General features: G+C 34.0%; 8 protein-coding genes, 1 non-coding gene and 4 pseudogenes across 13 annotated transcripts in view; 8 read left to right on the top strand and 5 right to left on the bottom strand.

The window, feature by feature from the left end:
* Nucleotides 1-20,487: 20,487 nt before the first annotated feature.
* On the bottom strand, nt 20,488-21,832 carry LOC112026744 (protein RETICULATA-RELATED 3, chloroplastic-like; annotated as a pseudogene).
* A 20,296-nt stretch (nt 21,833-42,128) lies between these two features.
* On the top strand, nt 42,129-61,624 carry LOC111997617 (uncharacterized). 2 transcript variants are annotated; one of them, XM_024029731.2, is made up of 4 exons: nt 42,129-42,151; nt 58,082-58,657; nt 60,672-60,827; nt 61,082-61,624. In XM_024029731.2, the coding sequence occupies exons 2-4, from the start codon at nt 58,106-58,108 to the stop codon at nt 61,409-61,411; spliced, it is 1,038 nt and encodes a 345-aa protein (XP_023885499.1). In that variant the 5' UTR covers nt 42,129-42,151; nt 58,082-58,105; the 3' UTR covers nt 61,412-61,624. The 2 variants fall into 2 exon arrangements, with proteins under 2 accessions (XP_023885499.1, XP_023885496.1); XM_024029728.2 differs by lacking the exon at nt 42,129-42,151 and adding an exon at nt 56,787-56,913.
* Nucleotides 55,141-55,467, top strand: LOC136065328 (scarecrow-like protein 21). The gene has a single exon (XM_065768393.1). It carries the CDS (start codon nt 55,141-55,143, stop codon nt 55,465-55,467), a length of 327 nt encoding a protein of 108 aa, XP_065624465.1.
* A 4,180-nt stretch (nt 61,625-65,804) lies between the features above and the next one.
* Nucleotides 65,805-67,964, bottom strand: LOC112023271 (protein EARLY RESPONSIVE TO DEHYDRATION 15). Its single transcript, XM_065768392.1, has 3 exons — nt 67,833-67,964; nt 66,334-66,677; nt 65,805-66,217 (listed from the first exon to the last, which is right to left on the bottom strand). The coding sequence occupies exons 2-3, from the start codon at nt 66,641-66,643 to the stop codon at nt 66,060-66,062; spliced, it is 468 nt and encodes a 155-aa protein (XP_065624464.1). The 5' UTR covers nt 66,644-66,677; nt 67,833-67,964; the 3' UTR covers nt 65,805-66,059.
* An 11,251-nt stretch (nt 67,965-79,215) lies between these two features.
* Nucleotides 79,216-87,734, bottom strand: LOC112033894 (V-type proton ATPase subunit c''2-like; the record flags this gene model as incomplete). The annotated part of the gene is made up of 4 exons (XM_065768391.1): nt 79,216-79,656; nt 79,773-79,943; nt 87,361-87,438; nt 87,565-87,734. Coding segments are annotated over 4 exons (588 nt in total), but the record flags the coding sequence as incomplete, so codon positions are not given.
* Nucleotides 87,735-96,797: 9,063 nt separating this feature from the next.
* Nucleotides 96,798-96,871, bottom strand: TRNAI-AAU (transfer RNA isoleucine (anticodon AAU)). The gene has a single exon. It is a non-coding gene; the product is annotated as a tRNA-Ile (tRNA).
* Nucleotides 96,872-96,962: 91 nt separating this feature from the next.
* LOC111997624 (uncharacterized) lies at nt 96,963-107,138 on the top strand. Of its 4 annotated transcripts, XM_065768388.1 has the most exons (11): nt 96,963-97,219; nt 97,338-97,380; nt 98,284-98,500; nt 99,912-100,301; nt 100,440-100,580; nt 100,699-100,802; nt 100,898-101,119; nt 101,595-102,089; nt 105,774-106,198; nt 106,422-106,515; nt 106,631-107,138. In XM_065768388.1, the coding sequence occupies exons 3-11, from the start codon at nt 98,333-98,335 to the stop codon at nt 106,743-106,745; spliced, it is 2,154 nt and encodes a 717-aa protein (XP_065624460.1). In that variant the 5' UTR covers nt 96,963-97,219; nt 97,338-97,380; nt 98,284-98,332; the 3' UTR covers nt 106,746-107,138. The 4 variants fall into 4 exon arrangements, with proteins under 4 accessions (XP_065624460.1, XP_065624459.1, XP_065624461.1 ...); XM_065768387.1 differs by lacking the exon at nt 97,338-97,380; XM_065768389.1 differs by lacking the exons at nt 97,338-97,380; nt 99,912-100,301.
* Nucleotides 107,139-115,457: 8,319 nt separating this feature from the next.
* LOC112035080 (pyrophosphate-energized vacuolar membrane proton pump 1) lies at nt 115,458-116,168 on the top strand. Its single transcript, XM_024067916.2, has 2 exons — nt 115,458-115,644; nt 115,733-116,168. The coding sequence occupies exons 1-2, from the start codon at nt 115,528-115,530 to the stop codon at nt 116,114-116,116; spliced, it is 501 nt and encodes a 166-aa protein (XP_023923684.2). The 5' UTR covers nt 115,458-115,527; the 3' UTR covers nt 116,117-116,168.
* A 5,201-nt stretch (nt 116,169-121,369) lies between these two features.
* LOC112010830 (O-fucosyltransferase 13-like) lies at nt 121,370-123,628 on the bottom strand (annotated as a pseudogene).
* A 36-nt stretch (nt 123,629-123,664) lies between these two features.
* LOC136065329 (NAC transcription factor 25-like) lies at nt 123,665-124,888 on the top strand. Its single transcript, XM_065768394.1, has one exon. It carries the CDS (start codon nt 123,724-123,726, stop codon nt 124,765-124,767), a length of 1,044 nt encoding a protein of 347 aa, XP_065624466.1. The 5' UTR covers nt 123,665-123,723; the 3' UTR covers nt 124,768-124,888.
* A 210-nt stretch (nt 124,889-125,098) lies between these two features.
* On the top strand, nt 125,099-128,728 carry LOC136065327 (guanine nucleotide-binding protein-like NSN1; annotated as a pseudogene).
* Nucleotides 128,729-129,456: 728 nt separating this feature from the next.
* Nucleotides 129,457-133,975, top strand: LOC111997635 (N-acetylglucosaminyl-phosphatidylinositol biosynthetic protein gpi1-like; annotated as a pseudogene).
* Nucleotides 133,976-142,833: 8,858 nt separating this feature from the next.
* The window catches only part of LOC111997640 (uncharacterized), a 6,448-nt gene continuing 5,102 nt past the window's right edge, over nt 142,834-144,179 (top strand). Inside the window, exon 1 of the mRNA XM_024029755.2 lies at nt 142,834-142,989. Coding sequence (XP_023885523.1) covers nt 142,911-142,989 — 79 coding nt within the window. The 5' untranslated portion in view covers nt 142,834-142,910. The remainder of the gene's footprint in view (nt 142,990-144,179) is intronic.

Here is a 144,179-nt window from a genome sequence, read left to right as displayed (position 1 = left end):
CATAAGATAGTTGAGAGAACTTAGAGAAGGCAAAACATATTCTAAACCTAAGTTTCTATAACATATTGGACATATAGAGTGTTAATGTGTGAAAGCCCATAACAGTTGAGAGAGGAGCCTATATGCATTAGGCTTAGACAAAACATTTCATATGCCTTAAACTTTCATTCCAATCACACTGCATACTCATGAACACATAGAAACTTAGAGTGAGGAATCCAAACATATTTTGATTTTACACACTATCTATAACGGATTATTACTGAGTAATCTATTTCTTTCTTTTTTTTCAAAAGTAATCCAAGATTAATAGCTAACAAAAGCTGAATTTTTTTTTTTAAAGTGTAATAGTAAATGTAGGCTAATGGAGAGTGTGGGGGGAGAAAAACCCAGCCCAACTTATTGGGCCCGAGGCCCTGAATGAGGAACACTCTTCATCCGAGGAGATAAGGCCTTCAGTCGGAAGCCCACGCCAATGGGGGACGCCTGGGGATGAGCACGTATACCATCCGAGGAGATACTCATATGTCCGAGTAGTCATGCGTCTCGGATCCGAAGGAGGTTTGATCAAACGACGAGTATGGGAGGTTCAAGTGATCTATTTGACAAGTGTCAAGGGGGAGAGGAGCTCGACACACATAGAGATAACGACAACAGAGAAATATCAAGGAGGCATACTTCAACACCGCATTTAATGCACTGCACCTACCTTCCTGGCGCATTTATGTGGATAGGACCCTGAACAGTGCTTTCTCAGCTACCGCCACTCGCATAAGGCTAAAAGTGGGGTGATGGACATGTACTCAAGTGGGTGCCTGGATGACGAACAAATGGACGGAGGAGATGTAAAAGGCAATGCTATATAAGGGAAGGGTACCTCTGATAGAGGGGGATCGAAAAACAGGAGAGAGAAAGGGTACCTTACATGGTTGTAGCTCCAGCAATTGTAACCCTTGATTATCAATGAACAACTTCTCTTCGGACAGAGTACTCATTAGTCCGAGAGCACATTAATTCAACTTCTCTCATTGGTGTTGCTGTTTAATACTGTAATTTTCATTATTTGCCTAGCCCTTTCGCCCACTCTCTACAAAATTTATTGTTTTGGGCTCAGAGGGTTCCAAATCCATACCTCCTTGGGCTTGGGCCGCAAAAACTGACCCTACAGAGAGAATAAAAGTTTAGAAAAAGAAAAATAAGAGGTTGATAATAAGTGGATGATGTGATCGCTGGTGTGGCTCAATAAGATCTTAATAACAATAAATGTTACGCTTCAGTTTTTAAATATAAATATAGATTAAAGCATATCTTTCCAAAAATATACAAGCAAATATCTTTAGTAAAATCTAATTTTCTTCTCAAATTAGAACTCTTTTTTTTTGTATTTATTTATACATGAATTGCAAAGATTTTTTTCCATTAAAAGTACTAATTGTGATCAATATAAAATTTAAATGAAAATTAAAAATGATTTAATTGAAAGAAAATATTTGTCTTAATTATATAATTGGACTTGATGAAATTTTCCCATATACTTAAAATAACAACACACACATATATAAAAGACATTCTTTGAGTATAAATTACACGTTTGTTGTATTATTTTGTGAATTTAAAAATTATTGATAGATTTAGCTTAAAAACAAGACTCTAGGAAGTCCATTGGTAGTTGGAGCTTGTAGATCTCAAGTACATTGTGATTTAGTAGCTCAGACTTGAAGGGTTTTTGCATATTCTTGTACTCTAACTCATTCTCTAGTGGATCATTTCCGGCTTTGAGGTTCATGGAGAGGTTTTTATATTGAGTACTTTAGTTTTCCTTTTCGATAACACATTAGATGCTATCTTTGATTTGCATCCTCTTTACCTTCTACCCTTTATACTAATTGCATTTCTTAATTAAGTTTATTCATGAAAACTAGTAGTAGCATGCTTGGTTAATTTCATAAATTTTGCATTAATCATTAATTAGCCTTAATAAACTCAGTCGTAATTAAAATCAACACCTAAATAATTAAGTTTTGTAATTTCAATATGTAATCATGTTAAAGACATTCATTAAGTATAAATTATAAATATGTGTGTGTTATTTTGTAAATTTAAAAAATATTGATCTATTTAGCTTGAACTATACAAAAAAGGTTTTCAATTTCAACACTATAAGGAAGAGTTTAAGTGTTTAGCGTTTGTCACTACAACAGATACAATTATGCTTAGTTCAAACGCTAAATGCAAATGAATCAAAAGAAAAAAATGATGATGGAGGTGTCCACAAGTCATATCGAGTTTGGTTTGGGCTTAATCCGACACTTGACCAATCACATAGGGTGGGGAAGCTGAAACCCATTGTCAACCAAACAAAAAGATCATCTCAACCATGCGGGCCTCCACCTGTGGCAGTCCAAATTGGTCGAATGGGCTGATCACCACTGCTGTTGAAAGTTGAAACTGGTCAAATTATGGCAAGTGAGTCCGAGTCAAGAGGGTGCGTTGGTTTGACCAATTTTATGGTTAGCCTTAAATTAAATAATGTCAATCTAAATCCCTTTTACAAGGATTCGACACTATGCACTAGACATTTGATTTTTCCTTAAAACTTAAGGTTTTCAAATAATGACAACAACGACGACGACGACGACGACAACAACAATAATAATAATAATAATAAAACATGATACAATATTATTTAAATTATCATTCGTATCTATTTTAATCTTATAACTTACTAATTCATTTAAAGAATTTCTCAGCCAAAAAATAATAATAATTTAAAGAAGCCAATAACTATTAAATGGATCAAAAGATGTGAAAATATCATTTCAATAGTTAGTTGGTTTGAGGGTTTTTTTCTTTTAATATTTCGACATTTACAACAGGCTGGCAGAATTTGATTTCTTAATGTCTCTGTTGAAAACAATAGAATGTACTATTTATTTGAACTACAAGACTTTTGATATATTTTTTACTAAACTATTTTGAAGGAAATACCTATTCAATTTGTTATGATCAATATATGTTGTTCAAAATTTTATGTTAAGATAAATCCCACAACATGAGAACTTTTTTTTTTCTCCAAAATATAACAGTAGAAAATACTCATATGAATAATAGGAAATTTGATTTATCGCCTTGTTTACGAGTTGAAATTTGAAGAAGACATTCAACCTTTATTTTTGGGGTCCATGCAAAGGGTACGTATATGCTGATAATCACGGATCTTGGAATATTTATAAACATAGAAGAGTACATGCTGATAATATCAAGATGAGATTAACGCCGTGTTTAACCAAAAAAGAAAAGATGAGATTAACGCCGTACATCCATGGGTGCCACAAGCTCCATTGCCTCAAATTCTTAAAGAAACTTTTCCATTCATTACTTAAATTATTGTACAAATAGATATTTCCATCTATTCATGAACTTGTCGTAGGAATTTTTTTCATTGTCACAGAAAACTTGATAGCACAAGACAAAGCTTTTTCACATGGGGAACACAGAACCAGGAAGTCAATACCGTACCGGCCGGTACGTACCATACCGGTTGCATATCGGTATCGAAATATTAACGTTTTATACCGGTTTAAATACCGGTCGTACCAGCCATGTACCGGCCATACCGGCCAATTTCGGGCGATACTGGCCGGTACAGAAAAAAAAAATAATAAAAAATAATAAAATAATAAAATAATAAAAAAATAAAATTTAAGTTTTGTAATTTTTAAATTTTTGTTAGAGCAGAATGGTATCTTATTTGCATTAACTTATTAGTATTATTTGTTTTCTTAGTATGCAATGGTAACTTTTAAGCTTTCTATTTTTTATATTGTGTGTGTGTGTGTTTTTTTTTTCTTTTAATTGATACTAAAGTCTAAAACCATGAATAATTAGTTCTGAATTTAGGAAATGTTTTATGGTAAACTTTTATATTTATTATAATATATATACACACACATACATACATATATTTATTTATTTATTTATTTATTTATAGATATAAAAAAATAGCGTTAAACCCGAAACGGTACACCGGTATTGACCGGTCTCCGAAATATATCATACCGCTGGGCAAACCGGTACAGCCTCTAGTACGGTATTGACTCCCTTAACACAAAAAAGACATTCTATCACAGAAAAGCTTGGTTTTTTCGGTACATGCAAAAGGAAAAGCAGATAAGCACGAATCTTATTTTTAGCAATATTAGCGAAGATAAAAAGAACCCATTTGTGAGACGAGATTGAAGTTGGTATGGAAGCTTTTATGTACGTTAACAAAATGAGTGGTTGTAATTTACTGTTAGAACAAGTGAAAAGAGTCTATCGTATTAAACTCTTGCCGTAGCAAATTAATGGTGATGTTTTTGAGTTCAACCTCTGCAGTTGAAAAATACAAAGTTCGTTTAGACCTCTTAAACAGATTGTTTAATTTAATATATTAATCAAGTGATTACTTAGATTAATTATTCAGACCTAAGTTAAACACAAATATATCATATCATGCAAAGATGCAGAAAAGTAAATAACACAACGATATGATAACTTAAGAAAATCAATGAAACTAAACGTCTCAAGATAAAAACCTGAGGAGGATTTGATCTAGCTATTTCGAGGTAAACCAAATCCACTATAAGAGAATTAAAATTTTTACAAAAGATTTAACCCTAAATCTAATGCTATCTCCAGTAGTAACTTACTGACACAACCACGGGCAAGTTTTGAATCCACAGACTCCTTCTTTTCTTAGATTTACAACAACACAAGTCACCTTGCTTGTGACTTTGAGATCCCACTCAAAGGTTTCATATCACATTCACTTGTTGATCTTAATGAAGCAACTAGTTCTACCAATCCTTGATTGTAGTTTTAGCTTCGGTAGATTCTTGTGTAGTTAGAAGGTACAAAACTTCTCAAATCTCACAAAGAGTAACACATAAGTCTTCTTCAGCACCTCCTAAATGTGGTTAGAGTTTTTCTTTTATATGTAGAGAAGTTTAAGTAAAACCCTAAACGTTTTCGTGGGCTTGGGCCTGTTTAAAATTCTATAGAAAAAACTGAACCTGCAATTTTAGATCGATCGAGCCTAATTCTCAATCGGTCGAGAAAGGCAGAACTTCACTTTTCTTTTCTACAATCAGCTGGACTTCAAAACTTGAAACACCCTTATTTAAGCATTGCCTAAACACTTAGACTAGACATGTTTTGATCTTGGTTTACCAACACAATACAATAATGATTCTAAATATTTAATTCTAAAGCTTTAGAACCTAACACAACATATTAAAGGAAAAACAAAATTAGAGTATAAAATTAAAATAAAGAAGCAAGAGTTTAATCAAAGAGGAAAAAATAAAAGAACATTATTATTAGCTTTCTAAAGTACCCAAAAAAAAAAAGATAATAGGATCTCACATTCTTTTTGTAATTATTTATTCTCCTTAATAAATTTTTTTATAAAAAATAAAGTATGGAGATTATTATATAATAAACCGTTGAATCTGATATTGTTTTCAAGCTAATTAAGCTCAAAAGTTTCAAATACATAAATGTTTATTATATAGAGTTTCGAATTATTAAAAATTTAAATTTTTATGATCATATATTAGCTAAAAGAACATAAATTTCACCTATTATTATTTAACTACTAAAAACATTTCCATTCGTAAGGGATATTTTGACTTAAAATAAATTCAAAAAGAGATTACTCATGTGATAAAACCGTAATAGATAAACATACTAAAATAAACATACTATCTTTTTGTGGGTTTCCTTACATTAAATTTCACTTAGAATTTAAAAATAAAATTTAGTTTTGATTTTGGATATGATCTCAAAGACTATATATACATGTTCACATGCATGTGCATAAATTTATCATATATTTATTACCCTCTCTCAAGTCAAATCGTAGCTTTGTCATTGGATTAAATCTTCTAGTTAACTTATAAATCTTTTTGTGCAATCATATAGCCACTAAATAGGCCAAAATGAGTTTTGCCCCTTTCAACCAAACTTTTCAGCAAAATCCCCCATATCTGAAACTATTTAGGGATATACCCTTATTTTAAAACTCAATTTTTGAAAAATCGAGTTAGGTGAAAAATTTTGCATGGAAGCTAGTTTTTTATTTTTTTTTTTCATTGAAACTCGATTTTTAGAAAATCGAATTTAAAACAAGACCATATCCCTAAATAGTTTCAGACAGAAAACATTTTGCTAATAACTTTGGCTGAAAGGGGTATATCCCCATTTTGACCCCACTAGATATTATAAGGGCACAACTTATCACTACCACAAGAACTATATTTCATGACAAAACACAATTTTGTTGCCAATAGTAACATTAAGCAACCTCGATGGTAACATTACACAAGCCTACCTCTTTTGATTATGAGATGCAGCACGGTGCTCAAACCCAAATCATTCAATCAAGAGATACATACAAAAAGTTCCAGACTAGAAACCAAATCTTCAGCCTCATCTTCAAGAAAGGGAGATATATATGGAGAGGGATTTTTTCTTGGATTGATATGGTTATATTTCACCCACATCTCTTAATTATTGAATATTGATAAGGTTGAAGTAGTATAATTTGATACTAAATATTTTTTTATCAGTAGCAGCGTCACTAGCTTTTTAAAATTCACCCACCATCTTATATTTTTTATTAAAAACACAAATTTGTAACTAAAACATTTAACTATAAATTGGCCCCCAAAGAATTTTTTTAAAACAATAAAAACCAATCATTAATGCATCATTTTCTTTTTCTTTTTCATCCTTCTACCACACATAGCTCATATCCAACTTATATTTTCCTAAAAATAGACATGTCTCTATAAATAATTATTGTATTATTTTTGTTTATATCTTATTATAGCATACTAGTTCATTAATTCAAGTACATTCAAGATATATGAGAAGAACAAGAAATAGATAACTAAATCTATTAAATAAAAACAATTTCATTTACCAACAATAAAACTTTGTTATTTTGCTTTTGGAGAATTAGACATACTGACATTGTGTTATTATTTTTATGTTTTACCTTTTAAAATAAAGGAAAATTGGATTATGAACAGTTAGAAATCCATATTGCATCTGTCATTTACGAAAATAATGTTTTTTAATTATTTTCTATTATTGTTATATTTTTCTTATATTGACTTATATATGTTTAAATTATAAAATGATGTTAAATGATTTAAAATTGGTTAAATTTTAATATTTTTTTTAACTATAAATATACTTAAACTCTATAACATATATGTCATACCTTTTCATAGAAATATATGCCTATTACCAAGAGGTGTTCGTGTCTATAAATAGTAAGACTCTCATCTGTTTTGAACAGTACTAAATTTTCTCTACAAAAATTATTTTATGTTTGCGATCACCACCCTAATATGAATATAATCGAATAAAACTGAGTAAATGGTATTTCTCTTCTACACAAATGTAAAGCTTTCGTAATTTAGGCCATTGGTGATTCTCTTATGTGTATAAGACCAAAAATGAAAGAAAGGAAACAATTACTTACGGCACATTATCTTGACTTAGTACCATCCTCATATATGGTCAGAGATTACATAACAAATGAATGACATGCACAACAACCTCGATGGTAACATTACACAAGCCTGCCACTTTCAATTATGAGATGCATCATGGTGCTAAAAACCCAAAATCATTCAATCAAGAGATACATACAAAATCTTCCAGACTAGAAACCAAATCTTCAACCTCATCTTGAACAAAGGGAGATATATATGGAGAGAGATTTTTTCTTGGATTGATATGGTTATTTTTCACACACATCTCTTAATTATTGAATTTTGATGAGGTTGAAGTAGTATAATTTGATACTAAATATTTTTCTATCAATAGCGGCATCCTTAGCTATTTAAAATTCCCCCACCATCTTATATTTTTTTATTAAAAACACAAATCAGTAACTAAAACATTTACACTATTAATTGGCCCCCCAAGAATTTTTTTTAAAACAACATAGATCAATCACTAATGCATCATTTTTTTTTCTTGTTCATCCTTATACCACACATAGCTCATATCCAACTCATATTTTCCAAAAAATAGACATGTCTCTGTAAAAAATTATTGTATTTTTTTGTGTTATATCTTATTATAGCATACTAGTTCATTATTTCAAGTATATGCACGACATATGAGAAGAACAGGAAATAGATAACTAAATCTATTAAATAAAAGCAATTTCTTTTACCAACAGTAAAACTTTGTTATTTTGCTTTTGGAGAATTAGACATATTGACATTGTGTTATATATTATTTTTATATTTTATCTTTTAAAATAAAGGAAAATTGGATTATCAAGATTTAGAAATCCATATTGCATCTGTCGTTTACGAGAATAATGTTTTTTCTTTATTTTCTATTATTGTTATATTTTTCTTATATTGACTTATATATGTTTAAAGTATAAAACGATGATAAATGATTTAAAATTGGCTAAATTTTAATATTTTTTATAACTATAAATATACTTAAACTCTATAACATATATGTCATATCTTTTCATGGAAATATATGCCTATTACCAAGAGGTGTTCGTGTCTCTAGATAGTAAGACTCTCATCTGTTTTAGACAGTACCAAATTTTCTCTACAAAAATTGTTTTATGTTTGCGATCACCACCCTAATATGAATATAATCGAATAAAACTGAGTAAATGGTATTTCTCTTCTACACAAAAGTAAAGCTTTTGTAATTTAGGCCATTAGTGATTCTCTTACGTGTATAATACCAAAGATAAAAGAAAGGAAACAATTACTTACGACACATTATCTTGACTTAGTACCATCCTCATATATGGTCAGAGATTACATAACAAATGAATGACATGCACAAGGACCTCGACGGTAACATTACACAAGCCTGCCTCTTTCAATTATGAGATGCATCATGGTGCTAAAACCCAAAATCATTCAATCAAGAGATACATACAAAAACTTCCAGACCAGAAACCAAATCTTCAACCTCATCTTGAAGAAAGGGAGATATATATGGAGAGAGATTTTTTCTTGGATTGATATGGTTATTTTTCACACACATCCCTTAATTATTGAATTTTAATGCGGTTGAAGTTGTATAATTTGGTACTAAATATTTTTTTATCAATAGCGGCATCCCTAGCTTTTTAAAATTCCCCCACCATCTTATATTTTTTATTAAAGACACAAATCTGTGACTAAAACATTTACACTATTAATTGGCCCCCCAAGAATTTTTTTAAAACAACATAAATCAATCACTAATGCATCATTTTGTTTTTTTTTCACTTTCATCCATACACAGCACATAGCTCATATCCAACTTATATTTTCCAAAAAATAGACATGTCTCTATAAATAATTATTGTATTTATATATATATATATATATATATATCTTATTATAGCATACTAGTTCATTAATTCAAGTATATTCACGATATATGAGAAGAACAGGAAATAGATAACTAAATCTGTTAAATAAAAGCAATTTCATTTACCAACAGTAAAACTTTGTTTTTTTGCTTTTGGAGAATTAGATATATATTATTTTTATGTTTTACCCTTTAAAATAAAGGAAAATTGGATTATCAAGAGTTAGAAATCCATATTGTATCTGTCATTTACGAAAATAATGTTTTTTCTTTATTTTCTATTATTGTTATATTTTTCTTATATTGACCTATATTTGTTTAAAGTATAAAATGATGTTAAATGATTTAAAATTGGTTTAATTTTAATATTTTTTATAACTATAAATATACTTAAACTCTATAACATATATGTCATATCTTTTCATGGAAATATATGTCTGTTACCAAGAGGCGTTCGTGTCTCTAAATAGTAAGACTCTTATCTGTTTTTGACAGTACCAAATTTTCTCTACAGAAATTGTTTTATGTTTGCAATCACCACCCTAATATGAATATAATCGAATAAAACTGAGTAAATGGTATTTCTCTTCTACCCAAAAGTAAAGCTTTTGTAATTTAGGCCATTAGTGATTCTCTTATGTGTATAAGACCAAAGATAAAAGAAAGGAAACAATTACTTACGGCACATTATCTTGGCTTAGTACCATCCTCATATATGGTCAAAGATTACATAACAAATGAATGACATGCACAAGGACCTCGATGGTAACATTACACAAGCCCGCCTCTTTCAATTATGAGATGCATAATGGTGCTAAAACCCAAAATCATTCAATCAAGGGATACATACAATAACTTCCAGACCAAAAATCAAATCTTCAACCTCATCTTCAAGAAAGGGAGATATAGATGGAGAGAGATTTTTTTCTTGGATTGATATGGTCATTTTTCACACGCATCTCTTAATTATTGAATTTTGATGCAGTTGAAGTAGTATAATTTGATACTAAATATTTTTTTATCAATAGCGGCATCCCTAGCTTTTTAAAATTCCCCCACCATCTTATATTTTTTAATTAAAAACACAAATCTGTAACTAAAACATTTACGCTATTAATTGGCCCCCCAAGAATTTTTTTAGAACATTATAAATCAATCACTATTGCATCATTTTTTTTTCTTTTTCATCCTTATACCACACATAGCTCATGTCCAACATTTATTATCCTAAAAATAGACATGTCTCTATAAATAACTATTGTATTTTTTTTTTTTTTTAATCTTATTATAGCATACTAGTTCATTAATTCAAGTATATTCAAGATATATGAGAAGAACAAGAAATAGATAACTAAATCTATTAAATAAAAGGAATTTCATTTATCAACAATAAAAATTTGTTATTTTGCTTTTCAAGAATTAGACATATTGACACTATGTTTTTACTGATTCTATAATAAATAAAAAAAGACACTGTGTTATTATTTTTATGTTTTACCTTTTAAAATAAAGGAAAATTGGATTATTAAGAGTTGGAAATCCATATTGCATCTGTCATTTATGAAAATAATGTTTTTCTTTTTTTTCTATTGTTGTTATATTTTTCTTATATTGACTTTTATATGTTTAAAGTATAAAATGATTTTAAATCGTTTAAATTGGTTAAATTTTAATATTTTTTTATAACTATTGTGGGGCCTATGAGCCTCACAGCCTCGGCCCATCACGAAACAGGCCCAAGGCCCAGGTCGAGGAGCATAGGCCATTTTTTGTTGGTGTTGTTAGGCTAAATTGGGGGAAGCCTCTTTTCCCAATCCACACCGAGGACCACCTTATCCTCGGCCTGCCGAGGGGGATTTTAGGGAGAGACTAACCCCAAAGTAAGCTGTCATTCTCACATTTAATGCATTCAACTAACTCCCCCTGGTCGCATTAATGGGGAGGTAACCCCTTGGCAGGATAACGTTGATCAGAGTGAACCACTTGAGTACCGATAAGGCCTCTGATGGGGCAGATGGCCAGATAAGAAGGCAAATAGATGATCAACAGATGGAAAGAGGGGATAGGAAGATGAAAACTATAAAAGAAAAGTTAGTAAAGTAAAGAGGGGGAAAAAAAAAAGGAGGGAGAACGATAAGGCCTCCTCGGCCACAGGCCGAGGAGCATCTCTCCCCTTTGAAAGAAAAACTCTTAGCATTTTTCTTCGTTGCAAGAAAATTCATGCTTGGTGATCAACGGCCAGCACCTAAACCTTTCACCCCACTCTCTATAAATTTATTGTTTGGGCTTTTTGGGCTCCATCACTCAGGGTTAATCCAAATTGAGTCCTTACAATTGGCGCCGTCTGTGGGAAGGATTAGGGTGTTGGCCGGTGCACCAGGTAGGTGTTCTAAGTTCTAAGTATTTGTTTTACAGTAGATTGAAAAAGATAATGTTCTAAGTTCTAAGTATTTGTTTTACAGTAGATTGAATAAGATAAGAGTTCTAAGTTCTAAGTATTCATTTTACAAAAAAAAAAATAGATAATATAGAAGATTTGGCAGCAAAAAAAAAAAAAAAAAAAGAGAAAAACGAAAGATCTTGATATTATTAATTCATACGTAGAAAAATTACATATTACAATCAGAGGCTCAGGTAGGCCTGTTTTACAAGTAAATTTACGAGCTAATAACCACCTGCTATTCCTAGCTACTCCTACAATCAGAGGCCCAGGTGGAGCCGCCCTAGGGAGAGGCTAGCCGGAGGGAAATGTCAACTCGTGCTTTTATTTGGCACCAAGAGAATGGGAGAGCTTGACACGCGGTGGAGGAGGTGAAGGACAATCATGCTCTCAGGCCCCTAACCACTCCCTCCTCGGCTAGGCGGAGCTGGAACAAAGAGAGGAGCAGATACAGGGGCTCCGGGATACCCTCCCCCATGATGTTCCCTCGATTCTCTCCGTTCCTCTCAAGTGTTGGCCGTTGGAGACGGCAACACTCGAGCACCGCCCATGAGGTGAATTCGCACGTCTTCCTCGTCGGGGGTGTGCTCCGGGAAAAGATATTAGGTTCTCTAACAACATCCCTCAGGGATACCTCGAAGGGCACCATCAGGGTTACGACTAGACTCTGCCGCACTGAAAACCCAGTGGGGGCTGCGGCCATACCAGTTTTTGTCAGTCCCGGGAACAATTCCGGCGGGGTTATTAAAAGGGCATGGGAAGTTGGAAGAAAGTGTTTTGTTCTGTTTGTGTTGAAAGGTTCATGGGTTGTGGAGGAACCATCTCCTTACTTTATATAGGGGATGGGGGTTTGGTGAGAATTAATTCATGCAGAGTTCGAAAAGAGTATTATCAGCTGGGTCAGTAATGAAGTTGCCAATTTCCAAGGAGACCACGGACGGTTGGACTCGTGTCAATTTAAGAAGACATTAATGAAGGCGCGTTTCGCGCACCGAAGCGTCAAGCGCGGAATACGAACAGACAAAGGGCGCTTCATAAACGAAAAAGATGGGGCCACGAGTTGGAGGCGAGGTCAATGCCACGTGTAAAGGTCGTAATCTGACGCAAAGAGGAATCATCCCCAATAAAGCAGTCTGAGGACAAACCAATACTTACAAAAATTGAAGTGGTAGACAAAGCCAAGGTCTTACATGGTCCTCGGACCCAAACCTATGGTAAAACTACGCACACCATTATATCTAATACTTACAAAAAATTGAAGTGGTACACAGAGCCAAGGTCTTGCATGGTCCTCGGACCCAAACCTATGGTAAAACTACGCACACCATTATATCTCATTCTCACAAAAATTGAAGTGGTAGACAGAGCCAAGGTCTTGCATGGTCCTCGGACCGAAACCTATGGTAAAACTACGCACACCATTATATCTAATACACACAAAAATTGAAGTGGTAGACAGAGCCAAGGTCTTGCATGGTCCTCGGACCCAAACCTATGGTAAAACTACGCACACCATTATATCTCATTCCCACAAAAATTGAAGTGGTAGACAGAGCCAAGGTCTTGCATGGTCCTCGAACCCAAACGTATGGTAAAACTACGCACACCATTATATCTAATACTCACAAAAATTGAAGTGGTAAACAGAGCCAAAGTCTTGCATGGTCCTCGGACCCAAACCTATGGTAAAACTACGCACACCATTATATCTAATACTCACAAAAATTGAAGTGGTAGACAGAGCCAAGGTCTTGCATGGTCCTCGGACCCAAACCTATGGTAAAACTACGCACACCATTATATTTCATTCTTACAAAATTGAAAGTGGTAGACAGAACCAAGGTATTGCATGGTCCTCGGACCCAAACCTATGGGGAAACTAGATACTTACAAGAAAAATAGAAGTGGTAGACAGAACCAAGGTATTGCATGGTCCTCGGACTCAAGCCTATGGTAAAACTACACACACCGATTATATCTAATACTTACGAAAAATAGAAGTGGTAGACAGAACCAAGGTATTGCATGGTCCTCGGACTCAAGCCTATGGTAAAACTACACACACCATTATATCTGGGTACTAGACAGAACCAAGGTATTGCATGGTCCTCGGACCCAAACCTATGGTGAAACTAGATACTTACAGGAAAAATATAAGTGGTAGACAGAACCAGAGTGTTGCATGGTCCTCGGACTCAAACCCGTAGAGAAAATAACCGTCCAGATAAAAACTGGAGCGTTACTTAGAATCAAGTTATACCGCGGTATTTAGATTTATATTCGAAGGATAACAGATGGTTTCATGAGGCAAACTCTAGAATAAATTATGAATATTGAGCAGAATACAATAGTAAAGTGAACAAAAGAAAAGAAAATATCATTAGTTGGAAGAGAAGTATTACGTATTCAAATTCACAAAGAAAGTATACAATTCCCTTACAACGCCACTGAGGCAAGAGACAAAATGGGGTAAAAGAGGAAATAAACAAATTCGTCCTACGCCGTATACTAGTCTCCTCAATTCAATGAGCAAATTAAATCAATAAGTAAATCAAAAGGTCTGGGCCAAGGTCTAAGGGCTCGATTTCAAAAGGTCCGCCGGAGAGCTTGCCAGATCTTGTGGCATTCCCTGACCCTCGGTTGCAACTTCCCCCAACACTCTTTGGGGCTCAACCTCCTCGGATGGCTGACCAGTTAGCGGCACATCCGCAGTGGTCCTATCCTGACTTTCAACCAATGGTAAGGAAGACCCCTCCTCAGGAGCAGCAGGTGTAATCTCGCGAATGGCAGTAGGGTAATATACCCTGTCTTCCCTTCTAAGATCAGACGAAGCATCAATCCCTGCTTGGTTGAGGGCTTCATGCCAGGTTTGAGAGCAATAATGCCTGCACACAGCAGGAACCTGAGCCCGAAGGGTGGCTTCAGTCTCAGCCACCCCTTTTGCGAAAGCATCCTCCTCTGCTTTTTCCATAGAACGCTCAGCGTCTATTCTCGCAAATACAGCCTCGTCTTTGGCTTTCACAGCCTCGTCCCTAGCATATTCGACAACACCTTTTTCATGGACCGCCTTGGTCAAATTTGCCTTCATGTAGGTAATGTCCTCTTTGGCCTTTTGTAATTGACCCTCAACATCTTGCAGGCGGGTGGTTTGATCCTCAGCTTGTTTCCTGACCTCGGCTAGGTCAGAGACAGCAGTATCCCTGGCCTTCGCCATTTCTGCCAGATCCTCGTTCGCCTTTTTTAGGTCGGCCTCTGATCTCTTAAGAGTATTGGCCGCTTCCAGGAACTTGCCGCGCTCTTGGGCTAAGGCATTGCTATGATCATCAACCTCTTCGCCCAACCTGAAAAGGGCCTGGATAGCCTGCCAATAAAAACAAGCAGCTCTGTAAAGAGGAAGAAAAATACTAAGCGACAAAATTTTTAGTAATATGAATAGGCGCCAAGGAACCTACCATGCCTAGATATTTCTTAAGGTCGAGGACAACCTCTACCCCACTCATTTTCTCTAACTCGGCCATATCAGTAGGAAGAAGAAGAGATTTCTCTAGGGCCTCGGCCACGAGAGCCCCCTTGTCTCCGTGAGACTCTCGTATCGACGCATTATCCATTAGGGGCTGATCATGGAGCATGGCAGCAGGCAGCCATGCTTGAGCCTGGGGCTGCTGGATGGCCTTCTCGCTCCTCCTTTGATCACCGAGCTTCAATTGTTTTGGAGGTCTGCGAGTCCTACCCTCTTCGGGCGAAGAGTGAGATTTGCTCCCATCCATTGGATCCTTACCCTTAGAAAGTCTTTTCCTTTTCGGATCAAGAGATTCAGTAGAAGGGGCAGTTACTGTAGGAATGGAGGACGACCTGGTTTGCATGGTTGGAATCTGGGGCTGAGTTGCTGGGGGCTGGGATTGCGACTCCCCTGGTACGTCCCTCTTAGAACCGCCTTCAAGCAGGTCAAGAAGATTGGTTTGGGGCTGTCTCTTTAAACCCATCTCAGCCTGGGTACCAACTTTTAAGGACTGAAGATCGGCTTCGGACAAGTGAGGATCTCCTAGGTCACCGGGAGGATCCTCAGGCTGATCAGCTAAGTCAAATACACTATACTCGTCCTCGGAGGAACTCAATTCAACCACCTCCCTTGCTTTCTTAGATGGTCCTTTCTCGGCCACCGTTACTTGCCGGGATGAAGAAGGACCTGATAGCGGAATACCCTCAGGTATGTAAGACCCCCCAGTAAAAGAAAAACCGCTCTCCACCACGGTAATCTGCGTAAGCCGAGGATCACGAGCTCTAATTACGTGTTGAGGAACTGGGAATGACGTCTGAGCTGGGTCGCACCCGAGGATTTTATGAGCAGCTCTGACTTGGTTATCAGGTTCGTTCAAGAAAAGGTTCGACCTAAGAACGGTCTCCAAATCCGCTTTGTTAACCAGGTGGAAATGACGTGCAAAAGCGTGTGGGTCTGCGAAAAGAAAAGCGAAATTCCTATGGTTAATCAACCAAATTTAGTATACAGGTATATAACTTGAAAATGCTGAGACCTAGATTATCTTGTATTTCGGATGCCCTACCTGGCTCCCCCTTTGCCGTTGGGCAATGAAAGCCGTCGTGCCACTCTCCCGACACTATGAGGAAATCTTGGTTCAACCCCTTATTGGAATCAGGAAGACACTGGATAAGACGAACCCTATCGTCCCTTGTCTTCATATAATATGTCTTACCCCTCAGGTGATGAAGGTTATAACACCAGTTCACATCGTGATGAGTCAGTCTCAGCCCCATTTTCTCATTCAGGGTATCTACACACCCTAATATCCTAAATACATTCACGGCGCACTGAGTAGGGGCCAGGCGAAAATGCCTAAGGTAATTAAGGGTTACCGGCCTCATAGGGATTCTCATCCCTCCTTCTACGAAAGCAACTATCGGGATCACAACTTCACCTTCCCTCCTCCTAAGGTACCATTCTCCCTCTTCACAATATTTCAAATTCACATTATTGGGTATTCCATAGTCAACCTTGAATTTGTTCATCATCTCATCGGACTCGACCAACTTCTTAAACTTACTCATTCCCCAAAGACAACTAAAAGTTCTAAACGAGAAAAAGAAGAGTGAAATCGAGAAAATTTGGGATCACTAGGAAAAGAAGACTTACAGAAATATGACGGAACCCTTCAGATAGTGTGCAAGTCGAGCCAGATTCAAATTATACGCGTCAATAATTGTCAGCGCGAAAATGATGAAACCCTTGGGTTCAAACAGGTATTTATACCCCCCCTTAGGTTCCCCAAATGTAACCGCTTGCTCATAAAAGCAAAAGATCATGCCGTTGAAAGTGGGAAACGTGGTGCCGCCAAAATCTAATGTGGGCGCCCATTAAGTCTTGAAACGCTAAAAACGCGCATCGGGCAGTCAAGAAGCCGCCAGCATCAGTATAAACTGAAGTAATGCCATTCGCCCAGTGGATCCGCATGTATCAAAACCCTCCTCCCCGTTCGAGGGAACGTGCAGCAGAGTTTTGAGGGGCTATTGTGGGGCCCATGGGCCTGATAGCCTCGGCCCATCATATAGCAGGCCCAAGGCCCATGCCGAGGAGCGCAAGCTATTTTTGAGGGAAAGGGGAGGAGAGCCTATTTTCCTAAACCCACGCTGAGGATACCTTGTCCTCGGCCTGACAAAGGTGATTTTGGGGAGAGGCTAACCCCAAAGTAAGCTGTCACTATCGCATTTAATGCACTTAACTAACCCCCCTGGCCGCATTAATGGGGAGGTAACCCCTTGGCAGGATAACGTTGGTTAGAGTGAGCCACTTGAGTGCCGATAAGGCCTCTGATGGGACGGACAACCAGAAGAAAAGCGAATAGACGATCAACAGATGGAAGCAGGAGATAGGAAGATGAAAACTATAAAAGAAAAGCTAGTAAAGCCAAAAAGGGGGGGTGGAGAAAAAAGAGAGAACATTGAGGCCTCCTCGGCCACAGGCCGAGGAGCATTCCCCCATTTGTAAGGAAACACTTAGCACTTTTTATAAGAAAAAGTTTGTGCATGGTGATCGACGGCCAACACCTAAGCCTGTCAACCCACTCTCTATAAATTTATTGTTTGGGCTTATTGGGTTGAAAACCCAACACTCAATTCAAATTGAGTCCCTACATGAATAATATTATTGAACATATTATAATAACTTTAACAAATTAAAAATAAAATTAAGTTGTGATTAATCCAAACTTTTACCTTGTTCCTAATTTGCACATTATCATGAATATCACAAAAAAATAAAATTCATAAGCATCACATATGCTTGTTGGGTTCAAATTGCACCATACTTTCAAGGTAGCCAATCAATCCATTCATCTCATTATTTTTCGGATCTTCAAACCCTTGAAAGGAACCATTGCATAACATTGTAAAAGATTGTGAGGAAAATTTTAAAAAAAAAAATATGTATTTTTTTTTTCAAAGTAAAATATCATAAATTTTGTCGTAATATTTTAAAATTTCAATACTCATGTATTCACATTCTCCTACTATAGGAGGCATGTCCTGGAGCCAAACTTTCTATAACTAATAACTGAGGATCCAAAACTCAAACTCAAAAGTAGTAAAATTTGCTAAAGTTACATTTACAAACAAAGTTCGCACTATCAAATTATCAATGCGCCACAATCCAAAACTTGTTTCTCATTTACATGTTGCTACTTGCTACTACATTTCTCAATCCTCATTTTTAGATATTGCTGAGTATCTTTCCACTTTCTTTTTCATTCTTGTTGATGGTGCAAGCTAAGAGAGCCATCTTTAATTTCAACAAAATCATCCACTAACAATAAAACTAAAATCATCAAATTTGGTGACATGAAACTAATAAAACAGCTAAAGAAGTGAAAATAAAAAGGTTATAATTTATAAAATAAAAAAATAAAAAACTCTTACCAATACTCATTAGGATTTAGGAGTCAACCATAGGAAAATCATCTTTTTATGCATAGTAGCACCTTTTGTTTTTTTGCTGCGTGCTTTTTTCTTTTTTTTTTTAATCAATAGTACTGAAGAAAATGAGTAGGGAGTCACGTTGGTGTAATTCTTTTTATATATATTGTTGTAACTGTTGCTTTAATAGATAAGTTTGAGTTTGATAGTGGGTTTCAAAGTTGATTTGGATAAGAATAATCAGTAATTTTATTGAGATTTTAAAACTGTATGTGATGAGATAAGGATGAGTAAATAGAACACAGGCTTCCATAAAAAATAAAAATAAAATAAAATAAAATAAAAAAGAACACAGGCTTAACAAAAGTAACTGTGAGGTGTTTTGTTCCTATAAATTTTGCCAAAAGAAAAATTTTGAATTTTGAACAAAATCAAAACTAACGTGTGGGGAGTTCTTTTTTGAAAGTAACGTGTAGGATTTTTTTTTTTGATAGTAACTTTGTATTTATCTACTGTTTAGTGGGAGTTTTTATTCTGTAGGTTTATTGTTTTTAATTTTTGTCAATTTAAAATTAAAACCCTAAGAATTTACTAGAAGGCTGTATAAATGCTTGGTAGTGGGGCTGTACGTGGGATTAAAAAAAAAAAAAATTGAATTTAGCTATTGAATTTCCTTATATGCCCCTTATTTTATTTTATTTTTTAAGTGTAATGATTATGATGTATTAGGGGTATTTTAGTCAATAGATGTCGAAGTAACTAACTTTCTAATCTTGTTAATATACAGAGATAAATAACCCAAAAAAAAAAAATCACCTAAAAATGGGGAATTTGCTATAGTTGCTCCTTAAGGGTATTAACCCTTAGAAAATATTTTTTTATAAAAAAAAAAAAAAAAAAAAAAAAAGATGAGTAAAAAAGTGATGTCAATTATTGACCTAAATTAGTATTATTCTTCCTTACCTTTCTCTCAAAAAAAAATTAGTATTATCTAAGTTGATTGCTTCTCTTCAAATTATCAATCAATCAATCAATAATCAATTAATAATATATATAAAAACATAGATCTTATATGGGAGAGTATGAAGTTCTATCTTTTTGAGGATTTTCTCACATTAAAAGATAACGACTCTTTGTTTATTGAATAGACACCGATTAAAAGATGTTGACTCTTTTTGTACTAAATAGACACCAATTAAAAGAAAATAACTCTTTGTTTCCTTTTATTCATTGTTTCATGACTAAACATCAATTAAAACATAACGTCTCTTTGTTTTATTTGGTTTATTATTTCCAGACTTTTCCTCTCTTTTCTTTCAAGATTACTTGGTTTTTATCCTCTTGCACTTCTCATTCTTTATATATACATTACCATAGCCATTGATGCCGTCCCATCTTAGTACACATGAAATTATCCAAACCAAGAAGGATGTCCTCAAGTTTCACTCTGGGTCCGTTTGGATTAAACTTATTGTTGCTGAAATTGAAAACTGAAAACTGAAAACTGAAAATACTGTAGCAAAATAATTTTTAAATGTGTAAATAGTACCGTGAGACCCATTTTTAATATTTTTTAGTGTGTGAACAGTGCCAAACAGTACATAAACATATTTTTTCCTCAAATCATGTGATTTTACTGTTCACTTTCCCGAAAAAAAAAAAAAAAGAGGAGGAAAACGCAGCCTCCAGACGCAGACGTTGAGGCCAAACTGCACCTCTGTCAAGTACACCTTCCCAACCCCATGGTTCATCTTCTTCTCCTTTCAGTTGTCTCCTTCTCTAAATATTGATTGGTTTTTTTTAGTAACTTATTGGTAAGCTATCCCACTAAGCGGGAAAGAAATTATAGATTACATAGCCTCCTATCACGTAATTTGATGCTTAAATCGGATTCTTTATGTTTCTTTGTATTTGGCAAAAACATCACTAACAAAAAGAGCTAAAAACATGGAAGATGGAAAATCCAAACTAAACTAACACTTTCACTTGTAAGTCGACTGATTGCTCTGCAAATCCTCACCCCCATCAATCAACTTCTCCTTCACTGCAACCAAACCCACCTCCACCGCAACTGGTTTAGCTTCCTCAATGCTCTGAGATCCTGTCAACCTAGCCAATATCACAAAGGACATTCCACCAAGAACATTGTTCAAGCATGTCAGAACCACCACTAAGGACTTAAACGCCAATGGAGGCAACCCTTTAGCCAACAAGAACTCGATCCCATTCAAAGTCTGGTACCTGAAATTACTACTAATCCCCATGTGAAGAGCCCAAGTGAGTGAATTCAACAGAGTTGGAGGTGCCTTATTGGGGGTCTCAAAATTGGGATCCATTTTCTTCCTCATACTGATCAACCCATTTGAAAGTACAGTCCCTACAAGCCCAGCAGCAAACCCAACAGCTGCAAAGACAGCTCCTTTGTACACAAAAGTCCCACATCGATTGAGAAGTGAAAAAGCACCAGGCTCAAACATATGGCTGGGTCAGCTAGCAAAAATGGCAGGCAAAGAGGGCGATGAAGAAGACAAAGTTGGTGCCAATAGATACTTAAGAGTGAAGTTTAGTATGGATCCAACGACTAGAGTTGAGAACACGAAATCGAGCTCGTTGAGACCAAAGTTGGGTCGAGAGGCCATGTCTCCGAGAACACAAGCAGTGACACCCACCAACTCTTCCATTAGAACCTTGAAAGCAAATTGTGGATCTGCTGCAACTCTCGATCTCCATCCATTCAAAAACAAACCCAATATCCCAAATCCCCCAGAAGACTTAGACGATGAAGAATCATCACCAGAACCGTTCCCATCTCCTCCTCCTCCTCCATTACCGCCGCCACGTCCGATTCAGCTCTGCCGTCGCTGCCTCCGCCGGCAAAGGCAATAACTTGTTGGGTATTAGATTTAGAGAACGCTTTTGATTATTGAAATTGAGAGATGCTGATGATGAAGAATGTGGAAACGAAATTGAAGCAGGTGGGGCAGCATTGAATTGATTATCGCTAAAGTTGTTGTTGTTGTTGCGATACTGTCTGGGATTATTAGAGTAACAAATCTGAAGCTGAGCCGCCATGCTTGCCATCTTTTATTTCTACAAACTAGTAAAACTAAAACCAAAGGGGTTTTAAGGAATCAAGGGTCCGATGTACGATGTTAATAACATGGTACCACTTTTATAGGAAAACACCTGAGAGTCGGAAAAAGTACTTTCCTTTTATTTACTGTATTATTTAGACGGAAAAAATCTCACATGCTCTAGGCGTGCCAGGCGCATGAGACTTGCCGGCAGATGAAAGCCACATTGACGTATGAGATACCAACTATATTTAGACGAAATAAATAATTAGTTAGCTAAAATAGGGTAAAGAGTAAATATAAATAACCAAAAGAAAAAAATCACCTAAAATGGGGAATTTGTTATAGTTGCTTCTTAGCGGATATATTAAGGGTATTAGCTTAGAAAGTATATATTTTTAAAAAAAAGTATGAAAAAAACAACTGAATTTTAAATAAAATTTGGCATTTTAAAATGAAAAATCATGTTATATATACAACAGAACTTAAAATTATGTTATAAACTGCCAATTTTTAAAATGGATAGAAATAATAAAAATGATTAAAAAAAGTATGAAAAAAACAACTGAATTTTAAATAAAATTTGGCATTTTAAAATGAAAAATCATGTTATATATACAACAGAACTTAAAATTATGTTATAAACTGCCAATTTTTAAAATGGATAGAAATAATAAAAATGATTAGTAAAAAAGTGATATCAATGATTGATCTAAAAAATATTAGGGGACCAGTGCACACCTTTGGTGCGATGGTCACTCCACAAGTATAAGTGCTTGTGGGGTGTTGGGAGTAAGGGCTGAGGTTCAAGTCTCCAGGAGGGAGCTTCACACACATATACATTTAGATTAGGCCATAGTAGAATTTCTATCTTGTATAAAAAAAAATTTAAAAAAATTAGGAGAAATTACACTTTACCCACATGTGGTTTGCTCGAAAAACACTTTGCCTACATGTGGTTTAAAAATTGGCACTTCACCCACCTAAGATTAGCTCTGTTTGTCTCCTGTTACCCGCCTCTATTGAAAATAAGGGTAAATTTTTATTTTCGTTACCCTTTTATGTCTCTCTCCTCATAAAACATAAAAAACTAAAAAATTAAGGGAAAAGAAGATCTAAAAACTAGGTTTTGTAAAAATTAAAACCTAACTTTTACCACTTTTTTTCATGTATCAACTTTTATGTCTTTCGTTTCCCTAACTTTAAATTAATTAGGAAAGAGAAAGAAAGTATTCAAGGAAATAATATAAGGTTTGTGGCTATACATTAATTATAATATATATTTTCTCAAATTAATTAGGTTTTAGCAATAAATTTTAATGATGATTTGTGTTATAGGTTTTTTTTTTCCTTCTATCCATTAGATCTTTGGGAGCATTGCCCCAGTAGCACCGTCCCTTCAATAATTAATTGATTTAACAAAATATCTATAAACAAATTAGCATTTAGCTGTTCTATTAGAGGTTTGAAGGAACATTTTTCTTTTTCTGCAGGTATAACGATGCCATAAATTTGTTGAAGCGATTGCTAAAGTGTTTTACTTGTGATGGAAGAAGAGGATATTGGACCCTAAGGTTGTCAATTAATTTGGAGCACACTGGGTATCCCAATGAGAGCCTTTACAGTTGCTGAAGATGGATTACAAGATCCATGGATGCGTGCTGGTTAGAAAAATGAAGATAAATCAGACAAAAGAGTAATTAACGTTAATCTTTATAAATTATAATATTATGTTTGCCGCCACCTATTTAAATTGACTTTTGTAAGTTCATAAGAACATGCATTTTGATTGAATCTTACTAAGGAGTTCCTCTCGAAATTAAAAAAAAAAAAAATTAAAAAAATAAAGAAAAAAAGCTAGGGAGTTGGGTTAATAATTATATATTTACCCATCGATTTCTTAGAACAAATCCGGACAAATTAGCAACTTCAATGACAGCTGCCCTTCACTTGATACATGAAAGTTAGGTTTTAATTTTTACAAAACCTAACTTTTAGATCTTCTTTTCCCTTAATTTTTAGTTTTTTATGTTGTGAAAGGAGAGAGATATAAAAGGGTAATGAAATACAAATTTACCCTTGTTTTTAACAGAGATGGGTAATGGAAGACAAACGGAGCTAACTTCAGATGGATAAAGTGCCAATTTTTAAAACATAGGTAGGCAAAGTGTTTTTCGGAAAAATCACAAGTGGGTAAAGTGTAATTTCCCCATAATATTATTCTAAGTTGATTGCTTCTCTTCAAATCATGAATTAGTAATTAATAATCAATCAATAATATATATATATATATATATATATATATATGAACATAGATCTCATGTGGGAGAGTATGGGTTTTTTTTTTTTTTTTGAAGATTCTCTCACATTAAAAAATAATACTCTTCTTTTCACAAAAAAAAAAAAAAAAAAAACTCTTTGTTTATTGAATAGACACACTTTTTTTTTTGAGAATATGTTTATTGAATAGACACCGATTAAAAGATATTGACTCTTTTATACCACTAGTTAGGGTGGCACATGCAGGGCACGTGCTACCTCTTGAATAAGAAAGTTAAAATAAAATTTCTATTCGAGAAAGTATGAAACTATATACATAAAAAAAATGTATGTCATACAAAGTTAATCTTATTTGTATAAGAATTTTGATAATTAATCACAAACAAAGTTATGGTAGCTATTTAACATATGAATATCTATTTTATTATAATAGTTTCTTAGTACTTATTTGCTAAAGGCAATATCCACTCACTAAAAACTTCTAAAAATGATAATAAATATCATCATTTTCTAACAATAAGCAACTGATTTTTGCTAAGATATTGTCACAATATTTAAATTTTTGTAAATGAATGATGTAATATGCTATAATTGAAGCTCTTCATCAAATACCTTCAACCATACAAAATGAAAATTTTATTCCATACTTTCTTCTTTATCATTCTACATGAGGCTAAGTGCAATGTTTAGCTTACTTAGTTTTTAATGAACACCCATTTTAGGAAATAAAAGAAACAAAAAATAAAGATAACAAAAGGCATGTGCCATCAAATTTTCCATTAGATAAATTAAAAATTTCAAAGATTTAAACCTAGAAAATCAATGTTCTCTAGGTAATAAATAAAACACCTTATATCATAATTCCAACTTTCTAAGCATTATTACCATCTAAAACTCAAAATATATGAAGAAAATTTTTGGGGTGTTAAAATTTAGTGGGAGTATTTTAAACATTACACAATGGAATATTTTTAAAATCATAAGCTTTCATTAGGGTTTAACTGAGAGAATAATAATATGACATATTTGCTTTTTTTTTCAAAATATTAATGGAAAAATTGCTTGATTTTAAAGTTTAAGGAGGAATTGTGAACAACCTCAAACAGAAAGGATGAAAAGTGTTTTTATCCTAAGTTTTGAATTTTTTTTTTTTTTTTGGTGTGTAAAACTATGTGTTTTCACTTAAATGGTACGTAAAGATAAAAATACAATTAAAAAAAAAAAAAAGTCAACCCAAGAAAACTGTATGTGAAGTAGTAGATTTTGACTCAACAAAGTTAACCAAACCAAAATTTTTTTCTAGAAACATAATAGAATGGTACAACATTTTCATAATACGTTAATAATTTTGTTACATTTTATTTTGACTTGTAAGGAATTGACACTTCAGTAGTTGTGAATATATTATAACAAATTATAAATAATAGGTTGTTACAAGTTGTTATTGGTAGACAAAAAAGAAATTTCATTAGTAAGTTTAAATTAGAACCAATAACAATTTACCTTCTATAAGAAATGTTGTGAATGTAGCACTTTTTTTCACAATATCTTTATTTTTAGTTGTGGTTAGTTTCAATATGATATTTTATTTTGACCTATAAGGAATTAAAACCTCAATAATTGTGAAAATATTGTGACAATTTGTTATGTTAATATATTATTATTTTATATATATAAACAAGGTCTCATACGAGGAAAAAAAAAGAAGAGTTGACCCAGCGATATTACCAAAAAAAAAAGTGGAAAAAAAAGAAGAAGAAGGAGGCCACTGATGAACAAAAAACACTGTAGCTATTATTGTAGCTTTTACGCATTCATGCTTTTTATATATAGAAATAGACACTAATTAAAAGATAATAACTCTTTGTTTCCTTTTATTCATTGTTTCAAGATTAGACCAAGGTAGTCAAAATCGAGATCCTACGTAGGATCGCAGGAGGTAGGTAGGATCATAGGTCGTAGGATTGGATTGTGGATCATAAAATCCTATCTATTTTCATATTTAAAGCGAAAAAAGAAAAAAAAGAAAAAAAAAAGATTGATAGTGACTTTATATATTGTATAATCATGTAAATTATGAATTCTTCCATAAAAAAATAAAGATTTTGATCCTATGATGTAATTTGCATGTCCTACATCACTGCCTCTATACTAACGAAACAAATATATTTAAGTTTTGATACAATATATTTAAAAAGTTCAGTGAATTTTTAATTAGAAACCAACCAAGTACCAAAATACTAGCGTACTTATTCCTTCAATAGCATCTCTTGAACACTCATCATCACCTAACATTGATAACCAAATGATACAATAGTGATCACACATTCACACTATACATATGTAACTTTTATTATTATTTTTAAAAAAAATCTATAAAGGAAGACTTTAGAATTGTTACTTCATTATCTTCATCAAAATTTGTATTATCATCTTTTGGTCGACACCCTTTGCTAACCACTCATCATCTGAGGACAAGTTCGTCAAACCAATTTCTTCTTTTGCACTTGATGGTTTAGGGATTTTCTCTTTTATCTTCAAGTTTTACATAACAAATACCAACTCATTCTTTTTCTTTTTCTTTTTTGGTTTAAACAATTTTCTCCTTTTTTAGTGTACTTAAAGTTGTACCAATTTTAATAGAGAATTCTCAACTGGGGGATAATATATCAAAGTCATTTGGTCTTACTATTCTAAATGTACTCCAATTACTTTCACAACCTGAAGAGCTATATGTTAAGCTCAATATCCTTATAGCAAAAGTTTTTAATTCAAGAAAGTCATCTCCATATGAGTTCCACCACTTAGTTGATACATTTATGAAGTACAATGTCTTAGTTTTGAGATTACAAATTACAACTTATAAAAATGAACTTAAAAAAAAAAAAAAAAAAAATCTGATTTTTATGTTTTGGTAGGATCGGTAGAATCCCATACAATCCTACAATTTTTACAATCCTTGTGCGATTCTAAACGTTTTGGTGAGACGGGATTGTAAAATCATGCGATCCTACGATCCAAATCGCGACTTTGACAACTATGGACTAGACACCAATTAAAAGATAGCGTCTCTTTGTTTTCTTTGCTTCATTGTTTCAAGAATTTTCCTGTCTTTTTTCACAAGATTATTTGGGTTTTATCCTCTCGCACTTCTCATTCTTTGTATACAGATGATCATAGCCATTCATGCTTTTCCATCGCAATACACATGAAATTATCCAAACCAAGAAGGATGTCCTTTAGTTTCAATCTGTCAACTACACCTACCCAACCCCATGGTTCATCTTCTTCTTCTTTCAGTTGTCTCCTTCTCTAAATGTTGATTGGTTTTTTTAATAACTTATTGGTAATCTATCCCACTAAGCGGAAAATAAATCATTGATTAGATAGCCTCCTATCACATATAATTTTTTTGTGTAGTTCTTTGTCTTTGGTGTTAATTTTATAATTATTGATGAAGTAGTATATATTTTGTTTATATGCTTTCTATTAAGTTATTATTATAATAATGTATAGCTCTAAGGCATGTACTTGGCGGTTTGCAATGTAATTTATAATATTTTCTATGCATATATGATGAAGATTTGAAAGATTTGTGGGGGTACTTTTTTTATATTAAACATTAGCGTGGACGATAGTACTTTTTTTCTTTTATATTGAGGTCTAGGATTTTTAAATATTGTAAAATGTATTTGTCTCATTTCTCTTCTTACAATTCATGATAAAACACTACATGACAAAGGATACCCAACTCTGAAATTGAAAAAATGGGTAGGTGCTAGGGTTTAGTTTGAATTTAGTTTTACTAGCAATCTTTGTAACTTACTTATGACTAACAATAATATTATTGATGAACCAAATAAGTTATAGAATAATTTCTTGCACAATTTTGGAAAATGCATTGCACATCGTGCGAGATATCGACTAGGTTTTTTCTTTTATATATATATATATATATATAGTGTGTGTGTGTGGGCGCTAACATGTTCTCTAAATTGAAAGTAATAATTAAAAACAAACAAACAAATACTTAAAGTGAGCATATTGGGCGTGTTTGATAAATTTGATTAGCATAGGTTACTTTATTATGAACAGTTTCTCGTTTTTTGGGCCACTCATATTGGGTGTTCTAATAAATATGGGCCCAATGAGAAGATCTTTCTCATACACAGACCCAATAAAAAGACTGCAAAAATGATTTTTCCGCTGCCGGGATTTGAACCCGGATTCAATATTCATTTTGAATTGCCAATGTGCTACGGTGGATTTCATGTCTCTTTTATCATTAAGAATTCTATTAAACCGTAAATTCTAGGTAAAGCCTCTGAAAATTTTAAAATATCAATTAACCCCCTAGCCAAATTATTCTAAGGACAGCTCGGTAGAGATAGAGAGAGAGAGGAGCCCGACCTCCGCACTCCGCCAACACATGGCACGCTTCCATCACCGCATATTGGAAACCACCAGTAAAATTTTGTTCATCTTTGTCTTTGAATTCTTTTGAAACCTCCATCCTAAAATTGTGGATTGTAATATGGGGCATATGGGCAGGACACGTTTTAAGATATAAAAGTGGGCTTTTATGGTTTTTTCCTTCTTCTTTTGCTGAATAGAAATAGTAGAATTAAATTAAAATTATCAAAAACCCAACAGTTGGTTTCACAGAACACACACAACATAACATCCTAGGATTGATAATAAAAAAACATAAGTTGAGGCTCTTGACACAGTGACATATGCTGGGTTATAATATCTGGCAGTAGAAGAACATGTCTCAGCTGTTGGTGCTACTGAAAATCCATGACCCACTTGATACAGTATCATTGTACCTTCAAAGAGAATACTATTTCATTGATTCCAAACCAGATAAGCAGTGACAGGAAAAATAAATAAATAAATAAATAAATTCAACATAGCTGAAAGTTTAAGGCCATTAAACTTTGTCATACACCTTGCTCATATCAAGCTTTAAACCCATTTGCCCATTTCGTCTTTTTTTTCCTCATACTCATCAAATTAAGCATCTCAAACGCGAACATTATCAGTTATAAGCCATCATGGAACAAAAGCAGTCTGTGAGTCCAAAATAATCCAAGGTATAGCACCCTCATCAATCTATTAGCCAATACCTTTGCAACTACCTTAATATAAAACATTACATAAGGAAATTGGTCTGAACTTAGCCATATTCTTTGAGTTAGGAATGAGAACAATATGAATATATGATTGATTCTCTATAACATATGCCCCAAACTCAACACTGACAGCACAGCTCAAATGACATCAGACCCTCTTCAATCTTCCTCTATGTTTTTTTTTTCTTTTTTTCTTTTTTTCTTTTTCTTTTGCTAGATACTTTGTGTTCATCGCTATGAACATGAAGTACTATTCTATTTTGAATAAATACCATTACTTTCATAGGAAACATCTCAAATAAGGCGTTTCTAATCACAAGAAATACATAGTGATATGGGTAATTTCAAGAAGCATTAGTAATCATCTGCATTAGATAAAGTCGATGGTCTGGGGAGAATCATCAGCCATACTCCGTTTAGTAAAGGTGGCGCCCTTGTGAGGCCAAAGCTGACCAGATTGATCCTGACCTGACGGCTCCACTTCCAGATAGATGTTATTTGGGACCTAACGACTAAGATCGCCCTAGGAAGGTGAAGGGAAGAAGCTGACGGGGGGAAAAGCCCCTGACGAACCCAACATGACTTTGCTTGGTCTCCACGTATAAGTGTGTATGGAAACATCTTGCGCTCCATGGTTAACTCTAATCAAGAGGATTCCTATAAGGAAAGGATCCCGTAAGACACGCACATTAGTGAGGACTTCCCTACAAGGAAAGAGCATCTCCGCCAAGGAACGAATGTCAACCCTACGCTACTATAAAAACCCCAAAGTCTTCACCGAGGTACGCATAATTTCCCCCAACTCTAGTACTCTAGAGTTGTGAACATTCTCTAACTTAACCTTCGGAGGGTCTTTGGCTAGTACCACACCAGTAATCTCCCAAGGTCTTCTCTTGTGTTGTGCAGGTATTGTCTTGAGCACGTAAGTATCGTATAGCTCACTGATGATTTTTGGCATTATCAGTTGGCACCGTCTGTGGGAACCCGTTTGTAAGCCATACTACCGCTTCTCGGACAAAGAGTTGCATGGTACTTACTCGCTCGATGACAACCACCAACAATGCTCAAGGAGATGAACCACGTACCACTAGCCTCGAGAAGCAGGTTCAAACCCTCGCCTCTACCATGGAATGCCTTACCAAGCAAAACAATGATCTAGAAAAGTAGCTGCTCCAAAAGAACACGGGGCTTACCACTTAGGAGAATGACCAATAAGGTACTAGTGCAAGGGACCAAGAAGGACCGAAAGGTAGCAACGCCCTAAGCAAACCACAACGATAGGACACAAGCTGTCCATCCGTCACAGATACGGCTTCACCTCACATAGTCACAGAGATGTAGATGATGAAGGAACGAATGGACTTCATGATGAACGCCCTTAGAGGACAGGTGTCTAGCAACCTTGATGACTTGGTCCATCGAACTGATTTGCCATTCACTGTGTCCGTCACCTTATTCCCCCTTCCCCTATTCATTGCGAAGTTCACCAATGCGGAAGACCATGGGGTAGAAAAGGGTCCTCAATGGATTATACATATGGATGGATCGTCCAACAGACAGGCTAGCGGAGTAGGCATTGTACTTCGTTCTCTAGAAGGGGACGAGATTGAATGCATGGCCCGTCTTGACTTCCCTACGACCAATAATGAAGTGGAGTACGAAGCTCTGGTAACAGGACTAAATCTCGCTGAAGCGGCAAGAGCCATGAGTGTAGTTATTCATCGCAACTCCTAGGTCGTCACAAACTAGGTAAACAGTGAATACGAGTGTAAGGGCGAAAAGATGAAAAGGTACCTAGAACAAGCAAGAAGAAGGGTAGACGACCTAAAGGCCAAGGTTGTTCAAATCCGTAGAGGCGAAAACTAGCAAGCCGACCACCTTGCCAAGACTGCATCAGCAAAACACATGGTCATCCCCGATAAGGTACTTTCCTTTGTTCAGTTTTCACCATTAATAGATCCTATCGATGTGCAGGAGATAGATTTTGGAAACAACTGGACCACGCCGTTAGTCTCTTACCTAAAAAGCAACGTGCTACCAAGCGATAAGGAAGCCTCACAAAAATTGAAGGTCCAACTATCACGATTCGTCCTGATAAAGGACATCTTGTACAAGAGAGGCTTCTCCAGCCCATTCTTGAGGTGCCTGAGTCCCGAAGAAGCAGATTATGTCATGAGAGAAGTCCACGAAGGGATCTGCAGAAACCACTCAGGGTTGCAGTCTCTAGTACACAAACTGATTTAAGCTGGATAATACTGGCCTACTATGCAGAAAGATGCCCAAATTTATGTCAAAGCCTACGACAAATGTCAGAGATTCAGCAATGTTATCAAATAGCCGTTGGAATAACTAACCCCAATGACAACCCCATGGTCATTCGCTCAATGGGAACTGGACATCATGGACCCATTCCCAATAGCAATACGGCAGCTGAAATTCATTATAGTCGGCATAGATTATTTCACCAAATGGGTAGAAGCCGAAGCCTTGGCCTCCATCATGGAGAAGAACATGAAAAGCTTCGTATGGAGAAACATCGTCTGTAGGTATGGAATCCCTAGAGTCTTGGTCTTAAATAACGGGAAACAATTCGACAACGACTCCTTCAGGGATTTTTGCTTAAAGTTGGGAATCAAGAACCACTACTCCTCCCCTGCCCACCCTTAGGCCAATGGATAAGTTGAGGTCACAAACCGATCATTACTTAAAATCATCAAGACTCAGCTTGAGGGGGCAAAGGGTATATGGCCGGAAGGACTGCTAAGCATGTTATAGGAATACTAAAAAACTGCTAGAATACCTATAGGAAAGACACCGTTTCGGCTAGCATACGGAAGCGAGGCTGTAATCCCAACTGAGGTCGGACTCATAAGCTATAAGGTGGACAACTATGATGAAAGAAGGAACGGCAAGGCCATGCGTTTACAGCTTGACCTAGTGGACGAAGTCAGGATGGCTGCTGAACAAAGACTAGCCCGATACCAAGACCTCATGGCCAAGCACTTCAACTCCAAGGTCAGGCACAGAGACTTCAACATTGGAGATCTCGTCTTGAGGAAGGTAATGAGCGCCACTAGAGATCCCTCCCCAGGAAAGCTTGGTCCTAACTAGGAGAAACCCTACAGAATCACTTCTTGGCAAAGGAAGAGCACCTACCACTTGGAGATGCTAGACGGACAGAAGTTGCACCATCCATGGAACACTGAGCATCTTAGGAAATACAACCAATAGATGATAGCATGAAAAGCGACACTCCTCATTTCCAGTTTATTTCTCTTAGTTAATTTTTATCTATAGTACTTTCTAAGCCCAAAGGGCAGGTTTTTATCCTTTTTTAAGAACAATTTTCTTACTTATGCATTCTTTTATCACAATAAGAGGAGTTATTCAAATATAGCCTGTGTATTTATTTGTCCCTACAATGATCTAGTCCACAAGTGGATGAGTTCATTATAAAGTCCACAAAGTGGATGAATTCATCCCATGAGGATGCCTTGAAATTATTTGAGTCCACAAGTGGACGGGTTCATTATCAAGTCTGCAAGCGGATGAGTTCAATAGTTAGTCCACAAGTAGACGAGTTCATTATAAAGTCCACAAAATAGACAAATTCATCCCGTAAGGCTGCTTCGAAATTTTTTAAGTCCACAAATGGACGAGTTCATTGTCAAGTCCGCAAGCGGATGAGTTCAATGGTAAGTCCACAAGTGGACGAGTTCGTTATAAAGTCCACAAAGTGGACGAATTCTTCCCGTAAGGATGCCTTGAATTATTTAAGTCCATGAGTGGACGGGTTCACTGTCAAGTCCACAAGTGGATGAGTTCATTATAAAGTCCACAAAGTGGACGAATTCATCTCATGAGGATACCTCGAAATTATTTAAATCCACGAGTGGATAAGTACATTGTCAAGTCCACAAGTTGGTGAGTTCATTATTCAAGTCCACAAGTTGGTGAGTTCATTATTCAAGTCCACAAAGTGAACGAGTTCATCCAAAGAGGGTGCCTTAGAATTATAAATCCACCAGTGGACGGGTTCAATAATAAGTCCACAAGTAGATGAGTTCATTGTTCAAGTTCACAAAGTGGACGAGTTCATCCAAAGAGGGTGCCTTAGAATTATAAGTCCACAAGTGAACGAATTCATTTGTTAAGTACCTAAGTGGACAACTTTATCCCATGAGGATGCCTTAAAGTTATCAAGGCCACAAGTGTGTTGACACCCCATTTTGCAATCTGTATTTAACCTCACATGGAAGGTAATAGGGTAATTTTGCCTTGGAAATATGCATCTTGATTTTGGCCATTAGATCCTTAATCTCATTTCACTAAAATGACATTGATGTTCTAACAATCAATTCGACTGGTCATAAACCCTAATCGGACCATCAGATTGAAAGCTATCATCAAATCAAGTTTTAATGGCTGAGATGCGCTATCACAAATTCAGTCCGACTATATGTGGTTATAAGTGTAATCAATTTGAGATCAATGACGTGTCATAATTTGATTGGTTAGGACTACATTTTATGGTGAGGTTGTATACATCTAATTAATTAGATAGTTAAACATTAATTATCAATGAGTAATTTGTGCAATTATCTTTTAATTAGAGTAAATTTGGAACCAATTAAGTCTAAAATGGGAGTGATTGGAGCCATTTAATGTTAATTATGAGTTAATTTAGGATCTATTAATGTTAATTATGCTGAAACCATTTTCTAATAAATGACCTCTGCTCATCATTTCATCGATATCTCTCTAAATATTTTGAATCTGTGAAAGAAGTTAATTTTCCCAGAAACTAGATATCTAGGGCTTCAATTTGAGCACAAGAACGAGACAATTTCGATCAGAATCGAGTCAAATATGATTTTTTGAAGTTGGCTCCGTAGGCTGTTACAGCAGCTACGGGAAAACCGAATTTTGGCTTGCTCCTTACTCCCATCAATCTTTCCATTTAATGCACTAGATTTTTTCCAAGGCTAAAATGAGGTCTAGGTTCATGATTCTTTGTCAACTCTTATTAAATGGTCTTCCATTTATATTTTCTCCACCACTACTATATAAACCCTCCCACTCATTCATTCCAAAGCACACAAAAAACCCTCCTCTCTTCTCCCCTCTTGAGTTCTAGTGAAGTTAAGTAGTCTTGTCATATATTGGTCTTCTTGAGACTCAAGGTATTGAGTGAAACTCACTCTCCCTCTCCTAGCTCTTCTTTTCCTCCACCCTTAAGACCTCCCTCAAGAATCTTCTCCTCCACCATATGGATCTTGCATGAAGATATACTCCATTTTCCTAATTGTTTTTTATGTTTCCATGATGAGAGTTTAAGATTAAAGTATGATAATAATCATTTGAATTCCTTTGAATATGTTTGAATATTCTTAATTTTTCTTATATGTTCTTCACATGTTCTTGGTTATTCATCACATGTTCATGCATGACACTAGTTTTGATCTCAAATTCACATGAAAAACATGAAAAATATGTTTATTTAATAATTCTTTTAAATTCTTGAATTTAGGCTATCACCATCCACATACATGCACTAGAATTTATTTTTCAATTCAAATGCAATGCTTAATAAATTGAATTAGGGTTTATCACATTTAAATTCAACATGCAAATTGATTGATAACATATTGGATGATGTGATATGAATGTTGGTCACCATAGTCTAGAAGATCGGTTTCACCGGGCAAGATGGGTGCCTAACACCTTCCCACCTTGTAACATAGCCTCCGAACTTAAATCAAGGGTTAATAGGTCAAATGCTTATCCATGTAATTTTTGATTTTTAGATTGTAACTAGAGAACAAAGTCATGTACAAAGTAATTTTACTGTGATCAGTGTAAATTTCAAATTAATAAAATGAGGAATTTTTTAATTTTTGTTTTCTTATTTTTCCAATAATTAAATAAGTGGCGACTCCATTGTAAAACCCTTAATCTAAGGCGGAAAATATAACTAGTCGATCCTCCATTTTGAGAGGCAATAACACGACTCCACCCATTCATGTGGATTTGGCCCAACATTCCTAAAAACAGGCCCAGGGCACAATCTCTGATAAAGTGGACGAGTTCATTACCAGTGGACGAGTTTGTTGGTAAATTTATTAAGTCCGCAAATTTATTTAAAGTCCACAAGTGGACGAGTCTCTTATTTTGTCCTAAAAAAAGGACGAGCTCTTTATCATGGCTAAAAATGGGCAAGTCCAACAAAGCAGGTGGATTTAACCTAAGTCCTTTTGCATATAGGCACAAAAAATGGGCAAATATATATCAATACATAAAGATCAACACATGCTAAAAAGCGACGGATGTAAATAGTATACCATACATAAAGAAAGGTCTTTACAAAAAAGGCCCAAAAACAAAGGGGCATTTAACAATGTTTGGAAATTAGACTAAGTATACAATAAAAATTATCATTCAAAATAAAAGAGTTAAGCTAAGAGGCCGGGGCGTCTTGAAGATTCTCGACATTCTCCAAAGGAGGGTCTTGGGCATCCCGAAGGGGGCTTTCTACGATCAGGGGCTCAGTGGACGGGACCAAAGTGCTGACGGGAGGATCCACAGCAGGTTGAGCAAGAACAATAGAGCCATCTTTTGGACCAACCTCTGACTCTATGGAGTTGTTGGTCTCCTCAAGGATAGTGTTTCCAACAGGAGTTGATGGCAGGGGTCGTCCATGGTGACATTGGATAAATCCAAGTGTGGGTAGACGAACCTGACTTGTTTAAGGCAATCCTCAAACCCGTCACCATAAAAGACGGTGCAAGAATCAATCAAAGGTTGTAAGGCCTTAAATTCATTCACAACGTCAGCCCTAGCTGTCTCCACTTGCCCATGAAGGGCCGTCAATTCCTTTTTCACCGTCACCCTTACTGCTTGCTCTTTTTCCCTCTAACTGGCTTCCTTTTTCAACTTTTCGTTTAACTTCTTCCCCTCCATGTTGAAAGTGCGGAGGGCGTCCTTGTACTGATCCTAATCATTAGTTAGGGTCTCGTTGCACTTACACAAGTGGCTGATCACCCCCTTTTCAGCAACACACTTATCCTTGAGCGCCTTCATGTATAGCAGTGCCTGAGAGAGGAATGCCACCGTCAACTGACGAATGAACAATAAAGAAGCAATTTTAGGAAGAAAACATACCCTGGAGAGATCAAAAAGACCTGACGTCCCCAAGTCTTCCATCTCCTGCTCAGCATAAGGATCAACATCCGTCTCCTTGATGATTGATCCAACCATCTCGATGGCGTAATCCTCGACAGTAAGAAGGCGATGAATTCCCTAGGTGCCGAGGCCCGACGATGTCATCAAGCCTTTACCACTTCCATGGCCTAGCTTGGGAAGTGATGGCTTCTCGGGCTACTTCTCCCCAGAAGCCACTAATGGCTTCTTAGAAGGATGGTTGCCCTTCCCATCAGCCTTTCTTTTAGGTGCCCCCTTCCCGACGACCTTGGGGGCTAACGAAGACACCCCTTCTTTCCCCTTCTCCTCCTTCTTATGTACTGTAGCTAACGCCATCACTGAAACCCTCACTATGGCTGCCTCCATTTTTGTGAAGGACAAGTGATGAGAATTAGACATAGACTATAAGGAAATGACGGAAAGAAATAAGTAACGGGGGAAGGACTTACAACTGTGAGAATAACTATTCAACCTACGCATTGCAGGTGACGGCTTTGGACCTTTGCAGTAAGCGTGCAAAGTGTCGAGGGTAATTAAGTCCCGGCACCTTTGCTCATCCAAAGGGATCTCTATGACTCGATGGATGAAAGGTTCTTGCTCATTTGTAATATGTGGACGGGCACTAGCTGGAAATGAGAAAAGTAGACGACGTTAAGAAATTGAAACAAATAAATAAAAATAGAGGGAGATGTAGACGGTACTAAACATGAATCCTTAACGATACCCCAAGTATTATCAAATCTGTAAGGCATCGTCACTCACTCTTCTAGATGGCACACCTAATCCGTCTATTGAACAAAAAAATATTTGCCCTTCCAATTCCTATTGGAATCAAGCATGTGTAATACCAACTTAAGCTCATTCTTCCTTACCGTAAAATGGTATATCCCTTGGGATGAATAATGTGTTGGGGTCTATAACAAAAAAGGAACTCGTCAATATTTAGCCGACGGTTCCCGCCACTAAGACAACCCCACAAAATCTTAGCTCCAATAAATATTCTCCAGGCATTAGGAGCAATTTGGCTGATGGACAATCTTAAAAAATTGGCCAACTGGCGGTGTAGGCCCATCAGTGACAATCTCAACCCTGTAGACATGGCATCATACATGCCGACATTCGCGGTCTTCCCGGAATAGCACTTCTCAAGCTTCCGAAGCTGATGAATTGGGATATGATCAGGGATTTGGTAATGATCCCTTAAGTTGTTGAAGACATTGGTCGTCATCATCGGCTTAAAGTCGTTAATAGTCCAAATTTTGAGGAGAATGAAGGGACGAGAGTGACCGTCCCCTAGGCTTCTTGAGCTCCCCTCCACAGAAGGTACCTCGTCGCTCTCGCCCTCGTCTTTGTCACTTTCTATCTCAAACTCCCCCTAATTTTCTCCTTCACCCTTGTCATCCTCCTTTCCCTCTCTTTCCTCTACGTCATCTTCATCAAAGTCTTCCTCTTCATCAATAAAGGATCGGGCAGACGACTCTCTCTCTCTGACAACCAAGACAAGCCCTCCTTGGGCCCCTGGTTTGACGGGAACACTTTGTCGTAGCCCGCTCCCTCACGAACTGACGACTGCTTACTCGTCACTTCACTACGTCCTGACATCTATTCACCTACAAGTGACGGAGGTATTCTAAGAACCTAGAACTAACAGGTCTCTCTACATAATTAACAACCAACTAGAAAAATGAGAACAAAAGATTGAATGAAATAAAAGGAAATGAAACTTATGAAGTAGACGGTCCTTTAAGAAGTGACGACCTCAGTAAGATGACGACAGCAAGTGCAACTAGATCAGCGAGTTGACGAAAGTGAGGTGACGAACTATCTCTCTTAAAATCAGTCAGGATTGAAATAAGGAGAATGAGAGGAGGAAGTGAGGTATATATTGGATGAAAAGTGCACGGAAGACGAAGCAACGCCCTCGCTAAAAAATAGGGCCAACTAGCTTGTGCCACATGTTCTAGCATTTAATAATGGCTACTCGAGTAATCATCCATAAATGCCCCTTCCTTTTTTTGAATAAACAAAAACATATAAATAATAAAAAAAACCTATGAATTAAACTCTATAACCCGTCAGCTAGAGCTGACGGAGCTATGGAGTAAGGGGCAGCTGATATGGGTAATTTCAAGAAGCATTAGTAATCATCTGCTTTAGATAAAGCTATCGGTTTGGGGAGAATCATCAGCCATACTCCGTTTAGTAAAGGTGACGCCCTTATGAGGCCAAAACTGACGAGATTGATCCTAACCCGATAGCTCCACTTCCAAAAAGATGTCACTTGGGACCTGACGACTAAGAGCGCCCTGGGAAGGTGACAGGAAGAAGCTGACAGGGGGAAAAGCCCCTGACGGACACAACATGACTTTGCTTGGTCTCCACGTATAAGTATGTATAGAAACATCTTGCGCTCCACGATTAATCCTAATCAAGAGGATTCCTATAAGGAAAGGATCCCACAAAACACGCGCATTAATAAGGATCTTCCCTACAAGGAAAGATCCTCTCCACTAAGGAACGAATGTCAACCCTACGCTACTATAAAAACCTCAAAGCCCTCACAAACTAAGGTACGCATAATTTCTCCTAGCTCTGGTACTCTAGAGTTGTGAACATTCTCTAACTTAACCTTCAGAGGGTATTTGGCCGATACCACACCGGTACTCTCCTAAGGTCTTCTCTTGTGTTGTGCATGTATTGTCTTGAGCACGTAAGGATCGTATAGCTCACTGACGATTTTCGGCATCATCACATAGTTTTGGATCATTAAAGCTTTCTTTTCTTGGATTACACTTTGGATGGCCATAGTTATAGGTCTTAATTTAACAGGGGAACCCTAAACAGAATTTGCTAATTTTATTTCTTTTTGTGTGTAATTTTTTTATAGATACTCTCTAGAATATCTTATGCTATGTAATGTCCTTGAGGTGGGTAGCTAGTTCTAACAATAGTTTGTCTTCTTTAAGAAAACTGGATTTTTTTGGTTTTTATACCATATTCATACTGTTTTTTGAAATATAGTTGTTTTCAACAAAGTCAAAAAATAAAATGTGTCTTTGTAAATTATGCATCATTTCTGTCCATTTTCTTTTTATATAGGACCTTTCGTTTCCATCAAAAGCAGCATGGAACCATTTTCTTTTCTCTTTATTTTTTGCAAATTTATATTCATCATGTAAGGCAACTAAATTGAGATTAAATGTTGTGTTTATGACAGTCAATTGGCTATGAATAATGGGGGTCGCAAAATCAGAAGTAGTAGGAGACATGGAAGAGATCTCTTCTTCTTTATTGTAGACTCCTCATTTTGTACCCCATTAATAAATTTTAGTCTCTGACCCCAATGATGAGCTTGAAATATGTCAACCAAGGGTAATTAAAGAGTTCACAATAGTTTGAAAGTAATTAGAACTTAAAAGTGCTCAAATCGCGTTGAAAACAATTCTGAAAAATGACATTTGCTCATTTTTTTGACCATAACTTTTGATCCACAAATAAATTTTTAGTGATGTTTGTTTCATTGGAAATTAGACATCCTAGGCTTCAATTTGAACACAAATTTTACCTAATTTGGATTTATATTGAGTGAGTTATGACTATTTGAAATTGGGCCATCAGAGTTGTCAGAAATTAGGGTATACGTACGCATGCCCTGACCATGCGTACCCAGGCCAATTTTCTAGGTTTTAAAACTTCATTTTAAGGGCCCAAAACATCATTCTTTAATGTGGGCTGGCACCTAGATCCTTAGGAATGTCCAAAGACCATTAAAATGCCCCAAAATCCTAATTTTAATTTATAAATACTCATCTTATGTCTCTAATCAATAAGCTAACTAGAGAGAGTTATTTTTTGGCCCCCATCTTCTTTAAAACCCTAATTTTTTTTTCTAAAACTCACACACAGCACTTAAGCACATTTTTTACAAATTAAAAACCTCTCTTTAATTAGTTCTAAGGTAGAAAGTTTGTTTTCTTATTAGCACTAACATGATGGGCCCACCCAAGGCCTAGGCAACTTAGTCCTAGGCCCAAGGCCCCCACCACAAAAAAAATATTTACCCCTTACAAAAAAAAGTCCCCCATCCCATTGTAAAAGGCCAAAAAATTTTATAAAAAAATATGAATTTTTCAAATGGTTGTGCACATTTTATTATTAGTGACATAAGGGATATCACAAATTTTACTATAGATTTACAAATTAACATGTTGCCAATCACAAAAAAAAAGTATTTTAAATAGTCATTAATTACATTATTGAAGCTCACCAATCACTGTTATTGTCACATTATATTGTGAACATTTTGTAATACTTTTAGCATTCTTCCTTTTTTATTTCTAACAAGGCTTTAAAAAAAATTGCAAATGTGTTAGATCATCAATGATGATTAATCTCCCCTAATGGTTTGAAACTTTAATATTTGTAAACTAATCTACTATAAAGCCACACATCAATTAATTTTCTTTTTAAAAAATAATATATATTTTTCTTCTTGTTAATTTTATTTTTCAAGTATGATATTCAATTCTCTATATGAAATTAGCCTTAGTTTTAGTTAGTATTATACCATTATTCATTAAATTATGTATTTAACACATCAAATTAGCCTCAATTTGATTAATATTAAATAATTTTATTTAATTAATATTTATATATAAAATGTCTTACATAAATCTTTCGCCTTAGCCCTAAATTAGGTTGAGTTGACCCTGCTAACATATTCTCTTAATTGAAAGCAAGTATATAAAATAATAATTAAAAAAAAAAACAAACAAACAAACACTAAAGAGTGAGCACATTGGATGTGTTTGATAACTCTGATGGGCATAGATTATTTTACTTATGAACTTTTTTTTTTTTTGAAGCAATGAACATATATTTTTTAAAATAAAAATAAAAAATCAAATGGGCCATTCATATTGGGTTTTTAAAGAAGTGCGGTCCCAACGAGAAGATCTCAATTCTCATGCATGGACCCAATAAAAAATCAGCAAAAAAACCTTCCGCTGCCGGGATTTGAACCCTGGTTTTCAATCAACCGGTATTTTTTTCATTAGCCCAAATGCTACAGCGGATTTCTTGTCATATTAATCATTAAAAATTATATTAAACCTTAAAGTCCAAGTAAAGGAGCCAAAGCCTGACCTTTTTAAAATTATCAAAAACCCAACAGATGAATTCACAAATCACACACAACAGCATGAGTCAGAATCTTCTCAGAGAGAGAGGAGATAATATATAGCACGAAGTTTCATTTGATCTTGCAAATGCCAATGCTGAAATTCGGGGTTTTGAAGAGCTTGAATGTCACCGTCAGTTGTACCGGTGATGACCCGAGGTGGAGCAAGTGTGGTTCCATAGAGATGCTACCCCTTGAGATAAGGAACAATCTGTGCTTTCCACAGTAGGCAGTTGTCACGAGTCAATTTGATAGTGATCAGATGATGAATAGTGGTAAGTGTGGTGGGAGAAGGAGAAGGAGAAGCAGTGGTGTTGACAGTAGAAGAGGCAGAGGAAGACGATGAAGCCATGATAAAAGTCACAACAGTATTGGGACAGTTCAAAGGACAATCAGTTAACAGTTTAGTACTTTACTAAAGCTGTTATTCTAACACCGTTTGTACTTAACAATCATAGGACAGTTCAGTAGAGAGAGAGAGAGAGGAACCACGCCTTCCGTAGCCGCACGCCGGAAACCACCGGTAAAATCTGTTATTCTTTTGAAACCTCCTCCTCAATAAAATTGTGGATTGTAACGTGGGCATATGGGCAGGGCACATTTTAAGATATAAAAGTAGCTTTCTTTATGATTTTCCATTTTTTTTGGGTAGAAATAGTTGAATTTCATTAAAAATATCAAAAACCCAACAGATGATTTCACAGAGCACACACAACAACATCCTTGGATTGATAATAAAAAAACATAATTTGACACAGTGACATATGCTGGGTTATAATATCTGGCAGTAGAAGAACATGTCCCTGCTGTTGTTGCTACTGAAAATCCATTACCCACTTGATACAGTATCAATGTACCTTCAAAGACAATACTATTTCATTGATTCAAAACCAGATAAACAGTGACAGAAAACAAAAAAGAGGGAACTAAAAGAGGAACTAAAAGAGGGAATGTGTTACATTTTGCATTGAAACAATTGAAGCAGTTTAGGATCATTGTTTTGGTCTGATGCAGTTAATGGCACCTTCTTCCCTTATAAAAGCAAGGTGAATGGTTAGGCCATGGATTTAAGATCCACCGTGTTCATATTTAACTTGGTAATAAAAAAAAAGTATGCTTGTTGAATGTGTAGACATATAGTTATATCCTTATTTGCTTTAGATGATCATACAACGTAAAATGCAATGTGCTTATCATTTTGGCATCTGCATAGGCTAATCATAATGCATACTAAACTCAGCAAACTATACTGTTTAAAATACTTTAATTTATGGAGGATATATGTATGGACACTTAAGTGCCTTCTTTATTGTGTCCAAAATTTAAAAGGTCAAATTGGTTTATCTAGAATAACAATGTGATTTTTATTGAGAAAAGCGTTCTCACTTTGTGCAATCTAATGTTAAATGAGAGTAGTCAATACTTTGATGATTCATGATATCCTTTATCTCGATCGACAATATATTAATATTACATTTATGGAGTTTCTCTTCTTCTTTGAAGATTTATTATTAGTGCCTTCATTCCATAATAGCCATAACCTATTTGTTCTCCAGGGTGTCCAGTGGATTTCCAGCACGATGTGTCGCTATGCATTATCAACAGGGTTTGATTACTCCGGTTTTAACTGATTGGTGTTGCTATATCAGCATCAGGTATAGATTAATGGCACATGACTTATCAAAAGATTAATGGCGCAGATGAGAATTTGTCCTGTGTTTGCGATGTATTGAGAAGTTTACCTGTTAATAATTAGGAGACTCTTGCAATGAAATTCTGGTCTCTTTTACACGCAATGATACTTCATTGCTAACAGCTTCCTGATGTGAATGCAATCAAGACCAAATGAGAGGGATATCTTTTGACTGAAGATGAGGTGGGAGTGAAGTGTGATTTTTAGTAGGTTTTTTAGTGTGTAGAAGTGATTCTTAGTCTGAATAGGGTTAGTGCAGGAAGAGTTCATTGGATAGTGGTGCCTTTTTTTTTTTTTTTTTTTTTTTTTTTTTTTGTTGATAAATTATACTAGAACCCACCTTGCATCACCTTATAAATAAATACTAGAATATTAATTATTTATTTACAAGGTGATGCAAGGTGGGTCCTTTTCTGGAGATGAACTTTTTTTTATTGGAAATTGCACTTGTGATTTGCTTTTCCTCACTCTATTTTATGGAGGATAGAAACCGTTTAAAAAAAGTTATACTTATAAAATGTGCAATTTCAAACTGCTTTACCAAATGGATATGACGCAAATGTTTCTGCCTTGACATGCCTGATATTATTTTATTTTTTCCTTCTCCAGCTTGCAAAGAAAGGAGAACAATTTATAGACCTTCCTTATGTTGTCAAAGGGATGGATGTATCTTTTAGTGGAATATTGAGCTATATTGAAGCCACTGCTACGGAGAAGCTAAAAAATAATGAGTACACCCCTGCAGACTTGTGTTACTCCTTGCAGATAGACTGGAGTCATAAATTATTTTTTATTTGAACTAAGCTATTCTTCATATCTCAATCATTGGGTGTTGTATCATCATGTTTGTTAGTTCTTTGCCTTAATTCTCTTCCTCTCAAAAGCAAACTCACCCTCTGTGGGAGGGACTTTTCTAAAGCTCCATATACTAGGCCATAAAGTTTTCTCTCTGTTGGTGGTGTTGGTTGCAATGAGCATTTGCAGGAGATGATGAGAACAATGTGCTCAGAGCGTGGTGGAAGATTGTTTGCTACTAATGACAGGTATTGCATTGATAACGGAGCAATGATTGCATACACTGGTCTCCTTGCTTATGCTCATGGTACGGTAACTCCATTGGAGGAATCAACTTTCACCCAGCAGTTCCGGACTGATGAAGTACATGCAATCTGGAGAGAGAAAAAAGGAGCCTTCTAACATGTATGGCCTCATGCAGGAAAGTAGTTAAATCTAGAAGATCTAGAGGTATGGTCTTTCTAATGCTTGCCAGAATTAAGATCAATAATGAATTCCTTATTTGATAATAGTATGAAAATGCTACAATATTCAAAGGAGAAACTGACTTAGCTATGCTGCCATAGAATTTAAAATAGTATTTGGTACCAATCAAGAAACATACATTCACGAATTGTACTAAAAAGTACCATGTATTACTTATTGAGTAGCTATATGTTAGTTTACAATTATTGTATGGGTTATTCTGGGGACATTTTGTTGTGGGCTGGTACACATAAATTTTGATTGGATATATTTTACCAGTGATTATGGCTTTTTTTTTATAAGTACCCGTGATTATGGTTATAGGGCTTGGAATTTGGTTCCTAACCTTTCAGGATGGGGCTATTTGGCTAATTATATTGTGGAATCATGTATTATGGTGATAGATTTTACCATGGTAATTAATGGGAGAGAATATAGTATGTTAAGAACTTGCCAACTGCCTGGGTTTTGGGGAAACAGAATGTATGATTCTTTAAATTGTGGTAGTTAATGGATTTTGCAAATTATGAAAATCCAGGCCAACTACCTCTTTGTGCTTTTATTTTCTTAAAACTGAAAAATGACCCACTTGAATTAAAGGGAACTAAGTTAACAGCCTGTTTGTTCTTAATGTCTCTGATCCAAGTCTTTGTGACCACCTAGATTCAGTTAATTTTTCTGTTCTCCATGTGTTAGGATTGCATTCCATTCAAGGTAGTTGGGCAGGTTTGCTGTTAGGGGTAGGTACTAGTATACTTGATATTTATTGTTGGCCCGCTTCTAGTGCAACTTGGGGTCTACAAGAATTGAATCAAGTACCTAATAACATGTATGAAATCCATAAATTTAAGAGGCATTTATACTTTAAGAATGTGGACCAATAATATTAATATCAAACACACTATCACCAACAGTTATTTTATTTACTGTTGAGTCATTATCATAAATGAATTCATTTTCCAAGTGGGATGTGCAACTACAAAACATAGCCACTTACAATTAGTGAAAATTGATAATACAAAGGAAGAAAAATAGGAGAAAATGGTTTCATTTCACCTTATCTTTTGTAAAATTTGGTGCAGAAATACTTTTCAAAAAATGATCTGGCTCAGATTGAATTGAGTCAGAGACGCAAATTATACTATATTTGCATTCCTTTAGCTACCACTACAACCATTGGACTCGATTACAATCACACTCTCGACTGAAACATTATCATTCTTATTCATTCCATAAAACCAAGTTATGATTTTCACCATTGTCGGCAGTCCCACCTTTATTAGCCACTGCTGCAGTTGTAGACTCACATCACCCACCAACATCATCTGTTAAGCTGTAACATGAACCACCATAAGCCCTGTTTTTATTGTGTTGCTGTAACTTGTGTTTTTTATTTGCTCTTGTAATGAATTGGCAGGAGATGTTATGTAAATAAAATATTCATATTTGTGAGGTTACAAAGTTAGTCTGAAATTAATTTGTCAACAACACTGTTTTGTTTCAACAATGACTATTATTCAAGGTACAAATATTTCTAAAATACAATCTTCTTCTCCCTCCTCAACCGATAATTATTTTCCTTTTGAAATGGAAAAATTGTAAAACATTATTTGTTGAGTTATTCCTGTAAGATTGTTGGTAACATTACTTTTAGGCATTCTGGTCTGAAGTTTAAATGGTAGTTCTGAAATTAATTTGTCAACAACACTGTTTTGTTTCAACAATGACTATTATTCAAGGTACAAATATTTCTAAAATACAATCTTCTTCTCCCTCCTCAACCGATAATTATTTTCCTTTTGAAATGGAAAAATTGTAAAACATTATTTGTTGAGTTATTCCTGTAAGATTGTTGGTAACATTACTTTTAGGCATTCTGGTCTGAAGTTTAAATGGTAGTTCTGCACCACTCCGGAATCCTGATAGTGTTTTAATCTAGTAGCATTTGTTTTTCAGAATCTTCTAGAGAATATGGGTAACTTTTTCTTCATAAAAGAATCTTAATGAAATAGGAAAGGCAGGCAACTAAAGAAAGCATACATCAATATGGTACCAAAATATTTTTACTCATATTGGGTTTTCTAATAAATGTGAGCCCAATGAGAAGATGCCTATTCTCATGCATTGAACCAATAAAAAAACAGCAAAAATGATTTTTCCGCTGCCGGGGTTTGAACCTGGATTCAATCAATAGATTCATTGGAATTACCAATGTGCAATAGCAAATTTCATGTCTTGTTTATTATGAAATATTCTATTAAACCTCAAATTCCAAGTAAATGAGCTTTGTCCTGAACTTTTTAAAATATCAATTAACCACCAAATTACTCTTAAGTTCTAAAGTTCACACTATTGTAGTAGAGATAGAGAAAGAAAGGAGCCCGGCCACCGCTCACCACCCCCACTCGGCAAACCTTTTGCCACAGCACTCCAGAAGCCACTTGTAAAAAATTTTGTATTTGTCTTTCAATTCTTTTGAAACCTCCCCAATAAAATTGTGGATTTTAATATGGGACATATCGGTTGGACACATTTTAAGATATAAAAGTGGATTTTTATGGTTTTTTCCCTTTTTTTTTTTTTTATAGAAATAGTTTAATTGCATCAAAATTATCAAAAATCCAACAGATGATTTCATAGAACACACACAACAACATCCTAGGATTAATAATAATAATAAAATAAAATAAAAAAACACAATTTGAGGCTCTTGACATAGTGACATATGATGGGTTATAATATCTCGCAGAAGAACATGTCCCAACTGTTGTTGCAATTGAAAATCCATTACCCACTTCCCACTTGATACAGTGTCATTGTACCTTCAAAGACAATACTATTTCATTGATTCCGAGGCCACACTGGCCAAATACCATTATTTGGCAAAATCTACTTGATACAGTATCATTGTACCTTCAAAGACAATACGATTTCATTGATTCCAAGGCAAAAATGGCAAATACCATTATTTGGTGAAATATTTAACAACCTACCACTGTTTATAAAATATTTAGCAATCTATCACTTTTTCGAAACTCGAGTTTGACCCATAACTTGAGTTTATGAAATTGAGTTCCGTAAAAATCTGCCACAATGGCACCCGCTGACCGAGAATTAAAAAATATAAAATGTCATGTATAACTCGAGTTTTATAAACTTGAGTACTCATTAGTTTCAAAATATGTAACTCACTGACATGTATGATGAAAACTTGTGTCTCTACTTGTGGAAGAAAGACTAGCATTTGTGCCTATTCTGTTTATGTACTATATAAATGCCCATCTCATTTGTGTGTTATGTTGGAAATATTTTAGTGAATAAATAAATTTTGATACAACAAATAATATATCAAGTATTTTATCTAGAATGCAAATAAGCAAGAACAATATATATATATATATATATATATGTAAATATAGGAACAATCTCACAGTGCTATGGAATCATGCTGCGAAAGTGTTGTCTTTAAAGGTTGATTCGTGCCACCCAAAGTAAAACAATGCGACTGGTTCTCTTGGCCAAACAACCCCCAAGGATTAGACTATAGTGTTAACCTTTGTGATGGATGCACTTCCACTCACGAAAGTTCAAGAACTACCCTCTATTATCTTTTTTTAGAACAAATATAAATTGTAAATAAATATGTGGGAAAGAAAGAGAACAGAATTGTGTATATCTAAATATAGCATGGTAAAATATATCCTGTAGGGACACGATTTTCAGACCAGGCCCTAAAATGTATGGGATCTTGGCCTAGTGAGTTCAGTACAATAAATTTGTAGAGAGTGGGTCAAAGAGCTAGGCCTTAGTACATGGATAACAGTTAATATGGTGTTCATGACAATCAAACAGAGATGAACTGAGTTTATCAAAGAAAGTTTGTCCTCGGCACAATCAAAGGGGCTTTGTTCTAGTAAATATTGGATGAGAATGGTTACAAAAGTTCTTGAGATTGCTACAGTGCTTTCTCTTTCAATTGCCAGCCCCCTCTTTCTCTAAGTCTCTCCCCTTATTTATACTACATCTATTCCTTCACCTTTACCCAACACGTGGACAGTTAATGGTTTATACTGATACTTGTCCCATCAACCCCCTCTAGAAGTCTTCTGGGGTGGTTGTAAGGTTGCAATAATACTGTGCAGAGGTCACTTCCTCATTAATGCGGTCAGGCAGTTAGCTGGGGTGCATTCAATGCGGTGACAGCAGTTTTTCCCAAGATATTTTGGGATTCTTCTGTCTTTTGTTCCTGCAATGTTTATCCATATTTCTAGAACTTCATGGATCGCACCTCTAGATGGCAAGCATCCTTTACGGACCTCGGCCTTGGCTAGCCGAGGACAAATTCATCCTCAGCAAAAACTCCTAGGCCATTATGTTCAATATTGTCTTCCTTACCCACTAGCATGGGTTTCCTTGTCTATACTTACCCATCCTCGGACGGCCCCTTATCCTCGACTTAGGCCTTAAGCCCAAAATCCAATTGTATGATCTGGGCCCATGGCCCCACATATCCTATAGGAAATGGTGTGCTGATGGGTATTATATAGGCTATTCATGACAATAATGATCTATAGTTATTGGTTACTAATAACCCATAAAAACCCAATGACTATATTATCTATTATTGTCCAACGGCTATTTTACTCAAAATTCCCAATGGCCTGAAAATAAATAATAAAAAAAAAGTGTTTGGAATACACACCCACACTAACAATCCCCCACATGTTACAAACACAAAATAGGAAAGGCAAGTAACTAAAGAAAGCATGCATCAATATAGTACCGAAAGGTTTTAACTCATATTGGGCTTTCTAATAAATGCTGGCCCAATGAGAAGATGTCAATTCTAATGTATTGACCCAATAAAAAAAAATAGCAAAAATTATTTTTTCGCTGCCTAGTGGATTCAATCGATTGATTCGATGGAATTACTAATATGCTACAACGGATTTCATGTCTTATTTACTATTAAATATTCTATTAAACCTTAACTTCCAAGTAAAGGAGCTAAGCCCTGAACTTTTTAAAATATCAATTAACCCCCAAATTATTATAAGTTCTAACACCGTTTGTACTTAACAATAAAAGGACAATTCAGGTCACGCTATTATAGTAGAGATAGTGAAGAGAGGAGCCCCGCCACTGCTCGCTGCCCACACGTGGCACGCTGGAAATCACCGGTAAAATCTTTTCATCTTTGTCTTTGAATTCTTTTGAAACCTCCTCAATAAAATTGTGGAGCGTAATATGGGGCATATCAGCAGGACACATTTTAAGATATAAAAATGGGCTTTTATGGTTTTTTCTTTTTCTTTTTCTTTTTTTCTTTTTTTTGATAGAAATAGTAGAATTGCATTAAACTTATCAAAAAACCAACAAATGATTTCATAGAACATATACAACAACATCCTAGGATTGATAATAAAAAAGCACAATTTGAGGCTCTTGGCACAGTGAGATATGCTGGATTATAATATCTTGCAGAAAAAGAACAAGTCCCAACTATTGTTGTTGCTAAAAATCCACAACCCACTTCCCACTTGATACAGTATCATTGTACCTTCAAAGACAATACTATTTTATTGATTCTGAGGCCAAAATGGCCAAATACCATTATTTGGCAAGATCCACTTGATAAAATATCATTGTACCTTTAAAAACAATACTATTTCATTGATTTCGAGGCAAAAATGGCCAAATACCATTGTTTAGAGAAATTAACAATCTACCACTATTTGGAAAATATTTTGGAATCTACCATCTTTTTTAAACTCAAGTTTAAGAAACTCGAGTTTGACCCGTAACTCGAGTTTATGAAAATCGAGTTCCGTAAAAATCTGCCATAATGGCACCCACTGACCTAGAATTAAAAAAATATAAAATGCCACGTATAACTCAAGTTTTATAAACTCGAGTACTCATTTGTAGGGTCAATTTTTGTAGCCCAAGCCCAAAGGATATGGATTAAAGGCCCAACGAACCCAGAACAATGAATTTGTAGAGAGTGGGCGAAAGAGCTGAGCTGGTTATGAAGCACAGAACAGTTGGCTAGGTTACGTGCAGTGATGATAACATGAACTAAAGCTCAGATAACTCCATGAATGAATGTCTGAATAGGTGTTTTATTGAATGAACAGTGATTACAACATTCAGAGCTACAGTAAAGTTTTTCTCTCTCTCTTTTTCTTTCTCTTTTTCGGTCCCCCATTATCAGGGACCCTTCTTCTTTATATAGCATCTCTTCCTATCATCTCCATCATCCACCTGTTCTTCATTCGCACATCTACTCAAGTGCATGTCACGTCATGTGTCTACTTTAGTTCTTTGTGAGTGGCGGTAGCTGAGGTTGCACTGTTCAAGGGTCTTCTCCACATAAATGCGACCAGAAAAGCTGTTGCTGGGCATTAAATGCGGTGGTAGCAGCTTTTCCTTTAGATATTTTTTAGTTCTGATCATCTCCGGATCCACCCAGGACCTATCATCACCATTGGGATTGTGAGGAAGATTAGTCGGACCTTCCACACGTTCGTTTGATCAAGGCTTGTCGTAGCCGAGGAGCAAGACGTCTTCGGACCAATAGTGACCTCTTCGGACGACACTCCCGCTCTGCTTCTGGGCTTCCTGCTTTAGATGGGCCGCCCCAACCACCTATTGATCTTCGGAAATACAATAGTCCTTAACAGGGGGTTCCAGCCCCATTAAGTAGCTTTGGGCTTTTTTCCCCCCACATCATTAGTTTCAAAATACGTAACTTACTGACATGAATGAGAAAAACTCGTGTCTCTACTTATGGAAGAAAGACTTGCATCTATGCATATTTTGTTTATGTATCATATAAATACCCATGTCATTTGTGTGTTATGTTGGAAATACTTTAGTGAATAAACAAGTTTTGATACAACAAATAATATCACAAGTATTTTATCTAGAATTTAAATCACTAGGAACAATATATATATATATATATATGAACAATCTCACAGTGTTGAGGAATCACATTGCAAAAGTATTGTCTTTAAAGGTTGATTCATGCCACCCGGAGTAAAACTTGGTGCGACTAGTTGTCTTGGCCAAACATTCCCCAAGATTAGACTACAGTGTTAATTTTTATGATGGACACACTTCCACTCATGAAGGTTCAAGAACAACTCTCTATTTTTTTTCCTTAGAACAAATATAAATTGTAGAAAAATATGTGAAAGAGAAAGAAAATAGAATTGTGTATATCTAAATATAGCATAGTAAAATATATCTTATAGGAAAGGGTGTGATGATGGGTATTATATAGGCTATCCATTTGACAATAATGATCAATAGTTATTGGTTACTAATAACTCATAAAAGCCCAACGACTATATTGTCCATTATTGTCTAACGGCCATTTTACTCATAAATGCCCAATGGTCAAAAAATAAATAATAATAAAAAGTGTTTGGAACACACACCCACACCAACAATCCCCCACATGTTACAAACAAGAAATAGGAAAGGCATGGCAATTAAAGAGCATGCATCAATATGGTACCGAAAGTTTTTAACTCATATTAGGTTTTCTAATAAATGCAGGCCCAATGAGAAGATTTCAATTCTCATGCATTGACCAAATAAATAAATACAAAAACAAAGGATTTTTCCGCTACCGACATTTGAACCCGGATTCAATCAATAGAATCACCAATGTGCTACAGTGGATTCCATGTCTTATATATCATTAAATATTCTATTAAACCTTAACTTCCAAGTAAAGGAGCTAAGCCCTAAACTTTTTAAAATATCAATTAACCCTTAAATTATTCGAAGTTCTAACACCGTTTGTATTTAACAATAAAAGGACAGTTCAATTCATGCTACTACAGTATAGAGAGAGAGAGAGAGAGAGAGAGAGAGAGAGAGAGAGGAGCCCGGACACCACTCGCCACCCACACGTGGCACGCCTTTTGCCACAGCATGCCGAAACCCACCGGTAAAATTTTAGCATTCGGGGTAGAACTCATAATTAGTAAGGTTTTATAACCGGAATGTTGAATTCTAGCATGAGGATTTAAATTGGTTTTTAACAATTTATATTAAACATAATAAACAATAGCAAGAAGTTTAGCATCTTCTGACCTTCATCCATATCATAACCAGAAGTTAGGATATTTAAAGTTAAAGCTTTGGCACTATGACGATCATCTAAAGCAATATTTAAATTAGAAACAATCAAAATGAAAAGGGCCATTAAACGAAGATGACTGAATCATACCAAGTATGCTAGTTTCGAATTTTCTAAATCTAGCATCACGTAAATGTATCCAACATTGAATCATTAACACTATTAGTGTTAACTAAATCATTAACACTATTACGAGTTAATGGCTTAACAGCAACTTGAACAGATCCAATATGCAAGAATCTATATCCTTTAGTAAGAAAATCATGAATAGATTTCTTGTTAAACAAACAACATTTCTCGTGAACTCTAGATATGGCATCCGTTTGATGGTCTTAACATTAAATTCAGTTTTAAAAGTAGAATTGAGCCAGCTTGTTTTATAAATTGCATTAACATTAATTTTAGGAATAGTCCATTTATTAAAGTTTAAGCAGCTTTCTTCTTCAACAGAAAAATTTTCTTCATTGATAATATCAGGGATATCAGGAGGTATACTTGATCGGGAGCTGACTGATGAGTTGGATCTAAATATTCTATCCATTTTTAAGTTTACAAAAAATCCCGAGTTTAACACTCACTTATCATGCTTTGTTTCTTACAACTGTTTGCATTTTGTAGCACATTCCCTAATCAGCCCTCTACCTCTACCTCTCACATCTAAATCCACTAACATAGGCCTTATTCTTCAGTTATGAGAATGAGGAGATTTAAATTTTATATGTCTCCATTGAAAATATCAAAAGGTTTTGGTTGATTTATAAGGCTATTGGCATTAATATGTTCTCTTAATTGAAATTTGAAAGCGAGTATATAAAATAAATAGTCAAAAACAAAACAAAATAAAATAAAAATAAAACGAATGATGAGATTAAGCATATTGGGTGTGTTTTTTTTTTATTTTTTTTTTTTTTGAAACTAGCATATTGGGTGTGTTTGATAACTCTGATTGGCTTAAGTTATTTTATTTATGAACATATTTAAAAAAAAAAAATTAAAAGTGGGCCATTCATATTGGGCTTTGTAAGAAAAGCGGGCCCAAAGAGAAGATCTCAATTCTCATGGACAGACCCAATAAAAAAACAGCAAAATAGAATTTTCCATTGCTGGGATTTGAATCCAAAATCAATATTCGTTATGAATTGCCAATGTGCTACGGCAGATTTCATGTCATACTTATCATTATAAATTCTATTAAACCCAAAATTCCAAGTAAATAAGCTAAACACTGAACTTTTTGAAATAACAATTAAATCCCTAGGCCCTATAGCCAAATTATTCTAACACCGTTTGTACCTAACAATAAAAGGATAATTCAGTTCACTCTACTAGAGGAGAGATTAAGAGACCGTTTGGGGTGGGTGGAAAAGCTGAACGCGTTTGCGTTTCAGCTTTTTTTTTTTTTTTTTTTTTTTTTTTTTTTTTTTTTTCCACGGATTTCAGTTTTTTTACTGTTTATGTACTGTAGCAGCTACTGTTTAATGAACAGTAGCCGCAAAGTTTGACTTTTCAACCCAAATTTACTGTTTACAGACCCACAATTTTCACTTTTCAGCAACTTTTTTATTAAAAATGGGTCCCACGGTACTATTCACACATTTAAAAATTATTTGGCTACAGTGTTTTCAGTTTTCAGTTTTCAGCTGTATCCAAACAGGCCCTAAGGATCCCAGCCATGACACACCGCCTCACGTGGCACGTCTTCTGTCACCTCACGCCAGAAATCACCGGTAAAATTTGTTCATCTTTGTCTTTTAAACCATTCTCCTCAATAAAAATAGTGGATTTTTTAATATGGGCATATGGCAGGACACATTTTAAGATATAAAAAAGTGGGAATTTTTTTTTGGGATAGAAATAGTAGAATTTCATTAAAATTATAAAAAAAACCCAACAAATGATTTCACAGAACACACACACAACAACATCCTAGGATTTATAAAAAATTAAAAAAAAAAATTAAAAAACACAAACACACACACACACAATTTGAGGCTCTTGACACAGTGACATATGCTGGATTATATTATCTAGCAGTAGAAGAAAATAGCCCAGTTGTTATTGCTGCTGAAAGTCCATGACCTACTTCCCACTTGAGACCTTCAAAGACAAGACTATTTCTTATTCCAAACCAGATAAGCAGTGACAGGAAAAAAAAAAAAAGGTGAAACTACACTATTGGTCCATGAAGTTTACCCTGTGTGCGCAATTGGTCCCTCAAGTTTGAAGTAAGCACAATTAGTCCCTTAAGTTTTAAAACTGAGTTGTATTGGTCCTTTTACTAACTTCTGTTAACGGTGTTACTTACGTGACTAACTTCACAATGTCTTGGCATTTTCTTTAATGATGTGGCATATTTTTAATTAAAAAATTACAAACTAAGTGAGAAAAAATTACAAACTAAGCTATGTTTGAATCGATTGATGTGGCTCGCCCAAGAAATGACAAACAGCGGATCAGCGCTGAGCAGCACTGTGTAGCTTGTGACATAGTCAACATGATAGCTTGTGAGAATGCTGAGAGGGTCAAACGGCATGAACTTCTAGGAAAGTGGATTAGGAGACTTTCAATGGCAGGGTTTACTCTATACCCATTGAGTACCTTTGTGACTAACACTGTTAACGATCTATTGAAGCAACAGTTTCATGTGAATTATAGACTCGAAAGGAGGGATCGGGCTTTTTACCTTAGCTGGCTGGACAGAAAAATGGCAACCTCTTCTGCTTGGAGGTGATGATGATTGCTTAGCAAAAATTCTGTAAATCTTCTTTTTGTATTTCTTTCTACGACTTCTAGAGCATAAGAGATGGTGGTATTTGTAGTTTCATAGAATTGAGTTATATTAGAGCGGGAAGCTGAATCTCTAAATTCACTGTACATGTCTACCTAAGAATGAAAGAAAATAGGACTGATTCATACTTGCACTTGATTACGAGAATAGGACAGAAAATATATTTTTTTAATTTGGTACCGGTTAATATTTTTTCTCACTTAGTTTGTAATTTTTTAATTAAAAATATGTCACATCATTAAAGAAAATGCAAAGTCATTGTGAAATTAGCCACGTAAGTAACACCGTTAACAGAAGTTAGTAAAATGACTTATACAACTCAGTTTTAAAACTTAAGGGACTAATTGTGCTCACTTCAAACTTGAGGGACCAATTGCGCATACAGGATAAATTTCAGGGACCAATAGTGTAGTTTCGCCAAAAAAAAATCAACATAACTGAAAGTTTTAGGCGATTCAACTTTGTCATAGGCTTTATGCATATCAAGCTTTTAAAGTCATTTTCCCATTTCGTCGTTTTTTTCTTATACTCATCAAATGAAGCATCTCAAATGCAAACTTGATCAATTATAAACCATCCTGGAACAAAAGCACTATGTGAGTCCAAAATAATCCAAGGTAGCACTCTCTTCAATCTATTAGTCAATATCTTTGCCTACCTTAATATAAAACATTAAATAAGGAAATTGATCTGAACTCAATCATATCCTCTAGGTTACGAACGTTAGGAACGAGAACAATGTGAATATATGATTGATTTTCTATAACATATGCCCTAAACTCAACACTGACAACATAGCTCAAATGACATCAAATCCTCTTCATTGCAAATTACACTCCTAAAGTTTGAAATTGTTTAGATTTTACACCCTGGCTTTTCAAAATTTGGATTTTACCTCAATTTTAGAGATTTCTAGATTTTACTACCTAAATCTTAGGAGTGTTTGAATTTTACACCCTAAAGTTTCAAAATTTTGACGTATAAAATCCAAATACTTTCAAAATTTATGGGGTAAAATCTAAATTTTGAAACGTTAAAGTGTAAAATCTAAACACTCCCAAACTTCAAGGATAAAAATCATTTTGAAACTTTAGGATGTAAAAACATTCCTAAACTTTAAGAATGTAATTTACAATTTATATTTAAAAAAACACACACACACACTGAAAGTGAGCATATTTACTGCTTTTATTTATGAACTAATTTTTTTTTTTTTTTTTTTTAGATGGAAAGAAAGTGGGCCACTCATATTGGGTTTTGTAAGAAGTGCAGGCCCAGTACTTAAGGATAGTTCAGTGGAGATAGAGAGAGAGGAGCCCCGCCGCCGCTCACCGCCCACACACCGCTACACGCGGCACGCCTTCCGTCGCCGCACGCCGGAAACCACTGGTAAAATCTGTTATTCTTTTGAAACCTCCTCCTCAATAAAATTGTGGATTGTAACATGGGCATGCATATGGGCAGGGCACATTTTAAGTTAAGATATAAAAGTAGCTTTCTTTATGATTTTCCATTTTTTGGATAGAAATAGTAGAATTTCATTAAAAATATCAAAAACCCAACAGGTGATTTCACAGAACACACACAACAACATCCTAGGATTGATAATAAAAAAACATAATTTGACATTGTGACATATGCTGGGTTATACTTATAATATCTGGCAGTAGAAGAACATGTCCCTGCTGGGTTATTAAAAAAAAAACAATAAAAAAACAATAAAACAAAAAACAAAGAATTTTTTTTTTTTTTTTTTTTGTATTTTGTATTTTGTATTTTGTATTTTTAAAAAAACAATAAAACAAAAAACAAAGAATTTTTTTTTTTTTTTTTTTTGTATTTTGTATTTTGTATTTTGTATTTTGTTAGATACTTTGTGTAATTTTCTTTATAGATACTCTTTAGGCTATCTTTTGCTATGTAATGTTCTTGAGGTGGCTTCATTGCAATAAAATCTATTAGTATGTTGATAGCTGATAGGAAAGATGATTCCAAGGGTGATAAAAGGATGTAATACAACTGTTAAGAGTTAAGTAGGATTTGAAAGAAAAAAAAAATTGATGGTTTTATAGTTTCTTGTCTATTTGACTGAATCACGGGTTGAGGAACTAAAAGAGGGAATGTGTTACATTTTACATTGAAATAACTGAAGCAGTTTCGGGTCATTGTTTTGGTCTGATGCAATTTATGGTTAGCATGTTGATGATAAAGTACCAAATGTTAAGGTGAGCTACGTCCTTTTAACTAAATGTGATTATGATATTATTTTGGACTTGTTAGGCTTAGGCTTGTCTTTTAATTTCCCCAATCTCAAAACCCTTTTAAAACTGAATTGTAGGTAGACAGACTTGCTAAGTATAATGTTTCAAAGATCTTTGTACAGTTTTATTCAATGTTGTTAGAGAGAGTTCTTTGTTATCTTTACTTATCAATAAAATAAAAAAAATTCTTTGTTATCTTCATCTTTCCTTCTCTGTGTGTAAGTTTATCCATCTTTTCTCACAGATTTTAGTTAGTGGAAGATGCTTAACTTTTTGTTTATGGACTTGAATTTCAGGGTATTCTTATTATTAATTTTAAAATGAAGATGATAGCCCTAGGCTTTGAGGGTTCAGCCAACAAGATTGGTGTTGGGGTTGTAACTTTAGATGGCACCATTCTATCAAATCCACGCCATACCTACATTACCCCTCCTGGCCAAGGATTCCTTCCCCGAGAAACTGCTCAACACCATCTCCAACACATTCTTCCATTGATCAAATCTGCTTTGAAGACTGCCCAAATAACCCCAGATGAAATAGATTGCCTATGTTACACCAAGGGTCCTGGCATGGGAGCACCACTACAAGTTGCTGCTGTTGTTGTTCGGATTCTTTCACAGCTGTGGAAGAAGCCCATTGTTGCAGTTAACCACTGTGTGGCACATATTGAGATGGGGAGGATTGTGACTGGGGCAGATGATCCTGTTGTATTGTACGTTAGTGGTGGGAATACACAGGTAATAGCATATAGTGAAGGGCGGTACCAGATCTTTGGGGAGACCATTGATATTGCAGTTGGAAATTGCTTGGATCGATTTGCTAGGGTGTTAACACTCTCCAATGATCCAAACCCTGGATATAACATTGAGCAGGTATGTATCTGAACATGGGTGTAGTTTTCACTTTATAAAGCTGACCCTGCATATAAATATTTTCAATGCTTCTTCATCTGGTTCCTTTTTGGGTTTCTTTTTTTATTTTATTTTTTATTTATATAGAGATTTGTTTTCGTTGATTTATTTATTGAATATATTGATAATTAATTTATTTGTTGAATATAACTAAGACAAAATCGTTTTCACTATAAGGACTGTTAAGATTAATATACATGTAAGTGTGTGGAACATGACCAATAAGCTCTTGCCCAAATGGCACCTCCTTCCCTTATAAAAGCAAGGTGAATGGTTAGGCCATGGATTTAAGATCCACTGTGTGCATATGTAACTTGGTAATAAAAAAAATGTATGCTTGTTGAATGTGTAGACACATATTTATATCCTTATTTGCTTTAGATGATCATACAACGTAAAATGCGATGTGCTTATCATTTTGGCATCTGCAAAGGCTAATCATAATGTATACTAACCTCAACATACTTTACTGTTTAAAATACTTTAATTTATGGAGGATATATGTATGGACACTTAAGTGCCTTCTCTATTGGGTCCAAAATTTAAAAGGTCAAATTGGTTTATCTAGAATAACAATGTGATTTTTATTGAGAAATCTTACTTTGTGCAATCTAATGTTAAATGAGAGTAGTCAATACTTTGATGATTCATGATATCCTGTATCTCAATTGACAATATATTAATATTACATTTATGGAGTTTCTCTTCTTCTTCTTTGAAGATTTACAATTAGTGCCTTCATTCCATAATGGCCATAACCTATGTGTTCTCCAGGGTGTCCAGTGGATTTCCAGCACAATGTGTCGCTATGCATTATCACAGAGTTTGATTGCTCTGGTTTTAACCGATTGGTGTAGCTATATCAGCATCTGGTGTAGATTAATGGCACATGACTTATCAAAAGATTAATGGTGCAGATGAGAATTTGTTCTTTGTGTGCTATGTATTGATAAGTTTACCTGTTAATAATTAGGAGACTCTTGCAATGAAATTCTGGTCTCTTTTACACACAATGATACTTCATTGCTAACAGCTTCCTGATGTGAATGCAATCAAGACCAAATGAGAGGGATGTCTTTTGACTTTGAAGATGAGGTGGGAGTGAAGTGTGATTTTTGGTAGGTTTTCTAGTGTATAGAAGTGATTCTTAGTCTGAATAGGGTTAGTGCAAGAAGAGTTCATTGGATAGTGGTGGCTAGTTTACTAGAATATTAATTATTTATTTATAAGGTGATGCAAGGTGGGTTCTTTTCTGGAAATGAATTTTTTATTATTGGAAATTGCACTTGTGATTTGCTTTTCCTTATTCTATTTTATGGAGGATAGAAACTGTCAATTGTGAGCTATTTTGGGTTTTTTTCAGGGTCATCTACTGGTTCCCCCATGTCTATGAATGGGTTGAAGAGAGGAAGAATACTTGGTGCTAATGTTCTTTGATCTTTCATTGGTGCAAAGTTTGATGGTTTAGGAGATCGTGTGATACAGTGCAAATAATTGCTTCCCACATATGCAACTGAGCAGACATAGGGCAGTAGCAAAGTAGAACTTTCCCAGACATGGGGGAAAATTTTGGCGAACAAAGTTTTAATGTTCTAAAAAATATGATTGGAAATTAGAGGATTTGTGGTTGAAATCAGGTTACAAAAGATTGATCCCTGACAGCTTAAAAGTTACAGGAAATTGGGAATTTTTTTTTTTTTTAAAGCAAGATGTAAGAAACTCTGACAGTAGGTTCTTTAAAGCTTTAGGGTGGCTTACTTTAGATTTAAACTTTTCAGAAAAGTTTAGATTGCAGTTGGGTTTGCTATGCTGTTTCATGTTATATTCTATCACATCCTATTTTTTTAGCCTCTATGCTTTGGTTGTTGATTCATTCTAAATGCTTGACCGCACTCATTTGTTACAGTTTATTTTCAGCCTTTTGAAAATGGGGTTAAAATGCCTGATATTATTATTATTTTTTTTTCTTCACCAGCTTGCAAAGAAAGGAGAACAATTTATAGACCTTCCTTATGTTGTAAAAGGAATGGATGTATCTTTTAGTGGAATATTGAGCTATATTGAAGCCACTGCTGTGGAGAAGCTAAAAAATAATGAGTGCACCCCTGCAGATTTGTGTTACTCCTTGCAGGTAAATTGTATTTGAACTAAGCTATTCTTCATATCTCAATCATTAGATGTTGTATCATCATGTTTGTTAGTTCTTTGCCTTAATTCTCTTCCTCTCAAAAGCTAACTCACCCTCTGTGGGAGGGGCTTTTCTAAAGTTCCATATACTAGGCCATACAGTTTCTCTCTTTTATTTTACTTATACACCTGAAAAGAACTTTATTTATATCATTCTGACATATATTGTGTAATATTTTGATATTTAATATGTTGCAGGAAACTGTGTTTGCAATGCTTGTGGAGATTACAGAACGGGCAATGGCACACTGTGACACGAAAGATGTTCTTATTGTTGGTGGTGTTGGTTGCAACGAGCGTTTGCAGGAGATGATGAGAACAATGTGCTCAGAGCGTGGTGGAAAGTTGTTTGCTACTGATGACAGGTATTGCATTGATAACGGAGCAATGATTGCATACACTGGTCTCCTTGCTTATGCTCATGGTACAGTAACTCCGCTAGAGGAATCGACTTTCACCCAGCGGTTCCGTACTGATGAAGTACATGCAATCTGGAGACAGAAAAAGGAGCCTTCTAACGCTTGCTAGAATTAAGATCAATAATGAATTCCTTATTTGAAAATTAGTATGAAAAAGTTAACAATATTTAAAGGATAAACTGACTTAGCTATGCTGCCTTGGAATTTAAAATAGTATTTGGGACCAATCAAGAAACATACATTCATGAATTGTACTAAATGTATTACTTATTGAGTAGCTATATGTTAGTTTACAGTTATTGTATGGTTTATTCTGTGGACATTTTGTTGTGGGCTGGTACACACAAATTTTGATTGGATATATTTTACCAGTGATTATGGTTTTTTTTTTTTTTTGTAAGTACCAGTGATTATGGTTATAGGGCTTGGAATTTGGTTCCTAACCTTTCAGGATGGGGCTATTTGGCTAATTATATTATGGAATCAAGTATTATGGTGATAGATTTTACCATGGTAATTAAAGGGAGAGAATATAATAGGTTAAGAAATTGCCAACCTGCCTGGGTTTTGGGGAAACCAAATGTATAATTTTCTAAATTCTGATAGTTAATGGATTTTGCAAATTATGAAAATCCAGGCCAACTACCTCTTTGTACTTTTATTATCTTGAGACTGAAAAATGACCCACATGAATTAAAGGGAACTAAGTTAACAGCCTGTTTGTTCTTAATGTCTCTGATCCTAGTCTTTGTGACCACCTTGATTCAGTTAATTTTTCTGTTCTCCATGTGCTAGGATTGCATTCCATTCAAGGTAGTTGGGTAGGTTTGCAGATGGGGGTAGGTATTAGCATCTCGTATACTTGATATTTATTGTTGGCCCGCTTCTAGTACAACTTGGAGTCTACAAGAATTGAATCAAGTACCTAATTCCATGTATGAAATCCATAAATTTAAGGGGCTTTTATACTTTAAGAATGTGGACCAATGATATGAATATCAAACACACTATCACCAACAGTTATTTTATTGTGTGGCATTATCATAAATGAATTCATTTTCCAAGTGGGATGTGCAACTACAAAACATAGCCACTTACAATTAGTGAAAATTGATAATACAAAGGAAGTAAAATAGGAAAAAATGGTTTCATTTCACCTTATCTTTTGGAAAATTTGGTGCAGAATACTTTTCAAAAAATGATCTGGCTCAGATTGAATTGAGTCAGAGACAAAAATGTTACTATATTTGCATTCCTTTAGCTACCACTACAACCATTGGACTTGATTACAATCAGATTCTCGACTCAAACACTATCATTCTTATTCATTGCATAAAACCAAGTTATGATTTTCACCATTGTCGGCAGTTGCACCTTTTTTAGTCACTGCTGCAGTTGTAGACTCACATCACCCACCAACATCATCTGTTAAGCTGTAACATGAATCACCATAAGCCTTTTTTTATTGTGTTGATGTAACTTGTTTTTTTATTTGCTCTGGTAATGAATTGGCAGGAGATGTTATGTAAATAAAATATTCATATTTGTGAGGTTACAAAGTTGATCTGAAATTAATTTGTCAACAACACTGTTTTGTTACAACAGTGAGGTACAAATATTTCTAAAAATTCAATCTTCTTCTCCCTCTTCAACCGATAATTATTTTCCTTTTGAAATGGAAAGAATGTAAGGCATTGTATTTTGAGATATTCCTGTAAGATTGTTGGTAACATAACTTTTAAGCGTTCTGGTTTGAAGTTTAAATGGTAGTTCTGCACCATTTAAACTAGTAGAATATGGATAACTATTATTTTAGTGTTTGTTTTTCAAAATCCTCTATAGAATATGGATAACTTTTTCTTCCTAAAAAGAATCTTGAAGATGTCTTTGGAATAACCATTAATGACCAATGAGACGTTTTGAGCACATTCTTCCCTGCACTAATTCCAAGTGAGTGTTTCACAAACTCTAAGAAACAGCAATTCTATCATTAATCATGGAGAAAATGAACTTTAAATGAATGAAAGAGAATTTATAATGAGATGGATTTTCAAAGTGTAGTCTAACTGCTGGATTAGGCTCTCATATAGAACTGGAATTTGTTGGTATTAACAAGCAATTTATACCTCTTTCTTTTTTTCAGGGTTTTCCCAATGGTTCCTGTGTTTCTCAGTACACAAACATCTTAGTCAAAAACCTCTTCTTTTCTCTTTTTTTTTTTTTAACTTTTACTTTTTGAAGACATTCAAACTCAGTGAGTTAATGTAACAAAAGGTCACCATAAATTAAAGAGTATAACCATATTCTTTGGTAAAGTAGCACCAATCTACTTCAAATTTTCGTCTTCTATCTGTTAAATCAACTCACTATATAAAATTTGATATTTACAACAGTGAGGTAGGAGTGGCTTAAACCATGACCGGCTCTGTTGGAAACACTAAGATCAGTTGAATTTTACAAGGTTTTGAGCAAAGACAACAGATGTATTATTTCTCAAAACATACTTAAATTTTAAGGAATGAGATGTACCAATTTAATTTCATCTTACAAGACAAAGACAACAGTTGTATTGGTCCCCCTTTTTTTAAAATCTTTTGAAAATGTTGTTTTAGTCCTTAATCAACCTACGAAAGAGAATAACAAATATACAGGTATTGCGGTGCAACAGATGAGTAAGATTTGTCAGTTGAGCTTGAGCCCCCATTTGGGCAAATCGTAATCCATACTTTCATAGTACTCACAGGGTAACAAAAGAAATAATTTCTTTTTCAAGCTAAGCATTTTGACATGCAAGTTATACCAGCCCACCTATAAAATATACATCCAAAGCAAAGGATATCTAGTTATCTTAATTGGAGAAGCAGCCAAACAATGGTATCAGCAGCATTATGATGCGTGTAAATTCAGTATGGTTGGTCAATTGTCAGAATTAATGTCTAAAAGAGTCCCTTGCACCCATCAAAAATTTAAGAGCTCAGGTTGCTTTCAAGTGCCTTCAGTATCTCCAAAAGGGGATCCAATCTCGAATGCTGGATAATATGCTTTGGTTGGAAGTCTCTTTAGTCCCTTTTCCTCCTTTTCATGCACATCATCATTAATTCTAGTTAAAACGAGCTGAATTGCTGGATCCAAGGCTTGCCAAATTGGAAGTTTCTTCTCAACTTCTGCTCAAGTAAATCAAATTTGACTATAATGGTATAATCCATGCGTGTTTGAATGAAGACAAGCATATGAATATGACCGTAACTCACAAGCTTACTTTGGACTTTTGGGGCATAAGGCTCCAGTCTTTACAAGCAAAAAAGTTGCAAACATTGAATATCAGCCATCTGGGTCATTTCAACCACCCTAGTCTATGGATGAATAATTGAATATGGAAGCAGTAGCTATTTGATTTTTAGGTCTTCAATGTTTAATCCATGAAAAGAGAGAGAATTATGCAACACATTTTGTGTAACAAGTTTTGCTCTGGGGTTTACATATGTTCATAATTGCTGTTATTGTGATAGAAATTGAGAAGGATTTCTTTATTGATTAATTAGTTTTTTTTTTTTTTTGATAGGTAAGAAACATGTATATTCAAAAAATTGCTAAATGCAAATTAGCACTAGCATATCAAAAGTACAAGAAAAGACAGAGAAGCAAAAACATATGAAAAAAAAAAAAAAAAAAAAAAAAAAAAAACCCTACTGCGAAGGAGGAGAGAGCTAAGGAATAAAGGAAGAAATCACTAGATGTGAATCCCCAAGCCCTAACCCAATCAAAAAGAGAACAGAAAAAAGAGCAAGCAATTGGTCATTGATCTATCCAAATCCTCAAATGTTCGCCGATTGCGTTCCCTCCAAATACACCAATCAAACACAATAGAACTAAATTCCAAATGTGAGATGAATGTTTCTTCAACCAATTCCACAAACCAAAAAGAAATTTGACACCATACATGAGGGGATCCATATCTCCCCACAATGACACATAATACACCAATCAATGAAGAAAGTCCTTAAACCTCAAATTATCTCACGTGAGAATCCTATCTCATGCCGTTGTCCAAACAAAGAAAGAGACCCTCAGGGTGCCTTAACTTCCAAATACATTTCCATGGAAATACAATGGAAGAAGCCATGTAACTATGATAATATAAGCGGATAGTAAAATCTCCGTTTTTGCCAACTTCCATCTCATACGACACCATCATCACTAGAGGTAAATTAAATGCCAAGAATTGAAAGAAATCATCCACCACATCTGCCTCCCAATCATTAGGACCCGAATGCAACGAACATCCCAAGTCTCCTATTCCCCACACCTTGACACATCAAAGATGATTCTACAGAAGCTTCTTCTTTGTTTGCAGCAAAATTCTAGTAGTTTGGATTTTCTTATATCGTTAGTAAAACAATTTTCTATTCAAACCCGAGAATCATTCCATTGGAAGAACATTTTGCCTGTCCTCTACCAGTTTTTTGAACAAAGAACTTGAGAATTAAACAGAACACACAGTGTAGGAAACAGAATCTTCTTCTTTTTTTTTTTTCTTCTTTGTTAAAATTTTACATTTTTTTAGTTTTACATTTTCTTCAAGGTTTTGTTGGTACACTGACTGTAAACTGAACAAAAGACACTAAGAATGAACAAGGGTGGATACAAGAGTTTGCAACCTTGCTCTATACAGAAAATTACAGAATGCAAAAGCTACACATTACTTTGTTCAACTGGATAAACTACAAACTAAAGTCACGACAAGCTCTTGTTCTTGTTTAACGGGGCTGCTGGATGCGTCGAGGGCTGCATTTTGCACTCAAGCCCTTAGTTGCCTTTTCTGCATACTTTGCTGGTTGCACTGGAGCCTTGGGACTTCTTTCCTCCAAAGACTTCAGATTCTTCATCACTGCCTCAGCAGCATTCACTCCAAAGCCTATCATCCCAAATCAAGATAAGGTATGGCAATTAAGTCCAATGGTCTAAAGGGGTTTTTGAAAAATACAAGGACAAGAAATTTAAATCACTGCCATTACAATTTATTATGCCCACCTTCAGTTTCAGAAGATTGGATGAACTCCTCAAACTGAGCTTCCATACTTGAAAAATCATCATCGTCATCAAAATCAAAGCTCTCTGGCAGTAAATCAGCAACATTGACACTATTAAAGTCAACCTCAGCATTGTCATAGAAACCATCCTCGCCTTGATGCTGGCTTAGCCAGTAGTCACGGTACCATGTTGAGGTGGTAATCAATTGCCACCATTCTGGAGAGAAATCCTCCACTCGGCGGAAAGCAGCAGGAATGAAAAGTGGGGCATTGGGGTTTAGAGTCGACCTTCCTCCTGAAACCAGAGCCATCCTTCCCGATCAAATCTAACTTTGTACTTTTTATCTGTTGATCAAGTCAGAAGAACACGATAAGAAATGGGGACTTTGACTCGAAACAAATGCAGTAAATTAAGAACTCATACAATTCTCATAGGTAAGTTATTCACACACCCAATGGGTTTTAACTTTTACATCCACAACTTCCCTCTCCACCCATTTGCATAGATTTTGTAACTACTTCACTGATAAACAAAAAACAGGCTTTGATCCAACCAACAATACAAAGATGGATTCTTTTTGCACTAAATCAGTTGTTTCTACGAAATACAACCAAGACTCAGATTAATATTCATGACTAATGAGGTCGTTGTCAAGCTAAAGCCAAACTTAACATAAAATAGCACATCTCAAACTCCAAACCAAGACTCTCAACACCTTTTATTCCCAAAATTTTGAGACTCAACTACAGATTCTAAGAGACTAGTCAAGGTCAATGATACAACAACAACAGAACCTTTTCTCAAAATTTTGAATGTCTAAAACAATAACAAACCCTTAAATCAAAATTTCAAAATTATTCTAAACAAACTAATCAAGGTCAGTCACATGTATTCCGATCCCTCGATCTCACTCTTCACCATTCTTTTGGTACCAACAATTCATCGCATTCTTAATCGTCTCCAATACAATTAAAATCACAAAATTATAAAACACATTCAATTACACATTCAAATTTTATAGCAAGAGCAACAAATAGATCAAATTACTTTTTCTTTTTCTTTTTTTCAATTTTATTTAGATATTACATAAATCGGATATAATTATCCTCACAAAAAAAAAATTAAAAATAAAATAAAATAAAAAACTTTACTTACTTGTAGATCACAAAGCAAGGATATCAAAAAAAAGTTTCTTCACGATCATCAAAATAAAAATTCAAAAATTGATCAACGATCAGAAAGTGTCAAAATTCACAAAGCAATGACAACAAAGAAAAGGATCTTCACGATCATCAAAATAAAATTTCAAAAAATTGAATAAAAAAAAAGTCAAAATTCACAAAACACATCAACCTAATTCAACGAATTCTTAAATCATTTCTTTCCCTTTCCCTTTCTCAGCAACTAAACAGACATTCAAAAATTCAAAAAATTTCCTTTCAAATTTAAATTACACAAACAGATCTTAAATTCGTTTCTAGATCTCAAAATAATTTTACCTTTTTTGAGCGAAAATATCTTTGACGAAGCGTTAGGTTCGGAGTGTTTGGTCAGAGAAAAGAGAGAGCGTGAAACGCGTGAGAAAATGAGATGGAGAGGCTCTGTATTTATAGGGCGGGCAGTCCGAGCCTAGGTGGTTTGGAGGTACGCGTTTTGAGGTTCGGGTGCCGAACCTGTCCACTGGTAGTATGAACAGTTTGAACGAATAAACGAGAAGTGTACTGTACGGGCCTGCCTAGTCAGCGCATAGTCGTCGCTACCCCTTATGGGTAATTTCTTGGACGGTGTACGTGTCTTTCTTGTTCACCTATCTCTACAAAGTACAAACTCAATCATTTTTTTTTTTCTTTTAAGCTTAAAATATTATCTTCCTCCTAGAGTTTTTACTTTTTATCTCTAAATTTAAAAAAATTTCTTTTTTCATTTCTATCCATTGTAAAAAGAAAATTATTTTTTTATTTTGAGGTCATAGTTGGGATATAAAAAAGAATTTTATATTCAATAATTTAAAGATAATTTTTTTTTTTTAAGTTTAACGACAATAAGTGAAATATTTTTTAATATTTTATTGGAAAAAATAATTTTTTATACTTTAGGAAAGAAAATAATATTTTTTCTCGAAAAAAAAAACAAAAAAACACTCATTTTCACAACATTTTTCATAATGTAGTGTGGGGGCCTTTTTTGTTATGTTGGGCTGGGCTGCCCCTTTGTGAATATAGGCCCAAGTGTTCTGGGTTGCAGGAGTTGAGATCGGGCCAACTGGAACTCAACTTGGCCAGTTTGTGTGCAAACTTATGCCTCGTCTACCAGGAGAGTGCTTGCCACAGACTGAGCTGTTTCAGAGAAGAGCTTACGGCAGGCAAAGCTGTGTTAGAGAAAAAAGCTTGCGGCAGGCAGATATAATTGATAAAACAAAATCACATATTCTAGAATGACCAGATAGTTCTTTTAATAAGAAATTATCGAACTATAACATTAACAATCTTTTACAAATAAATGGTAAGGATAAATGGTAATAAAGATTTAATCGACAGTAAATAAATTCAGTTCGGTAGTAAGGCCAAAGAAGAAAAACGCCACTTCTCAACGCGATTAACCTCCGAGGAAAGGAAAACGGGATTCCTGCCGCGGAAGTTAATGGGTTTGAGGGAGGCGGACCTGAATGGACAATTCTCAAAATAAGTATAGAAGAAAACAGGGATTCGAGAGGGAGAGAAGGGAAGGGGTCTATCGGTGCATGCCACTATCACTTGCTCTTTTTTTTTTTTTTCTTTCTTTTCTTAGTCTTTTCTTAGTGATTTCCACAATGGTTATTTTTTAGTGTTTATGCTCCTCTGTTCTTCTAAGTTAGTTACAGAGTATTTTCTTTTTGAGTTGTGTTGTATTGTTCTTGTGCTTCTCCTTTTTTTGCACACGACAGAGGCGTCCTTTTATAGTGCCTGCCGTGACCGATTTTACTATTCTACCCTCTAACCGTTTTCGTCTGGTCTGGGCGCACTCGCAGACCCTTACTACTCTGTTTGCGAGTCCCTCTGCCACAGACACAGACATCGTTTCGTCTGTTATTCCGCCGCGGCACCTTGTCCTGCCGCGGTGATGTTTCTTTCTCTCTCTATCCCTCATGGCATGCACCTATTGGTTCTCACTCAACCTTGCCTCTTTTGGGTGGTATGTCATCCCAGCAGGACGTATCCCCCAAAAGAGCTTAAGCAGGAATCCCAAAACAGGTCCCCCCCCTTCTCCCCACCTCCAAACCATGCCCTCTTACCTCTGACCCATGACCCCACCATGTCCTATATTGGCTGGGTACAGGCTGGTGGTGTCTAGGCCTTGCGCGTGGTTTGTGTTTGAAGGCTGCCTGCTGTTCATGCATCTGCCATGGGTTGGGGACGTTGCTTGCATTGCCTGCTGTCCGTTTCTGGCTTCCCGCGAGTTGCTGTTCTGATTTCCTGTCCCCATAAGGCCTGGACTTTATCGAGTACTAGGCCTTGTGTTCTTTTCAACCCAATTCTTTTCCCATCATGTTATTTGGCCTTTCCTGCCGTGGCAATTTGTTCCTGCTAGGCCTCTTTTCAGGCCTGCCGTTCCTTTCTTTCCCCCAGTGGCTTAATATGGCCACTGGTGTTCTTGCTCGTGGGCTCCAATGTCCCTCTCTTTTCACTTGGGCTTATCCGGCCCATTTACTTCCTTTGGACTCCTTGGTCCATTTACTAACTTTGTATCCCATAGGCCTTTATTAACTCAATTGGGCTTCCTCGGCCTAATTTCCTCATTCTCATCCTTGGGATTCATGGGCTTGCCATTATCCCCTACTTTCTTTGTTTACATTGCCTTAGGCCTGCCGCGGCCCATTCTTGCTTTTTCATAACATACATTGCCCATGGGTGTCATTTCTCTCTTTCTGGGCCCTTTGGGCCCATTTACTTCCTCAAGACCCATTTATTCATGTTATGGGCCTGTGTCCTACCTTTTCTACCGCTTGGGTTTAACAGTCTTATTCCAGGCCTGCCACTCTTATTGCCTGCTTCGCTAGGTTAGGCTGGCTTTACAAAAATGACCCTCAACATGTAGACACTTGATTTTGCCTCGAAATTTAATATTGGAATAACAATTGAATTAGTAAGATTTTATTAATTCTCATTTTGGTATAGTATTAAATATTAATTTCACTTTATCATCTACAATTTATAACTTATGACTTTGACAATTGTAAAATATTTTTTGAAAACTAGTGTGACTCTAAACTTATTGTTTCTTGTTTCTTGACTTTCATCTCTTTGGAGATCTTATTGACATCATTTGAAAAACAAAAATCAAATGTATTTTTTTTTTTTTTAATTAGGGTAAAAGTAAGATATAGTAATATCTTACGTCACTATATTAGGTTTTTGAAACTTTTAGTTGCATTGACCAATAAATATAAGCAATATTATCATTTTTAAGGACAATTGAATTCAATGTAACTATGTGTGTTGATTGAATTGGATAACCTAATGAATTGCACCTAAAATAATGTATTTAAGTGTTGCCCTCAAATTTAATTATTCTTAAATATATATATATATATATATATATATATATATAATATTATATGTACTTTATAGGACAATGCAACCTTGTGTTTGAATTTAATTGGGAAACCAAATATATAGCACCTAAAGAACTTTATTTAAGTTATTTCCGTGGTAAAATTCCTTATTACACAAAATTACCCTAATGTCAATTACTTGATGATACTACCAAAGTGACGTTAATAACAAACCAACTATAGGCAGTAGTAAGCTTATATCAAAAATAATTTAAAGATAAACAATTTTTAAAAAAAGTTTAAGGACAAGAAGTGAAACATTTTTTTGATAGTTTATTGGAAAAAAAAAAATCATACTTTAGGGAAGAAAATAATATTTTTGCTATAAAAAAAAAAAAAAAAAGGAAAAAACACTATCATTTTCGCAACATTTTTCATAACAATTGAATTAGTAAGATTTTATTGATTCTCATTTTGGTACACTATTAAATATTAATGTCACTTTATCATTTACAATTCACAACTTACCACTTTGACAATTGTAAAATATTTTTTGAAAATGTGTGTGTCTCTAAACTTATTGTTTGTTGTTTATTGACTTTCATCTCTTTGGAGATTTATAATGATGAAAGGTTATAACCTTTTTAGTGTGAGTTTGGATAGCATTGATATCCAAACTTAGCTGTGTTTGGCGTTTTTTTGAGGGTCTCATTGTACTGTTCACAGGACCCGCAAGTACGAAAAAATGTAAATCTAACTTTAAAACTAAGTCCTACGGCACTATTCACACATTTAAAAATTAATTCGTTATAGTGTTTTCAGTTTTTAGCAATAAGTGGTATCCAAACAGACCTTTACGTCATTTTTAAAAAAAAAAAATTAGGGTAAAAGTAAGATACAGTAATATCTTACGTCACTATATTAGGTTTTTGAAACATTCAATTGCATTGACCAATAAGTATAAGCAATATTATCATTTTTAAGGACGATTGAATTCAATGTAGCTATGTATGTTGATTGAATTGGATAACCTAATGCATTGCACCAAAAATAATGTATTTTAGTGTTACCCTTGGATTTAATTATTCTTAATATATATATATATATAAAATATTTTATGTGCTTTATTGGACAATGCAACCTTGTGTTTGAATTTAAATGGGAAACCAAATATATAGCACCTTAGAGCATTCACATCAACTCTTTTATAAATGTGTAAAATACACATTTTGACCACTTTTATACATTTTGAACCAAAAAACACTCCACATCAGTCCTTTTAAAATCGTGTAAACTTGTGGAAAATTATCAACGAGCTACAGTACCCATGTAAATTTACACGGGCACTGTAGCTCGTGTATTTAACTTTTTAATAGTTTTTTATCTCTCCTCTCTAACTGACTCTCACCTCCTACCTCTCTTCCCCAACCATTACAACAATCCAGCACGCCAGAATCAACTGAAAATTAACCCAAACAAACCCAAACGAACAAACAACAAAGAGAGATCGGTGCTTATCGGAATGATATGGGTCGCCGGAGCTCGTGGGTTGGCCGGTGAAGCGTGGAGCGTGGATCAGTGCTTGTGGAGCGTGGATCGGCCAGTGAAGAAAGGATTTGGGTTACCAGAGCTCGTGGGTCTCGCTAGATCGGAGCTCGTGGGTAGGCCGGTGAAGCGTGGAGTGTGGATCGGTGCTTGTGGAGCGTAGATCAGCCGGTGAAGAAAGGATCTGGGTCGCTATAGCTCGTGGGTCTCGCTTAATCAGAGCTCATGAGTCGGCCGGTGAAGCGTGGAGCATGGATCGGCCAGTGAAGAAAGGTTTTGGCTCGGCCGGTGAAGTAAGGACCCGGTGAAGAACTGATCTGGGTCGGTGGTTTTTTAGAGAGAGAGAGAGAGAGAGAGAGAGAGAGAGAGGTAGGTGATATGTTCAGAATAACACTATCATTTTCGCAACATTTTTCATAACAATTGAATTAGTAAGATTTTATTGATTCTCATTTTGGTACACTATTAAATATTAATGTCACTTTATCATTTACAATTCACAACTTACCACTTTGACAATTGTAAAATATTTTTTGAAAATGTGTGTGTCTCTAAACTTATTGTTTGTTGTTTATTGACTTTCATCTCTTTGGAGATTTATAATGATGAAAGGTTATAACCTTTTTAGTGTGAGTTTGGATAGCATTGATATCCAAACTTAGCTGTGTTTGGCGTTTTTTTGAGGGTCTCATTGTACTGTTCACAGGACCCGCAAGTACGAAAAAATGTAAATCTAACTTTAAAACTAAGTCCTACGGCACTATTCACACATTTAAAAATTAATTCGTTATAGTGTTTTCAGTTTTTAGCAATAAGTGGTATCCAAACAGACCTTTACGTCATTTTTAAAAAAAAAAAATTAGGGTAAAAGTAAGATAGAGTAATATCTTACGTCACTATATTAGGTTTTTGAAACATTCAATTGCATTGACCAATAAGTATAAGCAATATTATCATTTTTAAGGACAATTGAATTCAATGTAGCTATGTATGTTGATTGAATTGGATAACCTAATGCATTGCACCAAAAATAATGTATTTTAGTGTTACCCTTGGATTTAATTATTCTTAATATATATATATATATATATATAATATTTTATGTGCTTTATTGGACAATGCAACCTTGTGTTTGAATTTAAATGGGAAACCAAATATATAGCACCTTAGAGCATTCACATCAACTCTTTTATAAATGTGTAAAATACACATTTTGACCACTTTTACACATTTTGAACCAAAAAACACTCCACATCAGTCCTTTTAAAATCGTGTAAACTTGTGGAAAATTATCAACGAGCTACAGTACCCGTGTAAATTTACATGGGCACTGTAGCTCGTGTATTTAACTTTTTAATAGTTTTTTCTCTCTCCTCTCTAACTGACTCTCACCTCCTACCTCTCTTCCCCAACCATTACAACAATCCAGCACGCCAGAATTAACTGAAAATTAACCCAAACAAACCCAAACGAACAAACAACAAAGAGAGATCGGTGCTTATCGGAACGATATGGGTCGCCGGAGCTCGTGGGTCGGCCGGTGAAGCGTGGAGTGTGGATCAGTGCTTGTGGAGCGTGGATCGGCCAGTGAAGAAAGGATCTGGGTTACCAGAGCTCGTGGGTCTCGCTTGATCGGAGCTTGTGGGTAGGCCGATGAAGCGTGGAGTGTGGATCGGTGCTTGTGGAGCGTAGATCAGCCGGTGAAGAAAGGATCTGGGTCGCTATAGCTCGTGGGTCTCGCTTAATCAGAGCTCATGGGTCGGCCGGTGAAGCGTGGAGCATGGATCGGCTAGTGAAGAAAGGTTTTGGCTCGGCCGGTGAAGTAAGGACCCGGTGAAGAACTGATCTGGGTTGGTGGTTTTTTAGAGAGAGAGAGAGAGAGAGAGAGGTAGGTGATATGTTCAGAAGAGAGAGAGAGGGCGCGCGTATATAGGTAGAAGTAGTTGAGAGAAATAATAAAAAAATTGAGTAGAATAAATATTTTATTGAAACATCTTGTAAAATAGATAAACTGATGTGAGTGTTTTGTAAAAATGATAGCGTAAAATAGAAAGATGAGGTTTTTTCATGTAAAATAGACAGAAAATTTAGAAGAACTGATGTGGATGCTCTAAAAAACTTTATTTAAGTTGTTTCCATGGTAAAATTCCTTATTACTCAAAATTACCCTTATGTCAATTACTTGGTGATACTACCAAAGTGACGTTAATAACGAACCAATTGTAGCCATTAGTAAGCTTATATCAAAATAATGTTGCACAAATCACAACTTATAACAAGATAATTGTGAATTGATTTTGCATATATAGTATTTCTCTTTATTTTTCTTTAAATTTTTTTATGCACTTCAACCGTTTGTGGAAAATTTAGCTTAATTTAAATTTAGATAAAATTACTATTAATAAAAATGAGATGTTAACCTTTCAAATGAAGTAAATGGTAAATTGAAAAATGTTATTAATTTTGTGTCTATTTGTCATTTCAAAAATGATTATATTTCAGTAGAGAGTTTTGTAGTATAATCGTATAACTTGATCTTTTTTATTAGAACCATGGTTTGTGTAGTGACCCAAAAAGGGGGGTCTTGCATTCCATGGAATCCCACATCGCCTAGAGAAGCATATGAGAATGTGTTTATAAGGAATGACCTCCCTTCAATGTGTAGAGACCTTTTTCCCAGCACAACCTGGGGAAGAATAAAACCGTGAGGGGTATGAGTCCTAAAGCGGATAATATTTACATAGTTAGGGCGAGGTCGTTACAAATGGTATTAAAACCATGCCCTAGCCAGAAGTGTGGGTCCCACACGCGAGGACGCGTGTGCTCGTAAGGGGTGTGGATTGTATTGACCCAAAAAGGAGGGTCTTGCATTCCATGGAATCCCACATCACCTAGGGAAACATATGAGAATGTGTTTATAAGGAATGACCTCCCTTCAATGTGTAGAGGCCTTTTCCCTAGTGCAAGTTAGGGAAGAACAAAACCGTGAGGAGTATGGGTCCTAAAGCGGACAATATCTACATAGTTGGGGTAGGGTCATTACAGTTTGAATCCCCTATCTCCCATTATTGTAAGTAGCAAATTATAAATTTAAAAAAACATAATTTGGGGTATTCAAAATTGAATATGGACCAATAATAAGAGATGGAATAAGTATAAATTATTTAAGTTTCTTGTATTATATAATATTCAAGTTTAAGAAGAAAAATAATGTCTAATTTTACCTTTTCATAAGGGATTTATTTATTTTTCCTATAAATACCAAATTTGCATTTGAACAAATTCCAAAAAATGCTTAACTTTTCATTTTATATTACCATACTAGTATTTTGGTTCATAAATTAAGTGATAAAATTTAAATTTTCTACTGTGTTATTTTAGATCCTCAAGAGTTAGAACATAGTTAATATTTTTTTTTTCACATGATGTATTGTCAAACTTAAATGTGTAAATTAAGCAAATTGCATCTCTTTAAATTTATTTGGTTACGTATCAATTATGTATGGTCATAGGTTGGTTATTAGGTGTGATCATAGGTTGGTTAAGTTTGCATTGGGATATATTCAACTCGTCACCCAATACTATCTATTTGGGTGGACATTCCACCCATTGCCATCCAAAAATTCAAATGATTTATGTTTGCTCCCCATTTTTAAGCGGATAGTTAGGTATGATAAATATTAACACCCAACACCGCACAAAAAATATATACAATTTTATACAAACTTCCTTTTAAATATTCAATTTTTCCCTCTTATCAAAAAGCAAAAACTATCAAGTGTTTATAAAAATATATCTTTTAATATTTAAAAATAGCCATAAATACATGTCTAAGACTCTAAACCAAGGAGCCAAGCATTGTCCTCATCAAGGCAGATGAAAGCTCAATTTGGTCTTTCATGGCTATGAGTCATCATCTTTGTCGAGGTCCTCGTGGAGACAAGGTCATGTTGCTAAACTTTTTTTTAACATTGGAAAATCTTTTTTTTTTTTTACCCTTTTCATGTTAGACCACTGTCCTTTTACATACTACAGAATCCTCCATTGTTTCTCTACCCTCCTTCCCCATTGCTTTGTTTTTGGTTGGTTGAGTCGGATTGAATGAGTGGATTTGACCTACAAGTTTGTTAACCACTCATAATATTAATAAATATAGAATTTGAGTACAAATTATCAAGTCATTATATTAGTAAAAAAATTGTACGATAATTAATCTTTCTTTAAAAAGAGAATAAGGAATGTGTCACCCTTGTAAAATTTTATTATTATCCAAAATTGCGTTGATTGAGGGATGCGTCCAATTAAAACCTAAGTGTACATCATTTTTCTTTTACTTACCAATTAAAAACTTAAAACCAAAAACTCAAAAAACCTTCAGCCAATGTTGACGTGGCAAGGTAATTGAACAAAGAATAATGTTAAGAGTAATGTGTCACTCTTGTAAATTTTTATTATTATAAAAAATTGCGTTGTTTGAGGGATGCATCCAATTAAACCTAAGTGTATATGGTTTTTCTTTACTCACCAATTAAAAACTTAAAACCAAAAACTCAAAAAACCTTCAGTCAAGGTTGACGTGGCAAGGTAATCAAAAAAAGAATAATGTTAAGAGTACCACCAATTTTATAATGAAAAATATTAACGAATGCTCTTAGAGTAATGATTAATAATCTATTTAAAGAAGTTTTTATGAGATAAAAAAAAATAATTAATATTTTGACAACTTTTTTCATTTTCTATAAAAATAATATCAAAACTTTCATAAAATTGATTGTTAATTATTGCCGTAACAGCACTGTTAACATGACCCTTTTATAATATAAACTTTACAAAGTAATATATCAATTTTTAAATACAAAAACTAATAATAATAAAAAAAATTATTACATTATTTTTTATAAATATTTATTATACTATTAAAATGAAATCAATCACAATTATTATTACATTAATTTATAAATATTTTATACTATAAATTACTCCATAAAATTGATAGGTGTCTGCCTTTGGAAACCTTTTTTTTTGGGGGACATGAGTCCATGATTAAATAGTTAAAAACTCAAAATCCTGTGGGCCCCACGCATGTGAACTAATATTGACTTTCTGCAGAGAGAAGACTGAAGAGTACCTAATCCACTGACGTGAACCCAAAAAAAAAAAAAAAGATTTTTATCAAAGGCCAATATGATTTTGCCAAATAGATTTGTAACTCTTTGTATGGTGGGACCAGTTTAGGCAATCAATACCCGGTTATGCGCGTATTTTCACATGGCTTGTTGGTCGTTCTAATTAAAATTTGGGTATGAGAATGATGCCACTATATCCTGCCTAGCAAAAGACACACATTCTTAATCATAACTTGTTATCATAATCAAATATTATAAAGTTTAAAACCAAATTGTGGGATCCAAGTGGCACCATTTTCGACACTTACTCAATAATTTTATTTTATTTTAATGTATAAATTATACTGTCCTCATAATATATATATATATATATATATATATTATACTGTATAGATTAAAATAAATGTTGTACTAGTATCAATCGTAACAGCACTGTTAACATGACCCTTTTATAATATAAACTTTACAAAGTAATATATCAATTTTTAAATACAAAAACTAATAATAATAAAAAAAATTATTACATTATTTTTTATAAATATTTATTATACTATTAAAATGAAATCAATCACAATTATTATTACATTAATTTATAAATATTTTATACTATAAATTACTCCATAAAATTGATAGGTGTCTGCCTTTGGAAACCTTTTTTTTTGGGGGACATGAGTCCATGATTAAATAGTTAAAAACTCAAAATCCTGTGGGCCCCACGCATGTGAACTAATATTGACTTTCTGCAGAGAGAAGACTGAAGAGTACCTAATCCACTGACGTGAACGCAAAAAAAAAAAAAAAAGATTTTTATCAAAGGCCAATATGATTTTGCCAAATAGATTTGTAACTCTTTGTATGGTGGGACCAGTTTAGGCAATCAATACCCGATTATGCGCGTATTTTCACATGGCTTGTTGGTCGTTCTAATTAAAATTTGGGTATGAGAATGATGCCACTATATCCTGCCTAGCAAAAGACACACATTCTTAATCATAACTTGTTATCATAATCAAATATTATAAAGTTTAAAACCAAATTGTGGGATCCAAGTGGCACCATTTTCGCCACTTACTCAATAATTTTATCTTATTTTAATGTATAAATTATACTGTCCTCATAATATATATATATATATATTATACTGTATAGATTAAAATAAATGTTGTACTAGTATCAAAAAAACATGTTGTACTCTTCAACTATTCAATAGTAAAATTAGGAGGACGTTTAAAATGATTAATTTACACAAATGATTTTTTTTTTATTAAACCCAATGTTAGCATTATTGTTTCAACCTAATTGGATGCAGGTATTTTCTATGAATCAAAATTAATAAATAACAGATAAAATTTAGGTATAGTATTTTAGGTGCTGTTTCTTAACTTTTCTTTTTAAGATTCAGCTATGTGACTATTTAATTAAAAAATACACTTTTATTCTATGAGAAAAAATCCGCATTGCAAAATTTTAAAAGGAAAACTTAAGAAACAACATTTAAATACTGTATCTAAATTTTGCCCATAAATAACTACATAAAACTAAAAAGAGTATTCTCTTTACTCTCAAGCCATGTGGTGTAATCTTATTTGTCTATGCCACCTACAAAGTGAAATACTAAAGTTGGGCACCACTTTGTATAAAAAAAGGGGGGAAAAAAAGGGGGGAAAATAGTCAACAGAATGACACAGTCCTAAAATTTCTTCTATTTCCGCTGGATTGCAGCCCAACATTACATTGAGGCAAATGAATCTCCATACCAGCCTTAACATGCTAAAAAATTCATTTCCATCAACAAAAATGCAACCTAAGATTGAATAATCTCTATCTCCACACTAACTTTTATGATGCCTATTAATAACGGCTGAAAGAACAAAATACAAAGTCCATTTACAATACATAATACACTGCACTCTGTCATAACCACTTCATAGTGTTCCAATGAGAACATCAAATTACGCTTTTGCCGGCCATGTGGCTTGAGCTGACATGATAATTCCCACAATCACTCCGAACAACCCAAGTGCACTACCAAAGATTTCGATCACAAGAATCTTCACAAAAAGAGTGGAGTTTTGAGCATCAGATAAAGCACAGCTGCTTCCAATGATTCCAACACACAACCTGTTGTCAAAAGAAGAATCAGAAGGATTGTAAGAGCAAGGAAAGAAAATAATTCTGAATTTTGATTAGGAGAATTCCAGTGGAGTATGTAAGAGTAAAAGAGAGGAGATTTGAACCCGCAGACAAGGTTCGCAAAGCCCACGATAATCCCAGACGCGAATATTGCATATCCTGCTCTAAGAGACTCGGGTTCATAGATCTGTGATTGTGGAACACTCTCTAGCTTTGTTTGTAGAATAATTGCCACAATGACACCATAAATAGCAACAGCTTCACAAAAGATAACACTGAAATAACAAAAGAACCAGAGCCATCATCACATAAAGAGGGTATCACAGGTTTATACCACAAAATAATAAGTAGTTGTGCATGAGAAGTTCAACTAGAAGAAGTGCTTTGCTGGTCTATTGAATGGGCTAAAAAAAGATTCAATTCAAGGTATCATTGAAGGTAAAAAATTGCAATTTCAATATCCAGACATTATATAATTTGCAACCATATGGTATTGTGTGCTTCTAAATCAAATTCTCTAAAGCTTGAACTTGCCTTGAATTTTAACATTGTGAGGATGATTGGAGCATAATATATGATACTTGAAGACGAAACCCAGTTACCCATTTATAAAATAAAACCACAAATTGGGTTGAGCACCATCAATCTTAACTTACTGTTAGCCTTGCAGAAATGATAATTGCCAACCTACTTAAATGGGTTTTCAAATATTAAGTAAACAACTTCTTCATATGGTTTGAGTTCTAAAAGAATGCTAGGCCTAGGAGTTGCACAATGCACTGAACAGTATTTTTTCTTTTTTTCAGATAATGCAGTAGCCAGGTATTCATACTGGTATTTTCAATGGTTAGTTCTTTACTCCTTTTTTTTTTTTTTTGTTGGGAAAAGTTTTGTTACTATCATTAGGTATATGTTGTGTAATGAAATTTATTCATCTAACAAAGGAAAATAATATAGATAAGAATGATTTTCGAAACAGTCAAGAGGCAACATCTCAATCAATATGAAAGGAAAAAAGTTGATTTTTTTTGAGGGAAAAAATTGAACTTAGTACTGTTTATTAGGTGTTTTAAGTATTTGTTGTGTAATGAAATCTATTCATCTAACAGAGAGAGAGAGACTCATTAAGCTTGAAATTCACAATATGTCTCCATAAAACATGTGTAAGATGCTCAAGAGAAGAGATACAGAACTGCCACTGTCAGTCAATAAGGACTATCATGGTTTGTGAGGGCTGGCCAGTTATGGTTAAAATATCAAACGTGCATGAATTTTGTGCTCTATCAGGATTTGAGCACAGGATGGTCATTTAGTAGAACCATCATTTACATATTTATGGTATCTAAACAGTGTCAACCCAAACCAAGTATCATACACAATATAAATGAGTTTTGCTAGGGACTGAGACTGACCCGTGTTTTACAACATGCCCCTGCCACACACAAGTGCACACGCATGCAGAGACACACATGCATTTGATTATACTCTCGTGGCAAAAAGGGTGCTGCTCACCATAGAGACTCAGTTCTCTGATAACCACACCAGTAGTTCAATTCTGTTCAGTCCAGTATATCACATAGCATTCCTAACTTGCAGCCAATGCAGCACTGCTCTCATGATTGGTTCTTTATATTTTGAACTCCCTCTAAACAACAGTTTTCCATTTGGAGAACTTTGGGACTCTGTAAGTTATGGACTAAACAGATTGATGTATAAAAGGGACAACAAATCACCCATTCTCTTGCTTAGGTGGTAAATTGAATGATATCATTAGAAAGTCAGAATTGGTAGAGATTTAATGGAAATTTAGAATTTAATTTAGAAAAATCACCTAAGAAGGAACCTGAAATAAATTCAAAAATTCAGAAAATACAAAACATCATAAAGAAGTAAACATTGATAATCTAAACTTTAAAATTTTCAAACTAAATCCATGCAAATTTGTACCAGCCAAAATTCAATTAACAACTTCAATAGGGTAATCAAAATTCTATGATGGAGTGAAGCAGAAGAATCAAATTCAATGAAAAACTTCAATTGTTAAGTCAAAATTCTAAGGAGAGTGAAGTAGAAAATCTCAACCGCAAATGAAAAGAAAAACAGCCTCAACTTAAAAAATAAAATTCCTATATCAAAACCAATAAATATGCAATCAGATTCCAATTTCAGATTCTTTATAGAAACATATTAACAATAAATATGCAAGAAACCGTACAGAATAAAAGAGAAGACTGGTAAATACCTAGCTATTCTAGTCTTGCAGTTTCTGAATTGTTCAAGTAGTAGGATTTGTGTAACGTATTAAGAGTAACGTATTAAGAGTTTTACACAGATACAAAGAATCCAAAGTTCCAAATAACCTAGATAATAAAATGCCAAATCCCTATAAGCAAAACAATAAGAATCCAATTTTCAACCCATATTCAGGAAACATTAATAGAAAAGAATAGATTGAATAAACCTCAATGTAACTGCAACTAGAAAAAACTACACGTGCAATCATAAACTTCTTTTTGAAGAACAAAAATGCAAGCCTTATAGGAGCACTAAAATATTTTTGCAACCCCATCAAACAAAACATTACAATTATCCTTTCAAAACTAACAAATCCCAGTAAAAAAAGAAAGAAAAAAAAAAAAAGAAGAAAGAAAAACACAAAGGCTTAAAACCTTATGATAAACTCCTTAGTCTATAAAGTCAAATATAAAATTGCCTCAAAAATCAAATCAATTGGAGGGAAAAGAATTTTAAACAAGGAAAAAGAATAGGAAAAATTATAAACCTAATTCAGATTTGCAGGTAATCTCCCCCAATTATCGAAAAAGAATGGTCTGATATTGAGGCTGGGAAGGAGAATCTAAAAGTTAGAGGAAGAGAGACAGAGGGTTGTTTGGTATAGGAGTTTAAACACATGTTTTTAGTTTTTAAACAACATTACATGCATTTCCACACACTTTTTCACCCATACATATTTCCCAAAAATACGAACAACGTTACTAGAACTACATTACCAAACGGCCCCTGAAATTCCAGTGTGCTTCAAAAATTTTATGCTAAAAATTCCAGAAATTTTCAATCAATGCAAACAAATAAAGTGAGGAATAAAAATTCTCACTTTGGTTAACAGCAATATCATTCTTTAGCTTCATGGAACACAGGAACAAACTACGAATAGTTTGGTACAAATCAGTTGCTCTAATTGGCTTGACTTATACAAATTTTTTACTAAAATATTAAAACTTTGAGCCTTTCAATACTATTAAACGTAAAAAAAAATAAAAATAAAAAAAATAAAAATCAAATCAAATCTTGATGAACAAAATGAAATCACTCACTATCTTGCAAAAGATATATTATATTATGATACATATTTAACTAATATGCAATTACAATAATCTTATCTCTCATGTTCAAACCCACACAATAATAAAAACACTAAATAAAAAATATTGTATTAAATAAAATGACAAAAACCACAAAACTGAAAATACAAACCCACTTTTGAGAAAGCCAAGAACTGTTTGATGAACTGGAACAATTAGGACATGTGTCATATGAAGAAACTTTCACTTCTCAAACTATTGAATTCATAAAGCAGAAACATAAAAAGCTAAGAAGCAAACACTATCATATTGTTATGAGACAGTAAATTTAGTATTTGTGCACATAAACAAAAACGTCATGGCTTTCAATAAATTAAGATACAATCTTTTTAACATCAAATGCAAAAAGGGTCTTCACTGCCCAATCTAGAATACAGATTTGATTTTCTCATGTCATGAAATGAATTGAAAACTCAAAAACCTCTGTATGCAGTAAACATACCTTGTGAGCCTTATATCAAAACTAAAACCTATACATGAAATCTACCTCAATTTTGGACCCCTAAATTCACCAATAAATAAATAAGAAAGAAAAATGTTATGCAAGAATGAATGAAAATGATATAAGAATTTAAATCATTTAGCATATTTTTAGTATACTTCCAAATACATGTAACCAAATCTAATTCACCTTATTCACCCCAATGAAAATAAAATTTAAGAAGTTTTGCAATTTCTTTTTTGTTGAATGTAAGTTCGAGTTTTTTCTAATTTAGAAAGGTATATGCTTTTAACAATTGTCTAGAATTCATGGTAACTAACCTACTATTAAAAACGACATCTTCCTCTTTGCCTTAATCTATTCAAAACTGAATTTTTAATTTGAAACCAAAGCTTGTCAATAAAAGAACTACAACTACAAAGAATTAATGTTTTCAAGCAAATCTGTCAATCATACTTTATATGTTCTACCTTTTAAAATTGTTTCCCTTCTAATAATACCATTACCAACTCTCACATGTTACAAAAAGCTAATCAGTTAATTGTTAACATGTACCAACAATTAGTATAATGATTAGTCCAATCATTACACAACCAAATATCTAAAAATGGTATCAAAAGCTTATCGTAAAAATAATTAGAAAGACACATTCATTATCAATACATCAAGTTCCACAGCCATTTATATATGGTCATGTGATTGATAATGGATCATCAGTATGAAGGAAACTGCATTTTAAATTATAATCAGTCATGAATGAGTCAGTTCCAGGACAATGTTAAAAATAGATTTTTTTTTTTGGCAACTTATGAGGTTTAATTCATGAACTTAAGGTTCTGACCTTTACAATGAGTTAGATCAAGACAAACTTGTCTTCAAGAAATGAGCCAACACCCAAAATTGCATTCTGCTGCAAAAACAGTAGGCTAGACATGTAGTTTCCATGAATTAAATCAAGAATAAGAATAACTACTTTATTAGTGCTCCAACTACTTTTTCACAATTTCAAGTTTCTTCTTTTTTGGGTAATAATTTTTTTTTTTTTTTTTTTGATAAGCAAGAAAAGATCTACTAAAAAAAGACTACTTCATGAGAAAAGATCACAAGGCAGCCAGGAAGTACAAAGAAGAACAAAACAACTAAAAAAATGTTATTGGAAGGGAGCCACTAGATGTGAGTCCCCAGGCCCGAGACCAATCAAACAAAGAGTCCATAAATGAGGCAAGAAGCTGATTCCCCAAACCCTCCTCATCCTCAAATGTATGATTATAATGCTCTCTTAAAATGCTCCGCATCAAACACAACGGTGACAAATTTCAAATATCAGACGAGCGCTAACCAATTCCTCCATCCAAATAATAGATCTACTACTACACCTAGATGTATAAAGATTATTTTGAAGAATATGAGACAATCTACCTCCTAGGCTTAAAGATCATCACAGCAAGTAAACACCCCCAAAACCCAAAATTATAAGCAAATACACCTCAAGCGACCCATGGACGAGAGAGAGATAACATCATTCTCATCATAATTTTTACCAAATTGTCTTGATTGATCTGCTCAATGCCAAGTTAGAAAAATTTGACTAGATGCTCTAGAATCTAAAGGCTTTCAATTAAGTAGGACCAGAACAGAGTACATGGAATGTAAATTTAGTAAAAAAAGAAACACAAACGAAGGGGTGGTAAGACTTGATGGTCAAGGGATACTAAAAAGACAACTTTCAATATCTTAGATCAATAATTCATAAAGATGGAGAGATTGAAGAGGACGTGAATCATAGGATAAGAGTAGGGTGGATGATGTGGAGAAGCGCATCAAGAGTATTATGCAATCATAGAATACTAGAATACCTATTAAGTTAAAGGAAAAATTTTATAAAACTGCTATATGACCAGCTGTGCTCTATGATATCGAATGTTGGGTATTTAAGAAGCAGCATATTCATAAAATGAGTATGGCTGAAATGAGAGTGTTAAAATAGATAAGTGGAAATACATAGAAAGATAGAGTTCGAAATGAAGAAATTTTCTTAAAGATAAGGGTAGCCCCTATTGATGAAAAGATGGGAGAGTCGACTTAGGCAACAGTGAGAAAGAACAAGTTGATTAAAGTTGAAGGAATGGAAAAAAGGACAGGAAGACCAAAAATCACATAAGTAGAAGTTAAAAAAAAAAAAATGATATGACAATTAAGGGAGTAACAAAGAGTATGACTATAGATAGAGTAGAATGGAGGAAACTATCCTATTGAGAATCCATAGCCAACCCCAAAATTTTGGGACTAAGGCTTTGTTTGTTGTTTATAGGTAAAGAGAAAAGAAAATTAAAAAAAGAAGAAGTACAAAGTGCTCCCATGGGTACACAAGCCGTGTACTGAGGGAATACAAAAAACTAAGCAAAAGTACACAAATCTAAAAAATCCAAAAGTGAAAGAATAATCCAATCAAACAAAGAAAGCAAAAAGAACTGTTTCAACTCAAGGATGGTTCTGTTCTCTCCAAATAGTCCCCATGAGACACAACAGAATCACCCCTCAAACAATTGCTACTTGACACCGACGAACAGCCCTATTCCAACAAGCTGGCAAGTTCACCACTTGCTTAGGCATCACCCATGAAACACCAAACAGGCTAAATACAAATGTCCATAAATTATATGCATAAGAACAGTGCAGGAGCAGGTGATCCACTGACTCCTAACTATTCTTACGCATGCTGCATCTGTTAACAAGTAACAACACATGTTCCTCTTTCCTAATTGATCTTCTATATCATCTTTAACCTTTCCTCCTGTTTCCCATGAGGTTTTGTCGATTTTTAAGTTAATCCTATTAATGAGGATGCTGAATTGGGAAAGTAAATTCACAGAATAAGGAATTTAGTGAAACAAACACCTATCTCCACAAAATATGATTCCCCTAAATACAACAATTATATCTAGCTCAAATAGCACCTGAAACCATTAATTTCTCAGTTTTCCCTCTTCATTAAAACTTCCAATCAAGCCTTCTTGTTACCTATTAGAACTCTATGACCCCACATACTATTTCTATCAAATAATCATCAAACCAACCTTTGATTCCTAAAAAAAAAAACTGTAACCATTATTTTCTGACAACTTGTTTGTTTCAAGAACTAGCATATTGTCCTTTTTTCCCATCTTATCGCCCTAACTCCTTCTTAAACCACGAATCCCAAGTCCACAATTTTTCATAACTCTAAACCCACCACAAGCACGCTAGATAGGTCTCCACAATTTGTCCTACGTCACCAAACCACTGAATACTAGGCTAAGGAGTGAGTTCATGTTCTGCATGATACACAAATGCAATGCACATTTACTTACAGATTTCAATTCCACCCATTGTAGTCTAGGAAGCATGTATACTGCACGGTAGAAGCCATATCTGTATCCAATCCAAATACTCATGGATACAGTGGCATACTTGTTTAATTTTATTTTTCTCTCCCTCTCTGTCAAACACACACGCATTTTAGGCTTCCTAACATTTCTTAGTTATCTATTAAAAATAAAATTTACATAATATGCACTTAAAGATTGATTTATATATATAAATTAATTAAAGTATTCATGTCATATTGTATCCTAAACTTTAAAAGACTTGAGGAAAACCAAGCAAGTGTGAGTTTGTTATCAAGTTCAATTCAAATTTAACCGAAACTCAAAAGATACGTAACAGTGTGTTCCACAACCCCAGAAAAGCACTTTGTAAACCAACAAACCGTGAAGAAGTTGAATCATCAACCAATGGCTAATTAGATTTAAAATTCATATCAACAAATCAATAAGGCCGATTTTGTAACGTTTCGACTAAAATATGAAGAAATGATAGAATGAATACCTAATAAGATTTTTGGAAGTAATACGGGGAGATTTGATCGCAGCGCCGATCAAACTGCTTCCGGTTATGTAAATACCCCTATCAACAACCACATAATTACAACATTAGGATTTTCACAATTTTTCATTAAAAAAAAAGAAAAGAAAAAGAAAGATAATGATAGGAAAGATATTAGAGAGTAGAGAATAGAGAATTGAGAGAGACCAGGCGGCGCCGAGGACGGAGACGCCGATGGCGATGGCGATACCGATGGCGGAGAAGGTGTAGGGGGACTCAATGCTCCTCTGCTGATTTCTTCTTTTCTTTTTTCTGTGAAAAGCGTTCGCTGAGCTGGAGTTTCTGAAACACACAATATACTTTCTCCGCTCTTTCGCTCACAGTGGCTCGCTTGATAGTTACGCTACGTAGTGTGTGCGAATGTGCGATTGGATTTGGTGGACCTTTTGGTCCTTTGCTTTGGGCTTTTTTCCTTCTGAGAGACCCGCTTTATGTTTTGGGGTTGAGCTTACTAAAAAGAGAGGGAGAAATGAAATGGAAATGTGTACAAAGGAGACAAAAAAATCAAGATTTCAACTAAATTTTTACTATGTTTTTCTTATATTTTTTAAAAATCTTTTTTAAATATATCTCTTAATATTTAAAAATAGCAATAGATACATGTCTAAACCAAGGAGCCAAGCATTGTCCTCATCAAGGCAGATGAAAAAGCTCAATTTGGTCTTCCATGGCCATGATTCATCATCTTTGTAGATTAACTAGTTAAAACTCATAATCGTGTGAGCCTCACGCATGGGAACTAATATTGACTTTCTGCAAAGAGAAAACTGAAGAGTGCCTAATCCACTGATGTGAACCAAAAAAAAAAAAGATTTATTTTATCAAAGGCCAATGCGATTTTGCCAAATAGATTTTTTACAATTTGTATGGTGGGACCAGTTCGGGTAATCAATACCCGATTATGCGCGTATTTTCACGAGGCTTGTTGGTCGTTCAGATTTTATTTTATTTTATTTTTTTGAGGAAGGTTCTGATTAAAATTTTGGTAATGAGAATGATACCACTTTATCCTGCCTAGCAAGAGACCCACATTCTTAATCATAACTTGTGATCATAATCGTCTATATATATAAAATCAAAGTCTCTGAATCTCTCACAATTTTTCATATTATTATTATTTTTTTTTAATTTAGATTCTTTTTCTTTTATTGAGTCTACGCAAGAAGCCCAATCTAAAGTCTTATATATATATGTGTGTGTGTATATATATATATATTATTTAACAACCGAATTTAAAATCGCTAGACCAGTTGCTCCTACACTTGTAAATATCAATCATCCTTTGCAGCCTTGGTCCCTTCCAAGGCGTCTATCTATTAAAATTAATGTTGATGCAGCTATTGGTCCAAATTATTCATCCTTAGCCTTGGTGGCTAGAGACTGGAGAGGGGTTTGGTTTTTGCTTGCTCTCAAAAAGCGAAAACCACCTTCCCTCTCCAAGCAGAAGTTGAAGCTGTGAGATGGGCTATCTCTTTGGCTGCAGAGTTGGAGGCGGAAAATGTTATTATTGAGACAAATTCTAAGATTTGTCAAGACGCTATTCATGAGCTAATGATGTCGCCGCCTTGGAGAATTGCTTCTATCCTTGCGAATATGCAGTCTCTTCTTGTATCTTATTCTAATGTGTATGTTGTTTGGGTTCTTAGGCTAGCTAATATGGCAGCTCACTCCTTAGCTAAGTGGTCTCTAGCTTGTAATTTTTTTGGTTCTTTTGACTGGGGTAGCTGTCCTCCTTGTTTTGCTTCTGTAATTAGGAAGGAAAGGCTAAGCTAGCCTTTGTTTGTTTTTTTGTTTCTCTGTTCAATAAAAATTTTCTTTCCATAAAAATAAATAAAAAAAAAAAAAAAAAAAACCCGGATGTCTTCTGGAGCTCCCCGCCTTCGCCTATTGTTTTGAGTTTTCTGAAGAGTATTTTATGTTTTGTCTTTCTTCTTCTTCTTAGGGTTTAAGGCTGCTACAAAGTTTGCAACAGTCCCAAGTCACCACACCAAACCAGGTATCTACAAACAAAAATCTCTCTTCTGTCTTCTACCTTCTCTCTCTCTCTCTCTTTCTCTCATATGCACGACTCTTCTCTACAACAATAAACCAAGGCTTAAACCTCTTGTCTGTAGGGCTAGGATAATTAATCCCCGAATCCAGTGTAGTTGTTTTGTATTTAAGTCTTACTTTGTAGAAAGTTGGAATCTTTCAACAACCGGATGTTTTTATAGACTCATTGTAGGCATTTAATTTATTTGATGCTTTACGAATATTTATGATAGTTTTATTTGATACGTCAAATTATGGAAATATTTTTGTTATTGTTTATGGTTTTATTTATCGCTTCTATTTGTCAATGTACGTAGTATTTGTTATTAAGTAGCTTCTCTAAAGTGAAAGAAACTTTGTTTAAGGGCGTAAAGGTTTTGCTTGCGGCAAAATCGAGGTGAGAACCCCATCTTCAAGTATTATTATATTGTTATATGAATCTTGAAGTAATATATAGATGGTTTAGCAACGTAGTGAGATTTGGTTATTTCTGCTATATTGTTTACTTGATCACAGTGGAATTGATGGTCTTACTCTTATCATTTTATTGACGATAAAGAAAAAAAGGTTCTTCAGCGTCAAAGGTATTTCTTCTTCTATCATTATTCCTTCTAATTTTAAATTGTAAATTAGCATCAAAGGTATTAATAAGGTATTTCTTAGACCCTTTAACATTGACGCTAGAAGAAGAAATACCTTTGACGCTAAAGACCCTTTTTTTTCTTAGACCCTTTTACAATTTTAAATTATAAATCCCTTTGAAGAAATAGTTAAAGGTATGCTAAATTACAATTAAAATTTTCCAATTTCTTGGATTTCGTTTGTCAATCTTTTTTTTCTGGTTAGAATTTTTTTCTTGCTTGTCAACTTTTTTTGTTAGATTTTTTTTTTTTGTTTTTTTTTGTTTGCCCCTGAAATAAATTTTTGATTTTTTTTTTATAAGTATAGCGTTAACTCTTTGTCTATATACATCTAATTTCTAAATATTGTAGTGTTCTCTTTACATTTAAAAAACTCTTGAGACTCAATTTGAATTGTAACTTATCATGTTTAAATAATTTATTTTGAATTTTAAGTAATTAATATTTGCATTGGTATGTTGTTGAGATCCAATAGTTGTGTCTTTAAAATCAAGAGTAATTGAAAAACAATATCTAAAAAAAATTGTAAAAGAGTCATGAAGGTTGGTACAAAAGACATATTGAAACAAAGGAAAATTGAAAAGCTACATACTGATGCAGGTTGGTACTAAAGACATATAGAAAGAAAGGAAAATTGAAAATCTACATATTGATGCTTCTATAATTACTCATTTGAAATTCAAACCAGTTTCAAAAAGATAGTTTGTGGTTTAGAGCATTTTCTGTTTTCACTGATTGTGTTTTGTTTCACTGTACCTGTTTTTAAACTTTGGTTTGTGTTGTCCATCATTTAAGTTTTCTATATTTGTGGAATTCTTTGTTTTTTGCCAGCTTTGAAACCAAATTTAGCCAAATCAGGATCCACACTACTAGCATTATTGTTAGTCACTTTAAGTTCAATGGTGTATTAAAGTACACTCATTTGAAACTTTTGATTATGTAAGTAAAAGAACATGAATGTTACTTAAAACAAAGCGCACACAATTTTTACTTTAAACTCTTGGCTGAAGATAGCTTTTTTTGTTTGTTTGTTTGTTTGTTACCGTAATGAAAAGAGCCTACAAGTTAGCTATTTCAAACAAAAGAAAAACTAAATAAATCATCTTCTAAAAGTGGTCATTCTCACAAATTTTTGACTGCTTAGCTATACTTTTTCACAGTTGATTATGAATATACATATTAATTGTCACTTGCTCTGTTAAATTTCATTACTTCTTTAAGTCTACACAATAGCACCAAATTAATATATTTCAATCTTCACTGTATGATAATATATTTCAATCTTCACTGTATGATAATATATTTCAATCTTCACCAAATTAATATACTTCAATTAATATATTTCATTAGTTGGCAAAAAAAAAAAAGATCTGCACTGTATGATATCAATCTTTATTAGTTGGGAACACAATTTATTCCCCTTCTACTATGTGTGCTAGGTTAGTTATGAAAAAATTAGATAGTTGAGTATATGAATTTATTTTGCACATTTTTGTTGAAACATTTGTAATAAATGACAAACACTGCAGGAGACAAAAAATTAAGTTCTAGCAAAACAAAAGGCCGGCAAATCTATCAACAATAAGCAAATAGATGTACCAAAAACCTCATCCATAAATTCTTCATTTTACTTCTCCCATAACTTCTGTTGTTCTAAAAGAAAATAAGGAAATAGCCAAATGCTTCACAATCATCACACCTAAATTACATCAAAAGCATCAAATGAGAGAAAAAAAATGACTCAGTGCTTTTATATATATAAAGTTAATGTTAATCTGATTTCATACTACTATTAGAGTTTATGCATTAGAGTTTGCAAATTGGTTGATTTCGAGAGAGTTAAATTCTAATATGCTACTATTATTCTCATGGCCTACACCTCTTTTTGTTCTTATTTATATTTGTATCATTATTTTCATTAGGAACAAGTAAGTTCCTTTCAGAATAGTATATGTTGTTATAGTAGTCATCTTGACCATTTGAAGTTTTAACTTAGCCTCATTGATTTTATAAATTTAATTGCATAAATGTATATAATATATTTTGTGAATTTTGTTGATAGATTTGTAAAGCATAGTATTATTGAGAATAATATCATTTTAATATGCAGTTGAATTTAAATATATTAGGCATTTTTCTGTTTTTTCTTTATTCATTTTCTAATCATATATGTAATTTTATTAAACTATTTCGTGCATTGCATGGGTTAGCGACTAGATATTATAAATTTTAAAACCAAATTGTGGGAGCCAAGTGGCACCATTTTCGACACTTACTCAATAATTTTATTTTATTTTAATGCATATATTATATTTTCCTCTAAAATATATATATATATATATATATCATACTGTATAGATTAAAATAAATGTTGTACTAGTATCCAAAAAAAAAAAATGTTGTACTCTTCAACTATTCAATAGTAAAATTAGGAGGACGTTGAAAACGATTAATTTGCACAAGTGATTTTTTTATTGAACTCAATGTTGGCATTATTATACCAACCTAATTGGACGCATATATTGTCTATGAATCAAAATTAATAAATAATGGACAAAATTTATGTACTGTATCTTAGGTACCGTTTTTTAAGTTTCTCTCTTAAAATTTAGCTATGTGGCTACTTAATTAAAAAATACACTTTAATCCCATAAAAAAAAAAATATGCACGACAGAATCTTAAAAGGAGAACCTAAAAAACAGCACTTAAATACTGTATTTAAGTTTTGCCTATAAATAACTACATAAAACTACCTTCTCAAAAAAAAAAAAAAAAAATCATAAAACTGGTGGTCCTATTTGGAGCCTTCTTATTTTTGCACTTCTATTTGGAGTCTTGAATTTCTTGGTTATTGTTCAAATCTTCTTTTTGCTCCCATTAAAAAGGAAGAAGAAGAAATGAAAAGTCTCCAATCCAATTAAAATGGGTTCTATTTGGAGCCTTGAATCTCTTGGTTATTTTTGTTCAAATCTTTTTTTTTTTCTCCCTTTTTAAAATTTTTTTTTTTTTTAACTCTCAAGCCATGTGGTGCAATCTTATTTGTCTATGCTACATATTTAAAAATTTGTTAAAAAAAGTTATTAGAAAAACTATTTCAATTGCATATTTTAGAAATTTTTTTAAAAAAATGGCCCCACAAATGGTTTTTCAAAATTGGGCGATCAAAAGATTGAATCACTATGTGAATTTGTTAAAAAAGTAAAAAATGTTATTAGAAAAAACTATCTCTACTGCATATTTTAGAAATTTGTTAAAAAATGGGTGATCAAAAGATCAAGTAAAAAAACTATAAAAAAGATAGTTGTTGTTCGTTAGCCCCTGGTTCTCCTTGTTCAATTTTTTTTTCCCTCTCAAGCCACGTCATGCAACCTTATTTGTCAATCTATGCTGCATATTTTGAAAATTGTTAAAAAAAAAAAAATTGTTTAAAAAAGGGAAATACTAAAAATAAAAAAAAAAGGGAAAAACTATGAAAAAAAAAAAGTTTGATAAAAAATGGGAAAATCATTTTTTAAAAAAGGTTTGTTAAAAAATGGTAAAAAATTGGTAGTTATTGGTTTGATAAAAAAATGGGAAAATTGTTAAAAAAAAATGTTTGTTAAAATTTATTCATCGCACGCTGCCTCACGTGGCACGCCTTCTGTCACTTCACACTGGAAACCACCGGTAAAATTTGTTCATCTTTGCGTTTGAACCATTTTCCTCAATAAAAATTGTGAGTTTTTATTTTTATTTTTATTTTTTTTTATGTCCTCATTAGAAATACCAAGAGGTATTGGTTGAGTTATATGGCTATTGACACTAAAATGTTCTCTTAATTGAAAGCGAGTATATAAAATAAATAATAATAAAAAATCAAACAAACAAATGAACACTGAGAGTGAGCATATTGGGTGTGTTTGATAACTCTGATTGGCAAATATTATTTTATTTATGAACATATTTTTTTGAAAGAATAAAAACACAAAATTAAGTGGGCCATTTGTATTGAGTTTTGTAAGAAGTGCTGTCCCAATGAGAATATCTCAATTCTCATGCACAGACCCAATAAAAAACAACCAAAAAGAATTTTCTGCTGCCGAGATTTGAACTCGGATTCAATATTCAATCATATTGGACAATAGAATTGCTAATGTGCTACAGCAAATTTCATGTCTTACTTATCATTATAAATTCTATTAAACCTGAAATTCCAAGTAAACGAGCTAATCCCTGAACTTTTTAAAATAACAATAAAACCCCAAGGCCCTAGCCAAATTATTCATTTTAACACCGATTGTACTTAACAATAAAAGAGTAGTTCAGTTCATTTCACGTTACTGGAGGAGAGAGGAACCTGGCCACCACACACTACCTCACGTGGCACACCTTTTGTCACTTCACGCCATAAACCACCAATAAAATTTGTTCATCTTTGTCTTTGAACCATCCTCCTCAATAAAAATGTGAATTTTTTTATATGTTCCTGTTGGAAATACCAAGAGGATTTGGTTGAGTTATATGGTTATTGATACTAACATGTTCTTCTAATTGAAAGCAAGTATATAAAATAAATTAAAAAAAAAAAATCAAACAAACAAACACCGGGAGTGAGCATATTAAGGTTTGTTTGATAACTTTGATTGGCAAAGAATATTTTATTTATGAACATAATTTTTTAAAAGAATAAAAATACAAAATTAAGTGGGCCATTCGTATTGGGTTTTGTAAGAAGTGCAGTCCCAATGAGAAGATCTCAATTCTCATGCACAGACCCAATAAAAAAACAACAAAAAATTGGGTGTGTTTGATAACTTTGATTGGCAAAGGTTATTTTATTTTTTAACATATTTTTTTAAAGAATATAAATACAAAATAAAGTGGGCCATTTGTATTGGATTTTGTAAGAAGTGCAATCCTAATGAGAAGATCTTAATTCTCATGCACAGACCCAATAAAAAAACAGCCGAAAAGAATTTTCATTTGCCAGGATTCAAACCCGGATTCAGTATTCAATCACATTGAATAATAGAATTGCCAATGTGCTACAAGGGAGTTCATGTCTTACTTATCATTATAAATCCTATTAAACCTAAAATTCAAAGTAATGGAGCTAAACCCTGAACTTTTTGAAATAAGAATTAAACCCGTAAGCCCTAACTAAATTATTCACTTTAACTCTGTTTGTACTCAACAATAAAAGGGCAGTTTAGTTCATTTTACGCTATTGGAGGAGAGAGGATCCTGACCACCATATACTGCCTCACGTGGCATGCCTTCCATCACTTCACACTAGAAACCATTAGTAAAATTTGTTCATCTTTGTCTTTGAACCATCCTCCTTGATAAAAATTGTAGATTTTTTTATAGGTCTCCATTATAAATACCAAGAGGTTTTGATTGAGTTATAAGGCTATTAACATTAACATGTTCTCTTAATTGAAAGTGAGTATATAAAATAAGTAATCAAAAACCTTTCAAAAAAAAAAAAAAAAGAGTAATAAAAAACAAAAGTGAGTGAGCATATTAAGGTTTGTTTGATAACTTTGATTGGCAAAGAATATTTTATTTATGAACATAATTTTTTAAAAGAATAAAAATACAAAATTAAGTGGGCCATTCGTATTGGGTTTTGTAAGAAGTGCAGTCCCAATGAGAAGATCTCAATTCTCATGCACAGACCCAATAAAAAAACAACAAAAAATTGGGTGTGTTTGATAACTTTGATTGGCAAAGGTTATTTTATTTTTTAACATATTTTTTTAAAGAATATAAATACAAAATAAAGTGGGCCATTTGTATTGGATTTTGTAAGAAGTGCAATCCTAATGAGAAGAACTTAATTCTCATGCACAGACCCAATAAAAAAACAGCCCAAAAGAATTTTCCGTTGCCAGGATTCAAACCCGGATTCAGTATTCAATCACATTGAATAATAGAATTGCCAATGTGCTACAAGGGAGTTCATGTCTTACTTATCATTATAAATCCTATTAAACCTAAAATTCAAAGTAATGGAATTAAACCCTGAACTTTTTGAAATAAGAATTAAACCCGTAAGCCCTAACTAAATTATTCACTTTAACCACTGTTTGTACTCAACAATAAAAGGGCAGTTTAGTTCATTTCACGCTATTGGAGGAGAGAGGATCCTGGCCACCATACACCGCCTCACGTGGCATGCCTTCCATCACTTCACACTAGAAACCACTAGTAAAATTTGTTCATCTTTGTCTTTGAACCATCCTCCTCGATAAAAATTGTAGATTTTTTTTATAGGTCTCCATTATAAATACCAAGAGGTTTTGGTTGAGTTATAAGGCTATTGACACTAACATGTTCTCTTAATTGAAAGTGAGTATATAAAATAAGTAATCAAAAGCAAAAGCCAAAAAAAAAAATGTTTATTAAAAAATGGGATTTAAAAAAAAAAAGTTTGTTAAAAAATGGTAAAAAAATTAGTAGTTATTGGTTTGTTAAAAAATGGGAAATTTGTTACAAAATAATTGAAAGCAAGTATAAAAAATAAGTAATAAAAAAAATTTGTTGAAAAATGGGAAAAACAAAAAAAAAAGTTTGTTAAAATATGGGGAAAACTATTAAAATGATAGTTAAAAAATGAAAAAAGTTTTTTTTTTTTAATAAAAAGTTTGTTAAAAAATGTAAAAAACCGAAAAAAGGGTAAAAAAAATTAGTAGTTATTGGTTTGTTAAAAAATTGTTTGTTAATGGCCCATGCAGGTCTCGAACCTGCGACCTTCGCGTTATTAGCACGACGCTCTAACCAGCTGAGCTAATAGGCCATTTGCTGCTAAATTACAAGAAATATTATTATAATGTTAGTATAAGTACAATTTACCCTACATCTTCGCTGCATTTTTTTTTTTTCACTGCTCCAAACTCCAAAAGTAGATTTCCCAGATTTCTCGTAATTGCGGCCTTCTCTTCCCAATTGGTTCTGTCTCTCTCTCTCTCTCTCAATATCGGGAGGGAATTCAAAAAACAACAAAAAATCACCTATTCGCTTCCCTTGTAGCTGCACTGCCTGATTCGGGTTTCAGGAATTAGCTTCACTGTCACAATCATCGATCGATAAGTGAAGAAAGTTTCGCTGTTACAATCAGAGCTGCTTTGCTTCATAGAAGAAAGGGGTAAAAATCTCACCTTTCATTTTCGTTTTCATTTCTAGCTTTACGCAACTGCATGCCATTACTCAAGTCCATAGATTTCTCAGCAAAAATCACCTGTTTGGATGCCGAGAATTTGCAGGAAAAGAAACCACGGACAGATTCAAAACTCCACTAAAATCGAGGTTTTTGTTTATAGATGGCATCAAATATGAATGCATTTTGATTACATTTATGTTAATTTAGTGTTATTATGGAGTTTTTCATTTTTCTAATTTTTCAGTGCTATATATTATGTAAATTTTTCATTTTATAGTTGGTTTAATTTTTGTTGTTGTTGTATGTATTTGGTTACTCCTTTTGTAGTATCATTTTCATTTTTTTTTTTTATCTTCTTTTATGAGTGTTATGATAAAGTTTGAATTTTCTATTTTTTTTTTTTTTTTAAATAATGTGTAAAATTTTCATAATTATTAAAGGTGGATAAGTGGAAATACCCAAAAGATAGTATTTGAAATGGGGAAAATGAAAAGAGGAGAGAGAGAGAGAGAGTTGTTGTTGTTGTTTGAAATGGTTTGGTCAATGTTTAGCGCAGAGTGATTAAAATGCACCAGTGTGAGTAAAAGTGAGTTGATTCAAATTGACGGAACAAAAAAGGTAGATGAAGACCAAAAATAACATTTGTAGAAGTAGTAAGAAATGACATGTCAATTAAGAAAATAACATAGATTATTATTATGACTTTGGATATAATAGAATGGCACAAAAGAATATACATGTGGCCGAATCTAACTAATATGTTAAGAATTCATAGTCGACCCTAAAAAATTTGGGATTAAGCTTGGATGTCGTTGTTGTTTCTTATTTTATTTTTATTAGTAAGTAACATGCACGTGCTTAGTAGGTTTTGAACCCGCAATGTCACTCCTGAACCATTATTGTGGAAGGAGGTAGGGCCAATTGAGTTATAGTTCATTGTTTGAAAATTATTTTAAGTGTTCTATGCAAATTCAATAATATTCACAATTTTTTGAGTTACTATGTTCAATGTATAAGATTATTTAAATGGCTGCTTTACTCCATTACAGGATTTAGGGGACCATTAAATGGATAAAGAGGCACAATCGTGAGGTGAAAATGAGAAGAAAGTGTAGGATCTGGTGGCCGAAGGAGCTGGCATTGAGTGAACCATTATCCTCCAATTTCTTGTTTGGGTGGTTTGTGTCTTCCTCAGTTTCTCTTGACATAGTGGTAGCTTTTGCGTGTAGTGAAGGCTCTCTTTTGCATTATCAGTCTGGCCTTGAGGTATAGCACCTGTAATTTTTGAAGAATGCCTGTATACACTTATGGAAAATGGGGCCAAATACTCTTAGCATTAGTAATTGGTTGCATCCTCATTTTTTAAGTTCAAATAAGTATGACTTAAAGAAACACTAATATGTTAAATGTTGGTCGTAAAATACCAGATTATGTTAAGAGCGATTTCTCATTTTTCCACCATCTAGGTGAGGTAGAGAGGTGTTCTCAGTGTCATGCTTGTCGTTTTTATTCTAATACACGTTAATGCTTTCTTTGGTATTTGGGGTTTGTCTTAAATGTAGAATTCATGTTCCCTCTTTTTAATTCATAACTTAACAGGCATACATTGGAATTTTTGTTTTTGATAAGTCATAAAAAAAAATTTACTAGAAAAGAGGAAACTAAAGTACACAACACAAGTAGTTTACTATGGAACCCCAAGAGTTACAAATGCACGTAAAAAGTATGCAAGTATACCTAAAAAGTGATAACTAACTGCCTTCAGTAGACATCCCCTGATACCTATACTTAAGTTAAGCCTATCAGAGGAAGCTTTATTTTGTCATATTTTCTCCAATTACATTCACACTGTATGGTCCACAACTCCACATTAGGCATAACAGTAGCATATTAGAATATTATATCCACAATTATTTTATTTTATTTTATTTATTTTTTTCATCAATGACCACTTGCTAGTTTTCACTTTCCACCCTGAATGGATCAAAACTGAAATTTTTTTTTTTGCTTTGTTTCCTGGTGTCATTTCCAACTGTCTAACTAAAGTGCAATTCTTTATGTAATATATATCTAATGTGATGTATGGAATACATGACGAAGGCCAAGTGTTGAAGCATGTTGATTGATTGGTCATGTCATATATGCTCAAGTTGGATTAGTGTATCGAATTATTGATTCTTGGCTAATGTGCATTTCTCTAAATGTACCTCTATTGTTCTTCTATCCAATTATCTGTTATGGTTTTGTTGTATAGGAGCTCTAGCACCATTTGAGCTCTAGCACTTAAGTTCTAGATGGAGGGTGAGGTCGTGGGTTCAAGACCCATTGGGTGCACCTGTAACTTACCAATTAAGAATTTGTTGTATAGGGGCAGTATGCTAGTGGTCACTTTTACTTTATTATGGTAGCCCTTAACTTGGTGATTTTTAATTTTTGACATCTCTACAAGAAGCTAAGAGAGAGAATTTTATACTGAAATTTCCTAAGGAGCACCTGGGTGGGTAATTAGGAAAATATTTGCTTGGGTAAATGTTAAGCTATGCAACAACTCCAGAATGAAGTTTGCTCTTGTTATGGGAACCATAATGACCTTTAGAATATTTTTTTCTTGGTTGGCTACCTGAAGGTGTTTTGATATGGTAAGTAAATTTCAGTCTGAACTACTGCTTTTTATCAGGGGACACTTCATGATGCAAATGGGAGCATGCCCAAATTTCTTCAGGATAAATCAAAGCTCTCTATACTGGGACAGCATGGTGTAGATCTTAACAGTAATGGCCTGTTAAGCTCTGGAACAAAAGAAGATAAAAGAAATTCCTCAATTTGTGGCAATGCTTGCGTGCAGAACAATAGAGGTACATTTAGAGAAAACCATGGACACTGGACTTGCGGGTGCCACAAATATGATGGATTATTAGGACAATGTACACAAGTTTCTATTGGAAGCAGTAATTGGATCCTGCTGCTAAATGATTTTCCTGAACAGTGTGGTGGTGAAATTTATCGGATTCCTAAATTGCATCACTTTCATTGGAATGGGCAAATAGTGTTTCAGTGTGATGTCCACGTATGTAAGACATGATGGCTACTTTTTTTCTTTTTTGATAATCGTAAGTCATGATGGCTTCTACTCCATGCTTGTGGCTCCTTGAAGCTATATTTGTTAGTTGTGATTAATCTCCTCTTGTTTATTTGAACAATGAAGGTAATACTTTATGATACTCCCTCATATGGTGGTCACCATTTCTCGTTGCACCTGTGGAATTCATCTGAGCAAGTGAAAGCTGATTTCAAGAAACCCAAGTGGGTTGATGAACTTCACCAAAAGCAGCCACCAGTTGACTTGGTACCAGAGTTTGCAAGTTTTTTGCTTTGTTGTCTATTTTATATTTTTTTGGTGCATTTAGACATTTTGGCTGCTTATTAAAATGCCTTTTCAAAATTTTTTTTTTTTTAAAGTACAGGATACAGTAATTTTGGCAATTAACAGTGCTGCTTCTGCTAAAATATTTTTTGAGAGACATGTGGCTCCTAGGAGGCCCGTTGTTCGGTTTTTTATTTTTTGCAGGTATCTCTCTTGAAGACTCTAATCTTGCATCCCACCTTCCTTCTTCCCTCACACCTTGGTCTGCAATATTTGATGGCCTATGTTTTGGCTTTCAGGTTTCTTACTTTCATCTGGCAACTATTTGCAATGTCCATTGCTTCATTATCAACTTTATTCTACTTCATTCTTCAGCTTCTCCATATCCTTTTGAGTTTTGGATCACAATCGTGGATATATATTAAATCAGCAAGGATACTCAGGTCTACATGGATAAGTATTCGAATCCGCTGCTGTCAGATCTTGTATTGGCCAATCTTCCTCCAAGATAATGGCCTGAGGTAAGATGAGGTTTCTGAAGAATACTTTTTATTTATACATCAGGTTTTAAATGCTAATTAATACGACGCTTCAGTCTTTAATTAATACATCAGGTTTTACATCAGATTTGTGCCTAAATTTAGGTTTAAAGCCACTATGAATTTCAGTTGTTTTCTGCCTTTTCCTTTTTTTTAGATCTAAGCATTTTAATTAGATTTTATATCCTAATGAATCCCCCCTTACCAAAAAAGAAGAAGAAGAAGAAGCTCATTTCATGTAATTCTAGGGTTGAAGTTGATATTCAATTTGAGTATAAACTCAATCAATAAACGTCTGTAGTCTATCTGTGGGGAAGGGAGGAACCAAAAAAAGTTGGGTTGGGGGTTGGGGGGGTGGTTTTGCTACTGTTTTTATTATTTATTGGCTGAATTCATCGTTTGCAGTAGGTTCCTATTTTTCTCAACTCATCACTGCATTTTTTATTCTTTTTTTAAGGTCTCTATCATGCGTTGAATATGCGGAGAAAGCTGCATTACGTAGGCATTCCATGTGGTCAAGCTTGGCTCTTGATGTTCTCTTGGGAAACTTGATTGGTTGGGCACTGTTATACAATGCAGAATCTGCTTGCTGGTGGGTTATGAACTTTACTGGTGAAATTACATACAAATCAATGCGGTCAAGTTGTGCTTGGTTGATGGGAGCCCCTGCAGGTTTCAAGTTAAACACGGAATTGGCCGGTGTTCTTGGCATGGTTTCTCTTAATGCAATCCAAATATGGTCTACCCTCTCAGTCATTCTGGGTTTCCTTTCCATTTATATTATTAAAGGACTTGCAATATCAGGGATTCTATTTGGGATGACAATACCAGCTGCTTTGATCATAGACATTTTTTTACTAGCAACTCTGCATATCTCAACCCTTCATTGGCTGGTCTCACTTGTATATTCAACACAGACGCAGGCATTAGCAGATTTGTGGCGCCTTTTCAGGTAACACTTTGTGATTCCATTTCTTGGTTTAGTTTTTACAACTCTTAAATCGGTCAAAATTCCACCTGGCTGTCATGGTAGTCACTTTTATCAAAACAATCATAAGCATTAAAAAGTAAAAAAACAACTCTACCATTTAAATCAAGATATCATGCAGTTCATGCAATGCACTAGTGATTGATATAAGGAGCTTAACATGAGCAATGAATTATTAAAATCTTGTCATTTTCAGCTCCACAAAAATAAGAGAAGCTGCTCTTATAAGAATAAAGAGGAGCCGCATGTTGTGGATTCAAAATTAATTGGGTGCTGGGTATGATGTAGCACAAATAACATCAAGACCCTTGGGTCCAGATGTGGTAAGACCCTTAGAACGTATAACTTTAAGAAGGATTTTGTGGGAAACAATTAGAAAATTAAAACAAAATTAGGAATCAACACCTAGGGTTGCTTTGAGTTTGTACCAAACGGGATAGAAAACCTAGGAATTAGCACCAAGTCATTGGAAAAATTCCAATAGAAAATTTATTCATCAATTGTAAACTTATCTTTGTTGGAATACAATAATGTGTTAAACAGCCCATGGCCCACAGCCCGACCCAGAAACCCGACAGCCCATCGGGCTAATGGGCGGCCCAGCCCGTTGTTATTGAGGCCCATGTGTAGCCCACTAGCCCAGTGGGTCAGGCCGTGGGCTAGTTTTTATGCCCATGGATACCCGGTGGACTAGCCTAATAGCCCAACCCGTTGGCGCAGCCCAATAACTCATAATTCATAATAAAAATATGTAGGAAGTGTATGAAAGATTGATCCTGAGATATTATAGAGGAATTTCTTAAGAGAACTCCCTCAACTGCTAAGATACTCAAAGTAATTGTGCTAAACTTAGTTTACTAAATATATATATTTTTTTAATAGTCTAGCAAATTTGAATTAACCATTTGACTTTTTTTTTTTTTTTAATTAAAGATAAAAATAAAAAACTATTTAAAGCCTTAATAAAAAAATTAAATAGATTTAATTGTAAAAAAATTTGTAATTAAGTATTAAATTCTTTAATTCTTTTCTTTAAAAAAATAGATTGATTATTCCTTTATAAAAAATTGATTCTTTCTTTATAAAAATAATAAAATAATATGCTAACACAAGCCCATGGGTAGCCCATTAGGCCTAACCTGATAGCCCACCTCGCTAAAGACAAAATGGGTATTGCCCATGGGCAGGGTCATAGGCTGAGGTTTTCTCTTTCGGCCTAGCCCGACCCGGTCTGTTAACTAGTTAATAGCTCATTATGCCCGGCCCATTGTGCCCATGGGCTAAGTAAAAATGGGCCGGGCTGGCCTGACCCAACCCATTGACGACCCCTAGTTAAACTCTACTCCAAATTGACTTGGGGCCAAAGCCCAATTATTGAATTATGAAAATAACCTTGACTCTAGGAAATTTAATATTATAATTGACTTCTACTTATCCAAATGTATAAAATTGACTTCTACTTATCCAAATGTATAAAATTGACTTCTAAAATTAAATATAACTAGATTAAAATATAACTGTCTTCGTGCTCCATACATTAGGGCAATGTATCAATCAAAAGAAAAAGAGGAAAGAGAAAAACCTAACGAGAAATTTAGATGAGTGAAAGTTCATTGCAAAATGGCAGAATCTTATGAGAAATTGTGGTTTTTATGAGTTTTGAGGTGAGTAAAGAGATAATTAATTTTGAAAATTCCTTAAGAAACATCCTTGTTTCTCTTAGACTAACCTTTTGATTTTTGTCCTTTTGCTTTCTTCCTTTGTGTTCATCATTGTGAACTCAATGTTTTTAATATTTTTAATCTATATAACTACTCTTATTACTTATCGACCAAAAAAAACAAAAAATTCATTAAGAAACAATTAGAGATATTGGTTCATTGTGTGATTCTTCCTGGTGTTGCTGATAGTGTAAGAATCGTTGCAGTTTCTTAAATATCTGAGCTGACTTGTCCAAAATCCTATAAGTTCTATATTGCCATTTTTCTCATCACTGTGATGAGTAACTTCGTAGGCATCCTAGGAGGTGAAGGAAAACACAAAATCAGTATATGGGGCCTTCCTTAGAGTGGGGGAAAGGGGGAAAAGATAATATTAAAAAAAAAACAAAGAAAAAGAAGCAATACAAAGAATAATGAGAGATGGGAGCTAAAATACATAATAAGAAGGACTTATCAAAAAAAAAAAAAAATACATAATAAGAAGGGCTTGGGGTTCTTCACAATGTTCTGATATTTATGAGTTTTAAAATTCTCTTAGATCTAGAATTTGATTTATTTGTATTCTTATGATCCTTTGTGTTCATTATCTTGAGCACAAGGTTTTGTTTCTTTATCAATGAAATTGAATTCTTGCCAATCAAAAAAAAGAAAAAAAAAAGAAAAAAAAGAAAGAAAACCATTATAAAGAGGAGGAGAAAATAAGAGATGGGGGAGTTGCATGTGCCATGCATGCTGATTTATTGCCATTGCAGTAGTTTATACAGAACTCTGTGTGTGTTTATATATGAGTTTTTGGTAGATATGATTTGTCCTTGGTATGCTTAACTCTTTATGTAGCCTTTTGGATTGCTAGATAATGGTCTTTGGATCAACTGAAAACTTCATCTTTTATGTGTTCTTGAACATCTGTTGCTATTGTTATCTATCTGTTTCAATTGAGTTCTCATTCATAGTTTCTTTCCAGGGTAATATTGAAATGAATCTTAAATGTAAAACTTAGAATTCTTAACTTTAAATTCATTGCTTAAGGACTTTGTAAACTTATACTCACCTTGTTGTTCTTTATCTGTTTCAATCAAGATATGAGAGGTCATGGTGATATTTGATTGCCTAATTGATGTTGGTTCTACTGATAAAAAAAAAATTGATGTTGGTTCTTATATGGTTGATGCTATTCTGAGTGCTTTTTTCTTCTGAAGGGTATCAATCCCTGAGCTAAAAGACATGTTAAATGTGTAAGGATGCTAAAGAAGAGGTAAAAATAGGGATAAGAAATTGATTTCCATTTTACTTGTGAGCTTGTACATTGGCCAAACTTGCCTGTCTTTCTTCCATGATTCAATAATGCTTGTTACTCATTCATATATTCTCAAATACCTTGGACACCTTTGATTGTTCACATTTTAACATGAGTGCTAATTTGAATTGGTAATATCCTCTTAAATGATGTAATTTTTGGTCCCCATATCACTTGAGCGGTTGATAGATTGTGGATGTCCAGGTGCTCTTTAGAGATATGTGGCTCTAGTTGCTTTTGTGGCTAGGGCCCTTCTTTGCCATATTTCTAGAGAGATGCTTTTACTGTGAACATTTAATGGAAGAATGATATTCTTATATCTTAGAAAGTTAGAAGTGTTACTTTTGAAGGAACTAATTTTAAATTTTGGGAGGCTTCCTATGCAAAATAGGTTAAATTTTTGTTGACATTTAAGAAGAATTCCTCTTTCTTTGGTTGATGAGAAATTCTATTCTCTAAAAGAGATCAGCTTGTGCACTTTGCTAGATTCAATATTCTTTGCAAGACAGAACTTCAAGGTGTAAAATATCTTTTTCCTTACTTCATTGATAATATCATGTCTTATTTCAGAGTTCATATCTTTTCTTTCCCTGTTTCAAGCTATTCATGTAATTGCTGATTCTTTGGCAGTGGTCGAAAATGGAATCCTCTTCGTCAGAGATTAGATAGCTACGACTACACTGTGAAGCAACACGTCGTTGGATCTCTTCTGTTTACACCACTCTTACTTCTCTTACCGACTACTTCTATTTTCTATACCTTCTTTAGCATTGTGAACACAACCATCAGCCTTATATGTATACTGATTGAAGTCACTATCTCTGTTATTCATGCGACACCTTATATCAAAATATTCCTTTGGTTGGCAAGACGAAGAAGATTTCCTTCTGGGATATGGTTTGAAATTGTATCTTGTCGGAGTAATCTGATTGGTGATACTGCGATTTGGAGTCCTGATAAATTTGATTCTTCATCAGAGAATTTGCATTGTAATCAAAATGGAGGGAAATCTAGTATTTTGGTTTCATTTCTACACAGCAACTGCTTGAGTATAGGTGAGGGAGGCCTCTAGCTATATTATCACTTGTGATATTATTTAGTGATGTTTCTGTAGGGATGAGTCTTAACAAAGCCTCTCATTTCAAGACTCAACTAGCTCTCTCTCTCACACACACACACACACACACACATATCTATGTTTACCATATCACATCTATCTTTGACTTTCAATGTATGTGGTGTTTTTTTTGCTAACCAACTTTAGAAATTATATTTCAGGAGAGCTAGTTGCGCCTCATTATAGAAATGTCTTTTTTGGGGTTTTTGGTTCTTTTTTTGCTAAATTTACTCATGGTGTCCTCACTGGGAAAAGGTGCGTCTTCTTTGCCTATTTAGTTTTCATCTTGCTGCTCTATTGTTTCATAGCTACTGAAATTCAAACTTAGTTCCTCTATCTATCTATATCTATCACATTTTTATACGTTCAGGGTAGCTTCTACATTGGGTACTGCTCTTCCTTCACCATTGCCGTGGATGTCCATCCCCTACAAAGAGTATTGGTATCTCTGCTATGATTCAATTCTTGCCTGCTGCAGATCGTGACTGTCTTCATATTCAGTGATTCTTCTACTTTTTGACTAACATATTCTCCTCTGCAACCGTTTCATGCTGCTCATCAGTTGCATTTAGAATTTTGCGGGCTATTCATCACATGATTGTCCATCCTGATTCAATTCTTGGATTGTTGTAGGAATGAGTTGATTTAAGTATATTGGTTCCTTTTTAGGTTGGTTATGTGTTTATTATTGAAGCCTTCTGGTTTATTTAGGAATGCATGGTTTTTTTGTATGCACTGGTTCCTTAATTTGAAATTTATTGATCAAATTTTGTACTTACAGACAACATGTACTGCTTCTTCACAACTGATCATGACTTCATAACCAATCAACTGCAAAAGATTTATAACTGATTGAATAATAATAGTGTTCAAGTGCCTCTGGTGAGTGGAAACAAACAGTATATAAGGCACTTGGCCAAAAAAGAAAAAGAAAAGTGTGATAGGCAAATATGAGATTGTTTAGGAAAAATATCCAAAATATAGAATATATCACAGGTGCTTGCTTTGCCTAAATATGTCCTTTTTTATTATTTATTTATTCTATATTCCTTATGTAAAAAAAGATAATGAAAGCAATATGATGTGTGAACAATGGTTAATTTTACTCCCCCACCCAACTCTAAACTGGGGAATAGGTCCTGGTGGGGAAGTTACAGATATTTTTCCATGTTGTGTCTCTGGAGTATAAAAACGATATTATAAATTAGAGTTTTTGCATTTACCTAATATAATAAAAGGGCAAAATTTAGGTACAGTACCTTAGGTACAGTACTTTAGGTTCTCTACTTAAAATTTTGAATTTAACAACCCAGCAAACGGCGTTAAAACTAAATTTTTTTTCCTTCTTCCTTCTTTTCCCTGTATTGCAACTGCAAGAAAACCATGGCTTCAGATCTTTCAAATTGTAGGATCTATGCCTTCCGTTGAAGAATAAATAGATATCATCATCAAAAGTAAACAAAAAATCCCAGCAAAAAAAAAAAAAAAAAAAAAGGAAGAAAGGGGAAACAAGCAAAAAGCTTCATTTCTAGACTCAGCTCTTGATATTTGAGTTCAATGACTCGCCTCTTCTCAAAAACATCACCTTCTCCGTCGATAAAAAACCGCCAGCTTCTTTATTTTCATAGTTTCTCCAACGATAAAAAATCGCCGGCTTCTTTATTTTCTCCTTTCTTCTTTATTTTTTTGCTGAGGATTTTTTATTTGCTTTTGGTGAGCACCGTGGGAAAGCAGAAAGCACATAGCTTTTGATGGGCTGAGATGAGAACAAGTTTACAGGTGATGGACTGCAATCACTTACAAATAATCTTTGCAACACGTAAATTCCTTGAAAGTTGTTTTAGACTTTTTTGTTTTCCTTTTTGTTCTCTCAAAAGGAGTACCTCCACTGTCTTCATGGTTATTATTATTATTTTATATGGTTTTAGTTGTAGTGAGCCAGTGACTATTGGATTTATTTGGATTTCCCACAGTGATTTTTTATTTTTATTTTATTTGGATTTATTTGGAGTAGAAAGATCTGAAATTTGAACCCGTGGGTTCTTTTGCAGTTGTAGTATAGGAAAAGGAGGAAGAAGAAGGAAGAAGGGGAAAAAAAAAATAGTCTTAACTCCGTTTGTTTGGGCTGTTAAATTGGACAGATGTCAAAATTTTAAGTAAGGAACCTAAGGTACTGTACTTAAGGCACTGTACCTAAGTTTTGCCCATAATAAAATATTTAGTTTCCTGTTAAATGGTCCTCTTTCTCTCAGTCTTTTTTTGGACACTTGTGTGTTAATGAGACTCAAAATCATTGGCAAGCATATTTTGAGTAGATGGAATGCATTAATTGATCTATTAGATATTGTTGATTCTCACTAAACCTTTTGAAGTTACCAGTTCTCAACCAAATAAGTGAACCTACTACAATGGTTGATATTCCAAACATTTTTTGTTACATCTCTTGCTTCCTAGTTAGTACATCCTTTGTTCAAAATATTGTCACGATTCAACATTTCAACTTTGACTATTGCGCGTGATCTAGTAGAGTACTATGCTCACATCGGTGTCTTTCTGATTCCAAGTATTGTGGGCATTCATTGCCCTTGTCAACCTTACAATCACCTGTTTCTTTCACCAGACTTCAACTGAAAACTTGAACAAATCTAATCACACAATATGATTATTAATTTGGCTAAACAAACGTGTTTGTAATCCCTTTCAAGTCCGCTGAATTTTTATTTAATTTCATCCAAAAAAAAAAACGAACAGGATGTTTATACCTAGGATTGAATTTTGATCAATGATGGTGCTTTAGGTGCAAGGCTGTGAGCCTAATGGCTATTTTTTTTTAATTGATAATATTTTAATAATTATAATTTACTAGCTGGGTTCCCGCAGCTCATTTTAGTTTCCTCCAATATTTCAATAAGATTTAGTTTAACTGGTTGGCATCTCAATTTCTAATAGAGACATTCAGATTTAGATACCTCACCCTCAACTATCAATGTATATATAAAAAATTTTCAATAATTTTCCTTGTAAAAAAATGTAATATTTAGTTATTTTATAGACAAAATCGAAAGACATTAAGAATAATGTAGTGATTTGATCATAGTATATATATGTGTTTTTAAATTGAAAATTGCATGATATATTGGGTCATATAAATTGGCATGTTTCATGCGTACAAAAAATGCAAATATCATTTAATTATTTTTTTTTTACATTTTGAATTTTGTGTTAGTAAAGTTATTTATTTTTTCCCCTTTTTGTTGGACATTGTTTCAATAGTTGCAAAGACAACTAAAATTTTAGTAAGAATATCATATTTCAAATCAATTGTTTCTCACATTAAAAAAAAAAAATCAAATTTTTCTCATATAAATCTTAGAAANGAACTAGGAATTATGAATAAAAAAGGTGTTGGTGTTGGTGTTGGTGTTGAAGGAAAGTACGACTTTTTCAGAGTGTACGATGGGCATGGAGGGTGCCACATGGCGAGGGCTTGTAGTGAAAGGTTGCATGGGATTTTGGTGGAGGAGGGAGGCGAGAGTGAGAGTAGTAGTGAAGAGTTAGAAGGGTTATCGGAGTATTGGGAGAGAGTGATGCAAGTCTAATCCAGTCATGGGTAACTTCTTCAAACTCTTCTTCTTCTTCTTTTGCATTGTCTTCTATTTTTACTAGTCGCATACCCGCGCATTGCGTGAGATAATTTTTTTTAGGGTGATCTTATTAAATATATTTGGGGTAATAAGTAATGACACTCTCCCATTTTGTTTATATTAATAACAAAATATTTTAAATTTATTTAAGAATCTGTTTATAAATGTTTAACCATGGTTAGTAAAGACATTACTCATAACTTTAGAATTAAAATACAAATTTATAAAATACCAAAATATTTGAAGTGACAAATCTCTCCATAACTTATTGGGAAAAGAAAAGGGAAAAAAAAAAAAAGCAGAAGACATTACTTAATATTTTGAAATACACTTTAATTTAAAATTTTAAAATAAGAGAATTTAATTTTAAAATTAAGGATAATTTTGGAACCTACCTTAAGCACAGGCAAGTTAGTCCACAATATTTTAATATTAATTTAACAAAGTTTGGCCAAACAAATGTAAAGGGTGAAAATATTTTTTCCTTTCAAGTTTTGGGTAGAGTGTCATTTTTTCAAACATCAAGGAAGGGGAATGTAATTACCCCTATATTATTATAGGGTCAAAATTTGTAACCCAAGCCCAAAAGATATGGGATGTGAACCCAATAAGCCCAATACAATGAATTTGTAGAGAGTAGGTAAAAGAACTGGGCTGTTTATGAACTAAACAATAGTTAATCAAGATTTTAAAAGGTGAACCCGTACAAAATCACACTTGAAACTTGAAGAAATTGATGTCCGAGGAGATAAATTATTGTTTGAAAGGCCAATACCATTCTTAGAGCTACAATAAATTTTTCTTCTTCTTCTTTTTCTCTTTTCTTTCGATCCCCCTTTCATGAGAGGTCTCTTACATTTATATATTTTTCTTTTAAACCATCTTCATCGTACACTTGTTCTTCATCTAAGCATTCACTCGAGTACATGTCACATCAGGTATCTTCTTTAGTTCTCCATGAGTGGTGGCAGCTGAGATTGCACTGTTCAGGGGTCTTCTCCACATAAATGCAGTCAGAAAAGTTGCTGCAGTGCATTAAATGTGGTGGTAGTAGCTTTTTCTTTAGATATTTCTCTATTCTTATCATCTTTATACGTGTATGAAGTTCATCATTATCGTTGGAACTTCCTGGAAGTTTACCTAAACTGCCCAGGTATTTGCTTGACCGATATTTTTCAAATCCGAGGAGGATATACTCCTCGGACTGTACTCCTTCATCCTTTTCTTACGTGATTCTCCATTCTGGGGCCTTTCCCAATTCTTTACTCATTCTCGGATATACTCATTTATTCAAATAGGGCCTAAGGCCCAATATACGCGTTTGGGCTTTTACCCCCACAATTATTATTATTATTATTATTATTCTTGTTGTTGTTGTTGTTAATAATTGATTTTTCATTTTCTTTTAAGTTAATAAAAAACTTACATATACCCTTTTATTTATTTATAGAATATACATTTTTTTAACCTTTACATATCTTTTTTTTTAATGTGAATCTTTCCATATACCTTAAGTTCCAAACTTGGAACTACTAATAAGCATAATTCTGCAACCATTACATTTCACATTACCAAAAACACACGCACAAAGCCGCTTAATAGATTCTTTGACAATGAATTTCAGAATAACTACCTTAGGGAAATAGTTGGCTGGAATAGCCGGAGTAGCGTGCTCAAGAACCACTCCAGAAATAGTCAAACTTCAATGGAGACAAACAACAAGCAGTTGATTGACACCATCTACTGATTTTAGAAGATTTCAGAGCATAGTGTGGGTTTCAGAGAATAGTGTGGGTGGTAGTGGGGAAAGAGATTTGTGGGTTTCAGAGTAACTCGACAGACCAGGCCCGCTTTTGTCAAAACTGGTGAGGCGGAGCAATGGCTATACTGGAGGCACAGTTGGGGTTGAGAGGAGCGTTAGGGAGAAGGAGGTAGAGAGAGAAAAACCGCTGGTGGAAGTGAGTGAATGAGAGAAAAATATAAGAGAGGAGAAAGAGTTTTTTTGAAATCATTTGGGTAAACTAAAAAGAGAAGAGAAATAGATGGCACGCGTGGACAGATAACGTGTCAATATTTTGAGCATTGGATTTAATCCTTTGAATACTTATTCACGTAGACCTGAATTTCCTTATTGATTTAATATAAAAACTAATTCTCAAAAAAAATATATAAAAAATTAATTTTCAAAAATAATTATAAAAAAATAGCCGTTGGGGCTCACCCCTTGTGCCGACTATTATATAAGGCATCATCGGTTTATGGCCGAATCTCTCTCCTCCACTCAAATCCGATGAAGATCTAACACCATCCACCCACCACCATTTCAACCAAACTGACTGATCATCCACCAAAGCCCAATCTGACTCGACCTGTGGTGGTTGCCGGTCGACCTTGGGTCTTCACTTCTTCCACTTGACCTAAGCGGGTCGAGTGGCAGTTTGATCTCAAACTCAATCAGCTGACTAGTGGACAGCCCTATTCCATATTATCGACATTCCCAAACAATGGGGCAAACAGAGAATTAGTTTATTACATACCAATCACCTCTCCCAAATATCAACTTCAATACTTATTAATTTTTAGTTTTCTCCAATATTTCAAGTAAAGTTACAGTAAGAGGCAAAAAAAAGTACAATTTCTATTGCTAACTAATAAAGACATTATGTAAAAATCTTGCATACAACAATGCCCCCTCATTTAATTGTTCACATAATTTGAAATGACATGCAACTCATTCTTACCTAAACATAACATAAGAATTTTGCTCATTAGGTAAATTGTATTTCCTGACATGAGGTGAGTGTGTTATTCTCCTCTTTGTTCTTTAATTATTATTAGCATTAATTTTGGGTAACTTTTAATTGGGAACATTATTTCAATTACTAAGACTCGTTTTGGTAAGATTTTGACAAATTATAACTTAGAAAAAAGATAAATTTCAAAAAGTTGTACATAAATAAGTTGGGCAAAATAAGTTATATAACATGTCACTAAAAGGAATCAGGAAATTTAAAGGGTTAAGATTAATTTTTAGTAAATTCACAAATGTTTAATTTTTAATATTAATTTTTAGTTTTTGTGTCAATTTTTGTCAAATCAACTAAACATGAGGAATAATGTCATATTGTAAATATATTATTATTATTCCAACTAAAAACTATTTCTTAAATAAAGTTTATAAAAATAATCTTATAAATTCATTTAATATAAATAATTTATGCACAACTATAGATAATTAATATATATACATTTACTCTATTAGTTGATTCAATGAACTAATAATTTGATATAAATGCAAATTCTTTGAAGTAGAAGCCTAAATAAAAAGAACTTCAAGGAATGCGCCACTTGGCACAATTCCATGCTCTCTAGCATGATGTTTCTACTTTTATATATACTAGTCGCAGACTTGCACATTGGGCGAAATAATTTTTTTTTTTAGGTTAATCTTATTAAATATATTTGGGGTAATAAGTAATAACACTCTCCCATTTTGTTTATATTAATAACAAAATATTTTAAACTTATTTAAGAATCTGTTTATAAATGTTTAACCATGGTTAGTAAAGACATTACTCATAACTTTAGAATTAAAATACAAATTTATAAAATACCAAAACATTTGAAATGACAAATCTCTCCATAACTCATTGGGAAAAGAAAAGGGGGGAAAAAAAATAACAAAAGACATTACTTAATATTTTGAAATACACTTTAATTTAAAATTTTAAAACAAGAGAATTTAATTTTAAAATTAAGGATAATTTTGGAACCTACCTTAAGCATAGGCAAGTTAATCCACAATATTTTAATATTAATTTAACAAAGTTTGGCCAAACAAATGTAAAGGGTGAAAATATTTTTTCCTTTCAAGTTTGAGGTAGAGTGTCATTTCTTCAAACATCAAGGAAGGGGAATGTAATTACCCCGATATTATTATTATTATTGTAGGGTCAAAATTTGTAGCCTAAGCCCAAAAGATATGGAATGTGAACCCAATAAGTCTAATATAATGAATTTGTAGAGAGTGGGTAAAAGAACTGGGCTGTTTATGAATTAAACAACAATTAATCAAGATTTTAAAAGGTGAACCCGTACAAAATCACACTTGAAACTTGAAGAAATTGATGTCCGATGAGATAAATTATTGTTTGAAAGGCAAATACCATTCTTAGAGCTACAGTAAATTTTTTTTTTCTTCTTCTTTTTCTCTTTTCTTTCGATCCCCCCTTCATGAGAGTTATCTTACATTTATATAGTTTTCTTTTAAACCATCTTTATCGTATACTTGTTCTTCATCTAAGCATTCACTTGAGTACATGTCACATCAGGTATCTTCTTTAGTTCTCCATGAGTGGTGGCAGCTGAGATTGCATTGTTCAGGGGTCTTCTCCACATAAATGTAGCCAGAAAAGTTGTTGCATGCATTAAATGCGGTGGTAGCGGCTTTTTTTTTATAGATATTTCTCTATTCTTATCATCTTTATACGTGCATGAAGTTCATCATTATCGTTGAAACTTCTTGGAAGTTTACCTAAACTGCCTAGGTATTTGCTTGATCGATATTCTTCAAATCCGAGGAGGATACACTCCTTGGACTATACTCCTTCATCATTTTCTTACGTGATTCTCCATTCTAGGGCCTTTCCCAATCCTTTACTCCTCTTCGGATATACTCATATCTTCATATAGAGCCTAAGGCCCAATATACGCGTTTGGGCTTTTACCTACACAATTATTATTATTATTATTATTCTTGTTGTTGTTGTTGTTGTTATTAATAATTGATTTTTCATTTTCTTTTAAGTTAATAAAAAACTTACATATACCTTTTTATTTATTTATAGAATATACATTTTTTTAACCTTTACATATCTTTTTTTTAATGTGAATCTTTACATATACCTTAAGTTCCAAACTTAGAACTATGAATAAGCATAATTCTGCAACCATTACATTTCACATTACCAAAAACACACGCACAAAGCCGCTTAATAGATTCTTTAACAATGAATTTCAGAATAACTACCTTAGGGAAATAGTTGGCTGGAATAGCTGGAGTAGCGTGCTCAAGAACCACTCCAAGAACAGTCGGACTTCAATGGAGACAAACAACAAGCAGTTGATTGACACCATCTACTGCTTTTAGAAGATTTCAGAGCATAGTGTGGGTTTCAGAGAATAGTGTGGGCGGTAGTAGGGAAAGAGATTTGTCGGTTTCAGAGTAACCTGACAGACCAAGCCCGCTCTTGTCAAAATTGGTGAGGCGGAGCAATGGCTGTGCTGGAGGCACGTACAGTTGGGGTTGAGAGGAGCGTCAGGGAGAAGGAGGTAGAGAGAGAAAAACCGCTGGTGGAAGTGAGTGAATGAGAGAAAAATATAAGAGAGGAGAGAGATTTTTTCTGAAATCATTTGGGTAAACTGAAAAGAGAAGAGGAATAGATGGCACGCGTGGATAGATAACGTGTCAATATTTTGAGCATTGGATTTAATCCTTTGAATACTTGCTGCAAATGGTCTTTTGGTTCTTTACATTACTATCAATCTCTTTAAGTTGTACTATGGTGATGATTGGAAAGGCCTTTTTGAGGCTATAACCGGTTATGGTCTTGGTGGATCTTCCATGGCACTCTTTGGAAGAGTTGGTGGTGGTATTTATACTAAGGCTGCAGATGTTGCTGCTGACCTTGTAGGAAAGGTTGAAAGAAACATTCCAGAAGATGACCCAAGAAACCCAGCTGTAAGCAATGTCTCTTCTCTAAAATTAACTGTTTTAGCCACTGTTGTTGTGGGTTTGTAATGATTAAGGTATGTTGTCATTCATCCAGGTAATTGCAGACAATGTTGGTGATAATGTTGGGGATATTGCTGGTATGGGATTTGATCTTTTTGGCTCGTATGTTGAATCATCTTGTGCTGCCCTTGTTGTTGCTTCCATCTCCTCCTTTGGTATCAACCATGAATTCACTGCAATGTGCTATCCACTTCTCATCAGTTCTATGGGTATCCTTGTTTGTTTAATCACAACCCTCTTTGCAACTAATTTCTTTGAAATCAAGGCTGTCAAGGAAATTGAACCAGCACTGAAAAAGCAACTAATCATCTCCACTGTTCTCATGACTGTGGGGATTGCGATTGTTAGTTGGGTTGCTCTGCCATCATCCTTCACAATTTACAATTTTGGGGTTCAAAAAGTTGTGAAGAACTGGTAAGGTTTACTCATTTTTCCTTTCAAATGTGTTATGTAGAAAGGTGCTGTTTTAAGTATATTGTTTTCCATACATATAAGTTCTTATTCTACACTAACTGGTAACCATGCATATAATCTTCAAGAACATTCTAGATACGTTTTTTCCCCTCTCTCTCTCTCTCTCTCTCTCAATAATTCGATAGTTGCAATAGGGGAGGGGGGATTTGAACTCTGAATGTCTCCGTTGGAAACATTAAGAGGTGCTAGTTGAGCTACAAGACTCTTGGCTCTAGATATGTTTTCAAACATATTACTCATGCAGTTTTAATTTAAAGATTTGATTATCATTTCTAATTTTGATGATGAGAAGCATTACTTCTTCATTCTGTTAAAGAGGGGGAAGAATCGCGTGCTTCATTCTGTTGGTTCCTATGGGACTTAGCATGAGAGTTCCACCAAGAAAATCTATGATTTTGGGTCTGGGTCTGGCTCTGGGAAGACGATTATTGGGTTCAACAAATTGTTGAATTTTAGGGTGAAGGGTGAGGAGATGAAGACCACTGATTGGTTGATGCATGAGTTTAGTGTAGCTGAAAAGGGCTCCGACTTGGTTCTTTGTGTAATTTACAAAAAGAATAAGAAGAAGGAGGAGAGGGGTTTGGCTTTGGCTTTGGAAAGACCACCCTCTGTTGTTGTTGATTCTGGTATTTTGGGTTCTCCAAAGAGTGTTTTTGATCAGGTGGATTTCTTTGACGGAATTGATTACACAGACATGGGGGGTCAAGACCTATATGATGATCAAGACCCAGTTTTTTATTATGGTATTATGGGTTCTCCAAAGAGTGTTTTTGATCAGGTGCATTTCTTTGATGACACGGACACTGGGGGCCAAAACCTGTATGATGATCAAGACCCAGTTGTTGATTATGGTATTTTAGGTAAGCTGAAAAGAGAAGAGAAATAGATGGCACGTGTGGACAGATAACGTTCAATATTTTGAGCATTGGATTTAATCCTTTGAATACTTATTCACGTAGACCTGAATTTCCTTGCTAATTTAATATAAAAGCTAATTTTCAAAAAAAAAAAAATATAAAAAATTAATTTTCAAAAATAATTATAAAAAAATAGCCGTTGGGGTTCACCCCTTGCGCCGACTATTATATAAGGCATCATCGGTTTATGGCCGAATCTTTCTCCTCCACTCAAATCCGATGAAGATCTAACACCATCCACCCACCACCACTCCTTCATCGATTTCAACCAAACTGACCGATCATCCACCAAAGCCCAATCTGACTCGACCTGTGGTGGTTGTCGGTCGACCTTGGGTCTTCACTTCTTCCACTTGACCTGAGCGAGTCGAGTGGCAGTTTGATCTCAAACTCAATCAGCTGACTAGTGGACAGCCCTAGTCCATATTATCGACATTCCCTAACAATGGTGTAGACAGAGAATTAGTTTATTACATACCAATCACCTCTCCCAAATATCAACTTCAATACTTATTAATTTTTAGTTTTCTCCAATATTTCAAGTAAAGTTAACAGTAAGAGGCAAAAAAAAGTACAATTTCTATTGCTAACTAATAAAGACATTATGAAAAAATCTTGTATACAACAATGACCCCTCATTTAATTGTTCACACAATTTGAAAAGACATGCAACTCATTCTTACCTAAACATAACATAAGAATTTTGCTCATTAGGTAAATTGTATTTCCTAACATGAGGTGAGTGTCTTATTCTCCTCTTTGTTCTTTAATTATTATTAGCATTAATTTTGGGTAACTTTTAATTGGGAACATTATTTCAATTACTAAGACTCGTTTTGGTAAGATTTTGACAAATTATAACTTAGAAAAAAGATAAATTTCAAAAAGTTGTACATAAATAAGTTGGGCAAAATAAGTTAGCTAATAAGTGATTGGCCCGGTGTACTACATCTTTTCTTCTTTTTTAAATTTCATTTATGTAAAACTCTTTTACCAGAAAATTTCAAACTCTTTGTAGATTGTAAGCTTGGTTATTTTTTTTACCATGATTGGTTTAAACTCAATTTTTTGATAGTGAGTTTACAATATTTTATTTTTTGGAGTTTGAATTTCTAATCAAGTGAAGGCATAACAATTTGGATATTCTAACCATCTTCAATTATATCAAATGACAACATTAGTTGAGTTGCATACCTCTAATAATAGTGAGTTATGAAAGTTAGTAGAGATTTACAGTTGGTATTAAGAGAGTTAATTTCATAACGGATATTGTTTTGGTTTAGTTTTTAGTAGTGATTGTGTATTGTTTTTGGCGTTAACACTGTTTATATACTTACACATACACATGTGTTATTATTATTTATGTGTGTGTCTATATATATATATATATATATGTATTTATTTATTTTTATGTTGGGTATATTGCAAATTACATTCTTTAAATTTAGGAGTGTTTAGATTTTACACTTTAAAGTTTTAGAATTTTAATTTTTCCTTCTAAAGTTTGGAGGTGTTTCGATTTTATACCTTAATATTTCAGAATTTGGATTTTACACTTTAAAGTTTGGAGGTATTTGGATTTTTACACTCCTAAAATCTGAAATTTCAGGGTGTAAAATTTAAACACCCCCAAACTTTAGGGAGTAAATCCAAACACCCCTAAAACTTAGGGGTAAAATTTAAATTCTAAAATATCATGGTGTAAAATCCAAACATCTCAAAACTTCAAGGGTAAAATCCAAATTTTAAAACTTTAGGGTGTAAAATCTAAACACTTCCAAACTTTAGGAGTGTAATTTGCAATTTATCCTTTTATGTTTATTAACATATAATTCAAAATCCATATATTTTATAAGCACAAATATTTGCTTAAATACAATAATCCAATATATTAGTTTAAATATAATGTAATATATATAGTTAAACTGTTGGTATTAGGTGCCTCCAATCAATAATTTTAAACTTAGCTGAAGCAGTTTTATTAGGAACATAACTACAGCAGAAAATCAAATATTTCTTCTTTTGGGCAAGATACAGAGATGTGACATGTAAGCTTAAATTTGATTGTATTATTACTCCTTTAAAAAAAGAACTACTTTGAATTGTATAATAGTCAAAGTACAGCAAGAAATCATGTGAGTTTCTCATTCGTCTCCTTAATTTTGTTAGAGAGCAAGGCGTAAAAATCATCAGGGTAAAAAAGAAAAACAAAGGACAATATCCCCCATAAAAAAAATAAGAATAATAACAATCAAGCTTTAGCCTCAAATTTTAGGATTGGTTATAGATCCTCAACAAACTAGTTAAATTGACTCCATTTATTCAAAAAAAAAAAAAAAAAAAAAACCAAAAAAGAGTTGCTATTTCTACANCCAAAAAGATTGCTATTTCTAATGGGGAAGCGACCATGTGGCATTATGCAAAAAGTTGGCTAAGATTATACCCAAATCTATTATATTTTTGTTTACTTCATCAGGTTAGCTCAAAATGTCATCGGATGAACTAAGGGTGTGTTTGGTTGGACGAGTGGAAAAGTGAGGATAAAAAATGGTGGAGGATAGAAAAGTGAGAGGATAGAAAAGATTTTAATTTCCCTCTTTTTGTTTGTTGGGAGTGAAAAAGTGGAGGGGTGGAAAAAGTGAGTTTATATAAATTTACTTTATATACCCTTGTTAAAAATGATGCACAATTAAAAAAAAAATGACAAGCAATTAAAAAAAAACAATCACCCAAATTTATTAAACAATAAAAATTATGTCAGGAAAAAAAATCATGTCTAATTAGGAAAAAAAAAAAAAAAAAAAACTACACTACTAGCCCAGAAAATCAAAAGAAAAAGGATTTTCTTTTTTTAAAAAAAAAAAATAAAAAAGGAAGGCACTAATGTCAGGAGCAAATGCCCAGGAAAGAGGCAGAAGAAAAAAAAAGAAAAAAAAAAAAGGCATAGGAGAAATTAGTGCAAGGGCAATTTTGTCATTTACCCATAAACTCTCCCACACCATTTTCTCTATTTTGGAGAGACAATTTTAGGTGGGCCCGGGTGGAAAATGCCTGGCCCCACCAAAAATTTTCCTCTCTCACCCTCCTTATCAAACAACACCATTTTTCATTTTCTCTCCAAATTTTTCCATCCTCCCTAAAATCCACCATCCAAACATAGTGTAAGGTTACAGGCAAGAAACCTTTTATGTAAAACGTTTTCACTACAGTTTCTCAATTCTCATACATGAAAAAATATGGTACATTTTTCTCACCCCTAAAGACAAAGAGTAGCATATAACCTTCTTATCTACTTTTGGTAGTGGACTGAACATTGTACCTACAAATTTTCATATTTTTAGCAGGTATCTCTATGAGCATTCTCCTAGGCACAACTACTTCAACCCAAGGGCCTGGTTGATTGGTTTTTTTTTTTTTTTTTAATAATTTTTTTATCAGTCTTAAAAAGAAATAATAATAATAATAATAAAACAGTAATTCATCATGATACTTACATTTCAAGTTGCAAGAACCTCATAAGAGAATTCTGCTTTTTGGTTGTGACCTTTGTCATTTTATGAAGAATGGCATTACAAAAACTAAAACTAACATTTGAAGGTTCATTAGCCAGTCAGTTGTACAAGATTCCAAATGACAACCACTTGAAGAAATGGTGCTTGCAATAGAGGAAAAGTCTGTCTCCTGGGAATACATGCAGAAATTTCTGTTTTAACCCAGATCAAAGCTTACTCAAAGGTGAACCAAAGCATTAAAATGGACTTATACTGTCCCTTTTTATTTGCAATTTCACTCAAAGAAGGAGAATGTGATCCTAGGAAATCTTGTAACCTAAAGCATATGACAGCTGCAGTCAAGATGTTAAAGCATACCAACTATACTGGTACTGATGAATGAATCCTTTTTGCCTACTTGAAGAAACATTCTTATAATGTAACATTCATCTCTTCAGGATCTTAATAATTCTAATAACTTTCATTGAAAGTGTGGTCTGCGGGTATGATAACCATCAAAACCAATAAATACACAATTGAAATCTTAATCATAGATTATTCTGAATAATGGTTTTTAAATAAAACATATTCGTGCATAGGTAATGTAAAGAGTTGGATTAAGAATTTACGAATGTAGCAAAAGGAAACTTGTTTAATAGAAAAAGTGAAAACAGAAAGGTTAGGTGCAATGCCCAAACTTTGGCCGAGAGATACATGATTAAAGTCAATCAATAACATTAGAACTTGTAAAAATAAGATATAAGGGGAAAACTATTAATTCTACAAGCCCTAAATTATAGAAACACCTAACAAAAAAACTGCTTCTAGAGTCATAGCACATACAAAAATGAAGAAATACAATATATGGCAAGAAAGATGAGCCCAAAATCCCAATTTGAACTCACAAAAGCAGTTAGGCAGAGCAGACCCTCTCCCCATGACATAATCCTCTAGACGAGCCTTCCATAGGGCTTGCATCAGATCTCTCCCTCTAAAACCCTATGAAGTGAACTCTGCAAAAGCTCTTATGCTTAAGAAAAGTGTTTTGTACAAGCCCTTAAAAGCTCACATTGCTGCAACCATCTTATCCATATTTCCAAAATATGTAGCCACATAAGAATCACTATCAATAGACACATAATAATCCAATGCAGCTTTTGTGTTCCCATTCATACTTGTGAAATCCTCATCGCTTAGGAGGAAAGACTTGGTAACTACATTGGTGTAAACAGATGTCAAGCCTTCGATTTCCATCTGACCATCCTCAGCTGCCAAATATATATTTGTCTGTTGGAATGGAAAGTGATTGAAGTATGAAGGCCATCTCATTAGGGCTAAGAGGATATTTTCACTGTTTTCTCCAAACTTGGGCTAACTCTCCAGTCCACGGTTTTCTATCTCCTTGTGTTGCTTCAATGGCTTTGACAGAAGATGGAGAAAGACCTAAGTATTCACATTGGCTGTATGCTACCATGTCAGGTTCAAATTGAAGGTGAAGTGAGAGAAAGGGTTTGGGTATGGCTTGATTGGCTTCTAGGAGCTTAGAAGCCTTGTTCTCCAAGGATCTAGTCAGGCGTAATGCACTGTAACAAGCATGACAAAGGGAAGCTTTTGCATGAGGATACTTACAAGAAAAAGTAAGTAGTCAGCAATAAACCATGAACATCAAAGATATGGAGGAATTTTTTTTCAATCACTATTATTATTGTTTTAAAGCACATATATATGGAAGTTAAACCAATCCAGTTAGACATCAAAACTCATATGAGAAAGACAAAGATGTTCAGTCAACTTTCAATTTATCTTTCATTTTTTTTTTTTTAGTGAATAATTAACGCAAGTCAAGTACAAGGGTGTATAAGGAAAAAAAAAAATCAAACAAACAACATAGGCTAAAACATAGAACAGTTATAATCCCAGGGAGTCCATAAAATCTAGGAACCCCTCAATTGAAGAGGACATTCAACACAATATCCACTCATGTAGACTTCAAATACACATACTTCAACTCATCTGAGCTCCTGGCCATCAAATCACCTTATCTTTCTCAGCAGTAAATGAAAGTTTCCTGAAATATGAAACAGGTATATCCACAAGACCCAATCTAAGATATGTGGACAGCGCCTCAAATTAACATGTTGAAACCAAACCACATATTACATTTGACAGTTCAACTCTATATCATAAAACTATTGGCCATTATACATCTCATTAATCAACCTTCTCAGAGTGGGATGAATTTCTCAGTCACAACAATATGGTTCCAGTGTCATCACTAAGCAAGAAACATAGAACTACAAGGTAATACCTATCTCTTCTTTGGCTCACTGCTGGTGTAATTGAAATATAATGATGTTCCAGCAAGGATGGAAGAACACTTTCAATTAAGATTGGCTTAGAATATCACAAACCAAATGGAAACCTTTACCAACCATAATTTTTCTCTCCTTCCCAAACATAATTACAGATTTCAAATTCTTTGATTTTGCAAATCGTTCCTCAGTGACTTTCCAAACTCAAAGATATACAAAGTCCAAGAACCCTTATCAAGTTCTCCATGTAAATTGCTTTCCTTCCTCTTCAATTTTAAATGACTATGCTCCATATTTGGCAAACATTTATTATATACCAAAAAATTCATTTGTATGCTATCTCCTAAATCCTAAATGTATCCCATAGATCCACAAATTTTTGTCAAAGACAGAAATTCAAACTTGAAGCTCCACTTAACACATAGGTGTCCTTGTAGCCACCACTTGCCAGGCCTCCACTTGACCATCCTCCGGACACTCCATAGGTTAGATTTCCCAATGCATCCACAAATTCATATATCAGATGAAAAAAAAAATACAATACCAGAAAAACTATGGAAATATTTAATTATTTATTTATTTTATCTTATGCTTTAATTAATTACTTATCCACGTAGCTGATTTAATTTAATATAAAAAGTGATTCTTAAAAAAAATTATAAAAAATTAATTTTCAAAATAATTATAAAAATAGCCGTTGGCTCACCGCCTTTGCGCCGACTATAATATAAGGCATATCGTCATTCTTTCCATCAAAATTCTCATTCTCACTCTCTCTCTCTCTGAATTCACTCTCTCTCTCTCTCCCTCAGATACCAAGCATACTTGAAGATGAGTTTTCTCCGGCGGAGGCTACCTCTGCCTCTGCCGTTGGGGGCGAGGTTTGAGCCCTCCGATGCAGTGCTTATTTCGAGTTACCTTTCTCCGAAGATTCGAAAGGAGGTTTTGGCTTGGGACGTCATCGGCTTTTCTGATGAAGTATACGACAAACCCCCATGGGAATTCTGTACGGACTCGACGGCGGTGTTGGATGATGAGAAGCATTACTTCTTCACTCTGTTAAAGAGGAGGAAGAATCGCGTGCTTCGTTCTGTTGGTTCCTATGGGACTTGGCATGAGAGTTCCACCAAAAAAATCTATGATTCTGGGTCTGGGTCTGGCTCTGGGAAGACGATTATTGGGTTCAACAAATTGTTGAATTTCAGGGTGAAGGGTGAGGGTAAGGAGATGATGACCACTGATTGGTTAATGCATGAGTTTAGTGTTGCTGAAAAGGGCTCCGACTTGGTTCTCTGTGTAATTTACAAAAAGAATAAGAAGAAGGAGGAGAGGGGTTGGGGTTTGGCTTTGGCTTTGGAAAGACCACCCTCTGTTGTTGTTGATTCTGGTATTTTGGGTTCTCCAAAGAGTGTTTTTGATCAGGTGGATTTCTTTGACGGAATTGATGACACGGACATTGGGGGTCAAGACCCATATGATGATCAAGACCCAGTTTTTTATTCTGGTATTTTGGGTTCTCCAAAGAGTGTTTTTGATCAGTTGGATTTCTTTGATGACACGGGCATGGGGGGTCAAGACCCGTATGATGATCAAGACCCATTTGATGAAAGTCCCAAATTTGCTGCCATTGTTGGTCATTCACAATTCCAAGTCTTGGATTCACGAGAAGATGGGTTAACCAAGAACATGGGTTCTGAAGTTGAACGATTTGATGGATTTGATGAAGCTGAGGTGGAGGCTCTTTTAGTCGACCTTGTTGATGATACAGATCCTGATTTTGACCCCTTGAGTTTTCTGGATCTTCAGGATTTAGAAGAGGATGCCCGGCCAAGCAAGAAGATGCGCTGTGACTTTTCGGATAGAGTACTTTTTTGATTTACTTACTTGTACTGGAGAGCAGAACTCCTGCCAACTCCAAGTCCAAGCATTAGAATAGGATAGTATCTTGTACTTGTATTGTTTGTTCATTTTAATGTAATTCTCTTTATTTCTTTTATTTTGAAACAAAGTTACTGTTTACTGTTACTCTGATTGTGTATGTTATGATTTGAGTTTCAACAGAAAAACAAATACATCTTGTACTGGGTTTGTTTTTCATTCTAATAAAACTTTGTGTTATAAAAAAAAAGTTATCAGTTCAAACTTTGGGGACTAACAATTGCTCATGAGTGAAACTTAAATTGTGATAGTTTACTGATTTATGTATATGGAATGCAACCAGTTATCACTTTTGCTTCGTCCTTTCAATCCTTAAATTCATAGTGGTACTCTACAGGCTCAAAAGAGAAAGTTGGGGTTACTAGAGGATGATGATAGCTCTAAATTGGCTACATCAGCTTCTCCTGGAGAACTGAATGTTAAAGATATTTCCACTGGAGTTGGGAAAAACCGGGGTATGTTGATTCTTTTTTTTATTATGTGTTCTTGGCAGAAGTTTTTTTCCATTGGATCTACTGTCTATGTCAACTTATCTTTGTGCTAATTTTAACATCTCTTATTTTCATACCGATAACTCAGATAGGGCTTTTTACAAGGAGTTGGTGAAGGTCATTGAAGCATCAGATGTCATTTTGGAAGTTCTTGATGCTCGTGATCCTCTAGGTACTCATTGTGTTGATATGGAGAATTTGGTGATGAAAGCAGGCCCTAATAAGTATCTAGTATTGCTTCTGAATAAAATTGGTAATCTTTTGCTCTCTCTCTCTCTCTCTCTCTCTCTCTCTCACATGCATGTTTAAGGTGTTTAGTTTTTGTGTAATGACTCTTATGTTCATATAAATTTGGATAAGTTAGAAAATGAAAACAGTTAAGAAGCACATTATGATTAGATTTGTAATGGAATGGCATGACCAAAATATCAGAGGACCATCATTCTATTAATAGACAGAAATAACTCTGAGTCTGCTCTGTATGTTCACAATCAAACAGCAATTAATCATATAATGGCTGCCATTTAAGTTCATAGACTATGCTACATGCAATGACTGAGAGTTGTCTTGCCTATTTTCCTTGTCCATATGCTTTCATCTTGTTTTATTTACCTTTGTCACTTGTGTCTCAGATCTTGTTCCTCGAAAAGCTGTTGAGAAGTGGCTTAAGTATCTTAGGGAAGAATTACCAGTTGTTGCATTTAAGTGCAGTACACAAGAGCAAAGATGAAACTTAGGGTGGAAATCAAGCTCAAAGGCAGCAAAACCAAGCAATCTTCTACAAACTAGTGATTGTCTAGGAGCTGAAACGCTTATTAAATTGTTGAAGAATTACTCAAGAAGCCATGATGTAAGTCTACCAAGCAATGACCATATTTTTAATTCACAATGACTTACATGTGTCCCATTGGTGATATAGCATTATGCTTTTTATTGTACATGTGCTTGTGTTGTCTTATCTGCATGCATACAACATTGAATTTTTTTGAACAAATTAGTTTATATGATAGCATGTGGAGTTTGCTTGACTTGCTATATCTCACTCTACTTGGTTGGATGTTAGTTATTGTTACAAAGAGTCTTTGTGCAGTTTTTTGGAAAGTAAATATTATGGATGGGGTGAAATAGGTTTGAAAAGTTGATGATTATTCAGTTGATATGAGTCAGTTAGATCATCGTTTATGCAATACTTATTTCTTTCGTTCTAGTGGACATCAGGCAAATATTTGCTTAGTTGACCAAAACCAAATGTTCTCTTTAGGGAAGTTTTGTTCTGAAAGTGGGTCTCAAAGTATGGCCTTCAAAACATGTGTTAATGGTGTTTTTATTCCACATATTAAAGCTTCTCAATTAGGAACCATGGTGAAGATTATTTTACCCTTTTTTTTTACTATTGAATGGTACTTGTTATGCTGTATTTTTGAATTTGGGTTTTAGAGTTTGAATAATAGTGCCAGCCATATTAACAATTGTGCTCTGTTATTTATGGCAGATCAAGAAATCAATTACAGTTGGTGTTATTGACCTGCCTAATGTTGGTAAGCGTAGTCTCATTAATAGCTTAAAGAGATCCCATGTTGTCACTTGTCAATGTTGGTTCTACTCCTGGCTTAACAAGATCTATGCAGGAGATTCAGTTAGACAAGAATGTAAAATTGTTAGACTGCCCTGGTGTTGTGATGATTAGATCTGGAGCAAATGATGCATCTAAAACTCTTCTTAATTGCAAAAGAATCGAGAAGTTGGATGACCCGACTGGTCCAGGTGAGTGAACTCATCCTTCGTCCTTGTGCTAATTTATTTTCTATTCTGCTAGAGTACCTTTTCATGTGGCAAAGGAAATACAGCATTCTATTCCTTTATTAATTCACATTCTCCCTCCAACTGCCTTTGTATGTAAGGAGATTGCATATATAGAATCAAGGACAATAAATGTTAATTAAAGGAGCTACAGTGACATCAAATTCTATTAATATGTATTCTCCACTATCTACTAAGCTCAATTGGCATCTCCTGGTGTTTCTAACATAGACACCCAGGTTCAAATACCCCCACCCCCAACTATTGAATTATCAAACAAAATTATTTACAAATCAATAAAAAAGAAAAATTATCTATTTAGAAATTCTGGTGCATATTTCTTTAGAAAGAAGTCCTTTGGATAGTAAAATTTTTGTGAATTCTGTGTTATTATATTAAGTCATATTAGCAGGCTTTGATATTATACTGTCCCTGCCCCATCTGTGCAGTGAAGGAGATTCTAAGGCGTTGCCCACCCAGCATGTTGGTAACTTTGTACAAGCTCCCTAGCTTTGACTCGGTCGATGACTTCCTTCAAAAAGTGGCTACTGTTAGGGGTAAGCTGAAAAAGGGTGGTGTTATGGATGTGGAAGCTGCTGAAAGAACTGGCTTGCATGACTGGAATCAGGGTATGTGTTAGGCATTTATGGTTTATGTGCACTGGGAATATGCAAACAAACAAAGGGATAACAAGAAAAGCAAATCGTATTATATAAAGATGCAAAGTGATGTTAATAATTTGGGTGTTAGAGGTGTTGAGTTTGATTATCAGAATGCCCCTAATTATCTATTGTTTTACTTATAAAAAAAAGTAAGTTAATAATTTGATCTTTTTGTAGGTAAGATTCCATATAACGCTATGCCCCCAATTAGGAATCAAGGAGAGCCTTTAGAGGCCAAGATTGTTTTTGAGCTTGGGAAAGAATTTGACATTGATGAGGTTTATGACGCTAAATCTTCGTTCATTCGAAGCCTCAAGTCTGTTGATGATCTCAACCCTATGGAAGTTCCTCCTGAGTTGCCCAATCAATTTTGATGAGGATTTACTAGAGGTTTGTGATCTCTCTTAGTTTTAAGCATTTATTTATGTTATTAGGCTGTGAAGTGACTTTGGGTGCTCCAAATCTCCATCCCCGAGAGGAGCACACCTCCTCATTATTTTCATTATACATTGTTTTCTAAATGAATAAAATTAATACGTTAATGTACAACTCTTTTTTGCATTTTCATGCATTAGAATGATGAACCAAAACATTCAATCCAAAGTGGTGAAGGCCCCAAAGACACGGATAATGATGGTGACGATGTGTCCATGGCATTTGAAGAAGATGAAGAAGGCAGGAACAAAGGAAAAACTGCTACTAGCAGGCAGAATGAGAAGTTATATGCGGTTGAAGGTATGCTTAATACAAAGACGAAGAAAGCAGAGAAGAAGAGAAGGAAAAAAAGCTGAAAAATCAATCCCAGAAGATGCCATGGACGATGACTATGACTTCAATGTAGATTATGTCAAAAAAAGATCTGCCATGGATGTTGGTGACGAGGATGATGGTAATCAAATAATTGGTAAGGTGCCTATGTCTGGTATTGAGTTCATTGATGAGTGATGGAAGACTAAAAATGGCATGCCTTATCTCTCTCTCTCTCTCTCTCTCTCTCAAATGCATTGGTACGTACACACAAACATGAGTGGCAAATTTTACATCTCACTATTTTTTCAAGGAAATTTTAATTATACTCCTTTTCCCACAATTACCAAATGTAGAGTTCCCCTACCTTGTGATCAAAACGCCGGATTAACCAAAAAATGTTCGTCTAAATCCAAAATCCTAAATTTTGGATCCTTTAATCCACAATCTTTGGTGAACTGAAGCTTTTTGTTGATCCATTAAGCTTGAAATCAAAGTCATCTCTTCCATGATCCAAGTAACTCATTGGAGGCTAAATTTTGGTTTAACATTTATACGTATTGTGTTCTTGAATAATTCTTTTGAAAATGAAAACAAATTATGAAATTAATTGTCAAAGACCAAGCCATAAATGAAAGCAAAAATCAAATCTCAAAATTTATGACATGAGTTTCAAGTATCTTATGACCAATTAGCTTTGATGGAATTATAAAAAAAGGATACATATTTTTTTTGGTAAAATAGGAATATGCATTTCGAGAGACATGTGGCTCCTAGGAGACCCGTTGTTCAATTTTTTATTGTCTGCAGGTATCTCTCTTGAAGACTCTAGTCTTGCATCCCACCTTCCTTCTTCCCTCACACTTTGGTCTGCAACATTTGATGGCCTATGTCTTGGCTTTCAGGTTTCTTACCTTCATTTGGCAACTATTTGCAATGTCCATGGCTTCATTATCAACTTTATTCTACTTTATTCTTCAGCTTCTCCATATTCTTTTGAGTTTTGAATCACAATCGTGGATATATATTAAATCAACAAGGATATTCAGGTCTACATGGATAAGTATTCGAATCCGCTGCTGTCAGATCTTGTATTGGCCAATCTTCCTTCAAGATAATGGCCTGAGGTAAGATGAAGTTTCTGAAGAATACTTTTTATTTATACATCAGGTTTTAGATGCTAATTAATACGAGGCTTCAGTCTTTAATTAATACATCAGGTTTTACATCAGATTTGTGCCTAAAGTTAGATTTAAAGCCACTATGATTTTCAATAGGTTTCTGCCTTTTCCTTTTTTTAGATTTAATCATTTTAATTAGATTTTCTATCCAACTGAATCCCTCCTTACCAAAAAAGAAGAAGAATAAGAAGCTCATTTCATGTAATTCTAGGGTTGAAGTTGATATTCAATTTGAGTATAAACTCAATAAATAAACATCTGTAATCTATCTGCGGGGAAAGGAAGAACAAAAATGTTGGGTTTGGCGGGGGGGTGGGGGTGGGGGGGGGGATGATGGCCCAATCATCTAATCAGGGTGTTATTGTAGGCCTACAATACCTTGAAGGAATATCTTCTTAATTAGCTAATGCTTTTATTATTTATTGGCGAATTCATCATTTGCAGTAGGTTCCTATATTTTCTCAACTCATCAACTGCATTTTTTATTTTTTTTTTAAGGTCTCTATCATGCGTTGAATATGGGGAGAAAGCTGCATTACGTAGGCATTCCATGTGGTCAGCTTGGCTCTTGATATTCTCTTGGGAAACATGATTGGTTGGGCACTGCTATACAATGCAGAATTTGCTTGCTGGTGGGTTGTGAACTTTACTGGTGAAATTACATACAAATCAATGCGGTCAAGTTGTGCTTGGTTGATGGGAGCCCCAGCGGTTTCAAGTTAAACAAGGAATTGGCAGGCGTTCTTGGCATGGTTTCTCTTAATGCAATCCAAATATGGTCTACCCTTTCAGTCTTTCTGGTGTTCCTTTCCATTTATATTATTAAAGGACTTGCATTATCAGGGGATTCTATTTGGGATGACAATACCAGCTGCTTTGATCATAGACTTTTTTTACTAGCAACTTTGCATATCTCAACTCTTCATTGGCTGGTTCACTTGTAATATTCACACAGACATAGGCATTAGCAGATTTGTGGCACCTTTTCAGGTAACACTTTGTGATTCCATTCTTGGTTAAATTTTTACAACTCTTAAAATGGTCAAATTCCAACTGGCTGTCATGGTAGTCACTTTTATCAAAACAATCATAAGCATTAAAAGTAAAAAAAAAAAAAAAAAAACTCTACCATTTAAATCAAGATATCATGCAGTTCATGCAATGCACTAGTGATTGATATAAGGAGCTTAACATGAGCAATGAATTATTAAAATCTTGTCATTTTCAGCTCCACAAAAATAAGGGAAGTTGCTCTTATAAGAATAGAGAGGATCCGTATGTTGTGGATTCAAAATCATTGGGTGCTGGGTATGATGTAGCACAAATAACATCAATACCCTTGGGTCTAGACGTGGTAAGACCCTTAGAATGTATAAATTTAAGAAGGATTTTGTGGGAAACAATTAGAAAATTAAAACAAAATTAGGAATCAGCACCTAGGATTGCATTGAGTTTGCACCAAATGGGATAGAAAACCTAGGAATTAGCACCAAGTCATTGGAAAAATTCCAATAGAAAATTTATTCATCTATTGTAAACTTATCTTTGTTGGAATACAATAGTGCGCTTAAACTCTAATCCAGATTGACTTGGGCCAAAGCCCAATTATTGAATTATGAAAATAACCTTGACTCAAGGAAATTAAATATTATAATTGACTTCTACTTATCCAAATATATAAAATTGACTTCTAAAATTAAATAAAACTAGATTAAAATATAATTGTTTTCATGCTCCATACATTAGGGCAATGTATCAATCAAAATAAAAAGAGGAAAACGTAATGAGAAATTTAGATGAGTGAAAGTTCATTGCAAAATGGCAGAAACTTATGAGAAATTGTGGTTTTTATGAGTTTTGAGGTGAGTAAAGGGATAATTAATTTTGAAAATTCCTTAAGAAACATCCTCTTTTCTCTTAGACTAACCTTTTGATTTTTGTCCTTTTGCTTTCTTTGTTCCTTTGTGTTCATCATTGTGAACTCAATGTTTTAAATATTTTTAATCTATATAACTACTCTTATTACTTATAAAAAAAAAAATCATTAAGAAACAATTAGAGATTTTGGTTCATTGAGTGATTCTTCCTGGTGTTGCTGATAGTGTAAGAATCACTGCAGTTTCTTAAATATCTGAGCTGACTTGTTTGAAATCCTATAAGTTCTATATTGCCTTTTTTCTCATCACTGTGATAAGTAACTTCGTAAGCATCCCTGGAGGTCAAGAAAAACACAAAATTAGTATATGGGACCTTCCTAAGAGTGGGGGAAAGGGGGAAAAGATAATAAATAAATAAAAAAATAAAATAAAAAGAAGAAGCAATGCAAAGAAGAATGAGAGATGGGATCTAAAATGCATGATAAGAAGGGCTTGGGCTACTCCTTTTATTGGTCCATGGCTTGGGGTTCTTCACAATGTTCTGATATTTCTGAGTTTTTAGATTCTCTTAGATCTTGAATTTTATTTATTTGTATTCTTATGATCCTTTGTGTTCATTATCTTGGACACAAGGTTTTGTTTCTTTATCAATAAAATTGAATTCTTGCCAATGAAAAAAAAAAAAACCATAATAAAGAGGAGGAGAAAATAAGAGATGGGGCCTTTTGGATTGCTAAATAATGGTCTATGGATCAACTGAAAACTTCATCTTTTATGTGTTTTTGAACATCTATTGCTATTGTTATCTATCTGTTTCAATTGAGTTCTCATTCATAGTTTCTCTCTATGGTGATGTTGAAATGAATCTTAATATGTAAGACTTAGAATTCTTAACTTTAAATTCATTGCTTACGGACTTTGTAAACTTATACCCACCTTGTTATTCTTTATCTGTTTCAATCAAGATATGAGAGGTCATGGTGATATTTAATTTCCTTAATTGATGTTGGTTCTACTTATAAAAAAAAATGATGTTGGTTCTTATATGGTTGATGCCATTCTGAGTGCTTTTTTCTTTTGAAGGGTATCAATCCCTGAGCTAAAAGACATGTTAAATGTGTCAGTATGCTAAAGAAGAGGAAAAAATGGGGATAAGAAATTGATTTCCATTTTACTTGCGAGCTTGTACATTGGCCAAACTTGCCTGTTCTTCATCCATGATTCAATAATGCTTGTTACCCATTCATAAATTCTCAAATACCTTGGACATCTTCGATTGTTCACATTTTAACATGAGTGCTAATTTGAATTGGTAATATCCTCCCAAATGATGTAATTTTTGGTCCTATATCACTTGAGCAGTTGGTAGAGTGTGGATGTCCTAGTGCTCCGTAGGGATATGTGGCTCTAGTTGCTTTTGTGGCTAGGGCCCTTCTTTGCCATATTTCTAGAGAGATGCTTTTACCGTGAACTTTTAATGGAAGAACGATATTCTTATATCTTAGAAAGTTAAAAGTGTTCCTTTTGAAGGAACTAATTTTAAATTTTGGGAGGCTTCCTATGCAAAATAGGTTAAATTTTTGTTGACATTTAAGAAGAATTCCTCTTTATTTGGTTGATGAGAAATTCTATTCTCTAAAAGAGATCAGCTTGTGCACTTTGCTAGATTCAATATTCTTTGCAAGACAGAACTTTTATTCTCTAAAAGAGATCAGCTTGTGCACTTTGCTAGATTCAATATTCTTTGCAAGACAGAACTTCAAGGTGTAAAATATCTTTTTCCTTACTTCATTGATAATATCATGTCTTATTTCAGAGTTCATATCTTTTCTTTCCCTGTTTCAAGCTATTCATGTAATTGCTGATTCTTTGGCAGTGGTCGAAAATGGAATCCTCTTCGTCAGAGATTAGATAGCTACGACTACACTGTGAAGCAACATGTCGTTGGATCTCTTCTGTTTACACCACTCTTACTTCTCTTACCGACTACTTCTATTTTCTATACCTTCTTTAGCATTGTGAACACAACCGTCAGCCTTATATGTATATTGATTGAAGTCGCTATCTCTATTATTCATGTGACACCTTATATCAAAATATTCCTTTGGTTGGCAAGACGAAGAAGATTTCCTTCTGGGATATGGTTTGAAATTATATCTTGTCAGAGTAATCTAATTGATGATACTGCAATTTGTAGTCCTGATAAATTTGATTCTTCATCAGAGAATTTGCATTGTAATCAAAATGGAGGGAAATCTAGTATTCTGGTTTCATTTCTATACAACAACTTCTTGAGTATAGGTGAGGGAGGCCTCTAGCTATATTATCACTTGTGATATTATTTAGTGATGTTTTTGTAGGGATGAGTCTTAACAAAGCCTCTCATTTCAAGATTTGGGCTTTGCTAAGGAAATACTCTCTCTCTTTCTCTCTCTCTCTCTCTCTCTCACACACACACACACACACACACATATCTATGTTTATATTTTACCATATCACATCTATCTTTGACTGTCAATGTATGTGCTGTTTTTTTTTATAACCATGACTCGGTCGATGACTTCCTTCAAAAAGTAGCTACTTTTAGGGGTAAGCTGAAAAAGGGTGATGATGTGGATGTGGAAGTTGTTGCAAGAATTGTTCTGCATGACTAGAATCAGGATATATGTTAGGAATTTATGGTTTATGTGCCCTGGGAATATGCAAACAAACAAAGAGATAATAAGAAAAGTTTATCGTAATATATAAAGATGCAAAGTGATGTTAATAATTTGGGTGTTAGAGGTGTTGAGTTTGATTCTCAGAATGCCTCTAATTATCTATTATTTTACTTATAAAAAAAAGTAAGTTAATAATTTGATCTTTTTGTAGGTAAGATTCCATATAACACTATGCCCCTAATTAGGAATCAAGGAGAGCCTACAGAGGCCAAGATTGTTTCTGAGCTTGGGAAAGAATTTAACATTGATGAGGTTTATGACACTGAATCTTCGTTCCTTGGAAGCCTCAAGTTTGTTGATGATCTCAACCCTGTGGAAGTTCCTCTGAGTTGCCCCCTCAATTTTGATGAGGATTTACTAGAGGTTTGTGACCTCTCTTAGTTTTAAGCATCTATTTATGGTCTTAGGCTGTGAAGTGACTTTGGGTGCTCCAAATCTCCATCCCCGAGAGGAGCACACCTCCTCATTGTTTTCATTATACGTTCTTTTTTAAATGTATGAAACTAATACATTAATGTACAACTCTTTTTGTATTTTTATGCATTAGAATGATGAACCAAAACATTCAATCCAGTGGTGAAGGCCCTAAAGACATGGATAATGATGGTGATGATGTGTCCATGACATGTGAAGAAGATGAAGAAGGCAGGAGCAAAGGAAAAACTGCTACTAGCAGGCAGAATGAGAAGCTATATGTAGTTAAAGGTATGCTTAATACAAAGATGAAGAAAGCAGAGAAGAAGAGAAGGAAAAAAGCTGAAAAATCAATCCCAGAAGATGCCATGGATGATGACTATGACTTCAAAGTATATTATGTCAAAAAAAGATCTGCCATGGATGTTGGTGATGATACTGCAGCAAATGTAAAAATAAACTTAATAAGGGAGGCACTAAGTTACCATTATGTGCAATGACAATCACATCAAACTGTCCCCGAGGTTTTCGGTTTTCACTTAAGTGCCGCATACCATTAAATGGATCAAGTTTACTTATCCATTAAAGTCTCACCACATTAACCAAAGAAGTCTGCCACAAAGTGTAAAATAATTTATTAGCTCATGGACACAACAGAAGAAGCAAAGGGCTAAAATTAGAAGGAGATGAGATAAGTTCTTTGTTTTTTTTTTGGTGCTGGAAAAGAACCATAGCATATTTAAAAAATAGGAATATGCATAGAAATTAAATAGTTATAAGTCTATTACAAGATCTGCCCTTTTTATAAAGGGTTGTCAAATTCTTCACCACAAGTAGTGGGTTATTGGATAAAACATAAGTACTAATTACAAAAATTCTGAGTTTAGCAAGAGCATCCGCACAGTAGTTTGCTTTGCATAATGTGTGCTTAATTTGGCTGTTGGGGAAGGTCTTTGAAAGGTTCTAGTGAATGATTGGCCATGAGATTTTTCATGGGATGAACCACAATCAATGAATCAAAGCATCCAGCTCTACATCCAAGTTAAAAATTCCAAGGTCTTTGGCTAAAAAGCGGCTATCCTGGAGAGCACAAAATTCAGCCATAACCTTGGTTAGTTACCGGAATATTTGGCAATGCCTTTGATCCAATCACCATTGCTACTTCTTAGCAAACCACCTCCACCCGATTTGCTTGGATTTCCAAGAGATGAACCATCAATTTCAAGTTTAACTAACCCATCTTGAGGTTTACTCCATGAAACTAGAATACAAATCTTGGTGGATATTGGCCTCGGACTCATACCAATTGCAAAGAATTTTTCCCAACTTTTAATGCAAACTTCATGGGATTTTGCGTCTATGACACCAGCACATACATTCAAATGGGATTCTAGAAACGCTAGTAGGCAATTTGATCAACTCATTTCTTTTGAATGCAACTAGTGAACATCACTCATCAAGACGTGCAATAGTGTGAGAATTGGTGTACGACTAGTCGCAGGCTTACGCAATGCGTGTGACAGTTACAATTTTTTGTGTCAATATTTTTTTAAAATTTTTTATCAATAAAAAGTTTGGAACTTCGTTCAACCACACAATATAGTCATCAACATAAGGAGTTTATTTCATGTGGCCTTGTTTTGTCATATCAACTATTTTGATTGTTTATATGAAAATATATATAATCATTCTTGTTAGAGAATGGAGAGGACAATAAATTTATTTATAAATGAATTTTCGCCATGGTATGTTGAATAACTTATACATTGCAAGATGAACTTCACATATGAATAGAAAAACTTATCTTGCAATGTATAAGTTATAAATACAACATGAAGCCTTCTATTGAAAACTTTAATTTGTTTAGTGTTAATTTAATTTATTTGTAAATTGATTAAGACAATAACAATTTCCAAAAAAATGATCGAAATCTTCTTTTGAAAACTTTTGTACTCATATTTTAGTACATAATGTTATGTTGCCTAACGTAATGCTATTAAGTTGATGTGATATTAGGATGCTTTAATTAATTTGCCTAGTGGAGGTTTTTCCCTACAAATGTAAGTTAAGTCATTCCGACATCAAGTTAAATAAGAACATGTAGTTCATAAAAAAAAAAAAAAAGTTAAATAAGAACGTGTAATCATAGATAGTAATCATATTTGAACTTTTAAGGATTATTTCTTACCCTCGATTATACTCATCTTATGATATGACTGCATAGTTATTTATTTATGTTAGCAACTGAAGATCCAAATGTGTCTTCTAGTCAAGTGGCATTTTATTTTCACTACCGCACAATTGAGACAGCTTCAAAATTTCAGAGGTGATGGTCATCCATTCACTCAAAGTAGACCGAATTGGACCTAAGTGGACAGAAATTGATCAAAATAAGCCAAATTAGACTGAAGTGGACTGAAATAGACTGAAGTAGACCGAAATGGATTGAATGGACAAAAATGGATCTTAAGGATAGAATTGGACCTAAATGGACTGAAGTGGATAGGATTAAACCTAAATGGGCCAAATGATACCTAATTGAACTGAAATTGACTTAACTAGACTGAGGTGTGCCAAATTAGACCGAAGTGTACAAAATGGACATAGTGGACTCAATTGGACAGAAATGAAAGAAATATGAATATTTATATTTAAAATTCAAGAAGTAAAGTGACCCTTTGTGCATGCTATTTTTATCAGAACATGGATGAAGAAAACTGGTGGTGACCTCCTGTGTTTGTCAAACAAACCTCCATTGACAAAGCGTGAAAACAGTGGGGGGAAAAAAAAGTAGAAATAGCACTAGTATTTGAACCTCAGCCATATTACATAAAATAAAAAAGTTTGTAAAAAGCTGTGTTAATTTTATGAAAATTCGTAGACACTAGTTAAGTTTTCTCTTCATGTAAATTACGTCATTATTTATTATCTTCTCCATATTTAATTGCTCACATGAAATAAAAATAAAATAAGAAAACGAATGAAGAAAGAAGGTTATGTACTTATGGGTAGGGTATTTGAGTTTAGGTCTGTAAACGAGCCAAGTTTTGTTGATTAGTGTATGTTCAAGCTTAGTTTGTCAGTAAAAGTCAAAAGCTCAAGCTTGGCTTGAGCTTAGCTTAAGCTTGAGACAAGCCTAAAATATTGTTTGAGCTTGAGCTCGTGGGAAAGCCAAAAAACTTGAGCTTGACTTGACTTGGCTTGATTCATTAGTCAAGCCAAGGTATCAAGCTCAAACTCGAGCTGAGATCAAGCTTTTGAGTTTGAGATCCAACAAAGAAGCCCAATAGAATAGTACTGTCATGGTGCTAGATCATGGTGAGGTGTGAGGTTCCTATAGATATGGAAGTGTGGGCCGGGTTCCCATGCATACCGTTTAGGATTGGCATGTGGTTTTTATGGATGGCACACGAGAGGCTCATGGATGACGCACTAGTAAAGAAAAAATCCCATAGGCAAAAAGGGAGCAAGTATGACTTATTTGTTGCCCCAAATAGAGGTTTGGAAGCTCATAGAGAGGCAAATACTTACACGTGAGATGGAGTTGTTGGTTATAACATGCAAGTGAAGTTGAACGAGTGATTAATATATCATAGTTGGGCCCAAACATGTAAGCTTATCTTTTCGGGTTTAAGTGGTGTTTATGTATGTTATATTAACTACTCAATTAGAAGCTCTCTAAGACAACATTTATGGACTAAACTTTGTGCATTATCAAAGTATATTAGAAGTTAACTATTATTCCCCAATAAAACATATTATAAATGTAGCAAAAAAATTATCTATCTTAAAATTTATAAATAAAGTTTAAAAATGAAACAAAACACTTTTAGGATCCAAAACTCAACAAAACCACGATTCAAAACTAAAAAAACCCAACAATTTGTTTTGCTTTTAAACTTGGCAATTAAAGTAAAGATTATCACTCACTTGCTATTGCACACTCACTGTAACCAAATTGTCACTTGGACTAAAATTGTGTTTTAACTAAAATCGCATTTCAAAACTCGATTTCAAAGGGATTTTCAACCGTGTACCAAATATGCAATAATGAGTGTGGAATAAGATTTTTCTTTAAAAAAAGAACTATTCTTCTATAAAAATTTAATTACCTAATAAATTTGCATCATCTAATTAAATTACTTCAAACTTGATTTCATGTGAAACTATGTTCCAGTAGGGTACCTATAATTCCTATTACAAATTGGAATGCTATTTTCACAAAATCAAATGCCACTTAACATTGAATGTATTTTGGGGGAAAAAGTTATCATGCATTGATTTGATTACCCACCACCTAAAATTTAAGCCTAACCTCCTTGTGAGAGAAAGAAGATGAAGGTAAAGGATTAGGATCAATTATATAGTTTCATGTAGATAATAAATGGAAGTTCCTACAAGAGGCTTCATTTTTAGTTATTTTAAAAATATTAAGGCTATGTTTGGTTGGGAGGATTGAAGAGTGGAATGATATAAAATGTTTGGAGGATAGAAAGGTGGGAGGGATGAAAAAGGGGACTGAATTAAACCAAAATGAACCGAAGTAACCAGGGTTGGACCGAACTGGACCAAATAGATTGAATTCAACCAAAATAGTCTGAACTCCACATCACCCTTTTTTTATTTATTGATTTATTCCTCTATTTTTTTTATAATATTAAATATATTAATTGAATAATTTTACGCATTCATCTTGGATGGTTTTTTTTTTCTTCTAATAATATCTTAGACAGTTTTAACTTTACATATATTTTGTCTTTACACATTCATCTATTTTAATTTAGAAAGGTAATAGATAGGTTGAGATTTTTTGTTGATTTTGATTGAATTTGTGACTTTGGATCTAGAATCAAGACATAATCCTAGTTCTTCATTGTCTCTCCCTCTCTTTTGGTATGACAAAAAGAGAGGGAGAGACAGTGAATTGAAGTAAGAGTAAAGAAGAAAAAGAAAAGCATGGAAAGATTTTTTTCTAAATTAAAGTAAATGAAAATGTAAAGGCAAAATATATGTAAAGCTAAAACATCCACAATATTATTAAAAAAAAAAAAGCATTCAAGATGAATTCGTAAAGTCAATTGGTTAATATATAAAATATTATCAAAAAAATGTAGAGGAACAAATCTATTAAAAAAAAAAATCCCCCTAAAAAAATGATGATGTGACCAATAATGTAGCTTAACAAAAGCGTAACAATAGTAAATGCTACCATTCGAATTTTAATATATAGATTTACGCCTCCTATGCCAAAACGTTAACAATTTATTTTTTTATTTTTTTATAAATTTAATACATTTTGGTTGTTATCTTATGTGCAAACAAGAAATAAACCAAAGCCAAAAGAAATCTCATAGAAATTTCATATCAGCATGAAGATGAAGGCACAAAAGAAACTAAAATGAAAAATTTGGAGAGAGGACAAAGATTATCATGAAGAAAACCAAGAAATGTGTTTATCAAGTAATTTGACATATTACAAAAATGACATATCAATATTATTTGATTGTTCTAACTTCTTTTTCTATAATAATAATAATAATAATAATGTTGTGATTATGGTTAAAATGAAATATTAAAAAATGGGAAAAAAACTGAGATTTTAGATAATGAAATATATAAAAGAGAAGGAAGAAAAAAGTGTTGGTAGCTACCTACAATTTAGATAGGAGGAAAATTTGAAAAAAGAAAAAGAAAAAAAAGAAGAAATTTGGATTGGACAAAAATGATGAGTTGGTGGCTGGTAGTGGTAACTTGGTAATTGAATCTTAAAATGAAGGATGAGAATTACCTTTTCCTTTTAAGCCCAAGTTTTATCTCTATTTTCTCTTCGATTTAGGGAGATAAAATTTTGATAAGCTCAGGTGAAAAACACTTGCACCACCCTTTTTCTATGGCAAACCAAACAATGAAAATAATGAGTATTCTTTCTAATTTTCTCTCAATAACAAATGCTGAAGAATAATTGAAACAAGATCAATACATGTAATTTGAACATTAACCTATATCCATATGAATTGTGGTCATTTGACATTATACTTGTTGCTAATTCCAAATAATTTCATTACACAAAGAAATGTTATTATTTGAGCAATGTTTGCTATTAAATAAAGAGTGAGAATTTTTGGAGGAGATGCCACCCCTACTTGGCTAGAATATTCCTATTAAACAATTCTATGTCCCTAAGACCTAGCTTGCCTGCATGTTTTGGTTGACACAGGGTAGACTAATGTAGCCAATGGATTTTTGTGTCCAAACATGTTCCTTTTATCATATCAAAAGAGTAACTTTTTAAGCTCTCTGCAAAAGACAGTAGCCAAACATTTCTCATGATCTTAATCTCAAGAACCCCCCAAATTTGTTGGACACTCGTATTTTGAGAGAGGAAAATGGTTGTCTTAGCGCTCTTTCATATTAATTACTCAATGTCTCCACCAACTTCTCACAATTTTGGGCTGTTGCTTCACAAAATGACAGTGAATTATCAGCAAGAAAAACTTGGATGGGCTTGGACTCCCTGCTAGTAGCAATCCCTCTTACATCTCCTTCCATCTCAGCCTGTCTTAACTCTTAACTTGGAAGACATTCAACATAGAGGATAAGCAAATAAGGTGGCAAGGATCACCTTGACATATGCCTCGGATTACTCGAAAATAATCCACAAGTTCCACTGTTCAACCACACTGAGTGGGAGGTAGAAGACAAACGCATCATGATTAGAGAGCATTTATATTATCTCGTGTAAAAGTTCTTGTTTATTTTAACATAATTACTTTTTTTTATTTATTATTTATTTTGCACAACTATTTTTCAAAAATCTCTAATTGAGAATATCTATTCTAAATGCTATTTTAATAAAATATTCATTCTTCGTTCACATACCATTTTTTTAAAACACTCACATCACTCACACACAAACACACACCAACTGAAAAAGTGAATTGAGAATGAATAAAATATGTCTTTACACTTGAACAGACATACACCACTGCACTAATGCAAGTGCTTTTTAAGACTGATGTAAATTTTAGGCCTATTTTGCATTTACTCTTATCCAAGACATTAATTGATTTTTGGTGTAGGGGGGAATTAAACCCTAAATCTTTTATTCAACAATTATAAATTTTACTAATTGAGCTAACTGAAATCTACACCTCTGAAATCTACACCCTTATCAGTATTTTGAAAAAACCTAAACCTAGCTATGAGAGCTTCCAAAAACTTCCATTCAATCATATTGTAGGCTTATTCTTATCTAAATTATTTAGTACCGGCCAACCTTTCCATTTTTCTTTCTACTAATCGAATGTAGCATCTAAAGGGCAAGTAAAACATTATCAAAGTTTTCATTTTTTAAGTATTATTTATTTATTTATTTATTATTATTATTATTTAAATAATTCTATAATTACAATGCCATTAGGAATTAAAATACTGAATGTTTTTATTAAAAACACTAATATAACCATGGATAACACTATTTTCAATCTGTTAACTAACACCTTCAAAATTAGGATAAGTGAAATATTTTTGGATAAGGGAAATACGTGTAAGGTTAATAGTTGGCAACTTGGCATATCTCAATATTTTCAAAACATCTAGGATTTAAATTACTTCTCCTTTGCTTGAATAACACTATAACTATGGAATTATAATAAAATAGAAAATAGAAAATAGTGGGCAACATGTGGCATGATCTCAACACAAATGACACAACTCTGGTTATTACTTTATTATTATAACCATACAACCTGCCAGTGCTTTTTTTAAAAAAATTTCCATAAAAAACTTTAGAAAATAATCGAGAAGGGGTCACATATAGAAGAAAATTTTGAAACTTCAAATATCAAAATGACATCAATTTCACATCAAAAAAAAAAAAAAAATGACATCAATTTGAAACTTGAGGGGATGAGTTACAAGTTTTGGAACTTTTTGATTGATCAAAATGACACTATCACTAAAATTAAAAGAAATAAAATATATTTTAGCCCAAAAAATAATTCTAAAATTAAAATTTTAAAAATAAAAACTTGAAAAATAGAAAAATAAATAAAATAAATAAATAAAACGGCCCTTTGCAGAATCAGGCTCTCCGGCATTATAAGAAGCACTAACATAAGCAATAAAATAAAACGTGGGTTTGCTTTGATTTTTGTAACTGAGAGAGAGAGAGAGAGAGACTGTGAGAATGGGTTGGATCGGTGAGACAATGGACTCCATCAAATCCCTTCAGATCCGACAGGTCCTCACACAGGCCGTCAGTCTTGGTTCGCTTCCAAATTTTCAATCTTTTTTTTTTTTTTTGTTTCATTTCATTGATTCGTGTTTGGAATTGGAATTCTATGTGTTTTTGGCTGTCTTTGGGTGATAATAAATTGTGGGTATGCATTAAAAATTGAAGCTTTATCGATTTTTTTTTTTCTTGTTGGGTTTTCTTTTGAGGCTTAAGAGAACAAAACCCAATTGTTTGTTGAGGCTGATGTGATTCTGTTTGGCTCATTTGAATTGGGATTTCCAAGTTTTATTTTCTAGGAAACAGAAGCAAAATCAAATTTCACATTCATAATCATTGTTTATATGGAGGGTTGGGTGATAATTCATGCCCACAAAATAAAGTTATGAGTTTGCTTTTTATTTTTGAATGCTAAGACAATACGAATAAATACATAAAAAGGGTGATTTTTTTTTTCTTCTTTTTCTTCTTTATAAAAAAGATTGGAATCTTGTATTTTTTATTTTTTTTTTTATTTTTTATAAATAAATTTGTGATATAAGTTTTAACTTTGGATTGTCTTAGTAATAACTTTTAATTTTATGTTGTAAACCTCAAGGGGTAGCATAGCACACTGGGTTAGGGACCATGGAAGTTAGTTTGAATCTCCCCTTCCCCTTGTTTTCGGCTACTGTTTACTCCTGGTTCTTGATTTTCAACATTTTTACAATTATAGGTCAACATATGGTAATTACTCAAATTTAGATTTTTCGAAATTGTGTTCATAAGAAGCAGCAGCACAATCCAACATATTAAAAATTGAGCATTATTGTTAGCCAGAATGTTTCAGATTTTATGGAGTTTGAAATCTTATAAACCCTCCAAAAAGTGGTTGATTTGCAATAAAACATAATTTTTTTTGATAAATGATTTGCAAAAGGCATAAATTATGGTCCGAAGTCTTTTTTTTTTTCATGGTTAATGTGTTATTTTTGGATGAGCTTTTTGCTGAAAACTGGCAAAAGGGCAATTGTACGTTGAAAAAGTGAGGCTTTAATAAGCAAACTTGCCGACGCAAAAAAGCTAATCCAAACTCACACTTTGTACAAGCAGATATGGCTGCAATGTTATTCATTTTATTATCCCATTATAAGATATTTTGCTAATTTTCAGAACCTCTGAGATTGTAAGTTTTTGATACTTAAAGGGTGGTTACTTTTGAAATGGAGGGGGTTCTCTTTTGAA

The sequence above is a fragment of the Quercus suber genome, unplaced genomic scaffold (genome assembly GCF_002906115.3).
Source record: "Quercus suber isolate HL8 unplaced genomic scaffold, Cork oak 2.0 scaffold_928, whole genome shotgun sequence".
Taxonomy (NCBI): Eukaryota; Viridiplantae; Streptophyta; class Magnoliopsida; order Fagales; family Fagaceae; genus Quercus; species Quercus suber.
Note: the sequence above shows the minus strand (reverse complement) of the source record. Positions and strands in the feature narration are given on the sequence as shown.

Bases quoted from the DNA above. Each gene is read 5' to 3' on its own strand.
- LOC136065329 (XM_065768394.1), top strand. From the start codon at position 123,724: ATGAGTTTTCTCCGGCGGAGGCTACCTCTGCCTCTGCCGTTGGGGGCG.
- LOC111997624 (XM_065768387.1), top strand. From the start codon at position 98,333: ATGAGAAGAAAGTGTAGGATCTGGTGGCCGAAGGAGCTGGCATTGAGT. The intron at 100,803-100,897 runs GTATCTCTCTTG...TTTGGCTTTCAG, and splicing joins CGGTTTTTTATTTTTTGCAG to GTTTCTTACTTTCATCTGGC. The intron at 106,516-106,630 runs GTGCGTCTTCTT...TTATACGTTCAG, and splicing joins GGTGTCCTCACTGGGAAAAG to GGTAGCTTCTACATTGGGTA.
- LOC112035080 (XM_024067916.2), top strand. From the start codon at position 115,528: ATGGCACTCTTTGGAAGAGTTGGTGGTGGTATTTATACTAAGGCTGCA. The intron at 115,645-115,732 runs GTAAGCAATGTC...TCATTCATCCAG, and splicing joins ATGACCCAAGAAACCCAGCT to GTAATTGCAGACAATGTTGG.
- LOC136065328 (XM_065768393.1), top strand. From the start codon at position 55,141: ATGTTTGAATCGATTGATGTGGCTCGCCCAAGAAATGACAAACAGCGG.
- LOC111997617 (XM_024029731.2), top strand. From the start codon at position 58,106: ATGAAGATGATAGCCCTAGGCTTTGAGGGTTCAGCCAACAAGATTGGT. The intron at 58,658-60,671 runs GTATGTATCTGA...TTTCTTCACCAG, and splicing joins CTGGATATAACATTGAGCAG to CTTGCAAAGAAAGGAGAACA. The intron at 60,828-61,081 runs GTAAATTGTATT...AATATGTTGCAG, and splicing joins ATTTGTGTTACTCCTTGCAG to GAAACTGTGTTTGCAATGCT.
- LOC112023271 (XM_065768392.1), bottom strand. From the start codon at position 66,643: ATGGCTCTGGTTTCAGGAGGAAGGTCGACTCTAAACCCCAATGCCCCA. The intron at 66,218-66,333 runs GTGGGCATAATA...TTGGGATGATAG, and splicing joins CCAATCTTCTGAAACTGAAG to GCTTTGGAGTGAATGCTGCT.